This window comes from Argiope bruennichi, chromosome 8, assembly GCF_947563725.1.
Source record: "Argiope bruennichi chromosome 8, qqArgBrue1.1, whole genome shotgun sequence".
Taxonomy (NCBI): Eukaryota; Metazoa; Arthropoda; class Arachnida; order Araneae; family Araneidae; genus Argiope; species Argiope bruennichi.
The window spans coordinates 128,264,747-128,408,925 of record NC_079158.1 but is presented as its reverse complement, the minus strand read 5'-3'; the positions used below and the strand labels follow the sequence as shown (position 1 = coordinate 128,408,925).

At 30.5% G+C, this 144,179-nt stretch overlaps 3 protein-coding genes across 3 annotated transcripts; 2 read left to right on the top strand and 1 right to left on the bottom strand.

Moving 5' to 3' along the window:
- Positions 1 to 35,326: 35,326 nt before the first annotated feature.
- Positions 35,327 to 38,141, bottom strand: LOC129981050 (uncharacterized). Its single transcript, XM_056091665.1, has 2 exons — positions 38,060 to 38,141; positions 35,327 to 35,689 (listed from the first exon to the last, which is right to left on the bottom strand). Exons 1-2 carry the CDS (start codon positions 38,131 to 38,133, stop codon positions 35,356 to 35,358), a joined length of 408 nt encoding a protein of 135 aa, XP_055947640.1. The 5' UTR covers positions 38,134 to 38,141; the 3' UTR covers positions 35,327 to 35,355.
- Positions 38,142 to 61,146: 23,005 nt separating this feature from the next.
- On the top strand, positions 61,147 to 93,725 carry LOC129981049 (sodium-dependent neutral amino acid transporter B(0)AT3-like). Its single transcript, XM_056091663.1, has 10 exons — positions 61,147 to 62,233; positions 68,568 to 68,875; positions 70,510 to 70,671; positions 72,191 to 72,301; positions 74,429 to 74,630; positions 76,370 to 76,554; positions 82,403 to 82,604; positions 83,709 to 83,868; positions 87,143 to 87,305; positions 88,278 to 93,725. The coding sequence occupies exons 1-10, from the start codon at positions 61,885 to 61,887 to the stop codon at positions 88,527 to 88,529; spliced, it is 2,094 nt and encodes a 697-aa protein (XP_055947638.1). The 5' UTR covers positions 61,147 to 61,884; the 3' UTR covers positions 88,530 to 93,725.
- Positions 93,726 to 109,887: 16,162 nt separating this feature from the next.
- Positions 109,888 to 136,072, top strand: LOC129981353 (neurogenic locus notch homolog protein 1-like). Its single transcript, XM_056092175.1, has 11 exons — positions 109,888 to 110,237; positions 117,691 to 117,819; positions 121,317 to 121,415; positions 122,564 to 122,794; positions 124,466 to 124,561; positions 127,332 to 127,433; positions 130,345 to 130,461; positions 132,891 to 133,022; positions 134,182 to 134,331; positions 134,678 to 134,771; positions 135,706 to 136,072. Exons 1-11 carry the CDS (start codon positions 110,048 to 110,050, stop codon positions 135,764 to 135,766), a joined length of 1,401 nt encoding a protein of 466 aa, XP_055948150.1. The 5' UTR covers positions 109,888 to 110,047; the 3' UTR covers positions 135,767 to 136,072.
- The last annotated feature ends 8,107 nt before the right edge of the window (positions 136,073 to 144,179 follow it).

Below are 144,179 nucleotides of genomic sequence, written 5' to 3'. Positions count from 1 at the left end.
TTGGATCGATATTATTAGATTAAGGACATTAATCTGGTCACTGAAAGTCGCTAATTTTAAGATTGTTAAAGTTGAGGCTCTGTCAAAATTTATTTTTTAATATCTTTCAAAAAAGAGAGTAGTGGCAAGTATGTGTTTATTTATAATCATAAGCTTTTTTTTTTGAAAGAGGCACAATGATTGTGGCTGGGGAACTATGTCGCAGTTTTCTCTCATAGAGAAATACAATAAAGAAGTGTTTCTTCAATATATTCCAAAAATGGATGATGGTGGAAGTGGAGGCATTGTTGATATATTTATGGATCATGAGTTTCCATAGGAAATACAAATTTTCTATTTCAGCTCGATGGTTGTGGTTAAATCTTTCACTGGTTTTCCCCATGCAGAATGAATAATGCAGTAGTGTTTCTGGAACTTCTTTTGAGAATACGAAATGGAGGGAAGACAATCATTGATGACATATCTAGAGATATTGATATATAATGTGAAACAAAAATTGACGAAATCGGACCGATTTGGGGCTGTGAGAGGTTGTTTTTTTTTCCTTAATATTTTTTTAATATTTAGATCTATTTAATAATTTTTAATATAAGTATATAATAATTAATGAATATATAATATAATAAGTATGATAATTTTTTAATAGCATGTTAAAAATTTCAAAGCCAAATCGTATAATATTTATAGTACCATCTGATTATATGTCTGTGCTACAGAAATTGATTTACAAATTTGTATAATGTAAATAAATAGGCAAATGCTCTTACTTTGTATTATTTATTAAATATAGTACAGTTTTGTGGATAGTTTTTGCATGTTTTACTATATCTCTTCTTAGATGGATTACAAGTTTATATTACGCTTCCTTAATTTTTATTTATTATTGTTTGCATTTTTTTATATATATTATATGCCTTTCAATTACAAATACACAAGACTTTTATTTAAACATTACCAATTCATCCTAAAAATCAATTTCAATCAAAGTTCTATTAGAAATGATTATAAATAAAGCTTGTATTTCATACCTGGTTTGTAAGTTAAAGAAATTGAAATGACTTAATACATTTTTTTGAAATTTCATTCTCAAACATTTTGAAACATAAGAAAAATTTCAATTAATTTTTTGATGATTCATTAAATAGCTAATTATTTATTAATTTTAAGTGCCATTTACGTATACAAACAAAATTATTTTTCTTTGATTTGGAAAATCTTATTAAGTAAAAATTGTGTAGGTATTTTAAATAATTTGATGTGGTATAATAATATAATTTGCTTAAATAATTTGCTGTGGTATTTTTTTTATGTTATAAGTGCTTGAAATTTCACTGCCATGAAAATTAAAAATAAACATTTTTTCCGGGTATATCAGGAAAAAAATGAAGGATAATTTTATCAAAAACATCACGTTCCAAAGAGACGTATGGAAGTGCACACAAAAATATTCATTTAGTGTGATCACTTCATCGTTTGATCTTATCAGTTTTGGAGAAGATAATTAATCAATCATTCATTTTCAATCAATGTTAACAGTGTTATTTATAAAAATTCTTGCTCTCTTTACATGGAATCATCTGACCTTATCTTTCCCATTCTTTTTTCTGAAATAGAGCCGTATATATTGGTTTAAAAGGCAGCTAAACCTGCCAAATCTGACTTGAAATGTGTTGAACAGCTATAAACTATTAAATTGTGAAAGCAAAATAAATAAATAAAAAAGAGCTGATTTCAGTTTTAACGACATAATTGAAGTCCTTAGCAAGTATAAAAGTTTGACTAAAATTAATTAATACAGCAAAACGGCGCAGTTGAAATTTCACAGGCTGTTCTTGGCAAAATTTTGAAAAATCATGAGGTTTTGGTAAGCAAGATTAAATTATAAATGTTGAGGATTTCGACGGCGTCGAAAGCACTGTCGGAAACTTTTCAACGAATGCCGAAATGAATCAAGCACTCGATATTTTAAACCCGGCGTATATATAATTCAATAAATTAAAAAAAAAACAATATAATTATGAACAATATATAAGTGAACAGTTAAAAATGAATTGTTTATTAGGATCAATTACAGAATCTTTTTTACTGCTATTTCTGAAAAACTATGGATAATTCATTTTTAAATGTTTTTTTTCTCTGATGTGATAAAAAAAATCATTGATTTTTACCCAATTTAGTGACGGTTAACGATCAGTTTACGTTTCAAAATTTTTAAGTCCCGGAATGTTCACATAAAGTGGCGTCTACTGCCTATTCAATAAGTTCAAAGATTAGGGTTGCTAATCTTTCATTCGTTTTATGGCGCTTATTTTAATTCCACTAAAACGCTACCAGACATAAATTATTTCAAAATTATTCCATTTTTATATAATCATTAAATAGAACAGACGCATAAGCTACTGAAAAATATGAATTTAATGTTTATTGTAACTAAAAATCTTTATTAAGTGAATTATGATATAAATGAAGCATAAGAAAAATTGAAACTAATTAAAATCGGTACTTTCGACAAAAGGATGTAAAGACAGCGACCGAGAAATAGGAGGATGAAGTTACAATACCAAAGAAGACAACGGGCAGTTATGAATTAGATTCATTGTATAGTCATATTTTTAATGGATCTACGATTTATGCGAATCGCCTTCATTTGCAAAGTTTATGTACACAATAAATAAATAAAATATAATGATATTAAAATGACACAGTTTTAATATCGGTTGAAATTTGATGCTGAAAAATCCTTTTCAGGGAATCATGAGCACCAAGTCATGCACATGTCACTTAATTAAAATCCACATACAATCAGTATTCCCGGTGAGCCAGATGACTGACAGAAGCGATAAATGGATCACGAAAAATTCCATCTGTTCCATCCATCTGCATATAATTATTGTTATGTGATAAGAAAAATGGATATCTGTACGGACTCTGTAAACAATTTGAAATTACGTTTTAATTTGAAATTTAAAATTCATTTCTTGTAGTTGTAAGTCTTGCGTGTTCGTATAAATCGCAGGCAATTAATATGATGCAATATAGAATATTAGCAATAAATGATGGTAAAGAACTGAAAAATGAATCGGTCTGTAACTGTCTTAAGGTAAATGAGTTGTTATTCTAATTCACTATGAGAGTTTAAATTATTTTTAAGTGCGTGACCGTCTTTAATAATCAATGGGTTAACTAAATATTTTGTTTGAAATGATCTAATAAATAACTTATTTGTTCTTATTACGACAACTTTTTTTGCTTTTAAATTGCACTAAACATTTAAGAGATGCTAATTTAATTGCCGATTTTGTTTATTGGGCATATGAACCACATTAAAAGACCCAGGTCACATGGCATCACGGTCAAATAATATATATATATATATATATATATATATATATATATATATATATATATATATATATATATATATATATATATATATATATATTCTCATCTGACACATTGTCAACGTGCACATTGTTCTGAGCTGTGTTGCACTTTTCTAATTCTTTTCCAAATTATGGAGTTGATTTCAACATTAGAATACGAAGGCGCCTTTTAAGAGAGGACGCCCAATGTGTTGTAAACTTCATTGTAAATTGTTTTTAAAAAATTAAGAATAGTATGTATAATCATACACTATATAGAATTTATCATCAAGTAAATTTATTATCTTTGAGCGCTATATTTATAAATTCAAGGATATAAAACTAGAAAATAAAAATTCATTTAAAAAATCAATCATTCATTCCAAAAGTTCATTTATTTAAAAAAAAATAAGAATCTCATTTTATTAATTTTTACCAATGGCTGAAAAATGTGTGAATATATACTTGTAGGAACAATGAAAGTGATTCGAATTCCATTTGAACTATAAAAAAGTATTGCTACAAATTATGTGCTGGAATTTCTGAAAAGAATTTGCAAAACTAACATAAGAATCGCACAACAATTAAACTGGTATTTTCGAACAGATAACTGCATTTTGAGATATGTAAAAATCATATTCTTCCAATAATATTTTTAAAAGCTATTTGAAACGCCAAAAATGTCAGTTGATTTTTTAATTAAGTAAAGTTCTAATTAAAATTTCATAAGCCTAATTCCCAACTTTTCAAATTTGCTAACTCTAAATACAAAGTGACACTTTCTAGAGCGCCCTCAGCAACGCATTCTCTCTCATTATTAGAAGAGGTGAATTTTGTATTTTTTTGGCCGCAATCTCTGATAGCCATTGCTCACGCAGTAGAATTGGACCGCTTAGATTTTCTACTGTTATGATTACTATTCTTCCTTCAGCAAGTGTTTAGACGATGTTCAACAGATTCCTAACACATTCACCGTTGAGTTTTAGAAGTATTAAGTTGAAATTCTGCACATGCATCAGAGAGAACTGCTTATATATATTTTTCGAACAGAGACTAGCCTTAAAAATTTAATTTTGCATTTCGATTCAGATGAATCTCTTATTTTTTAAAGAGAGATAAGAAGAGAATGTGTTGCATTAAATATGTAGCATTTTGAGAATTTTAGATATAATCATAATTACAAATAATTAAACGTAATTATATCACTTTATGCTGATTAGACGTAGATCAAGTGAGCAATGCCTACTAGATTTTGGAATCTATTTGGCTTCTTGCAAGCAGAAGCTAATTTGAATATCATTGCCAATTTGAGTTTCTTCTCGAAAAGAGACCACTTGTCCTTGATATTATGTCGATTTTAGTGTGAAACACGTTTTAATTGAATGTCTTAATTTTAACTCCTATCGTATTCCCTTTTTTGTTTCAACATCACTCACTCTACATGAATTAGTAGATGAAAAAACAGCACCCAACAATTTTAATTTTTTAAGATCTATTTGTTTTCTAATTGGATTTAGCACATTTTACATTTGTTTTCAACATTTAGTTTATCATTCAACTTTTGCACTATCATGTTTTATGCGTTTTTATCTATATTTATTCCTTTTAAAACTTTTATCATCTTCTCTTAAGTTTTGCAAATGCTTTCATTATTGTTTCGTCATGTTTTTATGTAATTATCTTGATTTTCGTGCTTTCTTACTTTTACTGTGTTTTTTTAACTTAACATTTTGCTTGGTGCAGTATGGTCATATATGGCTTTTGTGCCATAAAACAGGACAGAACCAAACCAATTTGAGACAACAGGCAAAAGATACTGAACGACATTCGCAGTTGCACATATACTTTTTAAAATACTTTCGCTGTTAGCATGAATTTACACAACTGAGCGAAAATTATTGCATGCCATCCACATTGCGGATCCAGTCGAGAGTCGATATACTGAAAGCTGCTTGTCCATCTCACCCGAAGTAGACTCACTAATGAACAACAGCAATGAACAACAGCAATGTCCAGTTTAGCACTATTTGCCAATCTAGCCCTTTCTCGTGCAATAAATCTTCGAACTTTCAGCTGATCCTTTGCGATTAAATGTTTGTTAAACAATCATTTAACCGAAGATCAAAGAGCATGACTGCGTTGCCATGACGATAGTCACAAACATTCCGTCCCTTTTCGAAGCGAGAAAATGGCTCCACGCTGAGATTATTTAAGAAAGAAGTATCGCCCTGTCCATATTAAATTCGAATGCCCTTTTCAAAAGAAAGCCACTACATATCCGTTCCTCTTTGGGAGTGAATGTATAGTGGCTCATTACCATTGAGAAGGTAGAAAAGGAATGTAACACTATCTATTGGGAATAAACTTCTGAAGAGGAACATTTGATGAAGCATGCAATGACTATGTTTTAGGAAGCCAGGCTTCTCATTCCTTGACAGCCTAAATACTGGGAGAAGATGGGACAAAAATTTGAATACTGAAAGCGTTCCATATGATACTGATGTATACCTTTTATACTGGTACTAGGGATTGCAATACCGGTATACCGGGATACCGAATACCGGTATTTTGAACCATTTGTACAATTTTGTAATACCGGTATTCACAAGTTTAAATACCGGTTTTTCGGTATTTACTAGAAATGTTTAAAATTTCTCCACTATATGTTCAGGTATCGCGAACATAGCAAAATAGTATGCGTTTTTGTTTTTATGTCTCCATAACGGGCGAAATTAATTAGCTAATTAAAGGCTTAATTAATTGCTTAAATCTAAATTAACGAAACATGGATTATCCCTTAAAAAATATTGTATCCTTAACGACTGATAGAGCAACAATTATGAAAAAAGTTGGAAAGTTGATTGGTGCAAATCAGCAGTTGTGCTATACACATGGAATTCAATTAGGAGTAATAGATGTATTATACCAAAAAAATAAAGAATAGAAGAATCCAAATACTGTGGATATAGAAATTTTGGATTCCAACTTTGAAAAGAGTAAGAGTGAGAGTGATATTGACAATGAAGATAATGACAATGTAATTGTCGAAGAAGATATTGCTAATGAGGATGAAATATTAACCTACCAAGAATTGCTTCCTATAATTTATAAAGTTCGAAAAATTGTTAAGATATTTAAACATTCCCCTATAAAAAGGATATTTTACTAAAATTTATACTAACTGAAAATAAAACAGAATATATGTTAATATTAGATTCTAAAACACGTTGGAACAGTTTATTCCTAATGATGGAACGATTTTTGAAACTGAGAAGTCGAATCCAAAAAGCAATAATCGACTTAAACCTGTAAATTAATTTTTCAGATAGTGAATTCGACTTAATATCCAGAACTATATCAGCTCTACTTCCAATAAAACTGACTATTGAGGCATTATGTCCGATAGATTCTAATATATTAACAGCTAATGCAACAATAAATTTCATGTTGCAGTCACTGAAAGAACAGCACACATCACTATCTGAAGAATTACATATTACATTGAAAAATCGCACAGAAGAAAGGCATACCGAAATAGAAAATGTCTTATGGTATTTACATAATTATAATGATTTTAAAAATGAAAATGAAAAAGAGGAAAAGAAAATAACCAATTCAAATCTGATTAAGTTTAGAGTAAATTTTCTTAAAATTTTTTATCCACAACCCTATCCATATTCAGAAGAATTCGGTTCATTTATCGAAGATTATGATGTCACTACTGTCGATAGTGAAAAGGAATTGTCTCTTGAACAAAAATTAGAACTAGCGATAAATAAAAAAATTTCAACGAACCAAAATACAATACAGAAATCAACTATATCCAAAACCATCCGATTTATTTATTTGAAGATGACGGATTTAGAGGTAAATACTTGGAAAAAGTATACTGCGCATTGCTAACAGTACCATCAACTACCGTAGATGCCGAAAGAGCGTTTTCGACAGCTGGTCATTTTTACACAAAATTACTTTTCAGGCTTAATGACTGTACAATTGATGCAGTATGTTTTTTAAGATCACATTTCAAAAGGTTGTAATAGTACCCCAGACTGAATAGTGATATTTACACTTTTTTGTGATTTAAATAAATAAGATGTTTCTTTACTTTTTTGTGATTATATACTGTTATAATTTATAAGTTACAATTTATTTTTTTTAAACACCTGTGATGCAGTATGTTTTTTAAGATCACATTTCAAAAAGTTATAATAGTACCCCAGACTGAATAGTGATATTTACACTTTTTTGTGATTTAAATAAATAAGATGTTTCTTTACTTTTTTGTGATTATATACTGTTATAATTTATAAGTTACAATTTTTTTTGAAACACCTGTGTTTTCTTTCTGTTTCCAAAATTTCTAATACCGGTATTAAAACCGGTATCCCGGTATTAAGATATAAAAAATACCGAATACCGGTATTGAACTTTTAGTCCGGTATTGCAATCCCTAACTGGTACTGAGACAATATGACTAAAATTCTTTAGAATTTTATTTCTAATATATGAAGAAATTTTTAGTAATTTTCATGGCCATTAATGTGGGAAACAAAGAAAAGCAATTAAATGGCTATTATGGAGCAAAAGTCGAAGAAAATGCTATGTGCTTACTATGTATATTAAAAATAGCAAAGTTAAAATTCGTCAAAGCAGAATATATTTTTTTTCATATTAAGCCATTTAAATTATCTGTTAAAAATTTTTTTATTTAAAATATTTAGTTAATACTTTTTAAAATTATAAAATTTATTAAATATCTTTTTGGATTATAGCTATTTTCTAAATCAAGCTAACTTGATTATACGGAAAACGCTACGCGTCTTAGAGTTACTCTTTGTTAGACTTGGTCAATAGCCAGCGGCAGGTCTTTCTTTAAACTGTGGGTGCACCAACTGAACTATCTGGCGTTTTTCTATCAACACAAAAAGAAAAGTTACCAGGTGAATGATTTTTTTTTAAAAATTATATTCAAGTATACATTTTAATCAGTTTCTGTTTAATTATCAATTAAATTTCCATTTCAATTTCGAATAACGAACACCTCAATACTTTAAAATAATACTAATTAAAATATTAACACTGAATAAAAATAAAATTGAAACATGCTTGTATTTAATTGCAATAAATATTGAACTACTATGCACATTTTAAATATGTATACAGTTTTTGTCAGTAAAAAATACAATTGTTGATAATTTTTTTTTGAAATTAATTACAGTTTTCAAATTACATATTTTACATTTATAACACAATTGCTAGCTTCGCATCTTTTTGAAATAATTTTTTGGCTCAATTTATGATTTTGCAGGAATACTTTTGCTCCAAATTGTTCTGTTGAATCCAGAAAAAAATTCTAATATCTCCATTAAATTCAAGTTATATTCTACATTATTTTTGGTTTATTATTTGCAAATAAAACGGACATTTGATGGCTATTTATTTCCATTTGATGGTGGTTCATGTTTCTGCAATTATTCAATTTTGTAACAGAGAGAGAAACATGGACTTAAAAGTTTCGGAAAAGTCAACAGTTGGGAGAAAAAATCTACGCAAATTATTCAGTGAAGAAATGTTGCAAAGACTATAATTTTAAGCAGATTTATTGAATACTAGCCGCCTTTGGCAACCAGCCGGTCCGCCAATCTTTTCGCCATAGTTTTAATAATTAAATATTTTATGTAACTCCTATTTTTATATCTTCTTCGTCAAAATATTTTAAAGTTTCAAATTTTGATAGTCATATAATTCATTTATAATATTATAAAGGCCACCAGTCATAACGTAATATGTATCTCTCTAATTTTCTGTTAGCTCCCGTAGAGTTTATGCTTTGAATTAAAGTGGAAATGGTTAATCTGCAATTAATATAAGGACATATTTTACTGAAACGAAGCATTTTTTTTAAAAATATGAGTACTGAAAATAGAGTCGCTGATTATTTAAACCTTATGGGCACTAAAGAATATCTTTCTTAATTTATGTAATATCTCAAGAAGTTTTCTGTAAAATTTTCTCAGATTCATCATGAATAAATCAATTAATTAACAATGTTTAGTTTTAAATGCATGAAACTCTAAGATAATAAACATAATCGTTTGAAATAATCGGTCGGAAACATGTTAAGCCTTCAAAATCAAGTCCGCATCCGTTGAAAATAGAGTTGTCAACAATCAGAACACGATGCGCATGCGTGAATTTTCTACGCCAGTTGGGGTAACGCTATGCAGATTAGAAATTTTTAATTTCCTTTATTCTGTTTTATTTTAATTCAAAAGTACTTCAGAATGAATCTGAAAGATCGATTAATTAACGATGTTTAACTTTAAATGCCTCAAAACTAAGAAAATAAACAGAATCGTTTGAAATAATCGGCCGAAAATATGTTAAACCTATCCTCGTTAGTGTGGGAAAAAAACTAAAAACATTTTTTGGCGGGAAAGTTAGTTTTTAATTAATGATTAAAATTCTAATTAAAAATTCAAAAAATGGAACCCCAGGTGCACATTCCCGACCTCAAAGTACGCATACGTGCGAAATTTGGTACCTATAGGTCGAACGATCTGGCCTGTAGAAGCCAACACACACACACACACACACACACACACACACACACACACACACACACACACACACACACACACACACACACGCACACACACACACACACACACACATTGAGCTTTATATAAGTATAGATAATGTCCCTCAAAACTGGTAATGGCCTCAATTGTTTTCTATTTATTTATTGAAACATGATGATTTCTTTTGCAACCTGAATTCATTCTGAAATTCCTTTATTTTCTCTCGAACTCAAAAAGCATAGCACCTTTGAAAGAGAACAAGACTTTAAAATTGTTTTTGAGAAATTCTACTTAATTTTTGATAGCACTACTATATAAAAAATAGAAATATTTAACTATTAATTGAAACGATATTTGAGGTAAAAATCACAAGTAAGTTTAGAAAACAAAGTACTTGCAGAAGACGAAATAGAATATGTTTCACGTTTTGCGCAAATAATCAAATTGCTCGTTTATTTCTTCAAAACAAATTCACAAAATAGCAGCTCTCTCTCAAAAATGCAATAACAGCTGAATCTGAAAGAAATAAATGTCGATGGTCTGAAATCGATGAGTTGAAGAAGTTCCGGTTACAAAAGATGACATACAGATGATGACAATCATTATATTTAATGTTTGAAACATTGTTTAAAATTGGAAAAATATTAATGATACTACCTTCTGATTTTAATATTTTTTTTTCATGCTCTTACTCTATTTCTGATATAATTTTTTTATACTGATATTAATTTTTTATATTATATTCTGATATAATATTTTATTATATTTTGATGTCTTCAGTTTCTTGCAAAGATATATATATATATAATTTCAAGAGTAGTGATATTCAATAAATAATTTCAAGAGCAGTGATATTGATGAAGTTCTAGGACTTAAAAAATAAAAATGAGATAAATCGCCAAACTTTACATTTGAGAATGCAAATAAATTGCTTTTTGTTTTCTTTTGGAACTGTGCCAAGGTCGAATTTCACATGGCATCTTCTCAGACAGAAGGAGAAAAAAAATTATGAAATCATATTACTTTCTCTTGTAAAATATCTTTATTATAGTGCATATTTATTGATATTTAAAACCATACTCTGCTCAAATGCCATAATAACTTTTCAAAATACTTTAAAATCATTTCAAGATCATTTCATTAGGTGAAATCATACATTTTAGTATGTATGTTTCTACCTAGTAGTAGTTTTCGTTGTACTGTTAAGACCTGCCTTCAGCATTTTTTAATTAAAAAGGGGGGGGGATTCGATATATACCGTTTAAAAGTCTATCTACCCATATCAATTTTATGTATGTGAAAAGTCGCAAGAAATTTTTTTTAGAATCTAACTTTTGTTAATGATAGATCTGGTTCATCATGCACCTTTTCTTTAAAACTATTATGACCTATTTATTTCAGATTTATTAAGATCTTTTCAAGTGATCTTTATTTCAAATGGATCAGCCTTTAATTAAAAATTTTGCATGAATAGACGAAATTGTTCAGAAAAAAAAGAATAATAATAATAAAAGAATTCTTACAGAAATTAAGATATTACTTGTCTCTTGAAATGCATTTATTCTGTCCAGATTGTATTGAAATATAGGCATCTATATTTCTCGAGATGATGTATTTTAACTATCTTTCTGTGAATATTGTTGAGATTTGCAGAAACAAACTGTTTCCCTTTCTCCTAATATTGCTTTTAAAAAAGTAAAAATGATCAGACATCTAAATTGAGATCAACTTCGTTCTATCCTTTTATTTTGACTCTGATTTTTACATGTTGCCACTTTCAAAAAGTGAAAGTACTACAAGAAAGTAAGACAATGTTTCGGGCCTGCTTTTACCAGTTCAGTCTCTTTTAACAATCCTTCCACCTTTTGATTAATGACACATAAATTAATCAAAACACTAATGAAACAATTATGAAGCTAAATAAAGTTAAATAGTTAAAAATTCAATTATTAGTATTAAAACTTTAAAGCTACTTAATTAGAGTTCAAGTAATAAATCTGAATGGGAGTTTAATTTGTCTTCCAAATCTAGTCACGATAGTTCTGAACTTCTGGGACAACTCTGTAACAGAATTGTTCATCGGTGATTCAGAAATTATATTTTCCTTTTCAAGTGTTTCTGTTTCCTTTTTCTCATCTGACTCCATATATGAAGGTATTTCGAGGGGGAATATTCTCTTTATTTGTCGAACTAATTCGCCGGAAGCGGTTTTGACACGAACAACACGAATATTTGCCGTCTTTTCCGGGACATGTCTCAGTCACTTTGGCTAGAGGCATAGCACTTTGCGCTTGTTGTCACACTCGACGAGAACTATATCTCCAATTTTAATCTGTTTGGAAATTCACATTGTTGATGGATGTTGAACCAATAAGCTGAGATATTCCAATCTAAATCTTCTTCTTAGAAGTTCTCGCACACTTTCAAGATGTCTAAGTCTTTTGTTGAAATCTATTCGATCTAGGTGATCCAAGTCAGGTACACCAAACTCTGGAATTTCACCTAAAAACAAGGATGGTGTCAAAGGAATGAGATCGTCAGAGTCCTCTGTCACATATATATAAGAGGTCTGGAATTCACAGTTGATTCGCAGTCACACAATACACTCATTAACTCTTCGTAGTTTAAAGACGCCTGGCCCAAGATACGACGTAAAAGTTTCTTAATCATTTGCACAAGTCGTTCCCCAAAACCGCCCCACCATGGTGTTGCTGGTGGACTAAACTTCCAGTCTATCTTAAGTAGGGCAGCTTCCCTTCCAACAATATTCCAATCAATTGACTCAAAGAGATTGTTGGATCCGACAAAATTACTACCATTGTCGCTGTAAATTATCGATGGCCGCCCTCTACGCTCAATAAATTTTCTAAATCCAAGTAAAAATCCCTGAGTAGAGAGTGTCAAAATCAGTTCCAAATGAACCGCTCTGAAAACAGCATGGGTGAAAAGTATGATCCAGACTTTACTCTTGTTCTTCAAAACTAGTGGGAATAATGGAAAAACTAGTGGGCACTCATTACCAAGGAAAATTTTAAGCGTATATATATTTTGTAATACTGAATTTATTGGGTACTTGAATTATTTGTAGTGCTGAATTATCATTGGGCATTGGGTGAAGTGCGTTTCTACTTCACCCAATGATAACATTAGACACATTTACGTGCGGGGAAAATACTGGGGCTAAAATTCAAAATAATTACTTTAAGCTGTTAGATTAAGATAATTAATTTAAACTGTGAGATTTAGTTGGAAAAAAGTTTGTAAAACTAATCTAAGAGAATGGATAATATTAAGAACCTTGGTGTAATAAAATGGCGATCCATTTATTGCCTTAAGATCATTTTCTTTGGTTGTTCTAGATGATGTTCTATGTATCTTTTTCTGAAAATATAGCTAAGAAAATAAAGTCCGAAATAAAAATATATATATATATATATAAAAAAAGAGGAACTGTCAGTGTGAAAAGCAAATTTCATTACATTTAGAATGTTTTATAAATGCAGTTTTTTTTTTTTTTTTTGTCAAAATTGTTATTGGGTGCTTAATATATATTGCACTCATAACCAAGGAAAATTTTAAGTGCATATATATTTTATCATATTGAATTTATTTACTGTTTGCCCATTGATAATATTACATATATTTACTTAATGGAAAATATCATGGCTAAAATTGAAAATAATTATTTTAAGCTGTTAGATGAAAATAATTAATTTAAACTGCGAGATTTAGTTGGAAAAAAAGACTGTAAAATTAATCTAACAGAATAGATAATATTAAGAATCTTGGTGTAATAAGATGGCGTTCCATTTATTACAATAAGATCATTTTAAGTTTTTGTTCTAGATTATATTCTATGCATCATTTTCCGAAAATATAGCTAAAAAATAAAAGTGCAAAATAAAAAAAATATCAAAAAAGAAGAATAAAAAAAGACAAATTATGAGTTTTAAAAGCAAATTTGGTTGCTTTTAGAGTATATTTTTATGAATGCGGATTTTTATCATTTTTTTTTAAATGAAATTGCCATTGGGTGCTCAATATATATATAAATACAAAATAATTTTTGCCATTTCTTTATTTCTTTGGAAGTGCGACTAACTAAATGTCGATAAAAGTACATGTAAGATTTTTTTTTTCGAGCTAACCATGTTCATAACTGGTTTCTGCAGTGTGTTCCGGGTATCGATTAATTAATAGGGCCTTAGAAATCATCCCAACCCCATTTCACAGAGATGATGATATTGAAATCTTCCCCCCCTCCCGCTCCCGAAAGCTTGGCTTTTAGCTCCCCATTTTGCGATCACCTTTCACTGACGTCACCACCAGATCGATCTCGAAGGGGAGGGAGCCATTATCGTCTTTTGCAGCCGAGATTGAGAGAGCCCCCCCCCCCCGTTGAGTCATTCGTACCAGAGTGTTGGGGGCGGGGGGTGGACCGTGATATGATGCGTTTTAGAGAGGACCACTAAGTAGTTGGCTTTGTCACTTCCACAAACTGGCGGATGATTTTAATTTCAACTGATGTTTAAGGCTTCGTTATCGGAGAAGCAGGAGAATTCAATTCTGATGTATACGAAATTGAATTTAACACAATGATGTTCGATGTATGTATATTTTGCTGGGACTGGGAAATTGCAATGATGATTTATAAGTTTCACTTTATTTAATGATTCTTGTTAGAAAATTTATCATATTCCGCAAATACGCCAGGAATAAAACTTTCATCGTATCATCTGTATCGGGTGTTTTAGTAGTTACGACGCATATATATATATATATATATATATATATATATTGCAGGTTAAATATGTTGTTAAAGTAGGTGGACATATTCGGCTAGGGGAAAAGAAATCCATTGTTTTTGTGTGAACTTCACAACTTTATTTAGCATGTTTCAGATTACCAATTTTGGTCAAATATGCACCATTTAGGGCTATAATTTGTTACTATTTTTACAATAGCTTCATAATGTCTCTCTCATAGAAGCTTTGGTCCCTATTGAGGAAAAACTCTAGTAATCGATTTTCACTATCTTTTCTTGATGCCAATTTTTTATCACTAAGAAAGTTTTGCAATGCAAGAAAAAAAAAAAAAAGGTGCCATGTCCGGACTATATGGTGGATATATCAAACCTTTCCAACCAAGCTTCCGGAGTTTCTGGTGAGTCACTATAGACGTGTGCGTCCTGACGGCTTCCTGATGGAACACAATGCCTCTCCTGTTGAATAATTCTGGCCATTTCTGATCGCTAGCTTCAAACGTGCTATGAAATAAACCTTCAAACGTGAAACTTCCTTTCCAGTTCCACCAAATGCATATCAGAACCTTCTTGGCCGTTAGTCTTGGTTTGGCTACTATTTGAGCTGCTTCCCTGCGCTTTGGCCACGATCGTTTTTGATCAATGTTTTCGTTATGTGACCCATTTCTTATTCCCAGTCACCATCCGTTTAAGAAATGGGCCGATTTCACTCCGTTTGGCCAAGGTTTCGTAGATGGAAATTCGGTCCTTCATGTTCATCATCATCTTTAACATCAAAAATACCTGAAAGGAGTAGACGAAACCAAAATTGCAAGTAATTGACTGTTTCAGTATCGGGACCATAAACACCATTTACAATTTTAGCTCTCTGGCTTGCATTTTCGCCTTTATCAAAGAAAAACTGCAAAATGTACCAAATTTTCTCTTCCATTTTTAACATCCTGAACTTTTTAACTCACAACTGATTGGACCAAACCAAAAACAGTAAAAGAATTTTTTAGATGTAGTGTCAACTTTCCAAAGAGCCCAAATCTGAAATTGTTTGATCGATACTTCATGAGATATCATCATTTCAACTATCAATCTAAAAAATAATGGATTTCTTTTTCCCCAAACTAATATGATACTAAGGTTTCAGTCTTGGGACAGAAGAGTCTAGGTTCTAAATTCAATTCCATTGAAAATTCACTTGCCTTGATGAAAATTAATGTCGAGGTTCAAGTGTTTTCCAACTTGTGCGACGCGGAAATTTTGAGAAGGTGAGGACAGCTCAGGTATCCTCATTATCGGTTCACAATTTCAAGTGGTAAAATCTGTTCCTAAAGTTCCTGTGATCTTTAATTTAACCTAATGAATTTTAAAATTAGAACCTAATTTTATTAGAACCTTCAATTAGCATCAATGATTTAAGCTTATTCAGAATATTGTAAATCTGAAGATTACCAAATAGACGTTTATATGCAGATTACCAATTAGATTTTATGGAAATACTTAAGGGCAAGGTGTTTATATTTTAAACATTCAGCACACGCACCCATTTTTTAAAAAAAATTGTAGCACATGCGCGAGGCCATTTTGACCCCAAATTTCCAGGCACTCATTACTTATCTTATTCGCTATTTATATAAAAATAAAATGTGGTCAGAGTATATGAACAATTTTCTATGCAAATATGGTCTTATTTGAGATACAAAAGCGATTTTTAATAAGAAAAATTGAAATTAAACTTAGCCTTTTATTCCACATATTTTCTGTATTCATTTCCTTTTACCTCATTCCCTTCATATAACTTATTATTTTTTTAATTAAAATAGTTTTTCTGTATGAAGCTCTGAAATAAAAAGAAAATCTGTATTTTCAATACAGTTTATATTTGAAATATTTTGAAAAAACGAGTTTTAACATACAACTTAAAAAATTCGTGACTTTTTTTATTTTTATATACATACTCAAAAAATAATTTTATCATTCTTCATTCAGAATAAAAGGGAGTTTTAACGTCAGTTTCTATTTATTCATATTATAAGCGATGCATTTTACACAAGTATTTGCTGCTTATTCCACGAGGAGGAAAACAGTGGATAAGATTTTTTAAAGCATTCAGAATCTCCGTTTCGTTCCGATTTTGTGTCATGATTACTTTCCAAAATTTCATCAATATGTTACAAATCTGAGCTACGATCAGACGCATCAAACGAGCCATAATCTCTGCTGCTCACGTTCACTCGCTGCCACAGCCGTGACATTAAACGATTCTGAAACGCAGTTTGTCCCCGATCCTCTTGCTGAAAATGAGATGTATTATTTCATTGATTTCTGCTGTTCTCATCTTCTTCTAGTTCCCTCTTGAAGGTAAAAAAAGAAAAAGGATGAGGCCAAAAATAAAACTGTCGATTTATTGATGTTTTTATTGTAATTCTTCATTTGTAAATAAAGTCAAATTAGAATGTCTAAAAATGCTGTTAATAGTAAAATGGTAGACCTGAGACGAAGGGATTAAAAAAAAAAAAAATCCATGGACTGCTACTGAGATGTCAAGAGCAATTTTAATTTTCTTCTCAATGGGGCTCGTCATCCGGGAGGGGTTTAAGAGGAGGAAAGGGGAAGTCGCGACAAAGCCACCCGCCTCTCGTCTTTGGAGTTCCATCCCTGCTGTTTTTATAAGAGAAATCTCACCCCTGAAAAGTTCAGGAATCAAACATCAAATAAAATCGATACGAATAAAATTTTAGTTGCCTTATTTCTATTATATGCCAAGCTATTGATTTAACAAGTGGCTTATAAGGACATTTTTTAAAAGTAGAAAATTGAATGTAGAAACTGAAATTTTGTGAAAAAATGCAAACTATGGTTCAACCGGGGCTTATCGGATATGTCATTGTGATCCTTGGAAAGAAGCTGAAATTTAAAATAAGCCTATCACAGCATTGACAAGTGCCTAAAATGTTTTTCAGTCTTCGTCAATGGTTTTCACAACAAAATGGTACCCGCAGCATGATTTAATATTCTCGCCCTGTCATGAAATTTGATTTTGAAAAGGTTAAGTTTTGTCAACATGATGTTTTTTAAGACCCCATTTTGATATTTTATTATTGTTTTATTTTTTAAATTTGTTCTGAATAGAATAACATAATGACGATTCCCCTTCTCTGCAGTGTCTTTTAAAAGTTTAAGACATTAAAAACGCCTCTTCACGTTGCATATTATGAAATACAGAGTCTTCCGAGCAGCATCATTTCGTAACAGAAACAATTTCCTGTTCATCCAAAATGCATGTTTTCTATGACAAAATTGACTTTCTTTGTGTCGTTAGATTTGGATATTTGTAAATAAAATCACTAAGCAATCGTTGTGGCAGTTATGAATTTCATTCAGTAGTAATAAAGATAACAAACTTTCAATCCTAAAAATTTAAAACAACAACAATAACTTGAATAAGCAAACATTTTTTGAAAGGATGCCATCTAGTTGCTAACAGTAAGTAATTGCTGATAAGAGCAATTCTTGTTTAATTATGTATTAGATTAATAATGATTAAATATTATATTTTTATGATAATACTAGTCGCTTTTGGTCACTAGCTGTTCATCCAACGTCTTTATATTTAAAATAATAATGTATTATTATTTTAGATAAATAAGGGTCAGCTCCCCAATCAAATAATGTACCGATTTTGTCTATTTTTAATTCACATGAAAGTCATTGATACCCAGATACGTCCACATTGGCTCCCAACTATTATAAATTATAGAGAAAAATCTCAGAACCTCTATTTCATTGTACATTATCTGTTGGGAAGAAACCTTGGCTGCATTCCGCATCTCAAACACTAAATAAAATATCTAATATACCGATTTTGTCAGTTTTTTTTCTTGGAGGCTCATGAGTTGATGCTCCGACTGTCCTCTTTGCATATAACATCAACACTGGTCCTATTTCTCCAATTTCTGTAGCCAAAATTACTGACAAAATTTTATATTTTAATTTCCTTGCAAACATATTCAACCAATCAGAAAAAACTCGATAATTATTATGCTATCATAATTTAAAATATTTTTTCTTTTGTTTTGAAAATATTTATTTCATCAAAATTATTTGACATGACTGTATTAATCTAATACCGATGGTTACTATTAATAAAATTATCTCGATGAGCTTTCATGAACAACACTTGATCACAAGAAGAATACAATAACAGCGTAATTAAAATAATTTAACACTAATAATATAATATAAAGAAACACTAATAAATAGATATGTTAGTTAAAATTATTCTTACATTATAATGATAGGACATTTTGATACTTCAATTTGAAAAAAATTGTCAAGTTAGGAATGAAAATTGATAAAAGTATTTCCAGTTATTGAGGTTTAGGTTTCTTTCAAAATTTTATTTTGAAATGAAAAGTTTCAAAGTTAGAGACCCGACCAATGTAGGCCAATGCTGTAGTATCTAGGGGTCCTGAGTATTTTAAGAAGCAAAAATTTTCAAAATCAGTACCATGATTGTGAATGGAGAGCTTTGCAGTGGGTATACACCTTAGAGAAAGCTTGTGGTTACCCCTTAGAGAAAGTTTATTTTTTAAATTTCTCTTGAAAAGGCAGATTATGGAGGGCGACTCTCTATTCATGATGTAAGTCAGGAGCTTCCCTATAAAATTAAAAGTTTCAAAAACGAGTCTGTGGCTGGGACTGGGAAACTAGTTCATTTGGTTTTTATTATTATTATTTTAAATTTACAGATTAATTAAAAAAAATATGGTTCTAGATTGATTCTTTAATCTATAATATCATTCCTTTGATAATTTTTTTTTAATCCTTTCTGATTCAAAAGTTTTCTAGCTATGCACAAAGAAGAGTAAGGATGTGTCTAATTCGTTCGGAGCACATTTGGGGCAATTTTACAACGCAAAAATACCAATGTGAACTTTTAAGCTCAAAAAAAAAAAGATTAGCGAAATGTTTTGCAATAAAATATTTTTGATGTATCTTAAAGCATTATTTAAAATCTTGTTTAGCTTCTTTTTTTATCTTGAATCGTTAATATTACAACTTAATAAGGAAGTTAAACGAATTTTTTTGGCTTTTAGTAGAAGTTTTATAATCCTGAGACAATTCATCGTTCATTTGAAAAAATAATCTGAACTGTAAAAACAAATGGGCAGAGAAGAATGAAGGAGGCGAGCTAAAAATTAGGAAAAGCAACTGCCAGAATTAAGCAAGCATGAGAAAAAATTTTTTTTAAGAATTTCGTTGTTGCAGTTAATGAAAAGTCCCCTCTCTTTTTGATTCTGTTATATCTTCGAATATTGTTGTAATTATATTGTTCTTCACTCAGTTGGTACTAATTTAATGAAGGATTTTAAACAAGTCTGCCAATTTTTGTTATAATTTTGACTCTTATTCCTTTGCTTTCCATATTTTCCATAACAGGGAAAATGTTGAAAAATTTTAGGGAAAAAAATAGGGAACATTTTAAAGAAGAGTAGCGAACATTTTAAGGAAACATCTTAAGAAAAATAAGGAAAATTTTAGAGAAAAATAACTAAAAATATTAGGGAGAATTAGGGAAAAAATTTTGGGACAAATTGAATACAACTGACTATGTTTCCTATTTTTATAGGATACGGTTACGAAAGGACAAGCCATTGAACATTTTGGAATACTTTTAAATATCTGGAAATTCATTTTGCTCTTTCATTCGTTACTTAGATTTTTTTTCTCTAAAATTGCAGAAATAGTCTGCTGCTAAGAAAATCTTTCAGTATTTCACGATTTGGGTACTTTTGATCCGTTCTGTATTATTTTCCTACCGCCTTATTAAGGACAAAAAAAGGGTGGGTGAGCATTTTGACAGGTCGCGTGCTCCTCTCGAATTTGCGTGCTGAACAGCGATTACAGGAAGCGGTGAGGTTAATCCTGTTCGAGAGGCAATTGCAAATTACGTGATTTGCATTCTTTACCGTCAGAATCTGATTCGGATATCGAAAACTGATTTGTTGAAGAGTTTTTTTTTTCCAATTTAGAATGTAATTTAAGTAATCACGCACACATACAATTATATTTACGTTACGGTAAACAACAGGCGGACACAATTACATTCGAATTGGTAAACATGATGCTTTTATATTTATTCACATTTCAGCAAAGAGAAAGTAATATAATCGTATGGGATTTTTATCTCGAGATTTTATCTATTTTCAAATTTTTATACTTCCCTGAATTCGAAAATTTCTTTTTCCCAATTATGTCTGCATATCCATATGCGTGAAGAGGAAAAATTAAAAATGCAAAGACCTAAATCTATGGAAATTCATATATCTGTTTTAAATGTTCAATAAGAGTGATTTATTGAAATGTGCAATACGAGTCAAATCAGAGAAAATATTGTATGTGCTTAAGATCCGGACTCATTTTGGAAGCATTGATAAACCAGAAGACTATTAGCGGACATATAATAGAGTAAATCATCTTTCTATCAAAAGGAATCAGTCATTATTGCATCCTCGCTTTTGAGCTCTAAGACTCCTTTAAGGTTTCAAAGGAGGAAGGTGAATTGTAGTTATTCAAGGGAAAAAAAAGTACATTTATGCACATTATACATAGTTAAATGTAAGCTTAAAAACGACACGGAAAGCAAAAAATAAAATATATAAAAGTACACAAAAATAATAGTATTAAATTTATACAGAAAAATTGCTCTGTCCCTTTGTCTTTTCTAAAAGATTTTATCCTCTTTCATCTTCAACGACATTTTTTGAAAGGAGATTGTTCTTGATGGTAGGACTCTTGAAGCATGTTAAATCCGGAAGTCTGGATCTTGACAAATTATTTGTAAGGATAATTTTATCCGCTGTCGTTGAGGAGTTTGGAATTTCCAAAGGACTATTACCGAACCTATTATAGAGGGAATCACCTTCCTGCTAAAAGAAATCGGTCATCCTCCCTCAGAAGACTGTCACTTATGATAATATCCACTCTCAGTTGCTTGCTCAGCGAATTGCTTTATGGATTCCTACAAATTAACTCTTCTCCCTTTATTATTTGATTGACATTAATATGAAACTGACATTGTTAATAATAGCGACATCGATATTTATTTTATGGCTGTTTATCATTTTCCTCTTGAAGAAGTTGTGTTGCTTATGAATACATTTTACGAATGAGAGAATATTAAGTGATGAAAGCCTTTGAAACTAGAAATCGTATTCTAAAGTGTTTCAAAATTGAAGTGCAGGAAAAAGTAGTGCTGTATTTTTTATTCTGGTATCGATTGCTGGAGCGATGTAAGAGAAAAATGGTTTAGAGAGTTACCCTGATTAAACAGAAATTTTCTTTTATTTGAAGTTTTATATAACAATTTTAAAGCCATTAAATTTAGAAAAGACAACAGCGAATTTAGTTTATGAAGTTCTTAATTAAAACGAAAAGACTTTCTGAATTCAGGCTATTTATCTTCGCCTGCAGAATTTCCTGGAATGTTTCAATTTTTTTGTACTTAAAATTAAACCGTTAATATTCAAAAATTCAAAAAAAATATTAATTAAATTAATTTTAAAAATTTAGCTGCTGGAACAATTTTTCTCCCACCTTTTACCATACAAAGAATAAAATCATCTTGATATAACCAATGCTTGTGATTATGGAAAGAATGTAAAAATAAATTATTGCAAAATATGTTATTTAGATTACTTTTTATTTCTTATTTAGTATCTCTTTTTAATTATTAGTTTTTCACAGGGTTTGAAAAAAAAATCGTTTTTGTTTCTTTACCCACATTTAGCAATCCCTCCCCTCAACTTACTATCGATAATCTCCGTGATTAAGATCAGATGATCTAATTTGTTTCCATGATAATTTGCATATAAATTTTCATAAAAAATCTCTACCAGGAGTCTAATGACGAACAGAAAAGAGAGAAAAGATACTCCATTATCGCAGTTTGAAGGTTAATATGAAAGAGGCCGGGAAAAAATAATACAAAGTCTCACGTTTGTTATGCATTTGATGTTATTAGGAGTTAAAAAACTTTGCAAGTTTTACCTTTATAATGGAGTGTTAAAGAATATCGAAGAGGGTAGAGATTTTTGATTGAAAATTTGGATTTCTTTCCGATGAGTTTCCTTAAATCTAATATATTTTTTCTTTCGCCGATGAAATATATATCGCTCGATTCGATTTTTGTTTCAATTCAACATGTGGATGTTTGCGCACGCGTCGAAGGTTGGTTCTTAATCGATGGACATCGATTCCCACCGAGAGTACAGTTACGGTTGACGCAGAAAGCACTCCTTTCCCAGCAGCTCATTTCTTGTGACGTCATTTGGGAGCGAAACGATTAAATGTTCTCATTTATTTACAGTACTCAACTACTTTTTTTAGTAGTTATACTTTTGATTGCTTTTATTTATGGCTTTCAGTTTTATTTGAGCACGTTTCAAGTGGAGAATTATGGGAGAAGGGGAGGAAATTTCAATGCGTATTCATACGGCCTACAAGCCACGAAGAAATCCAACAGTATTATTTCGCCTTTCTCAATATGATTGAATACACTCAAGAAATAAAAAGCTTTTTAAAGCACTTTTCATTAGTCGTTAAATGCAGAAATGTATTTATTTTTAATCATTTTCTAGTATTTAATCTTTAATTTATGGATGAGTATATTTGCAAGTACTACTTCTACAAATAAAACGCTTTTGCAAGTGCATTACATCTATGTGTTAAAAGGTAATTAAGATCAAAATTTCTTACATTCGTTATAACGATTCTGTAGGAATGTCTTACAGTATTTCTATTCTTAATATCGTTTATGGGATCATACATTGTCATTTTGCGAAATTTTTCATTGCTTCGTCGGAGACAGGCAGTGTTTTCACTTTTTATTTATTCTGATTTAGATTGAGTGCTTTCAGTTCTTTTGATTTTATTTGCCACATACAATACTTATCCTGAATATTTTAGTGCTAAAGGAGAGTGCCTTTGTAAACTGTGGGAAAAAAATCAAATTCCTAATCCAAGAGAGTTTTATAAGCAAAATCTTAATTCAAAAATATTAATGACTTTTCGCAAATGTAGGTAATCTAATGTCGATATTCAAAAATACTAATTAACTAGCCCTTTTTTTCATGAGAAAACAAAAAGAAAGGATCTAAATAACCCATTCCATTAATACAATCATATATCTAGGTTGAAAGATATTATCAATAATGTGCCGGTATGCAAGATTAATAATGATTAGTTCGAGATCCCTTTCCTTCCTAGCAGTTGAATGAATAATTTGTTTAAAAATTTTAGATGATTATTTTAAAAATTATGTCTATAAAAATCAATGTTTGATTCGATTTAAATACTCTTCCAAGCGTAATTAAATTTTAGATATATTTAAAACAACTACTATTCTTAGTTGCTTCTTCTTCCCCAATCTTTGCATGTGTTCCATATCTTGTGTTATATTTTTTTGAAGATTTTATGGTTTTACTTCTTTAGAAGAAAAATTAAATCGAACAGAATTACCAAAAGATTACTTTGTTCAAAATAAATAATATTCACATTCCAAAGAATTTGGTAGTGCATTAAATATTTGTAGAAAAAATGAGAACGATTTAAATCTAAGCTCAAGATTAAAGAATATTGTTGAAAATTATGCTTAAAAGTTGCACTGTTCAATAATTAAAATAAAGAAAAAAAATCATGTTAAAATAATTATTTATTCATAAATTGCAAATAACATTTTATTAGTAAGTCCCTGCTATGACTAATTCCTATTGATTTAATGCAACTAATCAATCCAAAGATTAACAACGGACGCGATCTTCCTTCTAAACACACCCGGTGTTATCTAATTGTGATGATTGAATGGAGCCACTGACGATTGCAGTGCAGACTCATATTATTTGCAGATACAGACGTGCTGTATGTGTTAATATCATTAATATTGAGGAATCTCGAAATACATTATTTCTTCCACTAGGCAGGACTCAAGATTTGATTAAATGAATATCAATTAAGAGATAATTAAATTCTGAAAATATTAAAATAATGGATTGTCATGGATCCAAGTAATCCAATTTTCATAATTCTTTCATATCAATAAATTGAGTGTAAGGCCGATTACAAAATTTAATTTAATCTTAATAAGATTGAAACAAATCAGCCTAAAAAAGCGTGAAAAAATAAAGCTCATTTCGTGTAAGCAAATCCTTTTTTAATCACTAACAGTCATAAGTGAACATACATCTGTTTCCCAAAAAAATAAGCTATCCTTTTTCATGAGCTGTATATCAATATAAAAAAAAACCTAGGTAAAATGGAGAAGGCGCAAGGTTTTCAGGATACAAATTTACATCTCCGAGAGAATTAGGAAGTAGAACAGTGATACTTAATAAATTCTACAAAGCATTAAATATTTTAAAGCGAAGATCATTGTAATTACGTAGATTTACTGGCAATATTAATTGTTATCAAAATAATGGATATATTATTGTTAATTTAAAGGAAAAATAAATGTAATTAAAATTAATTATATAAATTCCTTATATAATGTCTTATAAAACTTTGCTGTCAATGGCCAAATAATGTCGCTTTACGAATGGTAATATACGAAGCTCTGTCAAAAAGAAATCGTCTATATATTCTGTAATAATAGCGTATGTTCCTTTTTTTGACCAGGAAAGAAATTATTCACATTCTAATCAGTTTAGACTTTTGATGTTCAAACTGAGCCTTACATAGCCAAACGGTGATCGAAGTGAAAATTAGGTCCATTTTTATTCCTATTATTTTCCTTGGGACACTTTTTGGTCCCAAGAAAATTGTCGAAACCTGTTTTGGTTTTGACGCAAAAAATTTGATTTCGATAAATTTAAGTTTGATTTAGCTTTTATAAGCAAGTATGAATTATGTGAGGGTTTTTATCATCCTTTGCAACCGACACATAGCTCAATCTAAATACAATAATTCTAATTCTTCATACCATGTTGCCATCAACCTATAACCATATTGAACGTATTAAGAACAAGCCAACCCATAAACATCGTACTCTATTCAGAAATGAATGAACGATGATTGTCTTAAACTTAGCTCATTGTTAAAGGAGACTCAGTTTCACTGAATGATGGCAAAAAGCCAACCAAGTGACTGATATGAGAATGTTATATCTCATTCAACTAGTGTTTAACTGTTGCTACGAGAAAGCAATTTCAAGATGGTTTTATTTCTTATTCTTGTTTACTCTCCAGTTTTTCCTGCAAAAGATGCTCCGATAGATTAATGATGTGGTGATGAAATAAATAGTTTTGTGAAGGGAATTAAGTGATGATTGAATTGATTTGAATTAAGCGATGATGAAAGAAATAGTTTATGTTAAAGAGGGTGCATTATTTTCATATTATGCCAAGCCTTACAAAAAGTCAATGTAAAATTTTTGATTGATATTTCACATTATATGGGCTAGGGATTGCAATACCGGTATACCGGGATACCGAATACCGGTATTTTGGGCCATTGGTACAATTTTGTAATACCGGTATTCACAAGTTTAAATACCGGTCTTTCGGTATTTACTAGAAATTTTTAAAATTTCACCATTACATGTTCAGGTATCGCGAACGTAGCAAAATAGTATACGTTTTTGTTTTTATGTCTCCATAACGGGCGAAATTAATTAGCTAATTAACGGCTTAATGACTTAAATCTAAATTAGCGAAACATGGATTATCCCTGAAAGAAAAAATTTGTATCCTTAACGACTGATGGAGAACAATTATGAAAAAAGTTGATTGTTTCAAATCAGCAGTTGTGCTATGCACATGGAATTCAATTAGGAGTAATAGATGTATTATACCAAAAAAATAAACAGAAGAATCCAAATACTGTGGATATAGAAATTTCGGATTCCAACCTTGAAAAGAGCAAGAGTGAGAGTGATATTGACAATGAAGATAATGACAATGTAATTGTTGAAGGAGATATTGCTAATGAGGATGAAATATTAACCTATCAAGAATTGCTTCCTATAATTTATAAAGTTCGAAAAATTAAGATATTTAAACATTCCCCTATAAAAAGGATATTTTACTAAAATATATACTAACTGAAAATAAAACAGAATATATGTTAATAATAGATTATAAGACACTTTGGAACAGTTTACTCCTAATGATGGAACGGTTTTTGAAATCCAATCCAAAAAGCAATAATCGACTTAAACCTGCAAATTAATTTTTCAGACAGTGAATTCGGCTTAATATCCAGAACTATATCAGCTCTACTTCCAATAAAACTAACTATAGAGGCATTATGTCGGAGAGGTTTTAATTTATTAACAGCTAATGCAACAATAAATTTCATGTTGCAGTCACTGAAAGAACAGCACACATCACTATCTGAAGAATTATATGTTACATTGAAAAATCGCACAGAAGAAAGGCATACCGAAATAGAAAATATCTTACGGTATTTACATAATTATAATGATTTTAAAAATGAAAATGAAAAATAAGAAAAGAAAATAACCAATTCAAATCTGATTAAATTTAGAGTAAATTTTCTTAAAATTTACCTACAACCCTATCCACATTCAGAAGAATTCGGTTCAATTATCGAAGATTATGATGTCACTACTGTCGATAATGAAAAGGAATTGTCTTTTGAACAAAAATTAGAATTTGCGATACATAAAAATTTCAACGAACTAAAATACAATACAGAAATCAGCTATATCCAAAACCATCCGAAGAAATCGATTTATTTGAAGATGAGGGATTTAGAGGTAAATATTTGGAAAAAGTATATTGCGCATTGCTAACAGTAACACCAACTAGCGTAGATGCCGAAAGAGCGTTTTCGGCAGCTGCAAATTTTTAGACAAAATTACTTTTCAGGCTTAATGACAGCACAATTGATGCTTTGTTTTTTAAGATCAAATTTCAAAAAGTTGTAATAGTACCCCAGACTGAATAGTGATATTTACACTTTTTTGTGATTTAAATAAATAAGAGGTTTCTTTACTTTTTTGTGATTATATACTGTTATAATTTATAAGTTGCAAATTATTTTTTGTGATATTTACACTCTCTAACAAAACTGGAAAATAAACAAAGAAACACCTGTGTTTTCTTCCTTTTCCTAAAATTTCTAATACCGGTATTAAAACCGGAATCCCGGTATTAAGATTTATAAAATACCGAATACCGGTATTGAACTTTTGGTCCGGTATTGCACTCCCTAATATGGGCCAACATGAATTTTAGGTTAGTAAAGCAATTCCGAAAAGGAGTTTCATGCATGCGATATAATCTTCCGTATTCTCTGATACATATAAATTTTCTGATGACAGAAAAAAAAAATATTCATGATGATAGCGCCCAGCGTGGCGCCAAATTCATTGTATACGAAATATCACGCCTCAGTTTTGTTAAATTTCATGGGTGAATGGCGTTTGGCTCCATTCAGCTAGAGTCACAATTTACGACACAGCAGTCATTGACTGCCTTTTATTGATTCTGTATCTCTTACAAAATTTCCTCTCAAAACATTTTGTAACTATCTAAGAGTAAATTCATGCAGCCAATACTTAGACTACCAAGATTTATTGTAAGCATTACAAGATTCGATTCACCTTTGTGCTATCTATTTTTTCCCAAGACATTTTTATTCACTGTAATGAAATATTTTATTTAAGATCAGAATATGCTTTATTTTAATTAAAGAAATATTTTCAGCTTTAACAAATTAAATACAATGTGTCTTTCCAAGAATACAAAGAATTTATTTGTGTGACATAAAATTTATTGAATGTCATAATAAACGATATAACTGAGTTTTATCAATAGTTGCAACAGATGCTGTAGTTAGAACATTTTAAAAAAATAATCTATAACTTTAATTTTTTTTTCATTAAAGACTAGATGTAAATAAATATCAAAACTTCTTGATTTTGTAATTATAATGTACTTGTAATACAATTTTTAACTATAAATTTAACAAACATGGTACACGAAAATGTTCGATAAATAAGGATGAATTCGGTGATGCAGTTTCCCCCTCCAATTTTCGAGCACACTTCAACACAGGAGTGAAGTTACAATGTGCAATCAAAAATTATTGTGCCTGCGTCTGAAGGAAATAGATGCTTTCGATTGATTCTCTAAAGTATACAGAATCATTCTTTTCCAGTGACGGCTAATCATTACTTTTGGATTTCATGACTTTAGTTGACGAATATTATCGTTATGAGTTATTTGAACAAATTAATTTCGGTTATTTTTAGTACTTAAAAAATGAAAATCATACACCTCTATTTATTTTTTTCTGAATATCGTTAAGGAAATTTTCGATGACTTTGTGACGTAACCTAAATGAATATTTTTATAAGTTCTGAAATGGTTTTTGAATTGTTTCCGAAATTATTTATGGAATATTTAGCTTTTTCACCTCTTCTTCTGTGAACCGAGAGAGTTATTTCTGAATTACGAATTCATCCCAAGGTTACTGCTATACTAATCGGTAACGATTTAAACGGGACCATTGAGTCTTTTTTACATTCGAAAATATATAAGAAAATAAAATGGCAAATAATAAAAAAAACTAAAAGAAATTTAAAATAATTATTTGACAAAATTAAGTAGATTGTTTTAAATTATTAAAGTGTTTTCGACTACAAATTAAAAAGACATTTGAGGGAGACACGAACTCCTAATCCGAAACGTAGCATCGTAAGATTTAGGCTTGATTCATCTATTTTGCCTTTGTCCAATGTGATTACATCAGCCGTTATATTCTGCGTTGATCTAAAGACTTTGACATCACGCAAATCGCAATAAGAACTCCAGGCCCAAAACATTATCAAGTTAATAGAAGCTGAATAAAGTAAAAATTCTTCTTTGGAATCAATACACCCCTCCCCCAATTTTTTTCATAACTTATACATTAAGTGAATCATGTAAATGAAAGATCTGATGTGAAATAAAATTAGATAGAATTTCATTGCAGCAGTAAAAGATATTATTAAACTATAGTACACTCCCGAGTATCCGGCCTAATACGGCGGAAGGGTAGACCGGATAACAAAAAAGCCGGATAGGCCGAAATTTAATGAACTCTTTTCTTTGCCGACCATTGCCAGAATACAAAGATTTTATACCTACACTCGCTGTTATAATCTGTATTTTCTCACTTCGTATTGAGTACTAAGCGCTCAATTTATCTCAAGCCACTTAGAATGTGAACGCAGCAGAGGCCTGATGAATCGTAGAAGCTGTTACCGGTAACATGTCGAGTTAAAATAGAAGACGCTGTATTGATAGTTTATATATGTTTATATACTGCTCTACACGTTTCAAGAATTTTTAAAATAATAAGTAAGTTCAAGGATATAAATTGTTCGCATTTTAACATACATTCTGTAATGTACAACCTGAATACAGGGAACATAAACAAAATATTAACGTAAATCGTAGCCTAATTCATAAGAATATTGACACAAATTGATTTGTTTTTCGCTGATAAATGATAAGCAGATATGAAAAGAAACACTAAGATAAGACTTTCTTACTGACTTAAATTTACAATTTTTAGTTTCTGAAAAACTAGGCCGGATAGTACAAAAGCCGGATAATCGCGAACCGGATACTCGGTAGTGTTTTGTATATTTAAAGTAAATTAAAAAAACATTTTAAAATCAAAGAAAAATTGGGAGGATATTTGCTATGTCTGAAATTTTAATTTTAAGATAAGCTGAAAATGTTTTTCACCTGATAATATTCCGAAATTAAACATCGAAATTTTTGAAGAAAAAGTTAAAATTTTTCGAATATCTTTTAATTAATGGGAACTCTGCATAAAAATTGAAGGAATTCGTTCTTAGAGATAACTTCCTATTCTAGAACCAACTACATAAAAAATTGTATATCTAGATTCAATGGTATACTCATAAAGTTTTTATAGTAGTTCCCGTTTATCGCTATTTAAGGAAAGTATGCTAGTCTAGAAAAATTATTATACTTAAAAAAATGAAAAAAGAAACGAACTCAGAAAACAATGTTACGTGAAAATTTCGCTCCCCTCAAGCCGGGAGCAAAGTTTACAAAGATCTGCAGTGAAAGTCAAAATAGGAAGGGGAAATGTCCTTAAAGGACACACTGTGTCGATCCTTCTCCTGTCCTACTCCTTTGATGTGCTAAAAATAGCTTTCTGGCACTCTTCCAGGCCGGCCGGGGGGTTTCTTTGTCACGATGGCTTCGCCAATTCCTCCCCGGAAAGGGGTCGAATCGCTCAAGAGGTGCTGAAGATTTAGTTTCCAAAAAACATTTTTCAAACGAAACTAGAAAAAAAAAAAAAAAATGGAGAAAATGTCAAATGAATATTTAAATTTATGATTTCTCAGATGAAGAAAAGTCACGAATTTCGAATACATTTGACTTTATTTTGATTATCCGGTATTTTTTTTTTCGAAAGATTCACTATACGGTAAAATGAATAAAATCCTTAAATAGGGAGATGCGGTAAAACAGACTGCTTACAGGAGTTTTATCATCACACCTATTCTATATTTGTGTCCATAATATTAATGATATGTGTACATTCGATAAAGTTTCAATGAGTAATTTTTTAAATTCCAGTTATCACTCTCTCTCTTTCTCTCTCTTCCGCCCCCCCCCTCTCTCTCTATATATATATAATAAAGTAGAAATTGATTTACTTCATTGGGGAGGGAAGTACAGGGGATTTTCAACAATAATTCGACATTCATAATAATTTTTGCACCACGAAGAAGAAGAAGATTCTTATTGACAAAGAAACTATCTTCATGTACAGATCATTACGTAGTCAAAAACATCTCTTTTCTATAGATTGCTGGATATGAGAAATTCATGCATTTTAAATTAAAGTCAGCAAAATTGAGTCAAAGTAAATTCTGTTATGAATAGAAAAAAGTTTATAGAAATAATTAACTGTCCTCAATCCAAGAATTCGAAGCTATGTACATGTGATTATTATCAAGAATTGTCCATGGCAGTGAAGTGAATTTTAGAAAAACATGCGAAGTTCCAGAATTTGTTGATAATCCCGCAAGAAATCAAGTTGAAAATATAGGAATATATTTTTCTGCATCAACAAGGAATGCACTTTTATGCATGCATTGTAAAAAAAAAAAAAAATGATGCGTTCAAAATGCACTTGTAATTTGTAATTGCCAAATATTTTTTATGTAATGTCCAATTTTTGCATTTAGCTGTATTTAACATACATTCATATAACGGAAAAATAAATATAATTATGAAAATAAAGGAAACATGCTTTTTTAGATTAATTTTATTTACAATTTGCATACATTTCCAGAATAACATGTGAGGTATAAAATAATGAGTTTCCACTAAAAGTATATTTTATAAAATTAAAAATGTTTATTTTTGTTCTAATGAAAATATCAACTGAATATATATAGGATGAAGCCTTCCATAATGATATTTTTTTTTAGAAAATAAAATGCTATTGTAGAATGGAAAGAATTATTATAGAATATTTCCATTTAGTAATAGAAAATTTTATTTGAATTTCAATAAATGTGGTCTCGTAGACCCCACCTCTCAAGTTGAGTTAGATTTTCATCTCCCCAGTCAAGAGTTAATATACTTTTGAAATTTTGTATTCTTTTATTTTAGTCTCAAAATCTTTCTGTTTTCAATCTAAAATTCAGAATTTGCTACTGCTAACATCAAGAACATATAATAAAAAAGACATTCTTTCGAAATGAAGAAAACAGAGCGTTGTTGATTCAGTATTCCGTCGGGGCTTAATTAATTTTATTTCCATTGATATTTCAGGAATTTTAAGGTAATTTCATGACACTGATTGTAAATTTTTCATTGTATTTACATGATTGACTGTAATTTTCGAGATATGGTGAAAAGGGAATTTCAATTGTAATACGCATGCAACGTTCAAATCGCATTGAAACTTTTTCAAACGTAAATCAATAATAACAATTAAATCAATGCTATAAATCAAATTAATTCTAATCAATGTATAAACAGAAAGACAAAGTTTAGAGCTATGCACTCTCTACATCAAATTTAAGTTAAAGAATAAAATTGCAGACAATATTAATGATTGAAAAAATCTCAATGAATCAAAATCAATTTCTATAATTTTTTTGCCAGCTTCAGTAAAACAGTTTATACAGAAAATCTTTTTTCTTGCAAGCAAACACAAGTTTTTAAATACATGAGAAAATAGAATCGGTCAACATTGGAGTCTTAAGTTCAATACAGGGTATGTTTTTTATAATTTATGAAATATCTCAAAGAATTATTCATTACAAATTTCTCTGATTCTTCATAAAATTTAGTTTTCGGTTTTAATTTCAAAAGGATTTAAATGACTTGGATAATAATTTGTTTCAATTAATAATCAAATTATTAATAATCAAATTATTTGATTATTAATAATTAATAATCAAATTGTTCAATTTTGTTTCAATTAATAAATGTGCTTCTGAAAAAAAAATTACGAAGTTTAAATTTTATACAGTTTTTTGGTAATAAGAGATCATGTTCAGCTAAACATTTTTAGCGGTCCAACTTTTAAATCATAAAAAGAGTTTCTGCCTTTTGCGACCAAATTTGACCAAGTTGAAAAATTTTGAATACTACGGTTATAGGAGAATTTCCTAATTTTATTAAGATTAGCCATGAGTAAATTCCGGGCTCTCATTGGCATTATCTTCTTTGAGATGGTTAATGAAGCAGTCTAAAAACGCTCATTTTTGTAAAATAGCAATATTTTAATTTCCGTATTCACTTAGTTTTATTCGCAATAGACTGGGGCTTTTTATTAATTTGAAAGGTTAGCATCTGATGTATAATTTGCTAAATACGATTCATAGGTCAAAGAGAAAAACAGGAAATTCGTAATTTATCAAAATATTAACTAACTAAAATAATTCTCTTAGACCACTTTTCTTACTTGATGTATATACCTAATACTAATTATTTAGAAATTAGGAGTTGAGATCTCTATAGTGGACATCCTATATGTATATACAAACCAGGTTTGTTTTAAATATTGCAGAAATATTCACTTGATAATACAGATATTTTAAAAGTTAATAGGAATAATTTTTCGCATTCATCATTTAAAAAAATATCACATTTCATTTTATCATTTCAGCTGTGCTAGTGTTGAAAGTTACTTTTTCCTTAGTTTAATTAGCGGTAAGAATTTACTTAATCTTTTAATTCAAGTCATTATCAACAAGCTGTCAAAGCTAGTTTTTTCCATGCACGTGTAAGGTGCATGTAAAAGTTAGATTTTATTTTTATTCTGAGTTAAATAAATTGTTGGAAAACATGTTTAAAAATTTTTTTAACTAATTAAGAATAAAGACTTAATTTTTTTTTAAAAATAATATCACTGTAAACACAAGTTTTAATTTTTAAGACGAAGTAAAAATTAGTTTGTACTGTAGTATTTTTTAATGTTATCCCAGAAAACTGCCGTTTAGAAAATATATATATATGAAAAAAATCACTTCAAAGTGCACATTTTTACCCCTTCCATCAAAGTATATATGTTTCAATTATTTCAGCACTAAATGAAATGATCTATTTTGCAAAACACGCGCACACACATTCAATCATCTTTATTGTAATAAAAATCAAGATAAGATGATTTAATATAAACATGATATCCTCTCATATTGGGGCCAAACAGCGTGATTGCTTTAGCTGCAAAAAAGTAAAATTTTAATCACACATGTTTGCAAGAAAATTAATAAATATGAAATATGATATTTTCTAAAAAAAGATGAGTGCAAGAATAAGATTTCCCTGAACTTCTAAAATATCTATATTATTAGTTTAATAATTCTGTGATATTTGAGCAAACTTGGAATATATATATATATATATATATATATATATATATATATTATACACACAAGAATGAAACAATTTTTTTTCCCTGCTGTTGGTATGTACTTTCCTTTTTGTTTTTATAATTGGATATGAGAGTTATTATATAGGTTATTTTATGTTATTGTATTTTGTTTATTAGTGGTTGTATTCTTTTAATTTATTGTTTTTTTTTCTTTTCTATAAAGATGGCGTATCTCTTAGGCCTTAATTTCAGGTGATTTTCGGGTCATGAGGGGTCAATATTGTTGGACAAAAGTCTGGATTCCTCACAAAAAAAAATCCCTTATTTTGAATCATTGCCTGAGAGTGACCCTTGAGAGAGTCTTCTGGCTGTATTCTTATTTTATTTGGTTTAATTTTTATTCTATTTTCCTATTAACTTGGTTTTTATGACTGACTAGATTCATCTGTGTTTTAGTAGTAGCTGCATTGTCTCTCTCTAAATATAATGGTACTTGTTCGTGGGTAATCAAATAAAAGGGACCTGATCTGTCTTTTTTCCATTTATTATACATAAAGCAGCTACTGACGAAGACAACTAAAGCACATTAACAGAACATCACAAAAGCACGCGCACACACAGCAACAGGAAACACATCCGTTTCATCTCTAATAGGCATTACAAAATTCTGAATCATAAAGTAATAAAAAAGAAGCGTATCAAAGTTCAACAGAAACTGCGCATGCGCCAGTTTCCTGATGACTACAACTGGAATAGGGGAAAGGCGTCTCTAAGACGGAACATCCCGGCCCCCGTTGGACAGTTGTCCAACACCTTCTTCGAAAGGGAGTGGGCAGAGTCTGTTGATACTTCGCCGAAAAATTCCTTTAGGGGTTCTGATGTCTGCGACACGGACTAGTCCATCTGTTCCAGGATATGTCCTTTCAATTCGGGCCAAGTTCCATTCCATGGGGCTCTTGCTATTATCCTTCAGGAGTACCAGCTGTCCGGGTTTGATGTACAGTTCAGGTAGTTTCCATTTAGCTCGAGACTGCAAGGAGTTGAGATATTCTTGACTCCATCTTTTCCAAAATTTGGATCTAAGAGACTGGATGAGAGACCATCTAGAAGATAAAGAAATGTTAGTCAAGGAATCACTGGGTTCTGGTATTGACAACAGTGGTGCTCCCACCAAAAAATGGCCAGGTGTCAAAGGTTGAATATCAGCTGGATCGGCAGAAAAAGGACACAGTGGTCTTGAATTCAAAACTGCTTCAATCTGTGTCACCAGCGTAGTAAGCTCTTCAAAAGTCAACACTGTTGATTTAGTCACCTTCAACAAGATCCGTTTCATAGCTCCAATATTTGCCTCCCATAATCCACCGAAGTGAGGAGATGCTGGAGGTATGAAGTTCCACACTATACCTTCCTTGGCACAAAATCTTTGCACGGAATCCGATTTGCATTCTTTTAGCAGAGAATCCAAAATATTTTTTGCACCCTTAAAATTAGTGGCATTATCACTCCATATGATTGAGGGTTTTGACCGCCTAGCTATGAATCTCCTAAGACAAGCTAAAAAACTCTCAGTAGTCAAATCAGACACTACTTCAAAATGAGTAGCTCTTGTACTAAAACATATGAAAATTGCAATGTATGATTTTAAAGTCACCCTAGATCTTTTTAGATTAGGTTTAGTAATTATGGGACCAGCGAAATCGAGTCCCACCTTTTCAAATGGTCGAGATGGGATAACTCGATCTCTTGGTAAATCGCCCATCATCTGTTGAATAGTTTTATTTTTTACTCTAAAACAGGTTAAGCATTTTTTGATTACACTTTTTACTTTGGCTTGACCAGCTGGTATCCAGTATTGCTGTCTAATTAAATACAGAGTAGTTTGAACACCGGAGTGGAGTGCTTTTTTATGAAAGTATTCTATAAGTGTATCTGTGAAATGGTGTTTCTTTGGTAAGAGTAGAGGAAATTTTTGTGAATCTGGAAGATCAGAAAATTTTAATCTTCCGCCTACTCTTAAAAGTTCATCATTATCTAAGAATACATTTAAGTTCAGAAGGGGATTATTCTTTGGAAGAACTTTATTCCTTTTTAGACAATTTATTTCAAATTCAAACTCTCTCATTTGTATAATTTTTATTAAAGATTTTGTAGCATTTTGTAATTCTTTTACATTTAAATGATCTTTCTTTCTGTTTTGCAGAGCTGATTTACAATTATGTAAGAATCTTAAACACCATGCAGTTACTCTTATTAATTTGCTGAAAGAAGAATATCTTTTAATCAAATCATCATTTAATGGATTTACTTTTGCTATTGTAGAACTTATTAGAACATTCTTTTTCAATTCTAAATTGTCTGCGTCTTCTTTGATATTTGTCTCATTATTTATTTTAGCTAATTTAGGCCATTTACATTCATTTTTTAACAACCAATTTGGCCCATGCCACCAGAAGTTAGAGTTTCTAAGTTCATGTACCGTTAACCCTCTTGATATTAGATCAGCCGGATTATCAGTTCCAGGAGTGTGATTCCATTCAGTGGGATTGGTTATATTTTGGATTTCTTTAATTCTGTTTTTTACGAACACTTTAAATCTTTCAGGGTCACCCTTCATCCAATAGTAAACAATTGAAGAGTCAGTCCAGAAGAATCGTGTAACAGGAAAGTTAATGCACTTAACTATTTTACAGCTTAGTCTTGCTGCTAAAAGAGCACCCATTAGTTCTAATCTTGGGATCGAAAGTGTCTTCAGAGGGGCTACTCTACTTTTTGAAGCGACTAAATTTGATTTGATTTCCCCGTTTTTCAATAAGACTCTAATGTACACTACAGTTCCATATGCCCTCTTAGAGGCGTCGGAGAAACAATGTAGTTGAGCTTCAACTATTTCATTGGTTTTCGCTTCGGCGAAAAAATATCTAGGTATTTTAATAAGATGCAAATTTTTTATTTCTTCGCACCATTCATTTATTTTAGTGATCAGTGTTTTCGGGAGAGGGTCATCCCAGTCTAATCCCAAGCACCAAATGTCCTGTATTAGACATTTTATCTTGATGGTAAAAGGTCCTAAAAACCCTACTGGATCAAAAATGCGTCCAGCTACTTGAAGAACATATCGTTTGGAATTTATCTTTTTAGACAGGAATTTCTCTAAGCTTCGAGTGTCAAACTGGAATATATCTAAATCGGAATCCCAGGCCAATCCTAGCACTTTACAAGGAGTTAAAGCAGAGTTATCATTAATTGAATATTTTTCTTCATCTATTTCTAAACCCACCTCTCTCCATTTATCACGAAGCTCAACTGAGTTAGTTTTCCATTTCCTTAATTCCATGCTCGCTTCTTTAAAGATGTTATAACATTCTAGGCTTATTTGAAAAGCTGAATCAAAGTCTCTTTGGCTACAGATTAAATCGTCGACATACAATGATTTTCCTAGCATTTGACAGGTATTAGAAAATTGTTCTACATACCTCTTTAGATGGTATTGGATTGTAGCTGCAAGGAGGAAGGGGCTTGATTTGACACCGAAAAGAACTCGAGTCATCTTGAAAATTTCCTCTTCTTTCTTTTCCGGATCTTCCGTCCAGAAAAAACTAGTATAATTCTGATCTTCTTCGGCAATCTGTATTTGCAGAAAGGCCTTCTTTATGTCGGCAGTTATGGCAACAGCCTGTTCTCTAAAACCTATTAAAATCTCAAAAAGATCTGGAATGAGATTGATACCAGTATGTAAACAATCATTTAACGACGACTGTCCTTTCGCATGAGAACTCGCGTCAAATACCACTCTCAAACGAGTGGTAGTTTTATCTTCCCTTATTACCGCCCTGTGAGGCAAATAAAATGAAGGTTTTTCTTCTTCACATGTTATAACTTTCTTAATGATACCTTCTTTTAAATGATCTTCAATAACAGCTTTATAATCTAAATATAACGATTTATCTTTAATAAATTTTGATTTTAAATGCGAAAACCTCCTTTTAGCCACTTCAGAGTTATTAGCTAAATATTCTTTCATATTTGTTTTCCAAGGAAACTTTACAGTATATCTTTTATTTTGATAAACAATATTTTCTTCAAATTGTTTCATAATTTCTTTATCTACAGTATGTTTTTCGAAATCATCCTCTTCAACCCCTTCTACCACTAAATTCTCAAGATCCCAAAATTGTTTAAGTTGGTCCGAAATATCCTTTTCATCTACTACAATCTTCATGGTCATTAAGTCATTTGATAAACCCACGTGACCTTGCAAGCACCATCCAAAAATTGTTTCAGTCGCTACCAGTTTGTTGTTTAATCTTTTTATTCTGCCTGAAACGATTTCATAATAATAATCTACACCAATTAATATTGAGATATTCTTGCCTCTATTATCAATATTATCAGCTAGCTGTAAATGCTTTAATTTATAGTACGTTTTAGTAATATTGTTGTTAGGTACAGGAAGAGTAGTGGCTGAAATGTTTTCTGTAACCAAAGCTTCTACTTCAATACGTAAAGAGGGATCCTCACGGTTTTTTAATTCTACTCTCACTATATTGTAAGAATGTTCCTTTGCTTGTTTAGCGCCAAAAGAGTATACCGATAAAGATTCTTTTCTTATTACTTTTAACTTTAATTTTTCTGAAACTTCACGTGTTATAAATGTTCTCATACTTCCATTATCTAACATTAGTCGTACTGTTTCAAATTCGTTTGTTTCATCATTGCGTACTAGGGCTGCACATGTTTGAAAAAATATATTACCGCGAGAAAAGTTTGTTTTGTTTTTATCGTAATGTGAAATTGCGGTAATTACGTTCTTATTATCTTTATTCAAATCGGGTGTATTAGATTCTGCTTGAGAGCAAATAGATTTATTATGCTTCTTTCCACATATTTCACATGTCAAATATCTTCTCTGGCGGCATTCATTAACTCGATGTTTTGGCTTCAAGCATAAAAAACATCTGCCATCTTGTTTTAAAACACCGAGTTTCGTTTCTAAGTCGGTTTGAGAACATAACTCCGATCGATGCTCGCCTTTACAATATAAACAATTTTCGTTTAATGCTGACGCGGAAAAACATTGAAGATCTTTCGGTTTTGCGCTTGACCTTGGACTTCGCAATATATCATGCGAGCTAGCTGTGTTTCGACTGAAGTTGTTGAAAGGATTCTGTTTCGCTTTCGGGGGCGAATTTTCTTTGCGTCTATCGCCTTTTGAAGTATGCATAAACGCAGAGGATTCTCTACATTCAATTTCAATTCTTAAAAAATTTAGTAATTCAGTTACATTAAATTCGAACTTCACCGAATTATCAACTTTTTTTCTATTAAATTCAAGGACAAGATCTTCGGGAATCAATTTAATTAAAATGGGATAGAGTAAATGCCCATACATCTCTGAAGTAACTTTTAATGATTCTAAACTTCTTAAGTTTATCTCTACGGTATCATATAACTTCCTAAGACCATAAATATTATTTGAATCAGTTACTGGTACAAGATTTAGTAATTTTGACATGTGTGCGTTAATAACCAGTTCTTCTCTGCCAAATCTTTGTTTCAACAATTTTAAAGCCTGATCATAATTCTCGTCTGAGAGCGCAAAGCCATTAACCGCAATCGCGGCCGCACCCCCTAATAGTGACTTTAAATATGAGAATTTATCTATTTTTGACAGAGATTTGTTATTATCAATAGAATTTTGAAATTGATTCCAAAATTCTAACCAGCAACAGGGGTCTCCATAATATTTTTCAATTGTAAGTTTAGGCAATTTTATTGTCTTAAAATTATATTCGTTTACAGGTACGATGGCTGAACTTTCCTGAGTGTTGTTTACTGTATCTAAATTAGGATTTCCTGTAGCGCCTAATAAAGAAACATTTGATAATATTGATTGGCGCTCTGATTTATCTTGTAAACATTTTAATAGCGCTGATAACTTGGACAAACAAACTATGATTTTTTCATTGTATTCGAAAGCGGACTCAATTTCGGTTTCGAATTCCTTATCATCTTTGATTAGATTTTGTATAAGTTTATCATAGTCTTTTAACTGTGTAGACGATATATTCAAATAATTTAAGGCTTCTTGCAAATCTTTGGTGGTAAGAGAATCTATTTTCTCTTCCAAATCATTATTAATCTTGTTAATGTACTTTGTAACTGAAGATCTATGCAGACCTCTGGTTTTTCTCAATTTAGAAAGTTCATCCATCGTTCTTATATTTAATATTCAAAAACACCAAAATTAAAATTCTATTTCTAATACATCAAATTTCAATATCAATTTTAGATTTATTCATGCATTATCAATCAATATTTCAATAGTATTCTATCAGTAACCAATATCTTTAAAGCGAATATAGTATCAATATGTAACAAAAATTCAACTTCAAATATAAAAATCAAATTTCACTATATTGTTACATTCATTCCTTTTAACTTCGGACATTCCAATCCATGAAATTAAATTATTTTAAATGTCCGAGGTTCTCTTACATAAAGGAAAATATTCGCTCACCTTTCTGGTTACTGATTCCTTTCGATCTTCATAGCTGCTTTTCCATTAGATCAGGCCCCACGTTGGGCGCCAAAATGTTCGTGGGTAATCAAATAAAAGGGACCTGATCTGTCTTTTTTCCATTTATTATACATAAAGCAGCTACTGACGAAGACAACTAAAGCACATTAACAGAACATCACAAAAGCACGCGCACACACAGCAACAGGAAACACATCCGTTACATCTCTAATAGGCATTACAAAATTCTGAATCATAAAGTAATAAAAAAGAAGCGTATCAAAGTTCAACAGAAACTGCGCATGCGCCGGTTTCCTGATGACTACAACTGGAATAGGGGAAAGGCGTCTCTAAGACGGAACAGTACTTTTTCTGTTTTTTACCTTTTCAGTTTTAGTTTGATTCCGAAATAATTTAGTTTTGTTTCCGAAATAATTTTTTAATTCCGATTCCGAAATAATTTAGTTTTGTTTCCGAAATAATTTTAATTTTAAGTTGTTTCAATAATAGGTTTTAATTTCATAATGCTTATATTTTTGGTTACTTATATATATATATATATGGTTTCTACAAATTCGTAAATCAGTCACAATTGGTCTCGGATGATTAAATGGTTCCGTTTTTTATATTTAAATATTGGAGTGCCAATAAATGTATGTATGTATGTATACTTAATTCTGATTCCGACACCTAATTTCTGAATAATTAATATTATGCATATACATTTAATAGGAAAAATAGTATAAATGAAGTAAAGCATTCTATTTTATCCAATTTGAGTAAATAAACGTTCACGTTTATTTGAGTTCGCGTTCATTTGAGTAAATAAAAGCTGACGTTCTGAATTTTCTGAAATGTTCTGAATTCTAGATGTTCTTTTATATTTTTATAAAGATCCTTTCTTTCTCTGTCTCATATTTAGTAAAATATTCTACAGACACAAGCACTTTAAATAAAAAGAAAGGACCTTACTTTTGCGATTAAATCTCATTAAGAAAAGGGAATTTGATTTCTACTATCTTAGAAAAATGCATGATTTTAGGCCGCTTCACTGACTGTCTCGAGGAAGATATGACAATCAAGACCCGGAGTTTCCCCAAGGTGCTCAATCTAATATTATGAGTTTGTTCATTGTTCTAAAATAATGGTATTTACAAGTTCGTAACTCAGTCACATTTGGTCTCAGATTATTAAATAGTTCCTTTTCTTTATATTTAAATATTGGAGTGCCAATAACACAAGCCTGAAAAAAAAAAGATTTTTTTTTGTTTGTAAAATTTTAATTGATTTATATCAGCAATGATGATGTCATTCCAAAATGCAAACTAAATTTTATGTAACACGTAAGGAATTTTTACAAATGACGAGGAAAAAATTAACAAAATGCAGTATAATGCATACAGTTGCAACTGTAGTTACTGTTAACTAAACACAATAATGCTGTTCATTTACAATATTACGATAACTTTTGTGTTTTTGTTGAAGTCAAGAAGCTTCTTTTTCGGATTTTTCGTTTATGGTCCACATCACTGTCTCTTTTTAAAGACCAACAGTAATCGGCCATCATGTTAACATCCCACCGTCCTTGATATCTGCGTTCCATCTCCTTTATATCCTGGTGGAATCTTTCACCTTGCTCGTCACTCATTTTTCCTAAATTGCCTGGGAAGTATTCCAAATGTGAGTGAGGGAAGTGAATTTTAATGCTCATATTGCACCTCAAAAGATGATAAGTACGTAATAACTGAGTTACAAGTTCTTTGTAATTTTCTTTTCTCTCATTTCCCAAAAAACCTTTTACGACATCTTTAAATGCAACCCAAGCCTGCTTATTTCTATTTGTCATACATTGTTTAAAATTGGAATCTTTAACTCATTTCTTTATTTGTGTTCCATCAAATACACCTTCTTTAATTTTAGCGCTAGACAATTTTGGGAACTTCGATATAAGATACTCAAAACATTTTCCACCTTTATCCAAAGCTTTCACAAACTGCTTTATGAGTCAAAATTTCATGTGAAGTGGGGGCAATAAAATATTTTGTGGATCTATTAAATATTCATTTAAAATATTCTTCTTACCAGGAATCCATTCTTGTCTCTTCGGCCATATCTTTTTTATCCAGTGACTTTCTCTGTCCCTGCTATCCCATTCACAAATAAAGCACGGAAATTTAGTAAATCCACTTTGTTGCCCGAGAAGCAGACATATAACCTTAAAGTAACCACATGTTGCCCACTTGTGTTTTATTTCAGTGAGAAGCATCTCCATACTTTCATATGTTTCTTTCATGAAAACGGAATGTGCAACTGGAACTGATGCAAGTTTAAATTCGTTATGCAATAAAACTGCTTTTAGACTCCTCTTTGAGGAATTTAAAAATAGTAGCCAATCATTCGGATTATAAGGAATATTATCTTCTAATTCATGTAACAAAGCAGGTATCACAGCACAATAAACAAAGAAGTTATCAGATTTGAAAAATGATAAAAATTGCTTTTCTCGATTGCTGTACCAACTAAACGACGTATGTGTCGTTAATAATTTTTTTCTCTTTTAACCTAGAGCCTAATAATTCTGCATTTTCTTTAGTTAAACCTAAATCACGAATTAAGTCATTTAATTCGGCTTTATTAAATTTTTCAGGTACTTCATTTTTCACGGTGAAATCCAACTGCCATCTATGTTTTGCATTTTATAATAAAAGGTTTTTTTAAATACAATTATAAGTATTTATTCAATATAAATGTATTATTTAATTTCAATGAAGTAAGAGGTTTTCAGAATTTATTTAAACAAATAAACATACATACTTTATTAATTTATCCTATCCAAATCGCAAAAAATCTGTGTATTTTTACTTATTTAAAAAATTTACTTTTCAAAAAAACTGTACGTGATACGTAAAAACTGATATTATTTTTGAAATAAGCATGCGAAATTACATAAAAAACAACTATTACTTTTAAAACAAGAAATTGTTGCAGGCTGGTGTAATCTTTCACTGAATATCGATTTCTTCGGACAAAAAGAATGTATAAAATTTGGACTTCGTTATTTTTTTAGAAATATATTTATTCACTGGAACTAAATAAAATATTCAATTTTTGCCATTTAAATCTGAATTTTATGATAAAATTGAGAAATTTTCAATGAATAAATTTTTGGGATAGTGCACAAAGAAATTATATTGTGTACTGCACATAAGACTGTAATGCTGAACGATTCTGTTTTCTGTATTCAAATTTTTAAAAAAAACTTGTTTGCTATCAGGAAAAAAGTTTTATTTTAATTGAAGTTTATTCACTCCCACTTCAATTTAAAGTTCAAATTTTGGGAGTTGATATCGAATTAGATATATATACATAGATACTATAATGAGCAGAAAAACGTAAGGCTTCTGTAATAATATGAATTATATGACTATAAAATTGTCAAGCTAAAAATATTTGGTTGAAGAAAATATTAAAAAATCAGATTACTTAAAATTTTGAACGGAAAATTTCATCGAACACGAATCAAGGCGGTTTGTAAAAATAATAACTAAAAAAAAGTAATATTTTAAATTTTTTTAAAATAAAATTTCTAAATTTTCTGTATTTAAAATTAATAGAGAAAATTAAATCTCATCTTCTCTTCTTTCAAAAATAATTGAATAAAACATTTTAAAAGCCTTTTAAGAAAATTAAAATAGAACTAAAATAAATAATTGTATTTTTCCAAGTTGCGATTGGAATATCTGGCTTCTAACAATGAGCTACCATCTCTACTCAAAGTGGCATTTAAATTTTAAAAAAACAAACAGAGAACTATCCTCTATGAAAAATAAAATTAATATCACTTTTCCACATTTTTATATGATCTTCAAAGAAAATCAAAATAAGATATCAGTATCTCCTTTTAGAAAACGAAATCATACAGTGAGTCTAATAGCCAATTAAATAAATAAAAGTAACAATAATATCTAATTCAAATCAATTCTCTTGGGAGCAAGGAAGAAAACAGTGGAATTATTGGCACTCGGAAGCCGAACCTTCATCTGTTGACCCTCTTACTTATGTGGTGAGCTCTCGGCACCCTCCCTCTCATTCGACAGTAAATCTCTCGCAACGATTTCCTAAATCCTAAAATGAAAGGGAGTGGATTCTAGCGTCAAGTAGAGGCAAGTGTCCAGAAGATGAAAACCTACAAGTTTTAACATATACATGTTAATACGAATTAAAAAAAAAAGAAAGTAGAAAGAAATAATTGGTGTTAGATATGATATAACGTTATATACTTAAACTTGCAGCAATGCTATTTCTCGGGCATAAATATTTCTATTAAAGTAGCGCTTCTTAATCTTTTTATGTCCTGTTAATGTTAGAGGTATTTTGTGAAAATGTTCTATTCCCGAAGACAGTGCCTTCTGGCGAATGACTTTTCAAAAGATCTCATTCGTTGACTGAAATATCTTAAACCCGTGGGGTTCTTTAATATTTGAAGCTCTCGAAAGAGGCTGCTGAAAAATGAGCTACTACTCATGATATGACAGTTAGTTTCAAGATTGATATATTAAAATATTTGGTTGATTCACAGGATATATAAACATTCTTAAAAAAGAGTCGAATTTCTTTTTCTTGGCTTCCAAATAAACATTAATCAAACCTTATTCAAAATAAAAATCAATCTGTGCCTTACAGGACATGAAACCTTTCCAGGGCTATCTCTGTAAGTTTAGTTCATGTTTCCATAATCAACTCCCTCGTTTGTTCTTATCATTTTAAAACTTTACGTAATTATTATTGTTTTGTCTTATTTTATGTAATTTTTATCTCGATTCATGCTCTTTGATATTTTTGCTACTTTGCTACTGTACTGTGTTATTATAACTACACACAATAACTTGTACCTTTTGATTGGTGCAGTATGGTCAAATATGGGTTTTGCGCCTTTAAACCCCACAAAACCAATCAACCAACCATAATCGACTTCCATGATTAGAATCAACATTGATATTCGTAAATCTTGCCCCCCCCCCTCCTAGAAGAGTTCTGTTCGAATTTCACAAGATATATAAAAATTCTCGGAAACGCTCGAGTTAGGTTTTGAAATGAAAGGATTAAAACATGAAGAACTTCGAACTTCCCTTTCCGGTTTTCCAAATAAGCATTAATCGAACTTTATTCAATATAAAAATCAGTGTGTGTATTAAAGGGTATGAAGCTTTTGCAGGGCTATTCTATCGATTAAGTTTATGTTCCCATGATGGATACATCTGCAATGATGGGTATCTTCTAAGCCAATGCTTTATAAATTAAAAGATGACAAAACATTTCATATTAACCGTTTCCAATATTGAAAATTTATAGATCTAGTGTGAAGTTATTATACAAAGCAGTACAGTATGTTATGAATTATAACCATTATGAAAATTCCACATGAAAGAAAAGATGACATCAAGAAAGATTTAAAAAAAATGTCTTTAATTGAGTCTGTTAGCTCTTACAATTCACACTGAGCCTTTTTCTGGAAACACCGTTCTGGATATATATCTTTATATAAATGATAAATTCAGTTTTTATGTATTCCAAAATAATTGCCTATCATCATGTAAATAACTTTCATCATCTTCTAATATAAATGACTGACCTGATAATTTATTAGTTGCATTTCCCAGATGAGGGGAAATTGTTAAAATCTAAGGGCACTTTGTCCCTCTCCTGTTTCTGCTTTGGACCTTCAATGGTAAGAATGATATTAAACCTTCAATGCTTCTTTGAGAGCTGCGATACATTAAAATCAACCTGTGTTAACTAACTAAATTACTTACTAAAAATGTAAATTAATATTACACCTATTTCAATCAACACTTAAAATATTTAATCTAATTAATTATTTAATTTAATATTTAATCTAATTCTTGATTAAAGCGACTACCTACTCATTTTAAAGATATCAGCATAACACAATTGTATTTAATATATGCAGATTTTACTTTTTACTGAGAGTCATATTAGCATTGATGTTTTATCATGAAATAGCGTTATTTAAAGATAAAGCCTAAAACACTAAAGACGTTTATGCAAATTGGAGATTATAGATTATAAGCTTGAAAAAATTATTATTCAACGCTCGAGTTAGGTTTTGAAATGAAAGGATTAAAACATGAAGATTGAAGAAAAACGATCATTGGCAAGCCTTTAAACTATTCTTTAGATCGTATAAGTAAGAGAAAATCTATAAATACATCCCAATTAAATAAACGATTGTAAAACAAACAAGACTGAAAAAAAAATGTTTTACGAAAAAACAAGAAAAGAAATAATTGAGATTTCTTTGCAAGCATTCATTTTTTCCAAATAACTTCTCCATTAATGGAAACAATAATCACTATATTTATTCCTTATTAAAGAAGATTTTTTTTAAAAAAATCATTCAGTTTAAATAAATGTTTCTTAAAAAAAGTTTTTTTTTAAGTCATTTGAATTTCCGGAAGTGGAAGGAGAATTTATTGCAATAACATGAAAATGAAAGATATTCGCTATTAGTAATCTGATAGGTTTAACAAGAGAAATTTTTAAAATGATTCTTTTATTATACTGTGCATTAAATTTTTAAAATTAAATTATACTTATTTCCTTATTTAACAAATTTCTTCTTTAATCCGTTGCTTTAAATATAAAATCTTAAAATTAATTTTTCTTCAAAAATATTACTAATTAGTGCTTCTTTTATGGAATCAAAATTTAATTACATTAAAAATAATTAAATTTTTATTTGACTTCACAAGTGAATGCATTTTAAAATTGTTAGACCATCAGAAAGAGAATGAAGAGCCGCTTACAAAACTAAACCAATACAAATTTGAAATGAACAAATTTAATTAAAAGTTTGCGAACAATTAAATTTGTGCAGTTATTGCTATGTGTGTGCAATTGCAATTCGTAAGCAATTATAATTTTCAGCAAAATAGTTCTTTTTTCATTCTTCAAATATATAGGAACAATGGGATGCTTACTACAATAGTAGCGAAATGGAAGTCACTCTTCTTAATCTCTAAATCGTAGTGAATCTCTGCCGCACGCGAGCGGAATTTGCTCTAATCCCTAAAATATCCCACTCGTTTGGTTGGTTCACCCTCCTGTCTAGTCAATTCCTGGCAGAAGATTTTCCTAATCCCCGTGCGGGAGGGGAGGCTCTCCCTCCTGCTCAGTCAATTCTGGCGTTTAGAGCAAACCTGTAATCAAAGGACAAAAGCATAGTAAAGCTAACATGTTATAATTGATATTCAAAGTGTTCATTTATTTCTTGTTGAATTCTAAAATTCTATTAAAATAAAAATCTTAAAAAGCATGTAGAAATTAAGAATAAGCTTTAGGTATATTGTTATTGTCAGTTTAAACTATCTCAGAAGTGGGAAGTTAACGTGATGACTTAAAAAGTATTTTTATGTGTCGTAGAGCGGAAGAAAGAATCACAAGAAATTAAACAAGTTACTTGACAAGATCATTAGAATGTATAAATAAATTTTAAAAGAAAATATTTTATCAGCAAGTTATGAATTTCAGAAAATAAGTATTAAAAAATTACTTAATCAACAAATTTATTGCCGCTCATGTCGAGATTGTCATAAATAACGTAACTTGGTAGAAAAGAAATCCAGCAATAAGTTTTAAAAAATATTAAAGTAATTCTTGGGTATTAGAAATCATTTAGTAAATTAATTTTCTGTTTAAAATGAATATTAAAATGTTCAATTATTTTCATCAACTATTATACAGAAATTATTTCAGTTTCCAAACGGAAAAAAAGTATTAAAAGTCTTTGCAAAGAAGGAGAAAAAAAAATATAAAAATCTTAACATATATCTTAAAGATGAATTAAAATTTTAATGAAGGGTTTGTAGCATGAACCCTAGTTGTTGATAATTTACAATAAAGATACGTTGGCTTTTCACTAGGCGGTGCTATATACACAACAAAATATATTTCTTCTTTTATCTTGAATGGCAAGATAAATGTTTAAACAAAAATCTTCGTCAGTACAGTTAATTATCAAATACTTTTTAAAAATATGTTTTAAAATAAATTTATTAATCCTGTAATTTGTTTATTTATTTGATTTTTTAAATTTGAATAAAAATTAGTTCTTTTGTTGTGGAGCGGAAATTTGGAAGATTTTGGAGAATTTTGAGATTTTCTTAAAGTGCTGGTCTTTTCTTAAAAGGATTTTCTAAAGTAGTGGTTTAATAGAACGATAGGTACACTGTAGATGAAGAAGAAGTTCAGAGAGTGACCACCTTGTGGCTGAGGTCCAACCACCTTGAAGAGTATGTCAATTCAGTGAATCGGCCGGAGTTACGGACGGATTATGATAAAAACCGTAATCGGCCACAACAAATCCTATCAATGCTACTTCATTCTGTGGTGGTTGGGTGACCGGCTGTACACAAGAGGAACAACCACTTTTGTCGCTTTAATCTAGGATTGTATAAATTAATCTGAATCCAGCTCTAGTCATAAGATCTGTGCTACGTCTGCATGCTTAGGCCGACTTCTTCTTTTAAGGTATTTAAGTTTTAATAGCTTTTCCAGGCTTCTTCTACAGCAAGATTTAGTTTAGTTAGATTAATATTCCTGTTTTGAAACTATAACCTCAGGACGAGACCACAGTATTTTGAACCTAGGTCATATGATAAGAGCGAAAACTTAGCAAATGACCGTTTTCTAAAGTTTCAGGCCCCACTATAGCAAGACATTTACTTCCAACGTGAAGTGAACATGCATCACATCAGCAGCAGGAAAATGTCTATTTGTTGATGAGATGTTTGGTGGAAGGATTCTTAGCAATAATCCGTTTGAATTTTAGTTGAGAATTTAGTTTTTAGCTGAAAATACTTTTCATAACCTCATTTCTGTGCTATATGATACTTTTCCCCTACCCCATATATATCTGGAAAAATTAAAATTTGTAGATAAATGAAATTAAAAACGAAATAATATATTCAAAAGTTTATAAAAACTGTTTTCATTGTTTAAAGATATAACATCAAAGCTTTTAATTGTGATGATTTCTTATTATTACATTTGCTAACTAACTCGGAAAAATTCGACAGAAACACTTTACGTCACAATTTTTGTCTTCGAATTCCTGGTATTCACTAAAATGTAAAAACTGGATCATTTTATCGACTCAAACCTCGATCATTCGAAAGTTTCATTCAGTCTCCGTTGACAAGTGATTCAGAATTTCCACTCACCAGCTTACAAGTCAATTTGTGTCAGGATTTGTTTGCAAGCGCACTGCCTTTCGAATCGACGGCTTTCTGAAGGGGTGAGATAACATTCGAACATCCCCAGGGAAGGGGAGTGTTTCCCCCTCGAAGCAGGTTGGATTGATGCATGATAACATATTCCGGATTTAATTTGGGGAGGGATCCGTCCACTAATGACAGAGGGGGGATGAGTTAAAGCAGACGGTGACAAGGGGAGGGCCGCTGATCTCGACAGATACAGTTAATGAAATAAAAGAATTCTCACTTCATATTTGGGTGCGAAAAATATCAACACTTGAGCATTATATTTTGTTTTTATACGTTGAATGAATTTTAGAAAAAGAAAGAAAATAAAAACAGTAATCAATTAACATTAATGAAAATTGCGATATCTTCACAAAATAATCGTTTTAACAAAACTTCTCAAAAAAAGACAAAGTACCAAATATCGTAATAGCGTGTGGAAGTTTTTATGAAGTTGTGTTAATGCTTTTTATCTTTTTCATAAAGCCTAACTAATATGTAACGCTTTAAAGTAATTGCCTCGCTGTTGTAACAAGGCATAAAAACATATGCAAGATAACACATAGAATTATTATTATTATTATTATTTTGGATTTTCCAAGTTTTCAGGGACACATCCTCACCCATTTCACAGTAAATGAACTTTAAATGAACTTACTAGCCGCTAAGGCCACCTGTTTTAGAGGAATTTTACTAAAATTGCATAGAACGATGTGTACTTGTGTTGTAATGTTGATTAAAAATTGGAATTACAAGAGGAGAGCAAGCGTTGGAAAATTGAATTCAGGACGAGATTTAATGAAATGGTAGCATACCATTAGAATTTTCATTTATTGAAGTATTAAATAGCCAGTCAATGCTGATTAAATAATCTCTAAACTATTGACATAGCTTATAAACTAGAATGCTGTCACTGCCACTTAGTGACTCAACAGTGCGATCGGTATAGCACTCACTTAGTAGATGGGAAATCAAAGTCCGATTTTGACGCATTTTAAGGTTGTTTTAATTGCTATGTTACTAGTTTTTTTTATTCCGAGACATATGTTCATTGACGTAATCTTAGAATTATAATTAAAATTTAAGATATAAATAATTAAAAATTTAATGGTAATACTTATTAACTAAAATTTCTTACGACAGAAAAATTATTCAATAATTCCATAAATGTATTCTACATTTATTAATTTCATTTACATACCAGACTCAAAATTATCATTAAAACATTGGAAACAAAATGCATATTGACATCTTGCGCAATTAATAAATGATGGATATTTAGAAGAGCAAGTGTTTTATTTGAGATATCGTGTGGAAACTAAATTTCATTTACATTCAAAATATTTTTCATTAGTTTTTAAATTAATTAAAAGATTTTATTAACTTAAATCATATTTTTACAGAATTTTTTTTAGATTCAGATCTAAAGAATTTAAAATATAGCTAAAGTACTTTACCTGCTTAAAGTTTTTTTTAAGTGTTCTTACAGATTTCTGCCAGGGCATTCTGATGATTCTCTTCCTTCACATTCTTTATTATATTGTCTGTTGCTGTTCGTTTGTATGCAATGTCATCTAGATAGCGAAATAAATAATTGTGTTTACGGAAAAACCTTAATTTCCTGGTATTCATCCGAATTTGAGCTACAGATCCCATTGATTCTTCTTTTGTTCATTAAAAATTTGACGTACTAAAGATTCAACAACCGTTTTTTATTATTTCCTTTCAAATTTTAATGTCGGGTCAATTTGCTGATGCATTTAAAAATTATCAGCTGCTCTCTTTAATTTCCAAGTTAGATACGATTTTGTAGAAACCAAAATAAATGTTTGAAATTATTTAAACCTATCAATTTTAAAACACTTAATGACTTAAAAGGCGAATTAATAATTTCCTATCAATTATCTCCATTTGTGAATTATTTAATATCATTTAGTAGCTGCGTTAAAAATTAAATTTCAACTATAGTTCAAGGATCAAATGAGTTAAGCTGTAGTTTGCCTTAAAAGTATTTTTATTTTAACTAAAATCAACTGTAAATAGTTAACTTAATTTGAAAAAATTAAAATTAAAAGAAAACTACGCATCAGAATCGAGCCCTGATATTTCGATCAGCAGTCTGCCATTTTAGTTTTATTTCTAATTCTTCACACACAAAGCTTTGTCTGTGTGCAGAGTAAATGCATAAAAGAAACGAGAATAAATGTTAAAAAATCAACTTAACAATTACAATATTTTAACAAAATCATAGACTAGATTTAAATTTTTTGGATTCTTCCATTCTACATTTCTACAAGGTAATCATAACGGAAATTCTATGATAGTTATTTCAAGAAGGATTTATAGCTTTATATCTGAATTCTAATTTGAACACTTTGTCATTGATTTTTTTTATTTAATAAAGTTGAGCATTACTTTATTATCTTTTTGAAAAGAAGAAGTTTTTGATGAAATTCTGGGGAAGGCACCTAAAAAAAATTATCTTAAAAACTCATCTATGCAAAACAAATTCCTGCTTCCATTTGGGTCAATCAATTGATTTTTAAATAGTCTTAATCGTTTTTAATTTCATATTACGTATATCCATCTAAAATCTCTAAAGAAAAGCGCAATTTACTTATTAAAATTCACAGATATTTAAGGAAAGGTTGCTAATGGTATTCGACTCGAAGTCCTTAGATAGAAGCCGAGTCAATGCCGGCTCACCAAGGTGTGATGATTGACAATGACAAGGCAAGGCCACGTGCAGGATTAGTTACTCGTCGCGAATCATTGAATCGTGGATAATATATCGTACCACATCTATCACCTTTATCGATCCTGCCATAAAGAAATTGCGGTGCCTTTCATTCCTCAAAAACGGCTTGAATAATAGAACCTATGTTGTGAGTGAGCATATCAAATCATTGTAAGAAATGGTTTTTTGCCAATAAGAATAGACCCTCGGGGGGGGGGCACCTCGATATGAGGATGAGATGCTTCCGGCATGGTGGTTGGATCTCGCCACCCTTGAGGGTACAATAATAGGTGGGGGATCTGACTCCCCCCACCGATGACGGGACGTACTTCCTTCGGGGAGGGTTGTACCGTGGCCGGTGTCGGCCCCTAGGACTCAACCACAGTTCCCGCCAATTGCTGTTGCGGCGGTCCGGTCATTCAGTTCTATGGTTTAAATCCGTGTGCCTTAGGGCGGGTCGGAGAGTTAGAAGGTTGACTTGCCAATAAGAATAAAAAATTTTAAGATCAAATCATACATTTAAGCCCTCTCCTTTTTACATAAGAGATGTCAAAAGGTAAAAGAGCAAAATGGACCATATATTGTTTACTTTCTCATTAAAAAAATTCATTTTTTATTTGATTGAAAAATCATGATCCTTTTTTTGAGAAATCTAATGTTTTTCAGTATAAATATCTATTATATAAAATTATTTGTCGTATGAAAATTCAGAAATTTTATAGCTATCCAACAACCACTGACTCATTATTTGCAGTATTACAAATAAGAAAGGTTTTGTATTTCATTTTCAAAAGAATCACTTCCTCTCTCAGGAACAAGAGTTCTTATTCCTTACTTACTTATGAATTTTCTATTATGCTTACCAGCAGCATCATAGAGTAGTCCCGCGATTTAAACTATTACAAAGGCATCAGTTTGCGTTCCAAATTAAAATCAATTTCATGCTTTTTTTTAAAAAAAGAATGTGGATTCATTTTTTGCTAATGATTGACACTTCTTTTCGGCTGTTAGTTTCTTTAGTTAATTATTCAGATATTTTATGAAAGTTCAAAAGGGGTTTGGAAATTTATTTGCGATATCTATTAATAGCTGCTGTGGCAATATATGTACTTTCTTCAAACATATATAGTTTTCTGATGCAGTCTCCAGCTTTTTGTTTACAACTTGCTGTTGGTGATGAGAGTACATAACATATCTGGATCAAAAATAATTAAAATAATGGTTCGGACGAAAGCAACTATCCATTTAAGAGCACGTTAGGGAGTTATTAGAGAGTTATATTAGCACCCTGTTTTAAAGCAACACTAGGACTATTTTGGAACGGACCTCATAATTTTTAACCGCAGTCAGATGACGAGGACGACTCCTGAGCTTTCACCCTCTCTCCAAATTTCCAAGCCACACTTGCGAGAGGACGTTTGGCACCGACGGATTTAACGTGCACCAGACACGCTTACACGACGGTTCTTCTGTGGAATTGGGTCTCTAACTTGAAGGCCTCCGGTTCCGCAGCCGAGACCTTACCACCAGGTCACCACGGCGCCCTTTCCATTTAAGAAGCATTAGCACAATTCGATCGAGAAATGGGTCTTTCATCTTTGAAACAAAATTATTTTTAAATTTCAGTTTTAGCGGTGAGACGTGAACCATTGTTATGGATTTAAAACTAATTGCTGAGCTGATAAGAAAGTTCGGGAAATATAAAAAATAGTATATTATCATTAAGAAAACAGTTAAAAAAAAACTACCATCGCAGAAAAAGAGTGGTAAATAGAAATTTTATCTTCACACATAATAAAAAAATATAAGTAAAAGAGTAAAAAAAAAAAAATCAATTCTCCCAACTCAAGATTTTTACTAAAAATTCTTCGTTAACGGCTACTCTTCCACCCAGATGGCTCGGGCTATGAGAGTTCCTGTTTCTTTTTGACCGGATGTAATGCTTTTCCCGCAATTTCGGAGTCGTAGCGATTATTCGCGGAGGAAGGAAAAAAGCTATCAAGATCCCAAAGCTATCAAGATATTACGATGTAAATACTGAAGGTTTTCTCAGGAATGTCGGAGAGACGCTGTTTTTCTCAAATATTTTGGGTCATTTTCGATTTCATTATTTTGAGACATATAAAGACAAAACATGAAATTTGCACTTTATCTGAATCAGGGATGCTAAAAGATTCTTCATTCTGGTTATGAATGTAATTTAAATAATATGCGTCCAAAGAGGACTTTGCAACAAAATTTCCTTGCTGCATATAATGGATGGCAGAAAAATCGTTCAAAATATTAACATCTAAATACACGCAATATCGTCAACTATGGTACAAGACGAACTTTCTGTTTTAGTCTAATGATGTAAATGGGCTAAAACGGTATTATTTTAAAGCAGGGGTGGGCAGACTTTCCCAGGGTAAGAGCTACTTCTAATTTTTTCAAAGTGTTGTGGTCCACCCAGTGGCGTAGGTGTGGCGAACTAAAAAAATGGTCTACAATATTTATATCATATTACAATTTAATAATAAATACAGAACATGTACTTAACCTATGTAACTGCACACATAATAATAATAGCAAGATGCAAGCATAATAATAATAGCTTCAAACATAATAATATCAAATAGTTCAAAATACATTAAAAACAAATCATTTTCATCTAAAGTTAGTTCTTATAGTTAGTAGAAGACTTAGTCTGCATACTGTCCATCCATTTTGAATATCTCGGTATACAATTATAATTGCTAACCTTGCACTGGATAGTTTGATAGTCTGTGAGATGGAAACGATATGTTGTCTTAATTATATTCATCATGGAAAATGCAGATTTACGCAGGTAGGTAGAGCCAAAGACTGATGTTAAATGATATGCAACTTTTTTAAATTAAGGTGTTTTACTTCGGCCATTAGATTTACAAAAACTATTCTTAAGTTCTGAACTATGTGCTTTTAAAATTGTCATTTTGAAGAAGAAAAACGACGTTTTCCTTAAGAGATAATATATAATTTATATTTTCAGTTATTTCTTCCGCGTCAACATGGCCAAATGGATAATGCATGAATGTAACAAGAAGTTTCTTTTAGTATGCGCGTCTTAGGTTTTGGTAAAGGCGGTCATCGGAAAATGTCTTGGTGGTCCACCAAACGATCGCGATCGACTTAATGCCCAACTCTGTTTTAAAGGAATATATAAAGGAATATCTAAAAGATATCTAAAGGAATATTTAAAGGAAAGGAAGTCGCTTTTGATGTTTCAGCTTGTCGCTCACCATTTATCAATTTTATTTTGAAAATTTTTTCAAAAAAACAAAAAACAAAAAATAGGAAAGAAGAAGACTATTGCTTGAAATTGAACTCATTACTTACGAATCTGTTATTTTAGACATAATCTCAAAATTACTTCAGTGAAGAATCCTTCTGTAAGCGAAATATGTGACACTTCAGTTCCCATAATAGAACAAACATGTTCAAGAGTTTCTATTCCTTTTGCTTCTAGCAAAAGAATTTCACAAATGATAAAAAGCTTATCATGCTAAATACAGGAATTTATTAAAGTCTAAAAGCAGAAAATGTTCAGATAAGTTTGATTCCACCCTCACAGAATTTAAGAAGAAATTAGACGTTTATTTGATGTTGCTGACTTGTTTAAAAGGAAAAAAAAGTGCCAGTTATGGAATAAAAGGTTCTAAACGATCAACGCTGTAACATGAAAATGGTCATAGATAATATTCATATTTCTACCATAAGCGCTTTGAGGAAGAAAGAAGCAAGAGAGAGTAAAGAACTACAGAAAATAGTTAAGTTTAATCATGAACGGTGCACAAGAAACGATTACTGACGACAATGACAACGCTGAAGAACAACAGTGTTCTTTACCAAAAGAGGCAAACCATCCAGATCCATCAAATATACAAGAAGAGATAAAACTACCAGGTGCCTGTGTGGTTTAATATTAAGTTAACGTTAAGTTACCTATCATGTACTTATTGTTCCAAACATCCTTTTAACCTTATCTCATATTCATGCTATCTCTCTAGCTGTCTCAAGAACGTAATAGATTAAATTATTCAAAGAAATGGGTACTTTGCTGCTTCAGAAAATAAATTTTTGATCATGCTGAGGATGATTGATGAACGTAAAATAAAAAAAAAATAAATAAAAAACAACAACCTTGATTTAGGACAGATTTTAAAAGCAAGAACAGAAAATAAAGACAGAGTCAGGAAGTTTAGAGTTCCAAAGATAAACTTCGATGAAAAGAATTACATCGATATGATCTCATGGCTTGAAAATGACGTAAATGAACCTCCTTGCTAAAACATGTTTTCCAGTGACTCTCTCAAAGACTTTATACAGAGGGCATCTGAAGCTGAACCAAATAATGTAGGGGACTCGGTTATCGACTTTCCCCGGCTTCCTTGTCACATGCAAGCAGTTGAAAGAGCTGTGAAACTGGTGGCTAAATCGAATCAAAATATCTGTGGTCCAATCGCAAGAGAAGGATACATAAGAGAAAAAAATTGACTCAAGCGTGAATATACCAAAATTTAACTAAAAAAACAGTTTAATGTGGCAATGAAGTAGAAACAAATATTTCGTAGCTATAACATTAGTAATCACTAAGGATACAAAAGCAAGAAACGCAAAATTTGACATAAAAATATTTTTTTTCATTATTATACTTTGTAATTAATAATTTTTCCCAATTACAATGCTTATATATGAATTTAAAATCATTTTTGTAACACTATATGAACGAAAAATTCATAAAAAGATTTTATCAAAGTTTATAATTTTTCAACTTTTTTACAAAGTATAAATTCTTTGCGGCACCTCAAGATATTGTTGTATTGCAATCAGAATTTTTTAAAAATTACTTTTGAACTTTTCTTCTCCATTATTACGAAACTAAAATCTAAGAAAAAAAATGTAAAGGTCTTTTTAAAAATTTCATTTTTTTTTCTTCTTTTTTTTACAAATTTCAAGTTTTTTGCAGCATTTTAAGATAATGCAATATTGCAACCAAATTTTAAAAAAAAATGTTTTTGAATCTAAAAGACAGCTTTTCCGAACTATTACCAAACTTAAATCAAATAGAAAAATAATTTTAGGGCACACTAATGTACATCCTACCATACTTAACATGACAGAAGAAGTTTGAGGAATAATACGTCATAGGATGCAAATGCTTTAAGGTCATTGGTTAATATTTGCATCAAATTTTATTTATTTAAATTTCTATTTTGAAACAATTTAACAAAAAGTTAAAACAGACTTTGTGGCTTTAAACTGAGGTGAGATGATAAGAATGATATTTAACCTGACATCGATTCTTCGGAACCTTCAAACCAAAGCAGTGGAAGTCATTTGATAATTGACTCTCCTGCTGAAATTTAAGATACACCAGGCCCATATGAGTAAGAAAACTTCTGAGAAATTAAGTCTTAAATCATGATCATTTCCGTTAACTCTTTTTAAGTTTTCTTCATAAAGTTAGATTTTTACGAAAAATAATGCTGATATAGATCTCGGAATCTATAGTAGATGCATCTTATACAAGATACTTTAATAAATGTTTTTAAATTAAAATATTTTGAAAAATTTTATGCATTTCTTTTTGATCTGATTAAACTATTTTACTCTTCAGTGACATTCTATGGAGTTTTATTCAGTGACATTATATGGAGTTATCTATAACTTTCTAAACTTGTCTAAAATTGTTTCGATAAAGAGTCAGACCAAATACAAAAAATGCAAAGAAATGAAGCAATTAAGTAAAAACTGTTTGGGACATATATTTTTAAAACTGCTCTCAAATACTTATAATTCAAATACGAAAGACTCTTTTTATACATAATTCTCGGAGCATAAAAGAAAACAAAAACTTTTGGACTAAACACATGTAATGTGTAAAGTTTCAAGTTACAAATGATAACAATTTTGAAATGAATGGAAATAATACAAGAAAGATTCAAGCTTATTATCGAAGACAGTTTTTAATGTTATCTTTATCTGTTTAATGTTATCTTTACACTCTGTTACGCACTCAACATTTATAAATTTATGGTACTTATAACATTATAATAATCCTTTTGAAGCCATTCAACAACAGTAAATGTAATTTTTTTCCTTTTATAAATATATTAATTTAATGTTTGAATATTCTTTATTATTAATTTTTGATTCATAAATTCCATTTCTTGTCTATATAATTCATTTTTTAATTTCTTTTCTAGATATCTTCGTAGCTTGAAAGAAGTAATTCTCCTTGAATTCCCATTGTTTTTCTTGACAAAATTGTGAATAAGCAGAAAATTTCAAAATGGATCAATGATATCATAAGAAATATTCTATAAGAGAAATATCAGCTTTTTCACGACCTCAAACAAATACGTTATTTTCTTTTCTTAATTGGACAAAAATCTGATTGCATACATAATCCTTATATACAAAAATTCAAGTTAATTACAAGTGCTTCCAGTGTTAATTCATTCGTTTCTGTTTTCAATGCCATGAAAAATGAAGAAAATGAATGATCTTTCATAATGAAAATGTCATACATGCTTTAGTCTTAAAGAAGAATCAATACAGTTTCTTTTGATCAATTCTTTTCTTTTCAAAAAATTTCAGAGAGCAATAAAAAAAGACACTTTCTGTACGTGCATAAACAGCAGTTACATGATGAATTCTTTAAAAAAGTGAAGAATTAATATTTTGAAGTTCTTGAGAAAACAATTAAGATTTTTTTTTCAATTGGCTGCATTATTTTGAGAATCATATATGTGTAAAATAATATATAATTGATCTGTAAAACAAAATTTTATCTGAAACACCATTCAAATGGGTTATATATCTTATTAACGAAGTAAAGTAAATGATGAAGTATTGCATCTGCAAAAGATTTCATTAGTTTGTGTTCTGAAATAACTTATATGTGTTTTAATAATTCTTTTAACAAAATCAAGATAAAAATTACTATAAAATGAAGGATATTTTAAGGATTGTCCGCAGACATAAAAAAAGTTTTTAAAGAATCAGTCATTTCTCTAAGTTAATGAACTTACTTTGAGTATACTAATAGAAATTTGCAAGAGAAATCATGAATCAGTTTTTGAAAATTCGATTTACCTAAATGAATGGGTGATAAAATAACATTAAAGGCGTGAGATTAGTTTTGCATTGTAAAAAAATTATTAAAAGAGTTGGAGAAAATTTACTGAAAGAAGACAACAGGAAAAAAAAATTGTATTGCTACAAATTAGTTCAAAACTTCAGAGACGGAATGCAGTGAAATTCCAATTCGCCACAATCAAATCAAAATTAATTCATGAAAATGTACGAGTGCATTACTTTGTGAAATTGCTTGAGCCTTTAGAAGACATTTGTTTAGTTTCTGGAGTTGAAGAGATAAACGGTATATAACTCAGAGCTAATTCCAAACTTGTCTTCCAGTTCTTGTGGATTATTTCCACTCAATCATGTGTCAGAATCTGCAGATATTGAGTCAAAGAAAAGCCGTAAATAATGTAATCTTCAGGTAATGATTTAAGCAAAGCTGAATCACTATATGAAGATTTTCATCTTCCAGTGATTATACTTTAAAGATCGTCAAGCATTCTTTTATATATGAAACTCTTCACACCTAAAATCTAGCTAAAATGTTTAAAAAAATCACTTGAATCTTTCTCAAAAAGATATACTAATCATGTTCGTTAAAAAAGATTCATCGACGGTTTCAGAATATTATAAAATGTTTCATTAAAAATAAATATCGGCAGTCAACCAGATACCTTGAAGTACCTTTTTGCCATTCTTGTAGTCTATTAATGATACATGTGCTTAAGGATTTTTTTTATGAAGAACGACATTAACAGTTCTTTTACAGAAAAGTGATATTTATATATATTTATATATGAATTGTGTTAACAGTGTTTTGCTCTCTGTTGGTTGACTCTCAAGTATCACGGCCTTTGAAACTTTCTCATGGAGCAATAAAATTTTTATCAACAAGATCTTTTAGTTCATACTAAAAACTCATTGACTTTCAAAGAACTGATTGTGTTGAATTATTGACTTTGACTAATTCATGAAGATTATTAACGGCAATTAAACTTACAATCTTCTGTCCAAACATTATTGAAGTGCCTCTAACGTAAGTTGCTGCCATTTTCCATGACGTGATTCGTTATATATTTGAAACACATGAAGAAAAGAGAAATTTTTACATTCTTTTTCACTTTAAAAAACAGCCCGGTGTGCCTGAGAGACAAATTTATGAGATACCAGAGTCTTCTTTGAATCAAAATCTTTAATAGAGTCCAACATCTGTTGGCCGCAAGCATATATTATATTGCATTACTCTTTATTCATTGAAACAACAGAAGAAGATGAATGATCAACAATTGATTTGAAATTCTCAAGTGGAAAAAAGGAAGGAGTGTAAAACATATTCAAAGATTAGTATTGCTTTATACAAGAATGAATCTCGTGGCGATGCCATTTTGAAGTAACATACAATCGAAATTCCGAAGAGAACACTTAGTATCGATAAAGTGCATGAACAACATCTCATGAGATGTAGGCCCTATCACGTAGCTTATCATGTATCTTTATCTTCTCTTTAATAAGTGTTACTTAATTTAGGCAAATATCGGAGGATGTGATCTGTACGAACATTACGCATTAACCTCTCACCCCTCTGCCCAGCCAATTAACCCTAGGTCCTGTAATGACCCCGGTTCAAACCTAGGTCCTACAAGCTACAAACCAAACATGCAGAACCTAATGAGGAAGCAGTATTCCAAGAGCGAACTGCCCGTTGGCGAAAAGATGGAGCTGCGGGAAATGCAGGGGCGCCTCATTGGTGACAATGGGGACGCAAACCCAGCATACGGGTCTACCAACATCGCCTTCGACATGAGTGATGTGAGTCCGGTACGTCCAGGTAGGATGACGGTGGACATGGTGTCAGCTGACGAGAAGTCAGAGTTCAGGCCAGAGAGTGACGACACCCGAGAATCCTGGGATTCCAAACTGCAGTTCATGCTTGCTACGATTGGATATGCTGTAGGATTGGGAAATGTGTGGAGATTCCCGTACTTAGCACAGAAAAATGGAGGAGGTAAGTTTTAAGTCATTCAGTTCTTATAATTCTTCCTGACTAACTGAACTCTGTTTTCTTTGTAATTTTAGACCGTATATCCCCTCAATATAGATTTTCGAAATTACATCATCAATTCAACGTGCATGTGTTATACTCACAACGCGAGCATTTACATGTACACTGATCACCTAGGCATTTAATACCAAACCAAAAAAACACTAATCATCTAAGCAAATGTTTTCATCTGTGTTATAATATTTTGCTGAAATTTTACTGCATTGATTTTCATAAAAATAAGTTCGCAATTTTTTCCTCTTGTGAAATTTATATTTGAATTACTCTGTTGTTTTAACTCTCTAAAAAATATTTTATTGAGAGAAATGATAAGAGGTGCGTTACACGAACAGAGATAAAAAAAAATTAGATTTTGTAACAGCCTAAATAATTGCATATTTCATTTTAAGCATCAATGGTGCATATATTATTCTGACTAGTTCGTATATGTGCTCACACAAATACATTCTATCCATGACTTTGCTTTATATATATATTTGTTACAGCTGCAATTCAATAATTAATATATTCATAACCTTGAATTCATGCCTAATTGTGTAAAATTCTTTAGTATTGCTTAGATCTGAAAATGTGAGTGAGAGAAAATCAAATTGAAATTAAATTCAATTACTTGGAAAACATAGTTTTCTTTTTTTTACCAGTATACTTTAAACTTTATTCAAAACAATTTTAAACTGTACAGGCACAATTGATATCACTTATACAGCTTTATATAGCTAATTCAGATTCTATGATTATTGCATGTACCTTTTATTAATCCCTAAAAACATTTTGAATTTGAAAATATTTTTAGCACAATTTGATCTATAGCGAATTTCATGTCATTAAACTGGCTTATATTTAACTCTTTATCTATAGTCTAATCTTTCGGAAATTCTTAAATAAAAAAAAAATCTCAGTAAAAAAAAAGGAATGCATCTTTCTTTCACAAGTAAGAGTGTTATATTTTCTTTAAACTTTTTAGCGACTGCACTTTTACTTCTCTTACTTGACAAGGGTGCGTTTTTAATACCCATGCAAAGGATGATCGATATTAAACTGAAAGTATTTGGCCACTTTTGCTGAAATTCGATAAATCACCGCTAAATTTGGAGTGCATATATTCCTTTCTGTCTTATAGCCTTCAGTTTCTCATTTTTAAAATATAAAAGCAGTTTAACGCAAAATGGGACCCAAATTGATCAATTTATTTATGAACTAATATACAGGATGATTCAGAACTTATTGTTAAAATTTCGTGGGGAGGTAAGGAATACATGAGAAAACCGATTTCACATAGGAAAGTATGTTTGCAAATGTCATCTGCATGTTCAAAATAAATAAATGAAATGAACACAAAGAAAAAGTACAGTTAAGTGGTAAAGTGTGTGATTTTTATTCCAGCAAGGTAAAGTACAGTTTATAGAAGATGCTCAAAATTGCGACCACTTACAAGAACACAGGATTCACAGTGCCGTTGCATTGAAATCTTTTCGAATCTTTTCAAAAACGCCTGGAAATCACGGAAAATGCCTGTGACGGCCACTATTCGTGCAACAAAGTCTATTACACTGCCGACGGGGTCTCGTACACATGGTCTTTCATGGCCCAACACAAAAAGAGACCCATGGGTGATAAATCAGGTGATTTGTTTGATCAAGCGATTGGTCCACCTCTGCCTATCCATTGAGCTCCGAATGTTTGGTTCAGATAATCACGCGCAACAATTATGCTATGGTTTGGAGCTCCGTCATGTTGTTACCACGTATCTTGGCGGATATGCCGCAGGCATTGTGCGTGATATGCCAGTCATTTTTGAAATTGTTCGATGGTCTGTTCAACGGTGCTGTGAATCCCGTGTTTGAGTAAATGGTCGCAATTTTGAGCACCTACTAATAACGAATGTACTTTACCTTGATGTTATAAAGGTCGCATTCGCTACCATTTAAATATGCTATTTTCTTGTGTTCACTTGTCCATCTTGTCCATATACCTGTAGTTTGCGGATATATTTTCCTATGTGAAATTGATTTTCTGATATATTCCCTATCTCCACACGAAATTTGAGAGATAAGTTTTGAATCTCCTGAATTTAGCAATTATTATCAAGGTTAGAATTAAAGCGCAATGATTGATAAATCAATTGGCAGTTAATTTCTTAAGAAATGAAGACAATAAAGAAATTAATTTTATTGTAGTCATATGTGAAGCAGAAATTAGATGAAATGTGTGGAAAATGGCGCACACCTTTATTGCAATCGCATATGGATCATATCAGTGCAACTACAGATCGAATTACACTGATATGATTACATTCGGTGAATAAAAAATTCGACAACATGGCGCATTTCATTTGATGTAAGAAGAGGAATGTGCTGCAAAATCCTGTCTTTTAAAACAGCTGTAAACATTGCCTTGATAAGTTCAATTTAACGTTTTCGCAATTGTAAATGCGTTAACATTCATTATTATTGTGATGATAATGATATGATGGGATAAAATTAAACTTTATAAGTCTTATTATCTTTAATAAAATACTGTGCGGCCTTAGGTATTAAAACTCCTAATATTATTTTAAATAACAACTCATTGAGTATTTTTTATTTTATTTCTTCTGTGCTTTAATGTGATTAATAGTTTCTTATTTAAAAGTCAGAGGGTGTTAAAACTTTGACCTCAAAAAGGACAAAATGGAAAGATAGAATTTGACAGTCACTGTCTTCTGAGTAAACATTTGCCGCTATTGCTTATATAGATCCAACATCGTGAAGGTGACCTGAGTTCTATTAGAAATTGTCGAATTAAGACAAAATTAAAAGCGCCAGAGTATATTTACTTACCTAGAATCAGGAGAAGTTAACGTTTTGGATCCTGAGGTTACGTTTTCTTCATTGAATTAGAGTTCAATTATGTTAATATGCCTCTCTTTTGAAGGTCAGTTTGTTCATGGGAGCACTCATTGGGTTTAATTCAAATTAGGTATCTTATATATAATTTGATATCCATGTTTTCATTAATGAAATACTTTAAAATTTTAAATTTTGATACACATTTATAACGTTATTTTAGTACAATTGTACGTGTCCTTTTCATTTTGTGCATGAACTTGCGTAAAGATGTCAAGTCACATATTACCATCTATCTTCAAACGACATGCTATCAGCGAAAATTTTACTTTCATATTCTTTATGAAGTCAAAAATACAACAAACAGTTGCTTTTTTTAAAGTTAATAATAAGTCAATCCTTGTGAACCACAAAGTACAGCACAAGGTTTACAGAAGTAAGTAGAAACAACTACATGCATAGATAAAAATATGTACATATAAAAATAAGGATAAAAACAACAGGAAAAAATAAACAACAAAACTAATTAAAAATTGAGGCAGCAAAGGCAATAAATTTACAGAATGAGAAAAAAGCCATTTTGTGGTCGACCAAAACATGAAGCGGTGGTGGAAACTTAATATGTATTACAGCCATCGAGATCCACAATAAAATCTCTTCTTCCTTCAATAAGTTTGGAGCAATCAAAAAGCAAGTGTTCGACATTTTGAACTCCACCCACGCTGCAAGAGAACAGAGCAGTGTTCGATAATCCAAATTTCTTGAGATAGTAATTGAAATTACAGTGTCCAGTAAGAAATTTTGTTAAGTGAAAACCACTGAAGAAATGCCTGTTATTCAACCTTTGAGAAATTGTGGGGAAAAATAATTTGGTTAAAGAGGCAGTTGGCGAATTTTGGTACAGCTCGTTCCATAAGAGAATGGTCTTTTTGTGATTCTCATTACGAATGTGAGATTTGGGGATGCTCACAGGATCAATAATGTTTAGTTTTGTAGCTTACTTTGCAAGCCAATCGGCTCTTTCATTCCCTAAAATGCCAGAATGACCTCGGACTTGAGAAAAACAGACACTAATTTCTCTTGCTTTAAACTCGTAAAGAGTGATTAGAAAATTCACTACAATTTTGGTGCAGGAATAAATATTACTAAGCAAAAATAAGGATGAGAGAGTATCAGTACAAATAAGGCACCTGGATGACAGAGTACAGTGGTTTACGATCCATTTAAAACATTAAATTACGTTTTCAGTACTTGTAGGCTTTTATTTCATGTTCAACATGATAGTTTTAAACAACAGAGCGAAAATCATTCAGTTTAATGATATTTTCTCTCAAATTCTCAATATTTTACAGGATTTTGTTTACTTATTCTATAAAAAAATTGATGAAATAAGAAACGAAAACAAAATTCGTTCAATTTTAACAAAGAGTGTGAAAAAAGCTCTAGCTTCATTCATTAACTTTGAAGAAGGGAAGTAAGTGGAATATGCAATTAAGCAATTGTTTTAATAATGATAATTATTTTAGTTTCGTTTCAAAAACTCACCAGTGGACCCAAAAAGTATAGTTCATGTTAAAATTATGAAAAACACATTCACAGATGATTCAAAGAGCGTTATACATTCTGATTGACATGGCAATAAAATCCTATAGGTAGAAATTCATTTCATGCATGTTTCCTACTACAAAAAAAAATGAGAACGAGCAAGTGAATATCAATTGAATTTTTTTAATTAAAAAATAATGAAGATGATGTCATTGATTGAAATACGATATGAAAATGTGACTTTTATTTCATGTTCAACATGATAGTTTTAAACAACAGAACGAAAATCATTCAGTTTAATGATATTTTCTCTCAAATTCTCAATATTTTACAGGATTTTGTTTACTTATTCTATAAAAAAATTGATGAAATAAGAAACGAAAACAAAATTCGTTCAATTTTAACAAAGAGTGTGAAAAAAGCTCTAGCTTCATTCATTAACTTTGAAGAAGGGAAGTAAGTGGAATATGCAATTAAGCAATTGTTTTAATAATGATAATTATTTTAGTTTCGTTTCAAAAACTCACCAGTGGACCCAAAAAGTATAGTTCATGTTAAAATTATGAAAAACACATTCACAGATGATTCAAAGAGCGTTATACATTCTGATTGACATGGCAATAAAATCCTATAGGTAGAAATTCATTTCATGCATGTTTCCTACTACAAAAAAAATGAGAACGAGCAAGTGAATATCAATTTAATTTTTTTAATTAAAAAATAATGAAGATGATGTCATTGATTGAAATACGATATGAAAATGTGACTTTTATTTCATGTTCAACATAATAGTTTTAAACAACAGAACGAAAATCATTCAGTTTAATGATATTTTCTCTCAAATTCTCAATATTTTACAGGATTTTGTTTACTTATTCTATAAAAAAATTGATGAAATAAGAAACGAAAACAAAATTCGTTCAATTTTAACAAAGAGTGTGAAAAAAGCTCTAGCTTCATTCATTAACTTTGAAGAAGGGAAGTAAGTGGAATATGCAATTAAGCAATTGTTTTAATAATGATAATTATTTTAGTTTCGTTTCAAAAACTCACCAGTGGACCCAAAAAGTATAGTTCATGTTAAAATTATGAAAAACACATTCACAGATGATTCAAAGAGCGTTATACATTCTGATTGACATGGCAATAAAATCCTATAGGTAGAAATTCATTTCATGCATGTTTCCTACTACAAAAAAAATGAGAACGAGCAAGTGAATATCAATTTAATTTTTTTAATTAAAAAATAATGAAGATGATGTCATTGATTGAAATACGATATGAAAATGTGAGAGTAGGAACAGGTCTTTTGATTCTATACATTTGAGATGCACATTGGATGTAAATTTGGGTCTGCTGACGCTATTGCTTATGATCCCGTTCTAAACGCCTGAACAGTTATGAGTTCAGTGATTATGATAATTGAATCGTGTTATGGAATACTGAAGTGAATAGTCTGTTGGGGACAGATAATTAATCCTGCAATCCTGCAACGTCATCTACCGTGTTTGTTAAGCATTTCCAATCCTGCATTGCTATATGATTCATAGTCCGAAACGCTAGCCCTACTCAAAATATTTCCCTCTGCTCATTGCAGTTGCATCATGCTACAATGTCTCTGTGTCAGATTTGTTGCTTTTCAAACAAAATTTCACTCCCTCCATGTTTATGCTAAGATAGCAAAAGTGGCAGAGAAACCATGAACTATATAACTACCGATACACACAATACTATATCTTTTGGCACACTGACTTCTGTATATTATTTCTTCTTGACCGTGAACTGCTTTCTTCTGCTATCCGTTAACGTGGTACAGAACTGCTCCTTCCATCACTCTATACCACCTCCATCAAAATAATTAAAGAAAAGTAATTAGAGTTACAAGAAAATCTTATTTATTCCCGCAGGCGCCTTTCTGATACCCTACTTCATAATGCTGTTCCTGGAAGGAATTCCTTGTTTCTATATGGAGCTGGCGGTGGGGCAACGCTTGCGTAAAGGCGCCATCGGTGCCTGGAACTTCGTCTCTCCGTACGTGGGAGGAATCGGCATAACAAGCGCCGTCGTCTCCTTCAATGTCGCCCTCTACTACAACACCATCATTGCCTGGTGTCTGTATTATTTTTTCCAGAGCTTCCAAAGCCCTTTGCCATGGTCCGAATGCCCGAGGACGGAGGGGCCGAATCACACGTGGATCAAGGTTCCAGAGTGCCAGGTGAGTCAAGTGAAGTAATCACAATCTCATATAAAGAGGATCGTAATTGTAACCCGGTTATTGTGCATTAAGACCGTTTCGATTCAAATTTACAGTAATCATTAAAGAATGAAAACTGTTATCTCAAGGCAGTGGATGCATGATTGATTCTTGTTAGTAAAAATTCAAATTATTGCTTTCAGTTGATTGGAAACCAAATATTTTATCATAATGAGAAAAAATGGTAATTTTCCATGTCCATCAAAAATTTATGTGTTTTTCAAAAATTTAAATGAATCAGAAAGACGAAATTTAAAGTATTACGATTATTAAAATTATTATTTATATTAATATTAAAAATTAATTATAATAATATTAAGGTGTACGTACACTTGAAACTTCAAAAATCGTTCAAAATACCGAATATTTTTTTTTATTGCTTCAAAATTTTCTCTAGTCCTTTAGCTTTCAAACGATACCAAAGTGTTCTTAATATTCGGAATATTTCTAGAGTTATAATTATTTTTCTTCAGGTACTAAAAATTCTAGTTTCGGTATTTTTTAAACTCATTTTATGAAGAATGATATTTTTTCATTATGTTGCTTCATTCAAACAATCATAACTCAACAAGAAATTGACCAAATATGATTATTTATATATCAAAATAATCTGTGCGTCAATCAAAGTTATATTTATAGAAATAAAATTTTAATAGCTATCTAAAAGTAAAAATTACAGAAAAATCCCACTTTATTTATTCATCGTTAATGAAACAATTATTAAAAAAACTATATATTTTTATAATTTGATTGATGCAGACAACATGAAGACTAATATTAGGCATCATTTCCACCTAGAATTGTGTGTCTGTACAAAGTAGAATTTAAGATATCATGTTTCAAAAAAATATGCTAATTAGCACATTAAATATTATTTAATTAATTAATAATTAATGTAATATGGGTTTTTTTCTCACTGAAAAGAGTTTAAACATATATTCATGACCTACTGAGAAAAAAACTGGATTTTTAAAGTTATAATTTTTAAAAAATCTTCTAATGTGTACGTACACCTTAATTAAAATGTAATAAATAATAATAATATTAAAAATGTCCGTAATAAAAATATCGATATAAAATCGTTAAGGAGGCGTAAAGCAATTAAAGTAAGAAAATAAATATGTGCAAATACAAAAATACAAAGTAACAAAGCAGAAATATTTGATGAATACAAGCGTCAGTAACACGATCTTTCCAATAAAATTTACTAACCATTTATAATGACTGCAATCTTTTCAATATCCTAAGATAATTCATTAGAATAAGAGTTATGCAAACTTACTACGAATGCAAAGCAATAAAGTTTCATTACATGCATAATACATATATCTCTTATCTATTTGCAGAACTTCACATCTAAAATTTACTTTAAAGTCTTTTTTAAAAACTGTTTAAATTTTATGAAAGCTTATTACATTATGTTTACATCTATAGATTTATTTAACAGAGGTAAAACAAAAGTTTGCATTTCTTTTTTCGAGCAGAGCTATGATTTTGGAATATCATTAACGCCTCTTAATTCACAAAATTAATTGGTCATTCCTTTCATAGAAGCAATTAATACTGGAAATGGAAACATTTCTGTTTTGTTGCAGAAAAGCAGCCCCACCGAGTACTTCTGGTACCGTCAGACGCTGGACATCAGCGCCAACATCGAGAGTCCTGAAGCCTTCAACTGGAGAATCGCCCTCTGTCTCCTTCTGGCCTGGTTCTTCTGCTACCTCTGCATGGCCAAAGGAATAGCCTCCTCAGGAAAGGTACTCAGAATATCAGAAAAGGATTAACTTGTATAAATTTAGGCATCTCATGTTCAAAGGATAACAGGATTCTTCAAAATAAGATTTACAAAATTGATGAGTAGTGAAAAAGTATTTTAAAAAAAATTGTATAGATTAGAATGTAAGAAAGATGTATAAAGGGATGCAATCAATAATTTCTTTCTTAATTTGAAATTTTGGTTTGTTTTTGGTTGTCTAAGTAGAAATCTAATTTGCAATGATTAATTTCATGAGCGATCTAACATGACTGTCTGTAATTGAGTCTTAAATGAGCTTTGTTATATTCTTGATTAAATTTAACTTATCATTCTGGTAAGTGATTTTGATCTTACTTTTTGTGTATTTCCAAATTTTGCTGGTAAAGTTTTGTAAAGTATGTAATTTTAGCAAAAAGAAAAAAAAAATCAATGAAGATCATGATAATAAATTTTTCTCATTCATTTATTAGAAATTTCACAGTAGGTGAAGTATTTCAGTGCTATCTAAGAATTAAAACAACAAAAATATCCTTGTTAATTGCTCTTTTCTCATTAATTATTTGATGGGTTCTAGTTATATCCCAAAAGCTAAAAATTCTTATTTTCTTACAGTAGAAAATTTATGTGTAAAATGACCCCCGTAGACCAGATAATTTCGGAAGAATGATTCTGTAATCTTAAAAGCCACTTAAATTACTTTAATTGTAATTTAAGAGTGCTAGAGTGAGTACATGTTGCTCATGTAAATGCTTCTACAATGCCGTGAAGTATTTATTAAAGCTTTTAATATCTCGGATAGGAAAAAATTCAAATTTAATTTAAAGATTAATTGGTACCTTTGAAAATTACAATTTCGTTACATGTTTCGCATTGTTTAAAAATTTATTTAAAATAATTAAGCTGGAAATTTTTCATCGCTACTTCTTGCAAAGAATTCTGAACCAAAAGTCAACAGTAAAAACGAAGCCAGTGATATGTATTTTATGTTTATCTTGAATTTAGAGTTCATAGGAAATATTGATAAAGGCCTTCCCTTCTAAAAGTTAAATAAATATAAAGAATTTTAAAAAATGACATCTTTATACCTTTGAAAGAATTTTATTAATCAAGATTTGCAAAGATCAAAATAGAACCAAGAATCTGCTTTTTTTTTTTTTTTTTTTTTTTAAGTATATTGAATTGAGACATTAGTATAATAATTTTCATTTCCATTCAAAATTCAGTTTTCGACAAAATGTGGATGAGTAAACTTCTGTTATTACAAAAAAACAAATTGTATTTACTTAAGTTAGGACACCATATAACATCGTTAGAATAAATTACTAAAAAAACGAATTAGCAACAATTAAAAATACAAGTTTGCGAATCAACAGCATATTTGAAATTTTAGTAAGCGTTTTCGAATTTATATAGACAATGCTTAGATGAATTTGCTAATTTTATTAAAGCCTTTTTCTTTCTAACAGTATATCTCTAGTTTTAGTTTTATTAGATGAGATGAAGTATCCCTTTTTCCTCAGGTGGTGTATGTGACAGCCACTTTCCCCTACTTGGTGTTGGTCATCTTTTTCTTCAGAGGGATCACATTGGACGGAATGGAGAAGGGACTCGAACATCTCTTCACGCCCGATGTATTACTCTCAATTTATTTTTGTGCAAATTTTCCTTTATAAATAGCAAGAAAAAAAAAGCAATATTAGCATATAGCATGCATAAAATATATACTCTCGGTATTTTTTGTAAATTAGACTTACTCATATATATTATATAGTATACCACTTAATAATTTATAACTTATTAAAGAAGCAAGTAATAAGTAATGATATCTCTTAATCTAATTTAAATCCTAAATAATTTCCTACTTTTTAGGAAACTAATTTAGCCCATAATAGTTTCATTCTAAAATGGTCTCTTATTTTCTGATCCAATTCCCATTTTTCATTTAATTCATTCTACACGCGCTCTATAAAATTGTTGAATTCAGCAGGTTCCCACGCTCTGATCCAAAGGATAAAAATCTTTAATGCTTACAACATCTTTTTAAAGATACCTAAATTTCCCTTTCCTAATGTGTCAAAGAAATCCCCATCAAATTATCATTGTAAAACCACTGTAGGAAAAAATTTTGGTTTCTTCTTCTGTCGCGATGTGGACTGACGTATTTCTTACTATTTATTCTCTGTAAATAAATCATGTCTCCTGTGGCTAAATAAATTGAAGTTTTTAAATTTTTAAAAGTTTCTTCTTTTCCTCCAAACAACTGTTAAAATATTTTACACACACACACATATATATATGGTGGAAAAAGGAAGAAATGCTGAGGAATTCCTCATTTCCGATAAATTTCTACATTTTGCAGCTACGTACATAAGATGCATGTTTCCTCAAAGAGCAATCATTGCCTTTTGACAGCGAAGAATCGTTTGAATCTTACGTAATGCTATTCAAAACAAAAGCCTTTTTCAGACTGTTTGATAACACATACTAAATAATCCTCCCTATTTATTCAATGTTTTCCTTCCCAAAAAATTCACCTTTAAGCTTTATCGCTAATCTTGTACATCACCTACTTAAAAAAAATATGTAAATAAAGAGCCTTTCCTCATGGCTTCAGCATTTCTTGTTTTTTTAGTATACTTTGCCTACTCTTAAAGTTTAATCCTTGAATTCATGATTGTTGAAGCCAGGTGCTACGGATTTAGTACACTTAAGTGATGATCATTTAATCTGTCATCTAATATTTTTCTCCTTTAAAAAGAATTTCGAGAAATTTTTTTTTATATGAAATGGATTTTACATATTTCAGCAAGATATCTGCAATACAAATTAACATTTGGCGAAGATTTTGAAAACTAAGCCATCCAGCATTGAATTTGTTGATATCATTAGTTGTCATTTACTGTATAGATAAAAAAGATTCCACTACATTATTCAAAATTATTATAAATATTCGATAAGAAGAAACGCGTTTTTTTTCAACTTTAAGGAAATGAGTCTATTTACTCATGATCTATCATGCCAACAGGAATTTCCTTATTCTATGAAAAACAGGATTGCTTAATATGATTTTTAAATGGGAGGGAAATACGATGAATTGAGGACTTATTCTTTCATTCACCGACGAATTATTGTTTTTTACAATTCCTCGGAACTTAGAGTTGATGTCAAGTTGCATCTGCTTCTGTAATCTACATTATTTTATAATAATATTTTTTCTATTATTCTTGATTTTTTCAGTACATTCTGGCTCTAAATAAGAAATTGAACCAGTTATAAATGAAAAACTTTCTTTTTTATCAAACATCTCTCTCTCTCTCTCTGTTGTAGACATAATAAAATATTTCACCCTAAAATCACCATATTAATGCATAATAAAATATTATCAAGGTCTCAGAATGTTGAAAGTCATAAGTTAATAAAAGTTTTCAGCAGCTTACTAACCTGTTCCATATAATATGAGCTGACTTTCTGGTGAAAATAGAGACCCCATAAAAATCTTTGTCACCTTTCAAATCTTTCGTATGACATAAACTGATATTTTCACTTATCGTAGATTGTACAAATGTTAATTCACCATCTACATTAGGAGTTTATACAAAGAGCCGATTCTTGTAATTGATAAGAGTGCTAAAGAACTGATTTGCTAAGACATATATCTCAAAGCAGGACGTAATATAAATATGAAAATTGTTCGTTATTGTTTTTTTTTTTTGGAGATTACGTGTTTCAATGTGCAGTTCATTCTTGTTTGCCGACAGTGGTCGAAGCTGGCTGATCCCGTGGTGTGGCTGGAGGCAGGTACACAGATCTTCTTCAGCCTGGGTCTTGCTTTTGGTGGGCTTATTGCCTTCTCCTCCTACAATCCAGTGCACAACAACTGTTTCCGGGACGCCCTTACCGTCTCCATCTGCAATTGTGGCACTTCCATGTTCGCCGGCATCGTCGTCTTCTCGGTACTCGGTAAGTTTCGTGTTTAAGGGGTCCGACTACGTTAAAAACACTGGTTTTCGACTACATTGGCGAATTCTTCTTTTATTATTATTTCTTGTAGTTCAGGCTTTCCTCTTTCCAAAATAGTATTTTCTAGGAAAAGGAAGGTCTGATCTATCATCCAGGATAATTTTAAACAATTTTTTCGCTAAAATATTTCTTTAACTTCAATTTTCTTAAACTTTAATTTTTATAAAAATTTTCCACCGTTAACATGATATCTCAAAACTAATAGAGGTATTTACATAAAAATTTCAGCGTGTGTTTTAAATACTGTGGGCAATGAAATGAACCAAAAGTTTTATTGTTGGTGAAATACTTTTTTATTTATAGATGTTTTTAGAAAAATTAAGTTGTAAATTTATGGAAAAAATGTATATATACGTACATTTTTACCCATAATTTCTTTGCATCTCAAAATGCTTCTTAGATTTTGGTTCATTTCATTCATCATTATATTCTATAACTTGTGTACAAAGAAAAATAGGATAGCTACATTACAATTTTGTGTAGAGTGTTAGCCGTTTAGGTTAAATTTCATTAAAATTTACTACAAATTTTCCTATTTCTCAAAATATATTATATTTCCAAATAATTTTTTTGTATATATAGTGTTTATAATTGACAATACATCTAAAAACCATAAATAGTTTTTAAAAAATCCAATTTTTCAAAAATATTCCTTCGAACGTAGTCGGCTACCTTAAAGTTCCCCACTTCATCTTCAGAAAACTCCATTAGTGAAATGATCCCGGTTATTCTTGCTGCTATAATCCCTCTATATAATAATCATCGTAGCAATGTATAAATTAAAAAAAAATACTTGTGAAAATGAGCCATGTTTGATAAATAGGGAAACTAAATCAATGTATCGTTCGAGAACATGTGATTTTTTTGAGGGGGAGGGATTGATAAACACTGAATTTAGGTATATGTGTCTTGAAAACTCTCTTTGAGAGGTCGAACTTATTGAGACAGACAGATGAAGTGTAAATGCCATTTGAGAATGTAGATTTCGCTGGTCATATTAGTGTTCAACTGCAAGTTTAATTTTCCTTCTTAAGTTATGAGGTGTAATAAAATTAATACTAATTGGAACAAATGGCATAAACTTTTTTTACACATATTCTTTTATTAAAATCAAAGTTGTAGCCAAGTCTAGATATGGTGAAATTTAGAAATATTGGCAAAAAGTTTGTGATATAATAAAGCTTATTACTTCAAAATTAATGCCAGTTTTGAAACATAATAGGCAGATTAAATACTTGCGTCATCTTTGACCGTTAAACTTTCTGTTGGAAAGAAAATGATCGGCAACGGAATCAGTTTTTTCCTACTCTGCAATTCCACTGCGCACAATTGCATAAGTATCTTTTCTGGAAGTCCACGTAAATAAATAAAACTACATATTTCAATATACGATAACGCCTTTGTTCAGAATAATTTAACAAGAATATAAAAATGTTTTCGTATAAAATTTGGAAAATTAACACGCGTTTTGAAAGAAATGTATCTCTGCGACAAAATAAATTTCAGTTGAAAGTATTTCCAAGGATTAAAAAGAGCTCAGAAATGGTCAAAATGAACAGGAGATGTTATACAATGTTTAATATATTTTCTATACATAATCTTTGTATTTCTTTGAAGAAATGCATTTATCAAGCATAATGTTCTAGAACGACATTTTTTAATTTTCATTTCCGTGGCAGGTTTCAAAGCCCACAGCATCCATCAACGTTGTGAACTAGATCGAGATTTATTGTTGCAGCCCATGTACCAAAACACAACCATCCCTTCTGTCATACCCGAGGATGTCATCAACCACCTGCGCCAGACCATTCCCAATCTACCTTTTGATTTTCCAGAATGTGACATACAGAAGGAGTTAGAAAAGGTATACTGTCATTTTTCTTTCATTAAAAGTATCGTTAACCCCTTAACCTACATCTACGGGCATAGTACGATTATCGGTCAAACATAAATATCACGGGCATAGCCCGTAGTACAGTGATCGGACTGCAAATTAATTTATGTTATATTTCAGAGTTTGGTAATAATTATTTTGTATTTCTACCACAATTATTACATCAGGTGGTAATTATCAATCAAATATCCCACAAAATTAAACCAATGTGTCTTTTACACAGTATTCACATCCCGTAAGTCGTGCACGTACAACTTAGGACCGATTTGCCGAATCGTGGAATGGCTCGAAATCAGCGCGATCTTGTTTACATTTTCGGCCCTAACTTTTGGAACGTAAATCGTAAGTAAAGGGGTTAAAGGACAACCGCTTTCGCCTCCGAGCTTAAAATTTTTCAAATATCCTACGAAGTTGTCATTATAATATTTCAGTGAACATCTTATTGGATATTATATGTATACTATTAAAAATTTGTGACATTCCTTGGGTCATTTTGGGTCTTTTCCAAAATTTTCTTCGTAGAACTAATTCTGTTTTTAAACATTAAAGAAATGCAAGGTTTAAAAATTAGCGGAAATAATATGACAATGAAGTAGAAACTATTTATATGATACACAGTAAAAATGTGTCTGCCAAATAGTGTAGAATAATTTATTAATTAACATGATTTCTCGAATGCGTGAAATAAAATGGTTAATCAAAGATTTTTATATAAAATACATGATACTCAGCAGAATCTCTATTCAGCAAACATTCCTTTAATGAAATTTTTTTGCTTGACCCTGAATTTGAATAACATTCTAAAATGATATTTTCTTCCATATAATTAGATATGTTTAATCTTTGGATAATAATTTTTATTTAACTAAGTTCTCCACATTATTATTAGCATCATTTTGCAATGTTTTAAGATTTTACTGAACTTCTGATTTGTAGAGCTTCATGGAAATCCTACCAAATCCATTACTGTGAATTAGCATATTCTTGTTCTATTATGGGAAGTATACGGTTATTTAATTTTCTCCACACTTATGAAGACAACGAACTTGCAGAATACCCAATGTAATCTGACCCAATGTAATACCCAATGTATTGCGAAATGCTACAAAGGATAATTGAGAACATATAGTGAATGATGGAGAATTTAATTAAAAATCTTCAGAAAAAAACATTCTGAATTTTAAGAGAACAAAGGGAAAAATTAATTTCTAGAAAATGTTCAGTTGATGTTTCAGTTTTCATAAAATTGAAATTTTTTTATGAAGAAGTATTTTTCTATTCATCTTATACAAAGCAGAATTATAAAAAACTTTTTCACATTTTCGAATATGAGTTGTAGTCAATAAAGGGGATAGATAAGTTTTAGTATTTATTTTTATTTCTCTTTATAATTTAATTTACAAATTTCTATTTAACAATTTTGCTTAATAGGAAGGCTTTAAGTGGAGTAATGAGATTTCGTCGGTAAATAGATGTTCGAATTTGTTAAAAAATTATATATTTAATAAAAATTATATAAAAATTTTTTAACAAAATATATTATATATCTTTCCTAATATTGTTTTATAGAATCTGAGTTTTGTTCCAACGCGACGAAATAAGTAGACAGGTATTATTTCAACTTATATATTGCAATTATTACAAAAGATTTATTTATTTATTTAACTGATATCGGCCTCACTTATCTACCCAAGATACAGTGTTTACAAAAGATTTTAGAAGATTCAAATTGAAGTAAAAATCAGTGTCAGAAGCTCTGGACTGAAAGTAAAAATCAGTGTCGTCTTAAGGAGCCCGAGTCTCAGAGCTTCACTCTGTTTTGAAAATTGTGTATTATGACATCGTGTTATAGCAGATTGACTGTGCATGATGAGCGGAAAACATCACAGCATGATCTGCTTTCGCTTTTAGAAATTTGAATTGTTTTACTCTATTTTTTTCTGAAGCTCATCTTAGTTGATATGGGGAGGTTTGAAATTCCTGATGCTTAAGTTCAAAATTATTTTTTTAAATGAATTCTATTCTTGCTATTACATGTTTTCCACCTCTTCGAAACACCAGGTCAAGAACACAACTATTTTATAAGGCTTTTACTGAAGTTCGTCTGTCAGGGACAGGCTTCATTTCATGTTTTAACCAATAATAAATTATTGCTCTGACAGCAACTGCGTAAAAGGAATCCCATCGAAGGCTACTGTCTCCTACCAGTGCAAACTTTCCGTCCATTCGACATTTTTTTTTATTTTCCTCAGAAATATAAGTATTCTCCACCAAGAATCATAAAGATTTTATCACCCAGTACTTACCCTCTACTTTCTTGGACATGGAAGTTATGATTGCCCTTTTTTGTCAGAAGAATTATAGTCCTAGTAATATGACAAAGTTATATTTCCTATAATCTCGAGTAAGAAACAACTTTTCGTTCTAACTGACACGCAATATGATTAAATTTCAAGTAAAATAAGAAAAGCTACTTTAGTCATCATTACTTCCTTTTGAATAGTTCTAGATATGATCCTACTATATCTGATATTAATTTATACACCGAGTTTCCCAAAAATGACTGATGGATTTTGAAAATTAATAATAATAAAAAAGACGGAATACAATAGAAATGTACCGTGTGCGGCTTTACATTTGGGAAATCAGGTCATTTTATCCCACCAAATTGCAAATTTAGTTTATATCGCCATAGACAGTGGCCTGCAACAGGTGAAGTTAAAAGGCGATAATTGACATCTTCATTCATTTTAGGATCAGACTGCCCCGCAATGCAAAATGGGTTACGTTAAAAACATCGTTGTTTAATTTTTTGCAACAATGCCAGCTTTACTTGTCCGTAACATATTAACAAAATTTGCAGTTTGGTTGGTGTAAAAATCCCTGATTTCCCAAGCGTAAGGCCACAAACAATGCATTCCGTTATTGATTTTCCAAAATTGAACAGTCATTTTTGGGGCACTTAGTTTAAATATGATTTATTTATCTTCAGCATCTATTGATAGTCCATAAGATAAATTGTGTATTATAACCTAAGGACTCCTTGAAGTTTTCACTTAGCCTTGGTACTCGAAGAATCGCACGTTTTGATTTTCGACAGTCATTTGATTGCTCTCCGTATAATGAAATTCGTTTACCACAGGTTGAAATTTAATAACAACGGAGGTATGTTATCATAAGGAATTGTACTGAAGAAACTATATTATAGTAATATTACGTTATATTATTTCTAAATATATTATTGTAATTTAAAAAACAATTATAATTTTTATGCGTCAAGCATAAAATGCTGTTAATAGGACTTGCATAGTAGATTTCATCTACATTCTTAATAAATAACAGGTCTGAACAGGTCAAATTTGAATAATGAAAAAATCGTATCTGGATGACTGAATGGAATGAACGGATACATATTTTGTACCGTTTTGTGAATTCTCTTCAATTGAAAATTTTTGGACATATTCGGAACCATTCATATAAATGGTTTTCGTTACTACTATGTATTATTTTTATACATTTAAATTAGTCTCCGTATATAAAAATGTTTTGATTTGCATTTATGGTATTGAAATTTATAAGTTAAAGGGTGTGATAGTTTTTTTTTATTAATATTTTGTTTTGTTGTCAGTGGCGTGTTTAATTCTTTTTACTTAAGCGTCGACTTTTTTTGGAGAACTGAAGACAATAAATATTTAAAAATGTAAGCGAAAAAATAAAACATCCCTTATCAAATTAAATGAACATGCAAAAGCTAGCTTATAATGAAACCTGGATTAAAATAGTAAACGTGAAAATTGATAAGTAGTTCAAAATAGTTTATTTAAAGGTAAGAAAGCTCCTGTTGCTAGTGGGAACAACCAATATTTTCTTCCAGGAACGTACAATTTTTGACATTTTTATCTCGCAGTTAACGGCAAAACAGATTAGATTAATTAGTTTCCGCTGTACTTTACCAAGCAGAAAATTAAGTCCTTTTGGAAAGCAGGATGCTTCATTAAATGCACAATATAACTATTAAATCAAAATTTCAAAACACTGATAACACTGAATTTTTCTTCTAACAGTTTTTATGTAGAAATCAGTTTCTAAAAAGTATGTGAACTACCAGAAAGATTTAAAAATTTATTAATCGATTTAAATATTTTTCTTACAACTGGTTTAGATACATCAATGCACTTTTGGATTTGGAGTTGTTTACTTTTAAAGCATTTTGAAGCTTTCAATTAAAAATTGAATGGGACATAAGGATGAAATAGGCTTAATACAGTAGTGGGAAATCATCTGGCTAGACAAAGACCTTAATATGATTTAAAGAAATCATGTTTTGTCCTTCAAGAAACAAATTTTTTTCCTCTATTTTCAGTTGATATCGGTACATCAAAAAGAAATCTACATCATGCAGATTTATATTGTTTTAGAAAAACATACCTGAAAAATGCATTCTTGAAAAGTAATCGTAACAGCATGAAAATAATTTTGTTGAAAGTCTGAATATTTCCAGTTAATCTTCCACACTGCGAAATGAATCATTGTTTGTGCACCACTGCTGATGGTATTTAAAATATAGAAGTGATAAATAGAAGTCTAAAAATACTTTTGATGAATGTCTTCGAAATATATTTATTGTTTGGCATTTTTCAATCAATAAATTTAGAGTGTCACTTCCGATTTTATTTAGGCTGAAAGAATGTTTTGTTATTATAATGCGAATTTATAAAAAGGGAAGGAAATTTTCCACTATTTTTCATTGAATTGTAATATGAAAATTTCAATAATGAACTGGAGTTATTTTCATTATGTTTGTTATTTTATATCAGTGGATATACGTGCCTATGAGAAATGATACTTCTACTGATATTTCCGCATAAAAGTGATTAGGTTATTGGGAAAAAGTATATATTATAAACTCCTCTTTACATGATTTTTCATTTTTTTTTGTGAAATAAATCAGTGTGGTATAATTCATGCTCTAGATTATAGGAAAAAGGCTTGAAAAATCCTAATATAAATGTATAATATAAAATAATTAAAAAATAGCCTGAAGGAAATAGCCATCATCATGTAAATTTACATGTTAAGCTCAGAACAAAATCTTCAATGACCTTCTCTTCTAAATTTCTTCTCAAATTATCACTTTTATTAGCAAGAAAATATCAGTTGTAAAAAATTAAGAGTTATTAAATAATAAGAGTTATAAAAATATTAAAAATATCGCTATAATTATAAAAAATATTCTTCCAACCACAACAAACTGCAGAATGACAAGTTCAAACCCGCTATATTGATTGTGACAGTTGATTTTTTTACTTGGAGAGCTACATTTCTTATTACGCAATAGTCATGAAAAAAGTTGCCAGCAACAACCAATTTACAGTTTATACCTGTTTTGAGGAGAACTTTTTGTTTACTAAATGTTATAATGGAAATTTCGAACATCATGCAAAGAAGGGTTAAGTAGATTCTATTAACTGTAGAGTTTTAGATTTTAGAATATGGCAGAATGGATGTACGGTTCCTTTCTGCAGTCTTTTGATATCAACTTTTTCTTCTTTTCGTCATCAACAATAAATTTGACGTCACACATGGGGAGGGGACAAAGGGATGAAGTTATCTACGGAATGGTTAGAGAGCAAATAATTTAGTTGCTCGGGAGGGGATTGAAATCCTGATGACTTTGTGGCGTGACTACCGTACCAGCTTGCATGCAGTGCGATAAAAGTCTTCTAGATTACCATCCGTTTTGTCTTTAATGAAAAGATATCCTCACGAATCAGTGGGATGGAGTTCGTTCTGACAATATGTGGTTATTCTTTTTCAGAGTGCCTCTGGCACAGGCTTGGCCTTCATTGCATTCACCGAGGCCATCAACCAGTTCCCCGGCGCCCCCTTCTGGTCGGTGCTCTTCTTCCTGATGCTCTTCACCCTCGGCATCGACTCGCAGTTCGGCACTCTCGAGGGAGTCATCACTTCCATCGTCGACATGAAGCTCTTCCCTAACGTCCGAAAAGAGATACTCACCGGTAACTTTTCTTCTGAAGTAACATCCATTAACAACTCAACAAAAGCTTCATACAACAGAATTTTATTTCGATTCCTTATTTGCTTTTTGTAGATAGTTCAATATAATTAATTGCAAGATTAAAGACTATATAATATTTATTTTTTAAAAAAAACATGTTTTATAAATTTCGCATAAATTAGCGAGTAATTAATATTAAAGAATACCTATTATAAGCAATGTAATGGTGAACATTCTATATGGCAAGCAATTGGGGAATCGAATTATGCACTAATTACTAAAAGTGAATAATAGAGCAAGAAAAGGGAAGAGCCCGAAATATAAACATTTCAGGCTCAATCGTCAGCATATTAATTACATCTCATAGTTAAATTCTTCATGAAATCATTATTTGTCAGTTTAATGAATAAGAAACATTTCAAAAATAAATAAATTTAATAAAAATAGTTAAAAAATATTCTTTTGTAAGTGCAATTTTAAAATTTAAATATATTTTTTCAGTTATTATTACTTTTTTTACCTTTTAATCACATAATCATATGACATGAAGAAAATCAAATATTATTTTGAACCGAAGAACAATCTGAAATATCTGAAATATTGCAGATATTTTGGAATTAGGTTTGGCCAGTTCGATTATTACATGAAAAATCTGGTAACTAAACTTAGATTATTTGTTATATATCAATACAAATTATTCAATTAAATAATAATTATCTTAGAAAGTATAACATCAAAACTATTCATAGATTTTGTTTATGTAGGTAATAGCATCCTAACCGAATGTAATGGAGTTTCTTATTCAAATGCACTAGGGTAGGATATTTAGACTTCTGCCTCTGGTGATATCTAGGTAGTCGTTTGGATTGTTTTGTACTTCTTTTTGCTAAGAGAGGTTGACTAGTTGTACTATACCAAGTTGGTTAGTCACAACAAAGTAACTTTTAAACTTTATGTACAAATCTATGAGCAAAACGATGTGTAACAACATATCATCTGGATGGCATTTTCTAGATAGCATGTTATAGATAATATGAATAACATTTTATTATCCGAATTGCTTTGTTTATTCCAGTGTCCTCAAGTGTGTGTGTCTTTCTTGCAGGTTTAACGTGCCTCTTATGTTTCTTCCTGTCGCTCATCTTCTCACAAGGTGGGGGCAACTACGTGTTCACTCTGTTCGACAACTACAGCGGGAATTTCCCTCTCCTCATCGTCGCCTTCTTCGAATGCATTGCCATCTCTTACATCTATGGTCTGAAAAGGTGAGTTTTGAAAATTCAAATACTCTTACGATTCTTCAACCAAGAAATGCGCTTGCATCTTTCGGATATTTAGAGCCATTTTTTGATTTCCTTATTTTAACTACTGACTCTATTAATTTAGACTGAAACAAGAAGTCATCTTCATTAATCCTATATCCTAGTAGGGCATATATAGTGTGCAATATTGGATGATATTAAATCGTATTCTCAATTTTGTATTATATTGTTGAATATTAAATTATATAATATAATATTGCACAATATTGAATGATATTGGGCAACAAGAAGTACTAACTGGGAATTGCAAAATCAGAAAGCATCATAAATATTTAATTGAATCCGCATTAAACAGTGTAACATATTGAAATATTTAGAAAATTAAATAAAAAGTAACGATTTATAAGATGAAATGCTTATGTAAAAATGAATGATTTGTAGTTGTTCAGTATATAATCGATGAAGGATCAGAAGTGTTTTTGACTAGGAAACAAACTGTTCATAATATTAAACTATATTTATTTTTATTCATCTAAAAATGTTATTGTTTTGTCATAGTACACTTTTACCTTCTAGTATACTGACAGCTAAAAATTTCATGCTGTCAGATCAAGAAATATCAGTAACCAGGCGTATAGATCCATAATTATGATGGCGAAGAACCAACTACACTTGATGACATTGGACCCTTGTAAACAATAAAGAAAACTCTAGAGAAAACGTATATTGGTACTGAAAAAGGATAGAAAAAACATTACAATTACATTACGTATTAAATTGTGAAACGTTAAAAATGCATAAAATACATTAAATGTACGTTAACTTGTTACATTAGGAGAGAGCTAAATGCAAAAAATTTGTCCCTAACTGAAGATTTAATGAATGGAATTTCTATATTTTTTGACATCAAGAGTCATCCAATTTCTTGCCCATCTGAATCTGTGTTCTCGCCATATTGCACAGACTTTGATCACATGATTTATAGATCCTTTTTTGGTGCCACATTGACAAGTCGAATTTGGTCAAAGAACCGACTTTGATGCACATAAAATATACCATGACCAGTTGTAAAATAAAACCACCCTTATTCGGTTAATCGAAACGTTTTAAAAATGTTCCAGTCATGCTTGAAGGATCGATTGACAATATATTTCTCTCACAACCTTGAGCTTACTAGCCGATGCACAAATATAAACATTTTTCAAAAGGGGCAAGCGCAGATACCTCAGTCTTTTATTAAGCAGCTATTTGTTACTCCATCATACAAGTAATACTACAACAATGCTCTTCCAAACTGGGAATTCAGAACGAAGCCGTTTTGTTCTCGAACGATATCTCTAGAAATTAAGTCACATATAAGAACTGAAGCACCACATTTCTTGCAGTTTATTTTTACAATTACGAAGGAAAGTTACTACGCCGTTGCTTGTCTCCAGATTAAAACATCTGGACACGTTGGAATGGAAATATACGTAGAACAGAGAACCGAGCTCGAGAGCTTTAGTTTTCGGTATATCCAAATGGCTAACAACACTTCTTGCAGCATGCAGAAATCGTGTTATACACTTTCATAACAACGTTATAGACAGCAACAAATGGAGCTCTATTGTTTTAAATCACTATCATTTCGAGCGAATTCATTCAAACAAAAATATCCGAAATTTCCTTGCGATTGGTTCAGCGGGTAGGCCTCTAGAGTTCATGTATCTCGGAAGTTGCTTTATGATAACCCTGTACATTTATATACTGCATTACAATACTGAAATGATGATGAGTTACTTTCATGATTGATCTTTCAAATCCAGTTGGATGATTGAAATGCTTAATACCTGATGACATCACTAGAGAAGTTCCGTTTAAATCCGTCCGCACTTGAGTGTCAAGACCTTACGGTAATTAAAACTTAGACTCAGACTGACAGTTAAGCATATCCCAGATTATACATAATAAGGAGGGGTATATATGCTTTGATCGAACTAGTATATTTGGATATCAGCTATGGTTTAGATCTAGCTAAGGAAAGACAAAGCTTGTACACACACACACACACACGCACACACACACACACACACACACACACACACACACACACATATATCACATAGTAATGTATGAGAGAAGATGTGAATTTGTAGATGAAAGCACATTATTTCATTTATTACACACATATATATCATCAATTTGTAGATGAAAGCACATTATTTCATTTATTACACACATATATATCATCTAGCTAAGGAAAGGCAAAGCTTGTACCCCCCCCCCACACACATATATATCACATAGTAATGTATGAGAGAAGATGTGAATTTGTAGATGAAAGCACATTATTTCATTTATTACACACATATATATCATCTTATTACACACATATATATCATCAATTTGTAGATGAAAGCACATTATTTCATTTATTACACACATATATATCATCTAGCTAAGGAAAGGCAAAGCTTGTACCCCCCCCCCCCACACACATATATATCACATAGTAATGTATGAGAGAAGATGTGAATTTGTAGATGAAAGCACATTATTTCATTTATTAATTTACAAATTTTCTAACATATATAAATTAACAAAATATAAAAATTTTCTAAAATGTTTTCATTAATAAAAATAATTTCTTTAAATAATTATTTCTAGGAAAAATATCTTAGAAAATAATTTTATTTCATAACTAAAATGATTTTTCTTGCTATTTTACTTCTTTTATTTATTGCTTAGCAGAGAAATTAATTTCCTGATTGTACTTGTATTATGGAAGTAGAATTGAAGTAGTTAAAACGTTTTTGCAATCATTTGTCGATTGGAATTTATGCCCGTTAAATCTTGTCTGTTAAATTTGCTAAAAAATTCGTATATGATAAAAACAAGGGTTTTAAAAGATTAAGGCACAAACAATATATTTCATAAAAACTTCAAACCTGTCTAAACTGAAAAATCTGTCAACTGAGAAAACAATTTCTTGGTCCACTGTGATAAACAAAAAATGTATATGGTACTCTCTATTTGTAAATGTTTCTTGTATGATAATCTTTAATTTCATTACCTATTTTGTGCGTGAGTAGGCTCTTGAATATTTTTGTGAGAATATGTATACCTTCACTTTTTCAATTGAAAAAAAATATATCAATGCGGTAGTTGTTGGATGAGGAGGGATTCTCTAATATTTATACTAATTCAGAAGTACACTGGAAGCTCTAAAATGTGCCACAGATCAAAGAAGGGGATAGAAATGTCTGTAGTTGTTTACAGTCAGTTTCTTTTTTGACAGGTTCAGTGACGATATCGAACTGATGACTGGCAAGCGACCCAGCTGTTACTGGCTGTTCTGCTGGAAATATGTGGCGCCGGCTGCTATGTTGACCATATTAACTGCCTCTTTCGTCCAAATCGCCACCGAGGGAAGTAGCTACGAGGCTTGGGATAAGGAAACGGTGAGAATTCGTTTCGAATGAATCTGCAATCGTTTTTTCTCTTGCATATATAAATTAACCAATCGCAAATACTGGCAAAGGGATGTATTAGGTGTTTGCGAGGAATTTAATCAGAGACATCTATTGATAAACGTGCAAAGTATCTATACAAACGACAATGGTCTTGGGTTTTACAAATTTACTATTACTTTATTGTTATCATTTTGAAAGTTTTCTATTCGGTATTATTGAGTTATTCAGTGTATAAAGACCCCAATCATGGAATGCTCCAAATTGCATTTTCGACCATTGCTTTTTTTGTTTGATTTGAAGAAATCTGCTGCCTAAGACTATCAGAGACTTTTAGAAACTTATGATAATGCTGCTCCGTCTCATCCCAATTGTCGGTTTTGATTTCAACGATTTAAGAGTGGGGATTTCGATGTCAATGACAAATAACGGCCTGGAGGATCACAAAAAAAAAAAAAAAAAAAAATCGAAGACAATCCATTGCAAGACTTATTGGACTAAAATGGGAAAAAGTTGTAAAAAAAGATGGGAAATATTTTGATTGATAGATATCGTACCACTTTTTCTCATTAAATACCTTTTTAAATTAGTGCTTAGTGTATTAATTAAAAAAATGTAAATTTTTCAATAGCTTAAATACTGATGTTAAATAATTAATAAAATAATTACTACTACTGCACAAGGGAAATGAGTTTATTTACTCAAATATTCCTCTAAAAGAAGACAAACTTTAATTGATCTTTCTCCAGAAAATTAATATACGAGAGCAGAAATAAATTGAAAATGATCTTTAAACATCTATTAATATTTTCAACATATCTAAACCGGTGCGTAAGTCAAATTCTTGCACTAAAATTTTGATGTTGATTTATTGAAATGTAGAAGTATTTAGATGAGTTTACTGTTAAATTATTTTGACATTGTGAAGGACAATGTTTCAGTATATTACAATATTTCTTTCAGGCCACCACCGTGAAGCAAGAATGGCCTGGCTGGTGCCACTTCGTGATTTCTTTCCTGATTTTGGTCGCTGCTATTTGGATTCCGCTGGTGGCGTTCCTGGAGGCATGTGGAATCCACCTGTTGCCTCCTGAAGAACCTTCCTGGTTCCCCGCCGAAGAGCTTAGGGACTACCATGGACTTATTCCCCACAAAGTGACAGACCTCGAAAAGTGCCTCTTCTGCATGAAGGACGACGAGCCGGAAGAAATGTGAAGAATCTTCTCTGATGGAATGAAGCGTCATCAAAGAATATTATCCTACTTGTGGTGGAATTTTCTGCCCTTTAAAGGTCCCTTTCCTCGTGACTTACGTCGTGTTTTTTGAGTAATTATCGTGCCTGTGAGTTTTCAGTATTGACAGGAGCAGAAGAATACAAGGACATCTACCACATTTCAAAGGAATGAAGTAGCAGGCTAGCGAATTACTGTTTCTATCTAATGAAATGAATCTATTGATATCAGAGATTTGTTCTTTCAGATTCCTGTATGAAATTCATGATAACACAAACCGGAATTCAAGATAATTTATTGTCTTGTATATGAAGGAATAATCAATGTGAGGGCTTTAACCAGACTGTTGAAAAGCTTCTGAGACGGATAGCATTGTCTTTTTAAAGAGTTATATAGAAAACATGCTTGTGAAGCTACAATACATTGTGTAGATGATGAATATCGAAGGAAAACTTCAATACTCTTGAAAATTTGTCTCTTCCTTGATACATGTAGATCGAAAGATATGCCTGGAACTTATAAATGTAACGTGAAACAGAAAATACTTTTTCTTCAACACATTAAATATCAATTTTCTGCGGTTTTCTGTTGAATAATTAGAAGACTGGATGTGCAATACGTTGAGTTTGGCATCTTTTATAGGTAGAAGGTGCCCGGATACATACGACAGTACATCGTTATATTGTTACTTGTTTAGCACTGTAACCGTTATCATTGTTATCTTGAAGCATTATAAAATGTAGTTAAATTGAAACCCATTCCTAAATTAGAAACCATATCATACCTCATTCATTCATGTAACTAGACACATCTTTTTATGTTAAATGTTTATTTAATGTATTCCGTACTTTTTATTTTGTAAGCAAATTTTCCCTTTTTCCTTTACTTTTCGATGTTTGGATTGAATTTTGATTTTGGTTTCTTTATAAACTTTCAATTGTAAAAAATAATCTGTTGCCTGAGATTTAAATTAATTTTGATGAGCTGTGATTTTTCCTTATCACATATATCAAAAGTTTCACCTTTTTCATTGAATGTAAATATTATGTCTTATGAATTTATGAAGATTCTCTGACCAACATTAATGACAATTTTTATGGAAGATAAGATTTCCATAAGGAAAAGATTCTAAGAGAAATATTCCAAAAGCTATAAGTTCGTTTACAGAGTTTACTAGAACTTTCATCCAAAAGTGAAATATTTTTCTGATGGTTCAAGGCAGAAACAATTTAAATATGTTGAACAGAATATGTAAAACCAATATTAATATCTTGTTTGGATGAAAAATATCGAGTTGTTTCTGATTCGCAGATAGATGAGCTGCCTTTTTCTTGTGTACAATTTTGAATATGAGTGCCAATTACTTGCACATCATGTCCAAATTAAGCTTAACATATAGCTTATTACGAACTACAAATGGACAATTTTTTGAACATTTTATTCTTGAAATGTAAGTATATGCCTTCAGACAAAAAAAAATCCATCTAATTTCTATTTATCTAATAAAATTATGTTTATTTTTATTTATTTAAATTTCTATTTATTTTAATAGAGATATACTTATAGCTTGTGAAAGATATTAGATATGACTTGTAAAAATCATAGTCATCAGTCTAGGAAAGATTATTATATATTTGAGTTTTATAACTTTTTTTTTTCAGTAAAGTATCTTCAGTTTTGAATTCATCTAGTATTTTGACCCACGAAGTCCAAATAGCAAGGTTTGTCTTTAGGATGGGAAAATGATGAGCTCGGACACTGTCACGAATACAATATGTAGGCAGGTCTGTTTCGCATCAAATTTGTATTGGTGGTCAAAGATTCCGCTGCTGACTTAGTGTGGAAATGTATATCTTTCTAGTACCGCCCTCATCATCTAAACGAGTTCCTAGATCGGGAGATCCAACCAAATGGTCTTCATATTGTTTCAAAAGAGAAATAAATCTATTAAGAAATCAATCAATCACTACCCATTTGCTGGCTCTTATTTCCTTTATACCTTTACATTGAAATAAATATTTCACCTTATTTAGCTAAGCTAGGAAGAATAAATTCAGAAATAACCATAAATCCTTTCCGTTTTATGTTATTTTCATTTGGCAATTCTTGAAATGTTTTTCAGTTTTGGTAGATAATTACTTATTTGTGAAAAACCGAAGTATGGCTAATGCGTTCTCTTAAAAGAAAAACTGATTACAAGAAATTGTTTATTATTTTCATCATCAAATCCAAATCTAAAAATTGTACACATGCTGCGTTTTTCTGCTTTTATTCCTTCAGTGACAACTTGAAATGTTTATACCGTTAACGTCAATTACAGTTTCTTCCTTTTCTTTTCAATGCACGAAATTTCGTTCGCCTCAAATGTAAGAAATCCTTTAATGAATTCTAAGTTTATATATTTAGAAATGTTTTATGGTTTTGATACATATGAAGATTTTATTTAACTTTAATTTCACTGTCCTTAGCAACTTTATTGCAGTTTTTAGTGCACGTATCTGACCTGTTGAAACACTCTGAGCTCTCTTGAACCAATCAGCAAAAGAGGATCTTGTCTTTTTCTTAATCTCTCTGATCGTTGTGCACTTAATCTGATCAATGTTTGGAAAACATTTTTTCCATTCTATATGTACACTTGATGTTTCTCAATGTCCTTGAGGCATACACTCCACTCCACCCTCTTCATTCTAGGGGATAAGTCGATTTTTTCTGCATTACAATTGTTCGCACATATCCTTGATCTCTGTACCCAAATTCCTGAAGACCATCGTCATATAAAGTTTGAAAAGTTCAGTGGCAAACGTAAATAAAGGGATCGGTGTTGCCAATTAATTCAGAAAATCCATTTTGTTTATTCCGTCAGCTATCTGATCACCTTAAGCCATGTTTTGTACCACTGCCTGCAATATTAACTTCGTTTCTTGGCGTTATTTTGGAGATAGGGTGACTTAGCATCTTTAAATAGAAAAAGTGTTAAAAAATCTGGAATTCAAAAAATGAAATGAGCATTTTCTTACATCTGTTTGGAAATATACTGTTATCCATAATATTAATTCATACTGAATTTTTTAAATTATTATATGAAGAATTGGAGATAAATGAAATGATTTTACTTAAAAATTGCAACTCAAATCTTTCCAAATTAATAATAACAATAAAAATTAATTCCCGATACTCTAATGACATATTTTTGAAGAAAAGAATTTTAGAAATTGACACGTATGACCTGCGATTTTTCCTAAAAGTAAACAAGGCAGGAATATATGTTGTTACCAATCAATAACATACATTAATTTAAACAATAAACTTTTAATATTGTCCATATGTCTTAATAATAATGTTGAGAATGTCGGATAATAATAATGTTGCAAATTTAGAAACGATATCGCAAATTTATTGTAACCTTTATACATTTAGGGATATATATTAAAAATCGGCACACGATGTTTTTGATAAAAAAATATTTTAATCAATCAACAAGCCTTTTAAAATAGCGTATTATATAATTAATAGATTATAAAAGATTATGGCGTAATTTCTGTTATAGCTCAAAAATTAAATTTATAAATTATCCAAATTAAAACATTTAAAGCATAAGCGTTCTTTTTAATTTGATAGTCATATTCTATATACTATCCTTATCAAAAACCTAACAGTAATAAATGAGATTTTATATCGAATGAAAGAGAAGGAATTCAATCCTTAATAGATTCGGATTATCTTTCAAAAATTTATTCGGTTGTGTTGCTAAGGTGATCAGATAACATCCAATTTTTGTGTGGGCATTTACCCTATTCTAATAAGCCACGTTTTCATCTAGACCTTTAAAGCGAATGCATTGATTTCTCCAGTCACGAACTCCCAGTATGCACGGGACGTTGCTGAAACATTTTCGAGTCATTCTGACGCAACGTTGCTGTGATAACTTACTTGGGATATGAATGTTTATTTTTCTATTTTGCGGGCAGAATCAAAGGCCGACTTCCTTTCCTAATAGATGGCACTATAGACGCACCACGTTGTAAAAAAATACAATAACAACGAATATATATTCTTCGTGGGTTTTTTTACAATTGCTCTTTAAAAACAGGAATTAGGGAAGCTAAAAATTGAGACAGACTGATATTGAATTGAAAATATCTTTAACATAAAAGCTGTGATTACCGAAAACAAATGCATGTAACTCTTTCAAACTTATTCTAAAATAAAATAAAAATCTGAGAAGTTAACAGTAAACAAAATACCACCTTTTTTTTCAAAATTGATTTGAATATTGAAAAAATGTATTTCGATATACTTGAATAAAATTCTGATTTCTTTTTTCTTTATGAAACTAAAGTGACCAGATCGTTTATTACTTGAAAATAATTATTTCATGTATTTTTTTTTTTTTGAGATAACGAAAGATATATAAAAAAATAAACCTTTGAAGAATTTTCCTTTCCCTTATATATTTATGATTAAAAAGACTTGACTTTTATTTTTGATTAAAATTTTCAAAAGCTGCAGTGATAAATAGATAAAAATAATTATTTTGTGAAAAAAAATTATCCTTCGTATACTCCGGATTCATACACCAAAAATCACCATACCCTGATTATATTCCCTAATGGAAACATAAACATGAAATATTTTTTCCCCTATAGATATCTACCTGTGTTATCAGAAAAACTCTATTAAGACGTCTCGGATTGGGCAGAATGACCTCTGTTTTAGATCTTTTTTGACCCCTTAATATCTTTTCACTGCAGTACTTGAAGCATTCCGGGTTTAAAGTTAGAAAATCTGGTTACTTTAGGGAAACAATAATTTTTTTTATAAAGGATTGTTTCATAAAGAAAGGAACATTGCTTATCTCTTCTTAATCAGATTTTGTAGTATTTCAATAAAAATGAAGACTTGTGTATTATTTTGAAATTAACTATATAGTAATGATGTAAGATAACAATAAAGTACAGATGAAAAATATATGTTGGTGATTTCAAAAAGTGATTCCTGTTTTTGTACATCGTGATTTAAATTGAACTGTTTTTGTTGTTGTTGTACATAGCCAAATGTTTGTGAATGTTGTTGTTATTAGAGGAGTCTCTATACATAGAATTGTACATGTTAGGAATATTTTTGTTGACTACACTCTGTGTATTGTAGAAGAATGCAATTAAAAAAATTGCCCATTCGAGTGCACTTTCCTTTTTTGCTTATTTTCGTGAAACAAGCCTCGTTTGAAAGATGGATTTAAAGTTACGAAAAGCCTTTTGAGTCTTCCAGCGGATAATTGATCGAGTGAGATGTTTTAAAATATAGAGAATCTTATTACATCTCCAATTTAAAATTTTAAGATTTTTTTTAATCCTCCAATTTTTAATCCTGCTTCATTTCGAGTATCAATAGGTTGGATGATATTTCAAGGAGCAAGATTTTATGTCATCTGCTAAGTCTTGTATCATATTGAAAAACTAAAAGGGGGTGCGGTCTCACAGATGTCGCGCAAAGAAATAGCTGAAATATATATATAAAAAAATCAGCCACTGAAACCGGTTGAAAAAGTGTACGTATAGTTAAGGTCACGAAACAGGAAGCTATGGAGCAATCCATTCGATTGGGCTAAAAATAGAACAGTGGTGACCATCGTTAGAGGTCTGAGATACTGCCCTTCTCAAGTTAAAAGTGGTATTTTTATCCATTGACACCAAGCCTAAATCATAAAGAATCACAGAAATCAGTCCTTTCCTTATCGATTGCCTTTTATCATACAAGTAAAATGACGATATCTCAGTCATCGTTTATTTCTTCTTTATTACTAACTAAATATTTCATTATTGGTAAGAGCAGAATTTGAAAATGTTTTTATCATCGTAAATAAATTGGTCCGAGAACCGAGAAAACAGGATCGAATTCTGTGATTTAATTTGCATTTACTTTAAAGATACGAGACATTTACAAGTGCAAACATTAAGAGAAGCGTGACTGTTCATCGAACGCATTCGTAAATTGTTCAGTGCATGTTTTTTAATTTGTAGGAATAGGTAAGCAAAGGTTAAAATTGCACCGGATGAATATATTTGGTAAATGAATGAAATGATAAAATTTCCAAGTATTATTTAAAAATATTTATTATTAATTACAAAAACTGATGATCTGATATTCCAAAGCTGAATGAATCCAGTTACATTTCATTGTCCTGAAATAGTTGCAGTACTTGATAGCTGGAAGATTCAAATCATTCAACCCTTTGCCTTAAGTTTTTACTTTAGTACAAAGTAAACAGACAGAAGATATTGAGATAGTTAAAAAAAAGTCAAATCGTCATGATTTTGACGGATTTCCATGTTTCAAACCACTTTCAGTTGAAAAACCCAATTTTGGGATTTTATCTATAAACGTGATGATTCAAAAACGATTTCAAATAGAGGGTTGAAATTTGATACATGAGCTTTACACTAAATTTGAAGATTTCTATGAAATGCGTAACGAAATCTTTTCAGAGGAATTCTGGCTTTCCGATTGTCCGAAACACGATATTTACAATGCATAAATAGCTAGACATATAAAATTTAGCATCTAAAATGTAAATGAGTTGAAATTTGGAATTAGATTCTTCAAGGGGTTGACCGTCTTTGAGTGTGTACTTTTGTGTGTATATAAACACCGTAACTTAGGTAAATATAATTTGGTTCACAGTTTTAGCATCTAGATAATTATGAAATTTAGAACCAAATCTATCAAAGGGGGGATCGTCTGTTGGTCTGTGCTTGTAAGAGTATGTAATCGCAATAACCGAAATAAATTTCCTTTTGTTAAGTCATTGCGTTTAAAATTTTGCGATTAAATTTTAGTTCAATGTCAAATTTTGGTCTCAAATGGTTGCTTAAAATCAACCAAAATACAAATTGGTTTTTCTGATGCTTGTATGTTAACCATGTGCCAGCGATTCATTACAAAAAAGAATGGCTAAATGTCGCATGATAGACTCAATAAAAACCCTAATTTCATGCCAGAGGTCAATCTTTTTACCATTGCTCCCCATTATCATGTGATTAATACACAAACAGAAGTTTTCTATACTGTACTACAAAGCATGCAACTCTCATTAAAGGGATTATGAATATAAACTTCTGAGCACTCATGGCCTTTCCCAGGTTCACAGCTTTACGAAAAGAAGAAGAATTCCGGATTTATTTAAAAATGCGAGAGAAAGTTTTAGGGAAACCACTCCAGCTGGATGTTGCTCACCTATACGAGTTATTATTCAAGTTATGTTAAAAAGCTCTCACAATGTCATTTCACTGTAAATGCCCAATAAAGTCATTTACTTGTAAAATAGCAGCCAATAAAGTTAACATAATAACATGTTTCGATCATTAACGAAACATGAGAATAATCTGGATCTTTCTCGTGTACGAAGTATAAAGTTCTGAAATGGCCAGAAAATTCAAACTTGAGATGTTCACGCATTTCCACATTTTAGATCTCCCTAAATTTAGAAACTGAAAAACACATTTTGATATTTAATTCCATAAAATTACTTAAATGTGATATCGAAATAATATTTGAAAGAGAAAAAGTGGTATTCTAGCTTTCGCAACAGTGCTCTCAAACAGTATTATTAATAGGATTTCAAAATACTTAGAGAAGACAATATTCTACAGCATTATATTAAAAACAGCATATACTACAGCATTATATTCAAAACATTTCAAACAATTTAACAAAATATAAATGAAATATCATAAGAACATTATAGTCGAGATAAATTACCTTTAAATACAAGCTTTTCATGAAATATAAAAATATATATTCAAAAAGGCTTTATTTTGCTAGTTATTAATTAATGTCATTCTGACTGGAGATAATTCAAAAACATAAACATCATTAAAGACATTTCTTGGTGTACTAAAAAGAAGAATTTTTTAAAATTGAAATATTTTTTACTTTTAAATTTAAGATCTATTATTTCTTCTCAGGACATTGTGGTGCCTTGGAAAGAAAATAATTATTTTAATTAATAAATATCTGATAATTAAGTTCTGAAAATAATAAATAGTGTATTCTTATCAAAAATGCACAAATTTTAATATTTTATGCATTTTTGAGTAATAGAGAAATACAATTCGAGAATTACACAAAATTAGAAGTCTCTAATACACCGAGAATTAAACAGATGACCAGTTAAAAAAAATCATCTTCAGAAATTTGAAACAACTCAGGTTAAGTTAAAAGATTTGAATACTAATGTTTCAAAGCATATGGAAATTATATTTAAAAAGAAGGAGTAGAGAAAAAAAAGTGTACCTCATGACAAAACTTATTATTTGATTTTTATCTATTGTTGAAAAAAAATGTATTTTCGAATTTAAGGTCCCAATATGTTTCCTGAGACTTTGCGACGGCATTTTTTTCGTTGATTATGCTCCACTTTAGAATATAAAAAAGACCCAAAATTAAGAAATAAAATCTAATATTGAAACAAAGAGAGTTTATTCATTCTTTTTCGTAGATAAACTTGACACATTACTAGAAAAACCGTTTCAGTCTTTCAGCTAAAGAGTTCATTCTTGTTTTTCATAAGTTTCAGAGTTCATAAGTTTCTGTCATTCTAGGGAATTAGGTTTGACAGTTGATATTAATGAGCTATTAAACTCACACATTAAACAATTATCATGGAAGTTGGTACCTTCACCAAAACATAACATAAACAAGCAAGATATACTAAGGTTCACCATAACATATACAAGCAAGATATACTAAGGTTCACCATAACATATACAAGCAAGATATACTAAGGTTCACCATAACATATACAAGCAAGATATACTAGCCCACACTAGAAAAATATTCTTCCGTAAAGTCAACGGGTTCGCTTGTATTGTGTGTATGGTGTAACACAATAAACAAGCCTCAGTAGAAAACAATGATGTTTATTAACACGTTGACATGAATGCACAGACAACAAATACACAGCCGAGACGTACACAAGCAACACATATCAGCACACAAACAAACAGCAGCCCACAAGTAGTAATCAGTAACTAACAACAATCACAACACATAAAGTGGTCACACAGAATTCAATAGTAGGAGGGAATTTACTTAGCTACACTTTACAGTCTCTCCAAACGCCTGCAATTTCCACTACTGCACGACTAGCAACTTCTCACAGGCTCGATGCTGTTTCTATAATAAATATGCACCAATGCACTAATCGTTTGAGCTTTACTCAAGACCTGCGCTCCGCTGGATCGATACAACTAATTTGTTGCTGATGACTCTCTATTCGACTCTAAACTTCTCGACAACTCTACACACAATTATCTTGGACTTGGACTGCTGGCTTTTTAAAGTTTCTCAAGCAGAGCAGAGAAGGTTCTGGAACAATCAAGCATATATCATCTGGCTCTATCGCCAAAATTCTTGAAGGTATCATCCATTTTGTCGTCAATCGCCAAATTCGTCGCCAAGTGGCCAAATGGTCGTCAAGCTGCCAAATGGTCACTGCTCCGGTATCCGATCAGCATCCAAAAGATCTGATTGTAAAATGGTCTTTCCTGCGAAGGAAACAACCGTGACGGGAAGCAACTTTACAAATTCGTAACCATATCATAGGAAAATGGAAAAAATTTAGAATCAATGCACTCACTCTAATGAGGAACATATTCCAATTACAATGTGAATGAAAAAGTTACTTACTATGAAGAAATATTTCTTCAGAAAAAGAAACCTTAAACAGATTGACAAGCCCCCCCCCCTTTTTTTTCTTTTTTGAATTTATGAAACTATTGACTTTGAGCTAACTCCTTGTTAGACACTTTTATTTTAATATATCGATCGTCAGCATCGATAAGAGGAAAACCATATTTCTCAACATATTTTTCTTTGTCTTATTTCTGATTTCTAATTTGCATGTCTTTTTGTGCAAGCTAGATCTCCAGTCAAGCGCCTTACGTCAGTTTCTGCTTTCCCATAATGTCGAAATGTTACAATAGGACAAAATCTAAAATATGTAGACAATGATAAATGATAGAAATAATCACATTGTTGATTCCATTATTTTAAGAGAAACAATCCTGAGATGGCCAAAAGATTTTTTCTAAAAAATTGACTGTTACTAAATAGCGACAATTTAAATTTAAAAAAAATGCCAAAGGCAGTTTCGGTTTCTATATTACATGAAAAGCTAATTTCGTATTTAAAATAAGAAACAAAGTTCCTATAAGCAATTTTATTCCGTCTTTCATTACTGTAAGCTATCTTGCTTTTTCATATAAAAAAACATAAATATGGTGCGAATTCACTGATTTAACAGAGAGAAATTTTTCATCTAAAGAGGAAAATTATCTATATCTAAAGTGGATTTAGCAACAAATTTCAGTAAATATTTACCAGATTTTGATATTAATCACGAAAAATGAAAAAGGTACATAAAAAGGGCAATGTATTTAATTTCAACTAATGAATAATTTTGAATTATAGAATTATATTTAATTGATCGAATTTTTTTGTAATATTTTTTCACACAAAAGAATGCTTGTTGCAATATTATCTATTTTTGCATAGTTTATATTTCTCGATATTTGTTATACAGAATTGATATCAGCTCCATTAGTTATACCCAAAAAAAATGCCTCGCACTAATGACATATCAATATCTGTTTTTTTTTTTTGAAAAACTTATATTTGGAGAAAAAATTATTAATTCCTCAAAAGTGGCTACAATTACTTCAATTCTAAAAAAGAAATATCTTGTTATAAAAGTACCTTCCAGCCATTTTAGATTGTAATATAATAGCTGACATTCTGAAAAAAAAATTGGAGAAAATAAATTTAAAATTATTATTTTATCTCAGCTATTCCGACTGAACACATTTTCTAACTCCTGTATGGTCTAACTCCTGTATGGTCAGCAATAGTATGTAATGTTTTTCAAGAACCAATGGCTCCAAAGTAAGGTTAGTTTTGGTTTTCAAATTTAATCGTCGCTCCAACACGCCCCCCCCCCACCTTATTTAAACTGATCATAATATTGCGACGTTAATACGCATAGACGTTATAATAGCGTCTTAGACTTTTAAGAAAATATTTTTTTTTTCTGTCTGCGATTTCGAGTAGACAGAAAATCTCTTATAATCATCTTTCAATGTCTGTGTTTGTTAAATAATACAGATATCGATTTGAAATTTTCAATAGTCATTTTCACCTAAGCTGTGCATATTAAAGTAGAATTAAAAAAAATTTCTAAAATTGAAAGAAAAGCATATTTTTCCAAACCTAAGTTTTCATTAAAATTTACTCTTGCTTTATTCAAATTGTCTTAATGTTGAATCATTCAAGATATAGATATTTTTAGTGTCTTTAACACTTGCATTTAAACATTATGCTTAAATTAATAGTTTCTTATTTAAAAGAAAAAAAATAGGTTCTGAATTCTTTTCTTCCTTATGTATTCAAATATGCGCGAACAAATAAAGTGGGAGGTGGTAGACGGCCAACTCAACAATTTAAAATAATAAAATTACTGCTACATATGTATGATTTCCCCAATGTGATACTTTTCAAAGCAACTTGGATGGACTATTATAACACCGCGCTTGATCATGACATATGGCCAGTTGACACGCACAGTTAAATGACAAGAATAGAGAGAGACATTTGTCATATGACTCACGCTATTAAACGAAATGATAAATTAGTTCTATACTCTTTAAAATAGAGCAAATTGAGTAACATGATTTTCTAAACCACTTTTATACATAGTATCATAGCATGATAATATGTGAGACTGATTAATATCTTTTTTTTTAAATGTTATGTACAGTCCACCAGCCTACCCGAGTTGGGTGTAAATGGTAAACTGGAAAGGAGAATCACCCAGACAGCCGGAAGGTCCCCCGGGTCAGCCCAGAAGTCCGGACAGCTTTATTAATCTTAAAAAAGTATACAAACATTGCCCAAGAACATGGGCAGTAATTAATTACTTAAAATAATAGCAATACATTAAAAATGAATAAAAATATGTTTGTAAATGGCTCGACCTATTACAAGATGGGGAGAGAAAAGCAAAGCCGGGAGCACATTAAAAAGAGACGGTATGTACACAAAACAACAAACAAACAAAATTAAGACAAAATAAACCAGTGAACTATAAAAAAATGAAATTCAAAATTTTAAAAGTGGCAGGCGAGGAGGACGGAGGAAAGCTCGCCGGGAATCGCGACTAACTGCAATTAACCTAGGCTTAGTTTTAGGTGATGTATAAATAGCTCTGCATATAAGTTTATTTAAGTAACTGGATATAATAATTTAGGTTAGTATGAATAACAACCTTCCAGCTTGAAGGGAAGAAGAGGAATTAGAATCTGGCTCGAAAGAGGTTTTTATAATTTAGTTAACAGTAGCTTTTAATGTCCCCTAACACTTAATCTGATACGTTTCCATTTCTCATCTGCCGCCACAAGCGAAACCCATCATAAGGATTAAAATTAATTTATTTCTCTTTTTTTTATTTCAGTGTCAGTGTTTTTATTCAGAGAAGAAGCGGGCGTCCCGGAAGTCGGTGGTATATTTTTTTATTATTTTTTTTTAATATTCTAATTAATTAATTTACTAAATGAACACCCGGTCGACCAAGGGGGTCGGTCGATAAAAAGTTTTTTAAAGAAAATTTATCTATCCCGTGTTCCCTTTTTAGATTCAGCCTAAGTAGAAACGGTCTTGCACATCCTCCTTCGCCATTAACACTATAAGGTAATCAACAGATTAAAATAATTTAAATATATAAAAGAACAAAATATATATACAATTTAAAAATACACATCACAAGCAGAACGTGATAAGGTTCACAGTTTAAAAGCAAAACAAAAATATATACATATATATATATATATATACATACATATATATATATATATAAATACAGACATATATATATATATATATATATATATATATATATATATCATAAACAAATCCGGAGAAAGAAAAAAGTACAATTAAAAACAGGCAGACGAATTAAAAGTTTAGGATAGCCAAACAAATAAGACGTAAACTGATTAAAACCATTAAAAGTTTAAAAAAGATGCACAACCGCCAAAATAAAACCCGACTCAACAGCAAGACATCATAACACAATCACAACACGACACAAAAACAAAACTATGTACAAGAACAGAACTATGTACTGAAGACACAAATCAAACAATGAGAAAAACACACATTAAAAACAAACACAAACGTCTTAATTGGGTAAAAGACGAATTTGGTAAAAAGCAGGTCAAAATAGGGTACGTCATGATTTGGGTAAAAGACACTAAAAGGTAAGTAAAAGATGGTAATTTTCATGTGTTGCTAAAATTCAAGTCAGACAAAGACTGTCAGGAATTGGTAAAGGACACTAAAAGGGTGGTAAGACGTCGTAAATTGTATAAAAACTTCCAAGTTTAACGGCGCATAGTTAAAATTTTTATAAGATAAATAATTAAAATTGTTTATGTTAAAATTAGGGATTGCAATACCGGTATACCAGGATACCGAATACCGGTATTTTGAGCCATTTGTACAATTTTGTAATACCGGTATTCACAAGTTTAAATACCGGTTTTCCGGTATTTACTAGAAATGTTTTAAATTGTCTCCATTTTATGTTCAGTATCGCGAACATAGCAAAATAGTATACGTTTTTGTTTTTATGTCTCCCTAACGGCTGAAATTAATTAGCTAATTAATGGCTTAATTAATTGCTTAAATCTAAATGAGCGAAACATGGATTATCCCTGAAAGAAAATATTGCATCCATAATGACTGAGAGAGCAACAATTATGAAAAAAGTTGGAAAGTTGATTGGTGCACATCAGCAGTTGTGCTATGCACATGGAATTCAATTAGGAGTAATAGATGTATTATACCAAAAAAATAAAGAACAGAAAAATCCAAATACTGGGGATATAGAAACTTCGGATTCCGACATTGAAGAGAGTGAGAGTGATATTGACAATGAAGATAATGACAATGCAATTGTTGAAGAAGATATTGCTAATGAGTATGAAATATTAACCTATCAAGAATTGCTTCCTATAATTTATAAAGTTGGAAAAATTGTTAAGATATTTAAACGTTCCCCTATAAAAAGGATATATTACTTAAATATATACTAACTGAAAATAAAGCAGAATATATGTTAATATTAGATTCTAAATCACGTTGGAATAGTTTACTCCTAATGATGGAATGATTTTTGAAACTGAGAAATTCAATCCAAAAAGCAATAATCGACTTAAACCTGTAAATTAATTTTTCAGATAGTGAATTCGTCTTAATATCCAGAACTATATCAGCTCTACTTTCAATAAAACTGACTATTGAGGCATTATATCGGAGAGATTCTAATAACACCTAATGCAACAATAAATTTCATGTTTCAGTCACTGAAAGAACAGCACGCATCACTATCTGAAGAATTATATATTACATTGAAAAACCGCACAGAAGAAAGGCATACCGAAATAGAAAATGTCTTATGGTATTTACATAATTATAGTGATTTTAAAAATGAAAAGGAAAAAGAAAAAAAGAAAATAACCAATTCAAATCTGATTAAGTTTAAAGTAAATTTTCTTAAAATTTTTTACCCACAAACCTATCCACATTCAGAAGAATTCGGTACAGTTATCGGAGATTTTGATAGCACTAATGTGAAAGGAATTGTCTCTTGAACAAAAATTAAAATTAGCGATAAAAAAATCAACAAACCAAAATACAATACAGAAATCAGCTATATCCAAAACCATCCGACGAGAAATCGATTTATTTGAAGATCAGAGATATAGAGGTAAGTACTTGGAAAAAGTATATTGCGCATTGTTAACAGTACCACCAACTAGCGTAGATGCCGAAAGAGCGTTTTCGATAGCTGGTAATTTTTACACAAAATTACTTTTCAGGCTTAATGACAGTACAATTGATGCATTCATTATGTTTTTTAAGATCACATTCCAAAATTTTGTAATAGTACCACAGACTGAATAGTGATACACTTTTTTTTGTGATTTAAATAAATAAGAGGTTTCTTTACTTTTTTGTGATTATATACTGTTATAATTTATAAGTTACAAATCATTTTTTGTGATATTTACTCTCCCTGACAAAACTGGCAAATAAAACAAAGAAACACCTGTGTTTTCTTTCCTTTTCTAAAATTTCTTATACCGGTATTAAGATTTAAAAAATACCGAATACCGGTATTGAAATTTTGGTCTAGTATTGCAATCCCTAGTTAAAATCTAAGAAGCGTAACGTATTATTGGGGGGGGGGGAAAGGAGGAGTTGGGGAAGGTGATGCTATTTAAACGAGCGATGGAGTGGATATTACAAAAACCAAGCAGCCATTATAATAAGATTGTATTGTTGATTATGGACATAGGAAAACTTCAAAGCAGTGGAGAGCGAGAAGTATAAAAACAATGTCCAGAATAATAAAAACCCAATGAATATAAATGTGTTCGACATTGTAAAAACTTAATAAAAACATTAATTTGTAAAAATGATGATGGTGAGATATGATGTGATGGTATACAAGAAAGAAGTTCTGAAACTCTAATGAGAATGAGTTCCCTAAAAATTCTCCGTAAAAATTAAAAAAAAAGAAGATAAGAGTAATAGGTTCATGATATAAAAGACTAATAAAAAGTTTATAAGATAAAAATTTCTAAAATCATTTTTGGTGGTGCCGAGAGAGAGCGGGACTGATGTCAAATAAGTTTAAAAGTTTGAGTTGAAAAAAAAAACTTAATTAAAATATAGTGATGAAACAAAATTTTGATAATTAGATGGTTCCATAAAAACAATCCAAAAACCTGGCCCAGCTTCCCCCAACATAGCAACCACGTAGCTCGAAAACGAGATCGGCGGAGGGCTGGGAGGCCACGGGGGAGGCCTGGAGGACAATGTCCAAAATGGTTATAAGATTTTTTAATTAAATGAATTATGCAGATCTTTAAAATAAAATAATTTTCAAGAACCATTTGCAATTTAGTTTAGTAGTAAAAACATGTAAAAGTCATAATAAATAAGGTTAATTTAAAAAATTAATAAAAACATCATAAAAACAATTGTCAGTCCCACTCAAGGGTTTCCTGTTGGGTAAGCCCCTCGCATATTCTCGCACTATCCCTGAAGGCCTCGGCAAGTTTTGCGACAGCAATTTTATTACGTAGTAAGTATTTAAACCAGTCTCTTTTATGGGAAGACACGGGCTGTACAAGATGAAAATTTTCGGCGTGGGTACAGTTGAAAACATAGTGATCAGCGTCTCCGGTTTCTTTACAAATGCATAGAGGCAACCCAGTTTTTTTTAAATCGGTGAAGATACGCTGGGAAGGGATCGAGGCCATTGAGGAAAAATATAAGTGTTTTGTTATTAATTAGGAACCTATCATCCACCTTATCCAGGTACTCCCTTGCCCTAATTCCGGAGAAGGAGTCGTAACTAGTCCAATAAAGACTCCACTCCTCCGAGATAAAAGATTTAATCTTTCTTTTTAAAAAGGAGTAGGGAGCTGGTATGTTGTAAGTCTCCCCGACGTCTTCTTTGGCTTCTTCGGCGAATCGGTCGGCCACCTCGTTACCATTTATTCCAACATCGACCTTCACCCATTTGAGGCCTACCACGTTCACTAATGTGCTCAGTTTCAATTTAATTTCGTTAACAAATTTGGATCTGGAGTAGTGGCTCCCTAAGGCAGCAATCGAGGAAAGGCTGTCGGTGCAGATGTTGGCTGTAGTATTTTTACCGACAACCCAGCCAGCCGCAAAACCAATGGCGGCCAGCTCTGCCTGAAAAACTGAACTGTAATAATTTAATTTAAAAGTAAAATTTTCAATTTTATCGTTGTTTTTAAAAACACACACCGCGAATCCAGGGGAGTCTTCCAACCTGGATCTCATCGGTGTAAATCTCCTAGACTGCATCAAGTATGGTCTCATTAAGTGATACCACCCTCTGGTAGGCCGAAATGTTTTTAATTAAAATATTTTTGTCTAAGGGGACATCGTTTAAAAAATTGTTAAAATGAGAGGAGCCAAATACCCAGATCTGAAAGCGCATGTACTCGGATATTGCCAAGGCGTGCTGAGAGGGATACCTGTAACGACATTAAAAAGATTGGTGGACGTGGTTCTATAAGCCCGGGTGAAACGTAAAAGAAAAATCTTTTGGATGGAGTGGAGCCTAGTAATTTGTATTTTAGTTAAGGCCCCGCCCCATATACTAGAGCCGTAGAGCAGGGCCTTTTCAATTACAGTATTATCAAAATTTTATTATTTTGTTATCTAGGCTCCAATTGGATTGAATCACCCTATTAAAATTTGATGTTAGATTGAGGGCCTTCTCGGTTAATGTTGAAATGTGGGCGGTCCAAGTAAGTTTATTATCGATAGTAATTCCCAGGATCTTTAAGCTGTCGCCGATTTTAATTGGGTTGCCGTTAATACGGCCTTCGGTTCAGGGTAGTGGTGTTTCTCTTTGACAGTTTCCGGGAGGATATACTTCTGAATATTATGGTCTGGCATTTATCAATTGATAACTTTAATTTGAATGTTTTTAATTTATCATGGACGGTGGCCAAAATATTATTGACGTTATCAGATAAAATACGTGATGTTCTACCACCGACCACTAATGCCATGTCATCGGCAAAGGCCTGTATATAAACTCCCGGAGTATTTAGACTTAGTATACTGTTGATATAGATTTTCCAAATGGCAGGAGCTATAACTGAACCCTGTGGACACCCTCTATAGCATCACCTCGTTGAGCTTAAAATTTCATCTACGAAAGAAATTTTCCTCTCTGTTAAATAAAAGTAAATAAAATTGCTAAAATATCTTGGAATCCGGATAGACCCCAGGATATCAAAGAGTACCGACCAGTTCATGTTGTCAAACGCTGATTTGGTGTCCAGGGAGATGAGGGCCATATGTTCTCCCTGGAAGCGATATTTGATGTTATTAACTAGGTTGGGAATGGCCAGATCGCAGCTGCGGCCCTCCCTGAAACCAAATTGGTTGTCATGTAACATTTTGATTCATACATTGATTCAGTTTTAAGGAGAAAGCTCGTTCAAGCATTTTTCCTAGCGTTGACAAAAGACAGACCGTCCGGTAAGAAGAACACAAGGCAAGATCCTTACCATTCTTAAGTAAAAAGAAGACCCTGCCATTCCTGAAGAATTCCAAAAAGTAGTTATGGTAAAAACAGGCATTAAAAAGTTGGAGCATAACATTTTTATCATTGTTAAAAACCGCTCTCCACATTCGATAGTCAATTTTGTCTAGTCCCGGGGCTTTGCCGCCTTTGAGACTCCCGAAAACAAGTTCTAAATCTAAAATATCGAGAGCCTCAGTAAATTCGTGGATATAAGTATAATTAAAATTGTCGCCGTTGGTTTAGCCTGGGAAGAAGTGATCCATAATGCTATTGATCTTATCATTTAATTGAGTGTTAGGATCACCGTTCGAGTTTATTGATATACACTGCGATGAAGATGACTTGCTAAAAACTAAATTAAATAAAAACCCAAACTTTTCATTGTAGTTAGTGCAGAGTTTCTCTCAGGCATTCCTTTTGATTTTTAAAAGAAATTTTTTTATATGCGGCTCTTTCTTTGCGGTAATTAATCCCCAAGACTGTAATGAGGTCCTCCGTGGATTTGTTTTTAATGTGAGACCTATAAATTTTGAACAGTTTGTTAACTTTATTTTTGCGCACTCTGAGTTCCTCGTTCCAGAAGCTGAATTTCCTAGCCATTTTAGAGGGCTTCTTTTTGAGATTTTTAAAGCCTGCGTGGTGAATAAAATCTATAAATTCTTTGAACAATAAGATAAACTCTGATATATTTTTCATTTCACAAAATTTCTATTGATATATTTTAAATTGGTTCTTGACATGATAAATAAATTTGTTTAGGCCATATTTGGATTTCAAGCGGAAATCAGCATCCGGAACGGTTTCGATGTCTAGTTTAAAATATATGTATTTATGATCGCTATGGGATTCCTTGTACAGGACACCACAGTGTTTAAAATAATGAGCGATCGAAGAGGTGATAAGAGTCAAATCGGGGAACTCAATATCTGTTGTGGATTGGAATGTTGGACTATATTCTTTGATATTACAGATGGTTAAGTTGTTGAAGACTATGAACTCGGACAACTGCCTGCCCCTATAGTTATACGAGTCATAACCCCAACGTTTAGCTTTACAATTGAAATCTCCAACGACTATTCAAAAAGTTAAAATCTTCTAATTCCTTAAGGGTTTCGTCAATACTGTAGTGGGGCTGAAAGTAACAATTAATAATATTGAAAATAAAATCATTAAAATACAGTTCAGCACATACCGTATTGGCAGTGCTGAACTTAAAATAAACATTTAAATTTCTGTTAAAAATATATATAATGGCTTTTTTTGCCTTTGGAGATAAAGGTCCAACATCCGAAGTACGCCCTTGGGGGTTCCCCTTTTGCCAGATGGGGGTCCTGGTCAGCGATAAAGTCTAGGTTTAAATCCCTAGCGATCTGATAAACTACAGAGGGCGCCGCCTCACAATGATTTATGTTAATGTGAATTCCATGGAAAGTTTTAGTGTCCATAATCGGCGCGTTTTTCACTAAGTCTCGTTGTCTCATATAACTTTTGCAACTTCTATCTAGGCTGCTATAGTTTACTCCAAAGTTAGTATTGAATCACTCATTAAAACCTGCACAATTGACACAGCAGGGTCTTTTACACCTATGATTTTTCCCTTGGGTGTTATATTCCCCGCAGCGATCGCATGTCGGGGGCTCCTCCCTTCTATTGGAATTTTTTGTAGTGTGCCCGCACCCTAAACAGTGTTGACACTGCTTAACGCTGACGAATTCGAACACACGTAGTCTACTCCAGTCATAATAAAGATCCCCCTCCCCTCTTGTCCTAGATTTCAGTAAAAATTCTTTAAAAAATAAAAGAGGTTCTTCTCCATTAATCCTGTCCTCAGGTCCTCCTCGTTCATCTCAGATGGAACATTATACAAAATGACATGAGGTTGTTTCTTTAGAGGGATAATAAAGTTTTAAGTTTCTACAATATTGTTATCTCGTAGTAATATATCTTTTATATGACCAGATTCCTCTTGATTAGCGGATAGGACTTTCAGTCCCCCTCCAAAAATTGGGTCAACACCTCTAACTCTAATGGAGGGGTCCTCTCTTTTAAGAAAATCTAAAATCTGTTTTCTGTTGGTTAGGTAATCGCCCCGGTCCGGCATTTTAGAATGTATTTAATACCTTTATATCACTTTTTTAAAATGTACTTTTAATTATAGCAACGGAAAGCACACAAAAATTATTTAATGCCGGCCGGACCTGAATGAAGATATATAATATTCAAGAGCAATACCGTGAAACATATTTAAAAATTTATTAAAATTCGACCCAAAAAATGTATTACTGATGAATATTGATTTGTTTGCAGGTTTAATTAAATTTAATTAGCGTCCCATTTGAAAGCAACACTAGGGATATTTTCGTATGTATCTTGTAATATTGGCAAGGATGATGCTTTGCCAATATTACAAGATACATACGAAACCCAATTCCACCCCTTCTTTAAACTTCTGCACCACAACAGCGGGAGGATGTTTGGTCCTCGACATCAGATTCAACATGTACCATACCCGAAAACGTGGTGGAATTGGATCTTGAACCTAGAGCCCTCCGGTGAAGGATCTTCATTTGTGTGCGTGTATGTCAGTAAAAGCAACTTGGTTTCCTCACTTATTTATTATTTTAACTTCAGCAGGTTGAACCAAATGCTGCAGAAATAAAACTGTTCTTACTAACGAGCAAATTCATGACATTTACAGTGGTGCGAAAATACTTTTTTCCCAATAATATAATTTGAAGGAAATCGAGAGCAAATATTTTATTGAATGATAATATTAAAATTGCAATTAATTTTTATTGAAATTCTGATTAAAAGTTTTTAAAAACCTTCTTTTATTGACTGTTTTCTTCCCGAAAAATAGCTACTTGCTAAATATAGTGGGCTATTAGCCTGTGGTTTTGCACGATTTTTGCGTTATACGTGTCATCATTCGCAGACAGTATTCAATCCAGTCTATTATCCTTATCGTGTTCAAATAAAAAAAAAGGGGGGGGGGGGGAAACAATCCACCCTTTATTTTCCGAACCTTGCAACTGTCGATTGCTTCATGCTCAAACTGCGCTACCGTTGAAGATAAAACACAACTGATAATTGAAAGAATAATGAAACATTTATCGAACAATTATGAAGGTTTTCATTTGCAGATATCTTCTAAATTTTGTTTTCTTTGTTCTGTTTTCAATATGCCACTTTTTAGCAGCATAACTTTCCTTTTCTGTGAATGGAAAAGTCCTTTATTTTTATCTGTATCCTTTCTCATTTTGTATGGCAATCAAAAGATAAATTGTGTCAGACTGCATTAAAGGATGCATGCATTCAGCTACTTCACAATAGTGTTGGCATACTGTATTTATATCCCCACAACAATAAAAGCTGGACATTATTTTGATTCAAGTGTTTCAGCATGGAACTATGCCCTTTCGGATAGGTTTTTCCCTTTCAACGGTGCTGATGCACCAAAAAATGTTTCGGCTGATGAATGGGATATTGAAGAAGGTAAGTCATTCAAGGAATGAATTCTTCATAAGTATTTTTGTCTTTCACAATATTAATTTTTAAATTAATCCTAATCAATGCAAAATTCGTTGAATGTAAAATATATATAGGAGTAATAGAAAATATCAATTAATTTTAGGAAAATAAAAACTTTAAATGTGTAATTATGTATATCGTCTTAGGAATTTGTATGCAATTGACACTGTGAATTCTACGACTTGAAAAAATGATGCTATCGCTAAAATATAAACTGGAATCTTAAGAGTTAACCTCTGTATTCTTACATATCTGTTAAGCTGCAGTTTTCATTAAAAGTATATAACTTTGTAGAATAAGTTCTTTGCAATCTGAAAATAAAAAGTTGCAGTAATAAGATACTATGGGTATCTTACAGTATATTTTGATATATTTTAGTTTTGTGTCACTGATACTATTTTACTTACATGGTGATGAAATCAAAATTTCAACATTCATCTTTTTTTTTTCTTTTTTTCTTTTTAATACTACATATTTTCAGATCAGAAACTGTGTTCTTGAATTGTTTATTTTCATGTATTTGTTGCTTTTAAAAACAGTATTACGTTTTACTTAAATTATTATAAAAACTTTTTATATTTTAATTGACATTTAATTTTGTACTCTACAATAAGCAAAGAATGTCTTTCTAAAATAATTGGAAATCCTTTATGTTTTTAATCAACGTTTGAAAAATAAGAATCCTTCATTCCTTAGAGATTTTTTATTATTTATTATATTACTGTTATTATTTGTTAGTTAAATTATTGTTATAACTTAAGAGATATTTTCTGAGTTTCTCATTTTGAAGAATGCCATGCAAGCAATTGAAAACTTTTTGTAATATCTAAATTCGTATTAAGATATCTGAATGAGATGAAAATAGAAAACCCGTTTTAAAATTTGATATATCTGTAATTCAATGGTACGTTTGAAGAAATGAAGAAAATTATTTGAAATTTTTTGAAGACCTCAGACAGTTTCTTCAAAAATAATATAAATAATGAATAATTTATTTACATATCGGCATCTGTTTCTAAATCTTGTGTGTTCGTACTGTGATTTCTTCAGATTTGTTTTCAAGATTCTTATAAGTGACTATTTTTAATCCTCATTGGCAAAAACTCTCTCTATATTGAGTGATGGTCATTAAACTTTTCCAATCTAAAATGTAAAATTAAAACTTTTAAAATATTACATTTAGATTTTTTTTAATTGAACGGTAAGCGTTTTCCATTTAAAAAAAGAAGTGCGATCTTATTTTCTAATTTAAAAATACATTTGAGCTTTTACCAAAATTTCATTATAGATAAAAAAAAACACAAAAATTTTTAGCGTAATCATTGCCAGAAATCTTTAAATTGTTTCTAACTATCTGATGTGATTGAATTTTGGATAAATGCAAATTTAAACCTGCGACAGTAAGGTAAAAAAAGAGGGCATTTTTTTATTATCGTCTGGCTCTTTCTTATCTCATACACCATAAGATAACGAACTATTTTACTTTGCTTATTTCCCGTCTAATTGTACTTAGTTTGAGAATATGTTACAATGATTGCTATTTCGCTGAGAGCAAAATTTGTATATATATTTAGATTCAATAAAGGATCCATGATATATTTGGTCTTTGAAAACGACAAATGACATGGAAGAATGAACCCGTTTCAATGTGGCATGAAATTTAATGGAAGACGTGTTCTTTAAACTGATGAAACAATCTTCAAGTCTAAGGCCAAATCCCGAGGGTACTTTGCAATAGCCTTCCTCATCTAAAGAGCAGGACATTAACAAAGCAAACGCTTATCAATAATATTGAAATTTTCACTGCGATGTTTTCTAATGTTGCACCACATAAGTTAATTAGAAGATTAAAAGTAGGAGCCATTCAAAAATGTCTGCTAAAACATTTGTAGCATGAAGATAAATCAAATAATTATCTGCAGTATCTTTCAAAAATACTTGATGATATTGAGAATCTCACCAGCATAATCTTTTTCATAATATTGTCACATATTTAGTAGTATCATCCATCATTTTTAAAGTGTTAATAAAGACTTATCTCAGGACTGTTTTATCGATAAAACTTTGGAGGAATAAATTCCAAGATAATTATGTGTCACAACGAAGCAAAAGATAAAATAGATAAGAATGGTTATCAAGAAAATATCCTAAAACAATGTATTAAGTTTAATATTTTGGTGATATTTGGATCTTTTGTTCAGTGATCGCACTGTTATGCTCAAAAGAAATTTCATCACATGTTTTTATTGAATCAGTATATGTCATTTTATAAAATTCCACACACTTTTGTCATCACAAGTTTGAGCTTATATAGAAAATTTCTGAAAGGCTTATTTTATAGTGAATACAGTAATAAAATTTTTTAAATTATGTTGGCAACAAATAAGGTTTCATAAAATCTATAAACTATACGCTCACTGATACGTGCAGCAAAGGACATTTACAGGAAAACAGAGAGAGACTTGATTACTAATTAATACGATATTTAAAATTTCATTGTAATAAACACTAATAGTAGTAAAGTGTATTCATTAAAGATAAAATAAGGTATGACAGTATAAAAATGGCTTGGTTTGGAAGCTATTCTTAACTAAATGAGTTTTTGAAAATGACCGATTTACTATAGAATGATTCAAATAGAAATTCTGCGTCTGGAAAAGCGATTTTTATGGGTGACGAATGATAAAGGATATGTTATTGAGAATACTTCAGTACGATGGCCAACACTTATCGATGGATTTCAATTGATCCTGGATTATTAAAATTGTGATATTGTGAGTCTGATGGTGAGCTGTACGCACAAATGAATTCGCAAAATTCATATTTTCTTTCAAAAGATTAATAATTATTTCTAATCTTTTGCCAATTTCAACTTTCTTTTCCTATTTTATAATTGTAGCCATTCCTATTGTAGCCTATCATTGTATAGGTGAAAAAGTTTTAAAGCTATTTAAAAGTACTTAAGTTTTCAGACACTCTGAATTAAAAAAAATCACAGAAAGCCTCTCATAACTATAATTATAAATACACAAAAATGAAGATGTTTCCTTACTTAATAATATGAGCTCATACGAAGCTTAATTTATGATTCGGAATCAATATTTAATAGCCGCCTTTAGCGACTAGCTTCTTCACCATTATTAAAGGTCGCTGAAATTTTAAATTAAATATTTTATGAAGCTTCACCTTATTGGTTTCTTCAGTAAAATATTTTTTAGCTTCAAATTTTTATAGCATATAATTCATACTATATAGAAATATTATATTGTTCTATCCATTTATTTATTTTCCTTTAATATTCTCTTAATTCAACTAATATAAAAACAGTTTTGCTGAAAACAAGAAATTTTTTTCTGTAAAAAATCTGAGTACAGAAAATACATTCAGCATTGGAATCTTATGTATGGAATAACTATATAAAATTTATGAAATATCCCAATAATTTTTCAATACAATTTCTTTGATTTAATATAAAATTCAATTTGCTACAAAGGATGTGATTTTCAAATGATAAGAACACTAATATATATTTTATACATCCAATTATACACAGGTATTTATGCATTTTTAGAAAAATCTCTGGCCGACTGATTTACGATTAAAATATAGAATCATTATTTTTGAAATATTCGGATTCATTTTTTTTCTGGTTATGAGTCTATATCGTGATGTCATGGCAGAAACTCGCTTCTTAAAATTCTTAGAGATACTGATTTCCATTCCTTTTCTACTACTTCCCAACGTGTACTGAGAAAGAGTTCTTTTCAACCAATTGCTCTTTCATAGGTGAAACGTCAGGAGAATTCGCAGGATTATGTTGAAAATGTATATGTTACTGCCTAAGTCCAGAATTCAGATAATCTGCAGATTAGCTTAGTAATCTGTAAATGAATGGCTTTCGAGCTTTGATGATAACATATAGATAAATACTTGCAGCAATATTCATACTTTTCGATCTTTACCTCTTGAAATATGACTTGCAGCTTTGTCGTCATGAAGTTTTATTCTTGAAAACCATTAGGATTCAGAGATGGAATTTTTTCTCTGAATACCGGGCTTAAAACTTTGTTTTGATAGTATGTTGATTGTTTTATTTAACATTTTCCCTACTCTCCTTATTTTTAATTTTCCACGATTGGAGAACCCCGCGATCAGGTTTTGCACATTTTTTCCCTTCGTTTTCGGCATTAAATAGATCTATTTTGGTTGTAATCATTTAGATCAATTTTATCCAGGGCAGCCACGATGTATTTCCATTTGTTTCTTGTTAAATAGTGTTCATACAGGGTTCTACAAATTGTTTTGCATTTGCCTTTTATTTTTTTAAGCTGTAAATCTTGGTTTGTTATTTTATAAATCAAATATTGGAAAAGTATTCGAAAAAGGTTTTAATTATTTCAAAATGACTGTTGTTCTAAAATATTTGACGTAATACTTAATATAAAAGAAATTTATGGTAAGATTAAAAAAACAAATAAATGAAAGGATCATTAAAGGAAAAATTATGATCGTTTCTTTAATCCGTTCTTAATTAATTATTTTTAGAATAACTCGATTACAGCACGTTTGACCAAAGATAAACATGTTTTGAGCATGATACCAAGATGTTAATAAAAGCTAATTTTACTCATGGACATGAAATGTCGACAGATTAAACTGCATTTTTATTTTAAAGAAATATACTGTTGGAAACTATAATCAAAATATTTTTTAAAAAAATTAATTGAGGATAAAAAAATTATGGAAAAATTAGATTCAAATGATAATCTTTAAATTTCAAATACAAAAATTATTCTTATTTTGTAATATTTTCGAAAGTGACTGGGAAAAAAAAGGAATTCTAATTATTCAAATTTCAAAAAATTGCTCCAAGGTATATATTCTTTCCTCCAAATTATATATGTATCAGGTTTGGAAACTCCAGATTCGACAGTCTAGCCGGTAGAGTCCTAATATATAAACATACACATTCATCTTTATTATAAGAAAAGATTTTCCTCAAGTCTACTTAAAGTTCTTTACCGAAAGAGTTTTTTTAAATGTCCATGAGTGGTTTAAAATAACTCTCTGAAATTCACTTGAAATGATATATTGTGTATATACCTACAAAAGAAGCAAACTATAGTATTAAAAGTTCTGCTAAAAACGTTTTTTTTTTTTTTTTTTTAACTCTGTTACTTCTTTAATATGCATTTATTTTATATTGAAATGTTAAATAATTTATACTATACGATTAGTTACTTTATCCTGAAATCCATTTTTTCTCTTTTTTTATGATGTACGAATGTTCTAATCAAGGTATTAAGCTTCCAATAATTTAAGAGTATGCAAAATTTTCAGATAAAATATGAAATATATTTTATATTCTGCTTTTTCCTAATAGTAAATCAGAAGATTATAAAATACTCATAATAGTAAATATATCATTATACACTCTTCACAAATATCCACATGAAGTCATACTCTTCAATTGCTAATTAATATTAACCATCTCATTCACAAGATCACTATTAAATCATGTCGTTGAATATATAGCGGTAATAAATTATCCGATCACATAATTGACCATTTGTTAAGACCTGTGTGTATCTATCCAGAGAAAATGTTTCCAAATTTTCATACAAATTGTCTCGGTATGTCCTGTTTTATCAGTAAAGGACATTACAGAGCAGATTATTTAACCCAAAGAATACATTTACATCGAAATGCATTGCTTATGAAATCTTTCAGCTAAGTTTAACTTGAAATATTAGTGATAAATGGCTGAAAGGTAATTAAATGAGATTGCGTGGCAGAATGCTAGCTACATCTTACAGAAGGTAAATTTCATATCCGATATTTCTTTCTTAATTTCATTTAAAATCAATTATCAGATTCATATAGGTGTTTTAATGAATTATATTATAACAAATATTTTCTTACAATTAGCATAAAATTGTATTTCTCATTTTTTTTGTTTTGTTCTTTGCTTATTAAAAAGAGCACATGGAAAGCAAATACCGTTTTAACATAGGAGAAACCACTCATTATATTAAAATGTATTCTTTAAAAAAAAAGAGAATTGATATTACGCAGCATTTTAAATAATTTTCATCATTATTGAGATACATTATTTTCAATCGCAGTAGTCAGAGTTATTTCATTCTTTCTTCTTCAAACGTGAACACTCTTGCATATAAGAATATGAGATTTAAGTTCATAGTGATTAATGATGACATATGCATCCATTCAGAATTCTTTCAATGTTTTATGGCACGTCTGTGTGCAACGTTCCATGCAAATCAAAAATTTTAAGTTTCCAATTAATTTAGAAAAAAAAAATTGTGCATAGTCTTCTTGGATAGGGATTTAAGACTCACCCTACTTGTGCAGTGTGGGGTCGTTAAGGGGTTCAGTAGAATGTCCGAATGAGTGTAACAGTATTTATATTACAGGTTACTTTACACACAGACAATTTATTTGGTACAAAATTTTAGAGTAATTTTAAGATATGCATATAAAAGCATGGATCAAAGCATACAGCACATGTCATCGCTAGATCCGAACTGAGTCATTGTGCTACATGGCATCAGAGGGGCGCTATTGCTGACGTCATCATAATTATGGTTTGTGCTACAAGAGCGGCTACAGCAGACAGTAAACATGAATGATTGGCTTTTTAAAAATTTTAATTTTAGAAATGAACAACATTCTGAGCATTTTATGCATGAATATCTCAAAAAGATAGGTACCATTGTCAGTGAGGGCCTTTCAACCACATTACTGTTTTGTCAAAAAGAACTGAAAATCTATATTCTCAAGAGACATTTTCCTGCTCAAAATAAACTCGTGAGATTTTAGAACGGAAAATATCCTGCTCACGGAATCCAATCCAAATAAGAAAACCGGAAGGTAAATTCAGTTCTGGTGATATGTCTTTCGACCACACAGTGCAATGACTCGTTTAGATTTGCTGTTTAGTTTGGGGCTGAGAGCAGTTGAACTAACTAAAAGGTAATCCTATACATTTATTTTGACATTTCAAATGATCTTTTGTTGGTAATATTAACAATGGCAACCATTTAAAAATATTTTTCGCAAGTGAGGATTTCAATAATGTGGTTTGTTTTGAAAAATAAAATGGCATTAAGGTATGGAAAAGGACTTCATTACGTCTTGAATTATGTAAAAAAATTAGTTTAAGACGAATTTTTCTATTATTTTTGAAACAATAATTAGAAAATTAAAACATATAAAACGCTTCATTTTATTCTTTATATTCGTTTTTTTTATATATATTTTACATAAATTTTTAAAAGTCAATATTATTTCTAGATTATGCACATTGCGTTATTTTGCAGAAAAAAATGTTTTCGAAAATAGAAGAGCATCTTTCTGGCTCCTATTCAGTTTTGATTTTTTTCTTTTTTCCATTTAGGCTGCAAGTGTATGAATGGGAGATGCGAGAAGTTGTGTGTGAAAGAGAGGAACGGAGTGTGCCGCAAAACTTCGAATGTTTGCGTTTGTGGTCCAGAATATTTTAAAGCCAACGACGAGACTTGCATAAGTAAGAAGCATTCCTTTTTACATTTTCTTTAAAATTAGAATTTTGTTGTAAACACTTCCGAAGTGATTGGCAGATATGGCCTAGTGAATGCAGTGAAATGCACTTTATACGCGGGTTAAAAAAAAAAATTAAGGGATTTCTAGTATTTTGAAAAAAAAATTCCTGAAATATTCAGAAGTAATTATTTTAAAATTATCTTTTAATCAAACTTTCAAGCACTTAAAAGAACTATTCTCCTTCCTTTCTCCTACTTTTCATGGAATGGACAGTTCCGATTATTTGAAACTTTTGAAGTATTGATCAGCGTCCTGGGTTTTTTTTCTTTTTCACCTTGAACCTCCCAGGAAGTACTTTCTTAGTCCTCCCGCTGCTGTGATGTAGAAGTTTGGAGAGGGGAGTACCTGTTCAGGTGTCGTCCTCATCATCTGACCACGGTTCGAATTTACGAAATCTGCTCCAAAATAGCCTTAGCGTTGCTTTAAAAAAGGCACGTTAATATAGCTAAAACTAAACTAAACAGGGAGTTTTAATCTGTCATATATATATATATATATATATATATATATATATATATATATATATATATATATATATATATATATATATATATATATATATATATATATATATATATATTAATTTAAAGCATTCTTCTAACGAAAGTGTATGCCTGTTTCTAAATGGTTCAAAAATCATAGCATTTAAGCCGCGATAAGAGTGGACACCATATATATTTGAGAAACTAATAAAGGATATTGGATTTATAAACCGTTTAGAATAGGGTTTATACAAAAACCGGCTTATTGAAAAACCGGTTTTCAAATTCAGTATTTCCAAAAAAACTGGTTGTAGCCGATTTTCGAATTTTTGTCAAAAAATGGAATAGACAAAATTTTATTTCATTTATATAATATTAAAATATAATATATTAAAATTATATAATACTAGCCGCCTTTGGCGACCAGCCGGTTCGCCAATCTTAATGTTCGTTAAAATTTTAATAATTAAATAATTTATGCAATTCCTACTTTAATAGCTTCTTTATCAAAATATTTTAAAACTGCAAATTTTGATAGTCATATAATTCACTCATAATATTATAAAGGCCTTTAGTCATAACGTGATATGTATCTCTCTCATTTTCTGTAACCTCTCGTAGAATGCATGCTTTAAATTAAAGTGTAAATGATTAATCTGCAATTAATATAATAATATTTTTTTACTGAAACAAAGCATTTTTTTAATAATATTATTACTAATAATAGAGTCACTGAGCGTTTAAACTGTATGGGCACTAAAGAATATATTTCTTAATTTATGTAATATCTCAAGAATTTGTCAACAAAATTTTCTCAGATTCATCATGAACGGATCGATTCATTAACAAAGTTTCATTTTAAATGCATCAAACACTAAGAAAATAAAATGAATCGTTTAAAATAATCGGTCTAAAACAGGTTTAAAAAAACTACTTAAAAAACGATGTACTTAAAACTATAAGCATATACAAAAAATATATATAACTAACATAAATACAATTTTATTAAAAAAAGCATGCAACTAACCTAAAAATAGTTTAAATCATTGAAAACAGGTTTAAAAAACTACTTAAAAAACGATGTACTTAAAACTATAAGCATATACAAAAAATATATAACTAACATAAATACAATTTACTTACAAAAGCATGCAACTAACCTAAAAATAATTTAAATCGTCCGTTCATAACGGTTGTCATAGCAACAATCAGAACACAGTGCGCATGCGTGAATTTTCTTCGCCAGTTACGTTAACACAAATGCGTGAATTTTTCTACGCCAGTTGGGGTAACGCTACGCAGATTTTACATTTTTAATTTCCTTTATTCTGTGTTATTTTAATTCAAAAGTACTTCAGAATGAATCTGAAACATGGATTAATTAAAAATGTTTAATTTTAAATGCATCAAACATTAAGAAAATAAACAGAATCGTTTGAAATAATCCGCCGAAAAATATTAACCCTAGCCTCATTACTGTTGGGAGAAAAAAAATACTGAAGCCTTAGTCATTTGGCGGTGGAGAAAATGGAAGATTTTTTTGGCGGAAAAGTTAGTTTTTAATTAATAATTAAAATTCTAATTAAAAATTTGAAAAAAGGAACCCCAGGTGCACATTCCCGACCTCCAAGGTATACATGTACCAAATTTGGTAGCTGTATGTCAAACGGTCTGGCCTGTAGAGCGCCAACACACACACACGCATTGAGCTTTATTATAAGTATAGATTAAAATTTATACATTATTAAAATTTTATTTAATTTATATAAGATTACAAAAAAAACCGAAATCAAAAGCAAAGTCAAAGTCAAAATATAAAAAAAAAATTAAAGATTACATATACATATTACATTTACATACATATATATACATTACATTTACATATACATACATATATATATTACATATACATATTATATATACTACTTACACAAAATAGCAAAACTCAAACAAAAATATTAAATTATATTTATATTATTTTCACTCATTTTAATTTCTCCTAAGAAAACAGGATTTTAAAAAACATAAAATATCCCTTGAACGGTGGCTAAGTTTTGACACAACATTGTCTGAAATTGAAAATACTCGTTCACTAGCTACTAAGCTTGGTTTTATAATTTTCATGGCATCAAATAACAAATCTAAGATTTTTGTTCTTTTATCCGTTGCCACAAATAATGAAAATTCAGCTTTCGGTGTCTTTGGATTTGTAAGTTTTTCTTCAGGGTCTTCAAGAAACTTGTGAATTGAATTTTCCATAGCTTCTTTTAAAAAAGCATTATTCTGATGAGTAGTTTCTTCGATTTGCTCTTCATCAGAATCGGTTTCCACATAAGTATTTGGAAATATTCTAGGCAATATCTTTCCAGATAACAATAATTTCAGTTTCTGAAGCTAAAGAAAGTACTCTAGATTTCTTCGCTGAACTAGAAACATTTTATGGTTTTTGCAAATACAGCAAAAGAGTTGCTGATTGTACTTGTCTTCTTTCCTGAATTCGTTCTTCTAAAGCATATAATAATTTCAAACTTATTTCAGTGTTTAAATTTTTTCTTTCATTTAACAGAAATTCAAATATACCTTCACTTATTAATAAATTGGCTTGTCGTCGCCCTAAGCCTTCAGCTGCTAGACGAATTGGTCCCAACCGATAAAAATCAAAATATTTGCTTTTTTTTTTTTTTTTTTTTTTTTGAAGATTGATATCCAGGCGTTCCGAAAAACTGGTTTTCTTGATTTAAAGATCGGTTTTCAAATGTGACAAATTTACTTTAAAAAAACCCATCAAAACCTCGTTTAGTATATTAACAAAATATAGGTTGCAATTCAAAGAAATCGGGTTTTGTTTGGAATTCAAGTAAGCTGCTTTTGAATGCTTAGCGAAAGTAATATATAATATGTATAAACTTCTTTTAAAATATGGTATGTAGTATTGTATATGCATTGCCCTGTTTTTCAGATTGTGAATGTGGAAAAGGCTTCAATTGCACATTTTACCATGTGACAAGAACTTGCACCTGTCCAGAAGGTTTTTACATCCGCGACGATAAATGTGCAGGTAAGAGCATTCTGTTCTATGACAACACCGAGATTTACAAACTTCAATAAATATCGCCTCATACATTAAGTTGTGAAAATTTTAATAAATAATTTACAAAAAAAAACCGACTTTATTAAAATTAATTTTTAAAAATATTGCATGAATGTAGAAAATTTCTTTGTGAGAAAACACTATTTGACATATTAAAAAAATAATATATTTTTAATACATATATTTCTATTTAAATATCTTCAGACCACTGAATAATTTACGCCTATAATGAAATACAATACTGTAGTAATTCTGTTTATATCGTACGTCATCCTGCATTCTTTTATATTTGCTATTTAAATATTTTCGTAGCAGTAAACTAATTTATGTCCAAAATTTAAATTCAATTATCATGTTATATCATACTTCATTATGAATCTTTTTCGTATGATGAATGATATGCGTGTCATGCTTCTTTCATAAGTATTTGTATCTGTTATTTTTTATCAGCTTTTGAATCAGGCTTTCGTTTCGATTAGATTTGTATTCCAAAACATGTTATCCCATGAAACCACGTTTATGACATTTTTACTACCGACAGTGACATTTTAGAAGTGTAAATCGTTTGTTTTAAAAATAAGGAAGAAGTGGAACTTTAATAGAAGTATTATAATTCTTTATTACGATTTTTTTGGGTTTTTTTAAATACCAAATCATTATCTTCATTTCTCCAGGGAATTCATTCCATGTTGGGTTTTTCTCATCACTTTTCCTAACACTCATCTATCTCAAGCTCATTTTAAGGTTTTCACTCAACTTTTCATTTCCAACATTTTAAAAAAATATTTCCCTTAAAGCTCCGCAACCTAACGCATATCTCCCTAAATATTTTGTAAACTCATAGCTATCTTCTAATAAGGAGTTAGCAATAGCAGTCATGTGTAATACCAATGAAGGATAGCCGTTATAGTTTAAACATTTAAGACAACGCCGTTGTGAAAGGTTTTTTCAGCTTTTATGTGAATTAAGTTGAGCCATGTCAATTATTGATTGATTACTGATTTTCAGACTTTGTAAGTTTATTTGGGCCTACTGCATATCAAGGTTCTTTTTTGAGTTATCTGAATTATAAGCACAAAACACAAAGATTGCATTAATATTTGTTCTGATTTTAGCTCTATGCGATGAAAGTCATCCCTGCCAAAACGGAGGCAAGTGTATCGACGGCAAGTGCCAGTGCAAAACGGGAACTTCTGGGGCATTCTGCGAATCCCCTGACAGGTGTGAAGCGACGTGCAATCAGCCACTTTTAGTGGAATGCGTTTACAATGAGGAGAAGGAAGATGTTTATTGTCTCTGCAAAAATAGATCTCTGGTGTACGATTTCGAGCTAGGAATTTGCAAACGTATGTATCATATTAAGTTAATGATTAACGCAAGCGAATTCACTGCTGTTTTTTTCTTAAAAATAATGCTAATTAATATAACTGACATTAATTGGAATTTAAATATTTCATGTATAATATATTACCAAACTATTTGATTGACGTGGGGCTTTAGATAATAAGTAATCGCTTTATAATGAAGAACATAACAATTCTTTCTTTGCTTTCTTACAATTTTTTAGCACTGTAAAATAATTACTTGAATCAGTCAAAACTTCCAAGGATATGAAACAGAAATTTAAAAAAAAAGCAGTAGATTAGATCGGAATCTCATTTTCACCTTATTTTAAAGCTGTTTTATCTAAATTTTGAAAGAATTAATAAAAATTGCATAAAAACAATTTGGTATCAATGAAAAACCAAAATTTTATTTAAAATGCTAAAAATATTTTAAGTAAAATAATTTTCCTCGAAGTTACTGCAGTAAAACGGCAAAATTTGAGTTATTTTCTAATTAACGGAATATTTAACTAACTTTCGTACTCTGGAAAGTTGATGTTGTATTTCGTTTGTCCTAAAAATAACTATGCAAAGTTCGATTGAAATCAGCTCTGTCGTTTAGGAGAAGATGTAAAATATACATAAATACATCATCAAAATGACTTTTACTTATGTAAAAATGTAGTAAATAGGAGCAACAGCTCATGCGCATATTTGTTAACTTTTATCATGTTGCATTTTGTGCTGTTTTTTTTATTAAATATGCATTGCAATTAGATAAATTTATTTCCTAATTTATTGATTCACCTAAGAATTGGACCTTTATGTTTTATATGCGTAAAACTGATTATAAAATCACAAACTCATTTTGAACTAATGCTTATTAGATAGATTTTTTACCTTTAATTTTAGGGTACGCCTAAATGATTACAAGCATTTTAAATTGGTGGTAGAAGCTTAACAATTAAAAAACTCTATCAATATGTAGAGAACCAGATTAGTAGAAAAATTATAATTCGTCCACGAAAGTGCCATTTAGAAGCATTTTTTTTAAAATTAAGAATTAAAAAAATTTACTGTGAATGTCATATGTCTTCAAATGTTTATCATGTGTGACATAATATTATTTTGGGCAAATAGTAGGTGAAGCATAAAAAATATTATACTTATCAGAAAATGATGAACTGTAAAGTCTTTATATTAATTATACACGTTAATAAGTGTTTTTGATTTTAATATTGAATTTTTAACTATTAATAATTCGTTTTTCGTTTTTGAAACTTCCTTTTATTAAATATATTTCAATATATTCAGTTATTCTTCTAAAACAAGGAGTAAATCCGAAGAAAATGACTTTTTATGAAAGTATTCCTTTTACGGTTACCTAGAAAAGCAACTCGTTTAGAAGCTTTTCGAAGACTATTTTATATCAAACAGTTTATGTAATCTATGTCAATATAGTTTCCGTGAGCTTTGTTCCTATCATGAAATAAACAGATAGAATCATTTATTTGATTTCCGTTAAATCAAGGTTATGATGAACCATTATAGGATGAATAAACAGTCTGATGATGATTTGTTTTTAAAAATATGTTTGATATGTCGTATGAATATATTTAATTTCCTTAAATTACCTATTTTCATGGAATTATCATAATTTCTCTAAATAATATTTACTTATTCTTATTTTAGCCTGCCTATGCGGAGCGGGCCTCTGCGAGAGTAACAATGGTACATTGATATGCAACTGTGATCCCGGATATCAAGAATTCAATGGGCAATGTAGATGTAAGTACTCAACAGCTAACCGAGTTCCGTATAGTGATGAGACGTTAGCAATGACGTGAGGCATAAATTTACTTGACTTAAAATTTGGATTTGAAATAAACATGTTTGATTTTTTCCCATTTACACTGCTACTCTATTAAGGGAAAAAGTGCCAATATTGCATTCACTAATATTATTGACCTTGCTTTTAATTAACTTTCTGGAAGAGACTCGTATGGAATAATAGCTTTAATGCGAACATGAGATCGCGGCTTAATTTCACAATTTGAGAATCGTAGAATTTGATTTTGCTGCTGCCAATAATCATCAGCAGCCGTGTAGTTAGTTGGATTATGCAATTTGCTACAGACTTCCAGATGCTTTATTGTATATTTAGTGCTTTATGGAAAATTAATAGCTTCACATCTGTTAGCTTCAGCGACGCGTTCACCTCGTAGTGAGCGGTTTAACAGTAGGTGAAGATGCTCGCCGGAAGGGATGCCAACAGTTCCAGCTTTGGAGAAGTGTTACGTCTTGTTAATGGTTCTTTTGTACAAAAATAAGATTTATTCAATTATTATAAAACATTTCTTGAAAATTCTCATTTAACATGAAATTTTGAATGGAAAGAAACTTTGTTACCCTAACTTATCCATTATACTTTAAAGCAATTCTACTCTTGTTTCTATAATGGCTGCCTCAAAATAATCTTTACGTTTTATTCGTTCCCTTGAGGAAGGCGGATGTTACGCATACACACGGATTAGTATGCTTAGTTAATTACACCTATGAATATTACATAGGCTTACAAAAGAGCAATTAAAGTCACATTAACTGAATTCAAAGATTTTGATCCTTTAAAGGCGGAGAATTCCCGTTTATTTTCAAATTTTCAAATGAATGTTGCTTAACTTATTCAGAATGGCTTCAATAAATTTTCTCTCTTTATTCCTGAAATAACATAAATAGCTAATAACACAGATCGGAATGAAGATAGCAATCAAAAGAAAAATAGTAGAATTTTTGTAGACAGATTGTACTAAATTATTGCAGCGTTGCACTTAAAATTCCAGTATTCTAATGATTACGAATATATTCTATGGACTGAAAGGATGAAACTTCTATAGCAAAATATTGTGGGTTAGGACTGAGAACATTATGGAAATAGGGACACTTAAGCTTTTCCTGTTTATTAAGGATATATTATTTTATTTTGTAATGATTTATGAAAAATTGGTTGCGAATTCAATGCAATGAAGACAGTAATAATTTGATAAGGTATTAACTAGTTTTATATCTTGGTCTCTGAAATCATTAACAGTGAGTTACATCAAACTGTGCTGGAATGAATGCTTTCGTGTTAATAAGACATAAAATTGGTGAATATGAGATGTAGTTTCAGTATTTGTTCAAAATTAAAAATTTTGTTCCCAATAACTTTTGCATGCATTGAAAAAATCAGCATCCGTTAATAGAATTAATTTAAAAGGAATATAATTTAGCAAAATATAAAGAGTTTTGGTATATTTTTCAAAAAAAATTTTGATTTGAATTTACAAGTTAATAAGTGAACTTAATAGTGCTGACGTACAACTTTGATAGTGACAACTTGACGTACAACATTACTAAATTGGGAAGTAATAGCCTAATATACAATTTTTTGAAATAATCGAAGTGTACATATTCAACTTTTAAACCAAAAAAAAAAAAAAATCTTTAAATTCCCAAATACATACATACACTTTAAAGATAATAATGACATACATTATGATCAGATTGATCTGCTTGCGATCTTATTTATTATGATTACATCAGATTTCCTCAAAAATCACTACTTGACTTATGAAAAATAATTAATATTTTGGCATAATTCTCATGATATTTTCGTTACATTTACACTACTTATAAAAATAATTAAGATTTTACATAATTCTCATGATACTTTGGTTACATTTTAAGTCTTCCTGCACTTCAGTAATTTAAAAAAATTGTATAGTGAGATTAAATGAAAAAAAAATATTTCGTTAAAAGAAAAGAGAATCTTATCAATGTTTTGACGCTTTCGTTATTTCTTATTATTTTGGAATTAGAAGCTATTCCACACTCCTAATTCCAGAATAATTAAAAAATAGAAATAAAAACAGTATTAAGATAATTCCAATAGAAATATTATTTTTTCAAACTTTTCTGTAAACATTTTCATTTTTTCCCCAGAAAGCCATAACTGTTTTACCAGCTTAATTACAAACAAATTAAAGGAATTCATAGCAAAAATAAATAATACAATGAATTGATTTTTTCTTAATTTAGATCCTACCTTCACATTGTTCCCCGAAAAAAAATTACTGCAGTAGTGTCACTTATAGAAATATTTTCGTTAATAAAATTTTAAATCGATACAATTAATAGAATGAGATTTCCTGAATATTTTCGCAATTTTTTTAAGAAAGAAAAGGAAAACTCTCTAATTATTGACCAACCTTAGGATGGCGGTGGTCTGGTGGTAAGGCCTCGGCTTCGGAATCAGAGGGATTTAGGTTCTAAACTTGATTTCAACAAAGAAGCGAAGTAAGCGGCTCTATTACTTGCTAAATACATCGGGGCCAAACGTCCTCCCTGTTGTAGCATGGAATTTCGGAAAGGGGACTTCTAACTCAGGTGTTGTCCTCTTCATATGATTGCGGTCCAAAATTACTAGGACTATCCCAGAGATTATTAATATAACTAAATTAAACTAATCCTGTCCACTTTTTAAATATTATTTTAATTTCTATATAATATTATTTGTTAGCATGCAACTGCGGCAATGGTGGGATATGTGAGATATCCAGAAGAGGGGAAAAGATTTGCAAATGCAAAGATGGAGATTTTGCAAGGGAAGGAAACTGTATTCGTAAGTTCATTCATCTTTTACTTGAATTTAAAAACATATATTTCTTCTAAATTTTTCTCCGCTGCAGTCACCAGTTTTTCCTTAAAAATATCTGGATACCAGAATATTAGAGTATATTTAAAACCTATTTTTCTGCATAGAGTTTGATAGTGTCCGGGCAATTTCTATTTATTCGAGGGTACTTCTTTGAGTCAAAATCTGTCAACTAAATTGCTGTTATTACCTACCATTATTTTATTTTATTTTTATTTCATATTCATTAATCTTTAAAAAAGCTCCATAATTCTCAGCTGCCATTAAATTTTGGCGGAACCTAGATGCAGAAATATAATTTATAAAATCCTTGAAAATGCCACAATTATATGTATTTCTCTCTAAAACGTTAAAAAGAACATGACCTGTGTATGAAAGAATAACCAAGAAAATTACTATCTACATTGCACACTTATTTTTGATATTGAAAGATAATATCTCATATTGTTACCATACAGAGATTAAGAAATATTATAAAAATGCTCTGCTTCAAAATTTTCGAAAAATTACAGTTTTGTAATAAAACCAGATGACAAATTATAAGATTTGGAATGTGAACAGTTCATATCTTAAACATTCTGTAGAAATGAGGTGTTTCAGAGATTTTTCAATTTAGAGGTTCCGTCTCCATTCTTTTCGCTTGTGGGTTTCGGAATCTTAATGAAAATACTTTCTTATAAACTCTACATGTAATTATTATACATTTCTTTCCTTTATTATATACTAGCAGCCTTTGGCGACCAGCCGGCTTGTCAATCGTAATGCTCGTTAAAATTTTAATAATTAAATATTTTATGTAACTCCTATTTTAATAGCTTCATCATCAAAATATGTTAAAGCTTCAAATTTTGATAGTCATATAATTCATTCTTAATATTATAAAGGCCTTCAGCCATAATGTAATATGTTTCTATCTAATTTTCTGTTAGCTGTCGTAGAATTTATGCTTTAAATTAAAGTGGAAATGGTTAAATTACAATTAATATAAGAACATTTTTTACTGAAACGAAGCATTTTTTTTAATACGAGTACTGAAAACAGAGTCGTTGAGTATTTAAATGGGGGGGGGAGGGGCACTAAAGAATTTATGTAATATCTCAAGAAGTTTTCTGTAAAATTTTCTCAGATTCATCATGAACAGATCAATTAATTAACGATGTTTAGTTTTAAATGCATGAAACTCTAAGAAAATAAACAATCGTTTGAAATAATCGGTTGGAAACAGGTTAAGCCTTCAAAACCAAGTCCGCATCCGGTGAAAATAGAGTTGTCAACAATCAGAACACAATGCGCATGCGTGAATTTTCAACGCCAATTATGGTAAGGCAAATGCATGAATTTTCTACGCCAGTTGGGGTAACACTACGCAGATTAGAAATTTTTAATTTCCTTCATTCTGTTTTATTTTAATTCAAAAGTACTTCAGAATGAATCTGAAAGATCGATTAATAAAAAAAGTTTAATTTTAAATACATCAAACACTAAGAAAATAAACAAATCGTTTGAAATAATCGGCCAAAAATAAGTTAAGCCTATCCTCGTCACCGTGGGGAAAAAACTGAAGCCTTTTTCATTTGGCGGTGAGGAAACGAAAATATTTTTTGGTGGGAAAGTTAGTTTTTAATTAATAATTAAAATTCTAATTAAAAATTCTGAAAAAGGGATCCCAGGTGCACATTCCCGACCTCCAAGGTATGCATGTGCCAAATTTGGTAGCTGTAGGTCGAACGATCTGTCCTGTAGAGCGCCAACACACACATACACACACATTGAGCTTTATATAAGTATAGATTGATTAGCTGCGAAGTTTTCTGCAACAGAATATATCAACACCTCCATACTTAATGTACAGAGACATTCAGAAAGGCGAATAATTTTGATACATCAATTATCTGTAAAATAATACTTTTTTTATCACTAGTGCAAAATTTTGTGACAACATTGTTTATAGTCCAAGCCACAGATATAAATATTCTATAAAGTGATACGTTATACAGCCATACGTTGTGAAGGGTAAGCAATTGCTTGGTGTAAAGGCAAGCAACTTTTCATCATGTCGCCCTCTATTCTGAGATTCAGATGACATATGAGGAGACATATTTTCTAACAGCATTGTGCATCATTTCCTGTGATATTACCTTATTATGATCTAAATAACTGGGAAAGAATTATGATCAAAATAGCTGAATTATGACCAAATACTGGACTTAGTACTGGGAAAGAGTGTGATTACTTATTTGTCATATCAGTTTATGGTTAAAGCACGTTACCATGAAGAAGTGCTAATATTTATTCTAAGTAGCTTCTTACACTAGATCGAGAGTCTTTCAGTCTTTTGGATTCATTTCTGTCAATGATACCAATAAATTCATGTGTTCAAACAAGAAAAAAATCTTTTGCTTTATTTCCATCTTTTTTGTATAATTAAAATCTGTCTAAGTCTTCTGTCTGCAAATGATCCATTTTTAAGTTGATCTGAACTTTTAAATCACTCTGTACTTCCATTTATTATTATTTTAATTTGTAATATATTCGTCACACTAATAACCTGATAAACTATAGATGGTTTGAAACAGAAATGGACCTTATCTAATGTGAATACTTCTCCATTATACAATTTTCACTAATATTTTGTATTAATGTAATATTTTCATCACATTAATAACCTGGTGAATAATAGATAGTTTCAAACAGAATTTGACTTTATCTAATGTGAATATCACAACATTTTAAAGTTTTAACCAATCGCTTCATAAAAGATAATATTAATATTATTAAAATTATAAATAAGGCGATATAATTCGATATAATAATTAAAAAGATATACCTGAAAAAGTAATAGAGTTCTCTTATATTCCGCTTTTTTTTTTATTTGCAGCTTGCGACTGCGGGCACAAAGATGCCAAATGCAAGACGAACAAGGAAAGCAGGAAGGAATGCATTTGTCCCTATGGTTTTGAAGACATTTTGGGGCAGTGCATAAAGATGAACAAAGGTATTTCATGGTTTACTAAATCTTAACATTCATTTGTAGCAGCTGCGTTACTCCATCTTCTCTTTTGGAAAATATATGGCGGTACCTGATTAGGTACGCATCCCATAGTAAACTAAGATTGTTATTAAAAAGAGATAAGATGCTATCCTGTCAGATGCGCTCATAAAGGTGTTGTCTTGTCTTTCGTATTTTGTGTTTTTTTGTACGTGAAATGGGATCATTAAGGAAATGTTTCCGAAAACATACGCCCTTTTTCTTCCTTTGATCATAATTATCTTCATTACACCACAAATTGTATTAAATAATTATATTTTCTATAATGATATATAATCCTTCAAGAGGGTATTTTGAAGGGTCATTATCACGTAACCATATGTTGTTACATAATAATGTTGTTGTAAAAATATTATTACAGAAGTATTCACTTTAATATCACGCTTTTGAGAAAAGTCTTCAAAAAAGAAAAAAAAACATTTTATTCTTAGAAAGAAAATTATTCTTGCTCATAAATGGAAAAAATAAGTATGCAGAGGAATCATTTAGTTTCATACACATAACAGTATGATTATTATGTAACACATTGTAGGTGGGAGGATGTGATTTAGTAAATACGAAATCAGACTGCATCGAGATGGATAGTAGATGCATCAATAGTTTGCACTTATATGTAGTAACTGAATTGACCCTCTACATATTCAGAAACGAGGAAAATTCTTCTAATTCTCAAAATGTCAACAATAATTTCAGATGCTCTTCGTAAAGTTTTATTTTTTTAAATGATATATAAAATGAGAAATAACGTTAAACAAAATTAAAAATATAAGCTAATTTTTTTGTTTATATTATGAAGCATTTATATAGAACCCGAAATCATTTACGATTGTTCTATGGTGAAAAGTCATTCCTTTTTAAAGTAATTGTAGTAAAAGTGATATGCAAAGAAATATAAGTTTTAAAAAAATCCCTTTCAAAAACGATATTAATTGTTGCTCGAAATGTATAATAATGTTTGGGAAATAAAAGAAATAAAAAGAATTGTTCATTAACTTTTTAAGTAAATGTTATCGAATGCTGTTTGAAATATTTAAGGCATTTATAATAGTACCTATGCACGAAGGAAAAAAATATGTGTATGTGTCTCGAATAAAAATGTCAAAACTATTTTTATCATGTGAGAACATGATGTTGTTTTGGTTAGGGGATTTTGAAGCTCAAAATCGCGTAGGCAATGAATAAAGTATAAGGTTGGCTTGATTTTACCAGTATTGTTTTATTATTACGTATGCTTCTTTGACAGCAGATGCGTTTTTAAAAGGTTGACGCAGAACTATGACATCATAGCTGTTATTTCATCTCAAAATGAGTCGAGCTCCAAAACTTTGTTTGCCAGCTAGAAAAATTGAAAATGAAAATTTAAAAAATATATATACATACACACATATATAATGATATTTTAAACTCTTTATTTAATCCAAATTAATTTCCAAAATTTTAATTTAGCTCACCGTAACTTCATTCTAAAATATTCTCTTATTTCGTGATCCAATTCCACTTTCGGTTTAATTAATTCCTCTGTAAAAATAATGCTCCATCAGTACTACGTATCAAAAGAAAGTGATTTCTTCGGTTGCCTTTGAGAAGATGTCAAAGGTCACCACGCGTATTGAATTGGCGTCTGTTATATAAGACAAGTCATCATTTGTTCATCCCTTTTTGCCTATTTGCCTTCTGCTTTTGTGCCGCATGCGCCTTCTTGTAAATAATCATGCTTTTCACTCGATAGAGAATAAAATGAAATTAAAAATCCAAAGCGTCTTCTATGTCTTGAAGCGTCTATGAACCTGCCTTCTGCTTCAACCAAAATAATGTTACATATTATTTAGCCGACAGGATTCGATATATATATATATATATATATATATATATATAATATGCACAGTGACCAATAGAGAAGATCCTGATTGTTTCAAACCGGTTTAAATTGGTTAATGATTTAAATTAATTAAGACAAATGATGGCTTAAAAAATAATAATGTATCACATGATGATTTGAAATTTGCGATCGTAGATTTCATTTTTGTTTTATATATTTGTTCTTTTTTATTTTGTTTTCCTTTTATCCAACTTTTTATAACCCAGAAACTTTAAAAACACTTATCGTTGTCAGAGTTTCTAAAAAGATTACTTCAGGAAAAAAAAAAGGTCCATTCCATCAATGCTATGTAGCTTTTCGGGTTTAAATTCTACACTTTAGCTAGGTTTCTGTCTTACGTTCCATTAAAAATAGAAAGCCTTTTTATGTCATTCATGCTGCTTTAGTATTTTTCTTCGATATCATTATTGGAATTCCAAACTGCAGAATTTTAAAAAAATTAAAATTAAATTGATTCGAATGTATTTTTTTACATAATTAAGGCTTTCTTTTACAGATGACAGGCGATGCCTGTGCCATCCAACAGCTAACTGCGTCGAGACGAGTGACGGTGAATTCAATTGCACGTGCAACGAAGGATATAAAGGAAGAGTTCACGAAGTCCCACAAGTTGGAGAAGAATGCATTGGTATAAAAATTTACTTTACTGAACTTGTTTGAAAAGATGTCTCACACATAAAAAATGCACATAAAAAAGACAAATTTTCCTTTTTAAAACATGAAAAAAAGAAATTTATTAATTTCTAGGGTACATTTCTGTTTCCGAGGGCCTTTGGCAACAGTTAAGTTATTTTCGCCAAATCACCAACAAAAAAAATCGTCACCCAAAAAACAAAATCGCAAAGAAATTGCCAACATTTTGGCGTTTTTTGTTGCCCTCGGAAACGGAAAAATACCATTTTTGGAAACCTACTTTATTTTCTAAAGTTAGGAAACAAATAACATGATAACAAACAATAAAAAAATTATATATTGAAATTATAACGTGCAGGGCAAATAAAAATAGCCGAGTTTGTTAATTGGAAGATTATTTTCCTTTAAGAATGCTATTTGTGATAACGTCTCTTTTCTACACAATTTTCAGAATGTCATCAGAACCAAATGTGCAAACTAATTTCACTAAAACTTAAGCTTATTACCAAATTTGTCGAATTTTTCACTTGGAAAAAATTCTAATTGATGACAACTCAGCGCTCTCAGGCTTAATCTTGATAGAAGTCATCGAATGTCTGTTCAAATTATATCATGTTTGCAATTACAAGAAAGAAGTTACCTAAATTATTCAAATTTAAGACTGATGAATTACTGTATTTTAAATTTTAAAATACTTTCTAATAGATTTTTACTAAAATTAATTTTCCTGTGGTAAAATTATAAATAAAATGTAAAATATGCAAAATTTCATTTAGAAAATAATTTTTAAATATTTATTTATTAACTACTTATTTTTTTTAAAAACCCCATATGCATTATTACTTTTCAAGAGAAAGAGAAGAGAAAGCAAGTAAGAGAAAGATTTTTTTTTCTTTTAAAAGAATGCTATTTCAATATCTGATAAAAACTACAGATGAGATTATGACTTTTAAAACTTTAATAGTGTTTTTTACTTCCCAGAATTAATCTCAAATTGCTTGCTAATTTAATTAATTCAGAGTTAATTAAATTAAATCATAATCATACAGTAGATTGAAATTTCGAATTTTAGAATTACTATTACGTATAGGTGAAAAAACACACCTCAGTGTCCTACATGTCACAGGGATTCTAACCCAAGAGTTTACTTGTAGATATTGACGAGTGCAAAGATTCCAAGACATGCCCAGACAGAGAGACTACAGAATGCTTCAACTTCGATGGATCTTACATGTGTCGCTGCAAGACTGGTTATCAGCCCGTCGGTACATCTTCCGATCCTCGCAAAACTGCATGTCAAAAATGCAAGTATTTTTTATCTCCTTTGTTTCCCTAATGCTACTTTAACTTTTTAATACTTTAAGTTTATCTTTTACACAGTATTAACCATCAAGAAGGGCATCCCTAAATGGCATGCCTTCTGCTTATAGTATAAAAGAAAAAGGAATAAGGATAAAGAAAACCATCGATGGTAACAATAAATGATAAGGGTAAATTCGCTCAGCACGCATTTTTAGTACCACCTAAATGGGCCATTCTTTATTGTGGGGTTTACTTTACTTTCCAGTGTCAATTTTATTCATTTAATTATTACTGCAGCATTAATAACGCTTGCTTTCTGTACCATTGATAGCCCGTTTGCATTTTTAGATAAAATATCCTGGACGCCCACGGGGGTTGCCATTGGTATTATCATTGCCTTCATCGCCATTTCAGTGGGAATCTTGCTATTCTTAAAGCACAGGTGAGAATATTTCTAGAGTTAAAATCCGGACCATAAACAAAGCAGTTCTAAAATTTTAAAATCTTGAGACTTTTTTCATTTTTGCACACTTAATGAATTGACAACATTGTAGTTTTTGATACAATGTAAATTGCACTGTATATTATATTTTGTTTATAATAATATTGTGTCGTACTGGACCAAGAAAATGAAAATATGAGGAAACGAATCCATATTTCAGAGATGTAATATGAACATTAGTATTATAACGTATGTTTACTTTAAAAAGTTCACTTATTTATTTTTCAGTAGACTCATCGTTATCTGCAATTAAAAGTAACACCACAAAAAATGAAATCTTAAAGAGGTTTCGATGCTAGCCCATAAAACTTGCAATCTCTTGCATCTTTATTTTCTCAAACAATATTTCAGTGCTCAATGAAAAGAGCAAGGATGAAAGCAATAGGAACATTTTTAAAAGTTGAATAAAAATAAACAAAATTCAATTTTTTATTTTCCAATTTATTATATCTCAAATTTCAATTATTAAATTTACTTTGTAATGCTATCTTATTAAATTTTTGGCTTGAACATCTCGTGACTCCTTTTCATTTTACAAAAAAAAATAATAAAAAAAATAAAATGCATTATACGTCAAATGTAAAGGGTTAAAAATTGCTTTCGAGGTTACATATATATCTGTAATTGCTTTTCAAAATAGGCGATAATATCTTGTACACAGCCTAATCGAGTTTTATAATTTATTTCCGTATTCTTGGATTTTTATCTTATTTATAGTAAAGTCTTACTTATTTAAATTATTTTTTAGATGAACTACTTATGAAAGTCATTAGTCGACTTTCATAAGTAGTCATTAGTAGCCTTTTTAATAAACAGCATGTGCATTAAATTCTATTCTAAAAAAATGACGATAAAATACTTTTTTCCATTGCAGGTCAAAATTATTTTCATCCTCAGCAGGGATAGAGATGCAATACGCCGATCTTAAAAGGTGATTTCTAAAGTGAAAAAATTAGATGGAACTTTTCATAGAGTATTATAAGGCAGTTGCCCTTTATTGAAAGAATTCTCACAAATTCATAAAAAAAAAAAAGATAGAGAGAGAAAAGAAAAACGTTTCTGGAATAAGAGGCTTACCTAAAAAGTAATAGAAGTCAGTTTATTTTTTAATAGAACCATATAAAAAATTACGGGAGAACTATATTCGGCTAAAATATTTCATAATGTAATGTAGGAGCCAAAAAGCACAATAAAGAAACTGAAAAAATGCTGTGAAATAAAGACATGCCTTTGGTTTAGAATTCTGCTATTTTCTTTCTATATTTACTACTTATAGCATATGTAATACACAGTGCAGTCATTAAACATAGAATTTATAATATATGATTGCATTTCCATTCAAAAGGCACCCAAATGCTTTGCACGTAAAACTAATTTGTGAGCAACTTTTAGGAAGTATTTTTAGGTTTCTCTAGAATATTATTAAAAGATTAAATACATTATTTTTCAAATTCCAATTTTCCAATATCGGATAGATTTAAATAGTAACTGAAGTATTTATTTTCCTCATACTTATCGTCTGTTTGCAATTTACAAAGTAGCAAACTTTAAAAAATTCTGCTAAATAATTAGTATGACTCCAGATTAAAAATTTCAATTAAATAATTAGTTCAAGTAAAAAAGTTCTTATTTATTATGTTTTATATTTAAATATATCTTAGACGAAAGGGTAATAATATATTTCGAAAGATTTGAAACCGAATGCAAAAGATCGAAGATTTTATAGTTTAAAATTGATTTTCAAACTAAGGATCATGAAATAGTTTTTCAGACAACAAAATTATTAAAAGAATACTGAAAAATAACACTTTAATTAAGGAGTTTAATTTAGTATAAAATGAGTTTTAATGCAATACTTTTGGGCTTATAATACAACATTTATGAAATTAAGCATTTAAACAGTAGTTAACAGTTTGGCTCTCGATTTCTGATAAGACATTTTTAAATACTAATTTCTAAATTTGTACTTCCCAGATAGATGTAACTAGGTTGTTCGTAAAATCGGTGTATTTTTCCCTCATTACAAAACATGTTTATCTATAGAACTATTTGTCTGATATAAATGTTTTTCATATGCATCTTCTAATCAACATCTAAATCCGAAATTATTTTAAGGAAAAAGATTTTCGTAATTTTGAAGGTTATAAAATTATATTATTGTTTTATCGAACTTTCTTTAAAATCCATAATATAATTCCTGATTTTCTAGGTACTTCATAGAAAAGTTATTTGGTATACGACAGGAGTATAGCAATATAGTATAAAAGAAGTCAATATTCAGATAATTAAGAAGTATAGTCAATATCGAGATAATCGATGAAAATGAAAAGTGCTTTGGGATCTTTTCTGTGGTATTTATAGCCCACTATCTAAGAAATTTCAGCAAATTTACATCACATCACTGATTACAACAAATCATTACAGATAAAATCATAGGGAATAAACATTGAACAAATGAAGCTATTATACCTTTCTAAATTTTTTAATTAAAAAAATTACCAAAATTTTTCATTAATGAAATATTGGGCATACATTCATTAATAAAATATTGGTATGTTATATTTTAATATTATTAATAAAATATTGGTATACATGTACAAAAAAAGAATGCTACAAGAAAACTCATATGTCGACAATGAATATATATATATATATATATATATATATATATATATAACTAGCTGGTACTCGGCGCGTTGCTGCCGTAGAAGAAATAATTTTAGAAATATCGTTTGATTTTTGAAATAGCTATCTTGTTTAATTAGGAACGATAGAAAGATATATTTATTTTCTTGTCGACAATGAATATTTTCAATGAAACTGAATGATATATAAAGGAGAAGTATAAATAATATTCTTTTTTTTTACTTTATTATTCTACTTTAGGGTAGACAATATTTTGTTTTTCATCTTCAGAATAAACAAATAAATTTCTTGGCAGTACGACTCGTGAGCATCCAACAGACAACTGTCCATGTGAAAAACATGGATTTTTTAGGTTCTAAAGCAAGAAGTTGGAAGTTTTTATCGCCATCGGATGAACAATAAGGCAGCACATAAAATACGAACAAACAAAAATTCATTTTTTTTAACTTTAGATATAATAATTGTATTATGCCTATAACCTATGCACAAGTGCAAGCAATAAATTGGCATTGGATAAATGATGCGACAGCGCATAAAATACAAACAAACAAAAATTCATTTTTATATATAAGTCACATTTTTCCTTTATCATACATGATATCTTAGCAATTTTACTAAGCACTGATGAAAATGACAACCCATAGCATGTTTTCCTCTTTCAAAAAAATGAAATTAGGTAGAAAATCAGAGTATCTTTTAGTCGTTAAATTATGATCAAACGCTGAAATAAAAAACTGATAAAAAAAGCGTATATAAATATAATGAAACTTTTCTGAATGGTAGATTCTCCGATTGGATGATAGCATGAAATTATTTTGTTCACATGCCCACCTCAGCTGCAGAGACGGGTTCTTTTTCAGTTTCAGTGAAATTCATACCTTTCAGCTATCTGAAAGAAAAACAAAAACAAAACAATATTTATACCAACAAAAAAAAAAAAAAACCTTTTGAATATCATTTAAAAATTAATCATCAGTATCCCAATGGAGTGAGAAAAGTGATTTTTTTATCACTCTGTCGTTGGTCTTCGATTCAGTAACCATGTATACTTAAATTTAATCATTAGACTAATAACACAATTCGAGTAAAAAAGAGGATATAATTGATGATTCGTTAGGCAACACTATCGAATATATTAAGGATTCATTTTTTCAACTAAAAAACAAAAACTGTCAAAAGTTGCATCCGAGAAAATAAAAAGTTCGAGCAGAAATAAGAAGTATCTTTCCTTCCTCCTTTCTAAAAAAATACGGTGGTCTTAAAAATGTCATCCATCCCGGTGACCAAACCGAGAAACGGAATGTAACAATTTTAAGACAACTGGTGGTCTCCCCTATTTAAGAAAGATGCATTTGCAAGACCAAATTAATGAACCAGATCTATTAATGCGATGCAAAAGTTTGGATTATTGACGATGTCAGAAATTGAGTTAAGAGTTATTTAAATAAGTATTTTGTCTTCCAAAACTCTCATCCGCCTGGAACAGCTGGTTCTTCTTGAAATCGATGGAGAGGACTGCACATAAGTTCTCTGTTATATAAAGATGTACTTCTTCGAATGGAATGGTATAATGATATTAAATGTATGAATTTTGGAACAAATTATTAAGCTAACATATTTCACCATCAACAGAAGATCATCAGAAACAGAATATAATATTTTGTTAGCACATAATATGCACGTATGTATGTGCGTGTATGTATGTGCACGTATGTATGTGCACGTATGTATGTGTAACTAATCATGATCTGTTTTCCTGTCAGTGACACACAAATAAATGACATTCAAGAAGCAATAAGAAATACTATAAAATTGAAATCATTAAGTTTCTAGGAATACTCATAAAAATTTTCATTCATTTACAAGGTAGTCAAAATTAAAACATCCCTACTCTGAGCTCTCTATACAGAGAACTATTCAGTGTGAAGGCTCCAAAATTATCAAACATACTGTTCAAGACACAGGAAAACCGATTACGTGAAAAAAATAGTTCCTGAAACACAAATAGATGGCGCTGTACGATAGAAAAAATACTAAGAAGACACAAATAATCACAAAAACGGTATTTTTCCTTTTTTATTTCTATTGTCGATATGAAAAAAGAAGTAGAAGAAAGTGAAAAAATTTAAACTGTCATTGTAACTGCAATTCCTCACTCTTAGCACAAAAATTTGCATAAACTCTTGGTTTGCTGCTATTGTTCTGGGCATAAAAGGGGATAAAACTGGGAAAATTTCTCTCTTATCAGTGATAGCTGTAAGACTGCCAGAACGCACTTTGCTTGTGAAGTTTTATGAAAACAAAGGAAATGTTGCAACTGAACTTCCGAAGTTTCGTCGACTTAAGAATTTACGCAAAGGACTGTTACTTCCACAGGCTGTCAGGAGAATGATCTCTCGATTCGAGAAAGCTGGGGAGCTTAGAGTTCATCCAAGTCGAGGAAGCAGATCGATTTGTTCAGATGTCGTTGAAGATATGGCCACTGCTATTGTTGAACAATCAATATTGTAACGATAACAATAACAATCAACGTTGTAAACTTCAGTGGTGCACGTGCAGTGCCACGGCGCTTAGGTATTATCTACAGTACAATGCGGAACGTACTGAGAAAAATTATGTATTTTTACCCGTACAAAATTTATTACAATCAGCAATTGCTGCTCATCGACAGGGAGAAGCGACTGACCTTTGAATTAACATTTCTGGCTAGAGTTGAAGTGGAAGCATCGAGGCCATGGCAGATTCTATGGAGCGATGATGCACATTTCCATTTAAGCGGAACAGTCAACACCCATAACTGTCGTATTTCGGACATGGAAAAGCCCTCTTACCTTCCCAGAAATTCCACTTCACTCACCGAAAATTACAGTCTGGTGTGGATTCACAGCCACATTTATTCCTGGAATTTTCTTTTTCAAAAAGGTTATACGAAATGGCCCTGTAACATGGACTGTAACGGTCAAGATGTACCAAGACTTTCTCGAAAATTTTGTTGTACCTCAAATGCAACAGCGCCAATGTCTTAATTCAATTACTTTTCTGCAAGATGAAGGGCCTCCACACGTTGGACTCTGTGCACAGCAGTTTCTTCGGCAACATTTTACTAATGATAGAGTAATGAGTCGTGCGTTTCCCACAATTTGGCCATATCGTTCTCCAAGTCTTAATCCCTGTGATCTTTGGCTCTGGGGATACTTAAAAAATCTTGTTTATCGAGGACGTCTGGTAATCTTGGCAGATTTTAAAGACATTATTACTTTGCATGTGAGGAGCATCACAATCGACCCATTACGATCCGCAGTTGAGCAAGTTGTCTACAGAATGCAGGTTTTATATCTTGAAGAAGGGATCCACATCTATCTATTTACCCTGTATCGATATAGTCCTTGCGATTGATATGTTCGAATAAAATGTGTTACAAATGCGTATTTTTGTCTTTTCAGTATATTTTCTGTTGTACAGCGCCATCTATCGGTATTTTTGGAAATAATTTTTTTTTCGCATAGTCCGTTTTCCCATGTCTTGAATAGTATGCTGAACAATTTTGGTGCCTTTACGTTGAGTAGTTCTCTGTATAGAGAGCTAAGAATAGAGGTGTTTTAATTCTGTATATCTTGTAATAAAAAAGATGTTATTGGATTTTTCTATGAGTATGAAAAACACAGAATTATCCAATTGTTACAAATAATTTAAAAGAAAGTTTGGAAGTGCTTGAAATTACATTTAGACTAGATACCAGTTAGAATGTTTTTATAGTGAAAATATTATCTTGTCATCACAATGTAATTGAGGATCACATTTTTTTAGTTCTATCAAAACAATTAAATGTGTTGTGTAATACATTCATTTCTTTAAGATACAAGATCTTTTCCTTAGTCACGATTCAATTTTTATTAAAACTCCCAAAAATTTGAAAAGAAAAAAATGTACAGTAAGTTTCAATAAGCAATAAAAATATGATATAGATTGTAAATCTTCAATGTTTCCTGTAATAATATAACTCATTTTTTAAAAAATTATTTCTGTTAACATTCTTGGAGAATTGTAACAACAAGGTGTTAGGAAAATATCTTTTAACTCAAAACCGCATTTGTTATTATTTATAAAACTCCTACATTAAAAAGTAGTGCTAGACATCAGGGCAGATATTTATCAATCGAGTGAAGAAAGCCTTTACGGACAGATGTCTGAATACATCAACACAAGAGCAACATGAAATGAAAAAATATTTTCCTTCGATAAGCAGGCTGGTACAAGTAGATTCATTTTCATTTAAGAATAGATCGTTAATAATAATAGTTATCGAAATAGTTATAGAAAAACAACGAAAGATTAAATTTTAAAACAACCATGGATAATGAATTTATTGATATCGTATAAATTCAGTATTTATTGCAAAAAAAAATACTATACTAAGATTTCAAATATTATTAAAGTAATATACAAATATAAGCTTGTTACAAAGTTTATATTATTGAACAGATTTGAAGTTTTTAAACATATAGAGAGATTTGTAAGAATTGACAAGAACTAAAAGCTTATCCTTGCATTTTAAACATATGTGAAGAAATGGCATCGTTTGCAATTCTTCTTTCAATTCAATGCAAAGAAACCATTTTATAATAGAAAGCACGAATGTATCTTTATTTTTCAATTAGAATATTACAATATATTACAATAGGAATAATATTGAAGGAAAATCATTTGTCTTTCTTAGTCAATGTTGCAATTACAGTTTCAGTTTTGAATATTGCAATTATAAGTATTAATTGGAGTAGAAGGTAATTTTTTTTAAAAATGATCATTTTTAAACTTTGATATTTTTGCATTAATTGCATGCCATGGCGAGTTTTGGGCTTAACCGAATACCGTTGGTGAACATTTTCTGTAAATTAACATATATCTTGGGCGATTAATCGCTATTATGCGTTTTGTACAAGTATCTGTACTTGAGTAAAAGTTATAATGGTTGTCGTTTTTTAAATATAGCGTACTCTCAATCGTTTCAGATATCAAACGAAAGGACCATCATATTAACAAAATGTCCGGAAGAACTCATTTAAATTTTAAAAAACTTGATTATTGCACGAAACATGCATAATTTTATTAAAAAAATTATTATTCTTATAATGAATAGTACAAAATGCAATTGAAAATTTGGAAGCAACATTTGTAAGATAATTCATATCCAGTTAATAATTTGATTGATCTCTATAATAGTCTATTTCCTGATAAGTATTTTCTTTGGATAGCAAAGTATAAATTAAATCTTTCTGACAGTATTTAATTGCATTTAAAAAGACTGCTACACTTGAAATAAATACCTCATAGATTTAAAATGAATCCCTATTGGTTACTGTAATCCCACATTGAGTGAATGTGTGATTTTTCACTTTTTTGTATATTGTCAAGAAGAAAATACAATTAGAAAAAATATTTTGGCTTATTTTAAAAGAACAAATAGTTATTTAAAATAGTCGGATATATAGAGTCTTATGGTGCCACGTTGTAATTTTTTTAAACGATAAGTATATTCAAAAGAACTAAAAAAGCACGTAACTTCTCGATACTTTTAATTTGGTCATTTTTACATAATGTTTTTGCCATTCAATCTTTCTATATTTATTTACTTAATTTTATTCAAATTTATGATTTTTACTCCGCGTGCAATGAAAGAATTTCAAACAATAAAAATAAAAGAAAAATGGATGCTTTATATCAGTTTTTTTTAACTGACAAATTGTTGATGTTGGAAGCAGTCAAAATTATGGCGTGAAATTCGCTTTTTAGTTCCTCACTTCTAAGAAATGGCAGCTATCGAAAACCTTTTAACGCAGAAGTTCATCTTTTCTGTTAGGCTATTTTAATTTATTTTTTCTATCTTAAATAGTAAGAAAGTTATAAGTAAATAAAAATTAAAACCCCCACTATTTCCATCCCACTTGATAGATCATTTACAAATGAGTCCAAGATTTTTAAATTTCTTACAAAACATTCCCAGCTAGTCAAAATAAAAAAAAATATATGAATACAGGATGGCCAAAATTAAAACATCTCTTTTCTGAGCTCTCTAGTCAGCGAACTACACAGTATAAAGGTCCAAAATTGTTGATCATACTATACAAGATAATGGGGAGACGGTTTCAGTGAAAAAAAAAATTCCAGAAACATCGATAGATGGCGCTGTACAACGAAAAATATATTAAAAAGACACAAATTAAAAGATACATGCGATATGGAGTTTTTCATTTCAAATTTCTATTGCTGATATGAAAAAAAAAAAAAAATTGAAACAGTCATTGTAACTTGAATTTCGCCCTGAAAGGTCAAAAATTTGGTTTCCTGCTACTGTATTAGGCATAAAAGGGATAAAACTGGAAAAATGTCATCCTCATCAGTGATGGCTTCTCGCTTTGTTTGTGTAGTTATTTTATGAAAACAAAAGAAATGTTCCAGGTGCACTTCAGGAGTTTCGTCTGCTTGAGAATGTAAGTAAAGGAACCATGAGGTGCCAAAACATGCTCGAATATTTTGTTGTACCTCAAATGCAACAGCGCAATGTCTTCATTCAATTACTTTTATGCAAGATGAAGCCTCTCCACACGTTGGACTCCGTGCACAGCAGTTTCTTGGGCAACATTTTACTAGTGACAGAGTAACCAGTCTTGCATTGCCGGCAACCTAACCCTCTCGTCTACACAC

Excerpts from the sequence above, each read along its gene's own strand:
- LOC129981353 (XM_056092175.1), top strand. The coding sequence starts at position 110,048 with ATGCATGCATTCAGCTACTTCACAATAGTGTTGGCATACTGTATTTAT. Across the intron at positions 110,238-117,690 it reads TGAATGGGATATTGAAGAAG|GCTGCAAGTGTATGAATGGG; the intron begins GTAAGTCATTCA and ends TTTTCCATTTAG. Across the intron at positions 130,462-132,890 it reads GTGCATAAAGATGAACAAAG|ATGACAGGCGATGCCTGTGC; the intron begins GTATTTCATGGT and ends TTTCTTTTACAG.
- LOC129981050 (XM_056091665.1), bottom strand. The coding sequence starts at position 38,133 with ATGACTCGAGTTCTTTTCGGTGTCAAATCAAGCCCCTTCCTCCTTGCA. Across the intron at positions 35,690-38,059 it reads ATCCAATACCATCTAAAGAG|ATGGTCTCTCATCCAGTCTC; the intron begins GTATGTAGAACA and ends TTTATCTTCTAG.
- LOC129981049 (XM_056091663.1), top strand. The coding sequence starts at position 61,885 with ATGCAGAACCTAATGAGGAAGCAGTATTCCAAGAGCGAACTGCCCGTT. Across the intron at positions 82,605-83,708 it reads CCGAAAAGAGATACTCACCG|GTTTAACGTGCCTCTTATGT; the intron begins GTAACTTTTCTT and ends TCTTTCTTGCAG. Across the intron at positions 83,869-87,142 it reads TACATCTATGGTCTGAAAAG|GTTCAGTGACGATATCGAAC; the intron begins GTGAGTTTTGAA and ends CTTTTTTGACAG.